Raw genomic sequence first — 144,179 nt, 5'->3', positions numbered from 1 at the left:
TATCTGATCAGAGGGGGTGAAATCTATTTCTTCTAACCCCAGGCAACTGGCTACCCTTAGTGGGCAGACATTCAGAGCTGACCCATTGTCAACGAGAACCATGGGCACAGTTTTGTCTCTGGTCTGGACCGTGACATACAAGGCATTATTATGACTGCCCCCTTCCTTAGGCAAATCCTCGTCAGAAAACCCGATGCTTTGTAGTTTGGATGATTGGGTAAGGGTGGATACTAGTACTTCAGGGCTAATCTCCACTGATGTCTGTAATTGGCTCAAAGCCTTGCAGAGATCTTGGCGATGAGGAAAGGATGATGCCAAAAGTTCCCAGATTGACACCCTAGCTTGTGTCTTTTTCAATTGTCAGAGTACTGGGTCCTCCTTCGGCTCCTTTACCTTCTGATAGGGTTTATTCTGGATTTTATCCAAGACCAACGGTTCGTACTGCCTCCCGCTCCTGGTAATGGCATCGACTTCTTCGCTCAGGTCATTCAAATCCAAGACACAGATGTTGTTCATTTCAAGGAACAGTTTGAAAGGATCGATTGGTTCCTGGTCAGTCATAATAGCATTTATCCCATGATTTGGCAAAGGATTAGTGCTAATGTTAGGCTTACTCCTCGGAATGATCGAGCCATTGTCTACTAGGTCCTGGATGCAGTTTTTGAGTGTCCAGCAGGCTTCGGTCTTGTGCCCGTATCCCTGATGATACTCGCAATATTCATCTGCCTTGTAGTTTCTTGGCAATGGATTGGGAGGTGGCCTTACTTCTAGAGGCTTGATATAGTTGGCCTTGACAGCCTCTCTAAAAACCAAAAGGATTGGCATTCCAAGGTCAGTGTATGTTCTTCTCGACTGATTACCGTTCCTCATGTTCCCCACACGTAATGGGTTAGTGGGGGTGATGCTCGCCACTTCGTGGACTTTGCTAGCTTGGCTAGGCTTCTTGTATTTAGAGGTTCCTGAGTCATCTTTCAGTTGCCCTATTTGGATCAGATCTTCCACCTTTGTAGCAGTGGCGATGAGCGACTGGAACGTTGGTAGGTACTGGGTTTGCAACCGTTGTTGGTAAACAGGCTGCAGGTTTTTTATTATTATATCGACCTGCTCCTGCTCAGAAGGCCGATTAATCATCTGGGCAGCCTTGGCCCTCCACCTCGTAAGGAACGAGGAGAAAGGCTCATTATTCTTCTGCTTGGTGGTCTCTAACTCTCTTCGAGTAACATCCACCTCCATATTGTAGTGGTACTGTGAATTGAATGCATTACAGATATCCTCCCAGGTCTTCATCTTAGACCGATCAAGGCTAACAAACCATCTTAATGCAGCACCGGTAAGAGATTGTTGGACCAACTGAGCAAGGAGCTCACTGCTCAATCCTAATGGGTTTAGGGCACCCACATACATTTTCAAATGTGTTTTATGACAAGTGGTTCCATCAAACTTGTCCATGTTGGGCATTTTGAATTTAGTTGGTAACCTGGCTTCGGGGAACAAAGACAAAGAGTCCATGTCCACCACTTCCTTGTGGGTCTTCAGGGCAGTGATAGACCTTTCCAGCAGTTCCAACTTTTCCCTCATCCTTTGAGCTTCTAGCTCGGAAGCAGTTTTGGAGGGCATGTCGTCCAGGTTCAGGGTAGGGTTTGTTGGCTCAGCAGTAGGACCCTGATTGGAGGCAGCAGGTCCACTTCCCCCGGCCGAAGCCCCATTTCCATTACCATTGCCCAGCTCAGCTATCAGGGCAGTCCTTTGGGCAGCCAATGCCTCATTCATTCTGGCCTCCATTCTGGCCTCTAGTTGTTCGATGAGGGTTTGGATATCAGCAAGTGATGCCATTGATGCAGGTAAAGCTGTTGAAGTTGTAGGTGAAGCTGGTGAAGCTGGTGATAGTACTGTAGGTGTGGCTGGCACTGATGTGGGCACTTGGATCGTGGGCACCTGAAAGTACAAGGGTAGTTGGATTAGGTATAGTGTTTGGTGTATGAGGTAGGTTGACTCCTTGTCCAACTGTGCATGACTAATGGTGAAAGAGTGTTTTCCGTCCTCTTTGCGTTTACCCCATGTTTATGGTATGTCGTGAATGCACGTAACAGCACGTCATAATCTGTTTTAATGGTATGGTTCTCATCATTGGGTGCATACAGTCCTAGAGGGTAGGTTCTATAGGCTATGACACGAATAGAGAATCGGCTTATAAAGGGACCCTTGAGCCTTGAGCATGGATATACCTAAACACATGTGAAACAAAGAGTTTCGCGTGGGTCCAACAGTACGCATGCCCATGGGCCATCCCCAAAAGGATTAGGGATGGTTTTCGACAACAGGGAGGACGCTTTGGCTGTCCGTCGACATAATCAAAGAGACTTGCCGATCAGCGCTACTTGCTATCCAAACTCAGAAGTTTGAACAGAGAGAGAAGAAATTCATTTGAAATTTGTTTTTTATGCAATGGAGAAAAAGATTCTCAATTCGTGCAAATAAATCAACAAATTTAAATGATTTAAAGTAAATTTTCATTAGGTCCAAATTCTCCTTATTAAGCATTCTTAAAGAAAGAACACTTAATCTTCGCTAGGGTACCCTGCAAAACAAAGCATAGTAAAATAATACCCTGAGAAGGGCAGGTTAGTTTACACAACGGTCGTAGTCCACTTTATGCAAAATGATTACATAACCTCCCCAGCAGAGTCGCCAAACTGTGAACCCCTCCCCCAAATATCATAGCATAGTGAATGCATATGACTAAAGGAAGAAATGCACGTGAATGTATGAGTCGCCACCTTGTTTAATTATTTTAGGGTAAACTAGGAAAAACCCTAAGTGACTCCAATTTTAATTAACCTAAGTCTAGGCTAATTATCCCAATGTTTAAGGCATGGTTTGCAAACCCGAGATGGATCCCGAGACTATGTCATGCTGATAAACTAACCAATGAATGAATGCTTTGCAAGGTAATTGGACCAATGAAAAATGTTTATGTGATTTCGACTTGCCGCCCGGGGTTAAATCCCGAACGTGCCTACGTACTTCCGTTTGAATGGAAGATCAAAGTCAACGTAGTTCGATAGGCCTTCTTTGAAGGGCTTTGAATAGATATGCTTTATGCATGAGTGTGTGTATGCTTTGTGCATTTTGTTTAGGCATTTTGCCAAAAAAAAAATTGATTGATTTGATTTAGGCGTTTATCGCCAAAAATGTTGATTTAAGCCTTTTAGCCAAAAGGATTGATTTAGGCAATTGTTGCCAAAAATTGATGTGATTTAGGCGATTGTCGCCAAAATTGATTGACTTAAGACAATTTATTTGCCAAAAGCAATAGTGTGAAGGCTTTTAGCTAAAAAATTGTAATTTAAGCGATTTGTCGCTAAAAAGTGGTTAATCTAATTTATAGGCAATTTATTTGCCAAAAATTGATTGAACCATGGGCAATTTGTTGCCAAAATGTGGTTGATTTAATTGTAGGCAATTTATTGCCAACACGTGATTGATTAAGGCTTTTTAGTCACAATTATTGATTAATTGGACTTAAGCCAGGCTGTTCGAAATAAAGGCAATTAACCGTAGTTATTGATTAACTAGGTCCTTTTAGCCGATATTGTCGGATTTAAGCTTAATACCACGATTATTGATTAACCGGGCATTAAAGCTTAATCATATTTAACTGAGGCAGTTTATTTGCCTAATTGTGATGCGAATGCATTTATGCAGTTGTAGAGTTATAAGGAGTAGAAGAGAAGCATGCATGAAGTGCTAAAATTAAATAGGCAGAGTTTAGTTTACGTACCTGATTTAATCGACGGCCACTTCTTAACTCCAGGTTAAGCTCCTCGTTAAGGGAATTTTAATTAATTTAATTTTAGTGACCAAATAACAAAGAAAGAAAGCAATAAAACTAAATTAAAAATGCAGAAAAAGAAGTAAAAGAATCGCAAAGAGCGTGAGGGAGAAGGAGCGTCCGTCAACACAGACTGAGTGTCTCAAAACGGAGCCCCAAAGCCGTTTTTTATAGGAAAAAAACGCGACCCCGGGTGCCCCTGCCCGCCTGGGCTGGGCGGGTGTGCCCGCCTGGCCTGGGCGGGCGCGCCCGCCAGGCTTGGGCGGGCGTGCCTGCCCTAGCTGGGCGGGCGTGCCCACCCCCGCGGGCGGGCATGTGTGCCTTTTCCCTCTCTTTTTTTCTTTTTTCGTTCCGGAGGCTTTTCCGGGAGTTCCGGACCTCCAAAAAATATTTCGAGACCAGTTCCGTGATCCTCGTAATTTTTCGGACATTTCAAGTACCATATTGGCACACTTCTGGTGAACTTTTTGAATGACCTCCGGTCCGACCGGACTGTTTGCAGTCCGAAAAAAATGGCTCTTTGAGCCTCAAAATTTGAGTATTCACACATACAAACATATTTCTCTTTGTGGGTCTAAAGAGCAATCTTTGTATACAACCAGATCTCGCTTGGTGGGACCAAATAGCAATTTCTGTATACAAACAGATCTCACTTTGTGGGTCCAAAGAGCAATCTCTGTATACAAATAGATCTCACTTGGTGGAACCAAATAGCAATTTCTGTATACAAACAAATCTCGCTTTGTGGGTCCACAGAGTAATCTCTATATACAAACAGATTTTGCCTGGTGGGAATGGGACCAAATAGCAATTTCTGTATACAAATAGATCTCGCTTTGTGGGTCCAAAGAGCAATCTATGTAAACAAACAGATTTTGCCTTGTCCAAAGCTCGATTTAATCAGCTTTGTTGTTCACTTCCTCAGCTCAGTTTAATCGGCTTTAGAAGATTTGAAAAAGAGCAATTTCTGTGCACAAACAGATCTTGCCTTGTCCTGATCAGCTTCGTAATACACCATTACCAATTAGGATTAGAATCCAAACAGCTTCGCAATACACCATCACTGCTTGGTGGGACCTAACGGCTTCGAGAAACCATCACCGGTTGGCCTGAAAAATTTTTCAAGAGAAAAGAGCAATTTCTGTGTACAAATAGATCTCGCTTTTGTTAGATGTTGGAGCGTCACATGCCCCCATGCATTCATAATAAACTTTGAAATTTGAAATTTTGCATCAAGGCAAAAGATTTTATTTTTGCCCCCAGTTTGGAAACTCGTCCCGGAACCAAAAATATTATCTTTTAAGCAAACCTTGAAAATTTTATTTTTTATCCATTGCAAAAAAGTTTGAAACTTTAGCAAAAATTTTGTTAAATTTTGGCAAAAATTGCTAAATTTTTCTAGTCTTGACGCGGAACCCAATGAAAATAAATCCCATGAACTCTATAACAAGTTTTGGAAGAGATCAAAGATCTAAATAAACTCCCCTCTATGGCACCCAAAGCTTAAAGAAGCAAGAACACCAATAATAAAGTAAGAGAATAAGATAAATGCCACAAAGAATTGATAAGTTTACCTTGATTCTTAATGCAATTAGAAGAATGCAATCTCACACCCTCTAAAAACATGAACACGCCAAAGGCATGAAAGAAGAAGATCTCTCTTTGATTAATTGATTGAATAATGTGAATAATTACAAAATAACAAGCTATTTATACTAATCTAAGAGGTCCAGATCCTTAAAGGATTTAGAGTTAGCTAAGGAGTAGGATTTAGCAAATCTAAACCAACTAAGGATATGACTAACAAAATCATAACAACTTAAGGATTTGGATATCTAATCCAAATCTACTAAAGATTGACCAAATCTAAACAAAATAAGGCTAACTAATCAAGGGTGGCCGAAATATAGGAGGCCCAACCCATTTACATTGCAAAAAACTCAAAATAAGCTAACTAGTTTAATGAGAGGCAGGGGGTTGCACGGTCTAGGGCGTGCCAATGCGCACGGGCGTGCTTCAATGTAAAGCTTCCTTTGTGAGAGGCAGAGGAGTGCACGGTCTAGGGCGTGCTAGTTGGCATGGGCGTGCGCGCATGTTTGGGTTTTCCTCGCGAGAGGCAGAAGAGTGCACGGCCTGGGCCGTGCCACCTTGCACGGGCGTGCTAACCAAGCATGTTGTAGGCATGTCATGTGTTGGGAATTCAGGTTCCAACTCAACATGTGCTTCCATTAATGTGAGAAACTTAGGTGTTCCTTTAAGTTCTTCATAGCACTTGTTGAAAGCAAGGTCATGGAGCTCTTGTGTGATTTGTTCTTGAATGTATAAGGACATGGTTGCTCCATACTTCTTTGCACGGCTCCTTGTAATTGGTCCACTAGGAAGCACTAATGGATTGCCATTGATGTGGTCCTTGTTTCCTTGAGCTCCATAGGTGGTTGGTGGTAGTGGATCCGTATCATCCCCCCTTCTTTAAAAAGATTTGTCCTCAAATCTGCATCCATGTCAAAGGGAGACAAATCACTAATATTAAAAGTTGCAGAAACACCATACTCACCTAGCAAGTCTATTTTGTAGGCATTGTCATTGATGCGCTCTAAGACTTGGAATGGACCATCTCCACGTGCATCTAGCTTATTCTTTCTTTGATTGGGAAACCTTTCCTTGCGAAAGTGTACCCAAACCCAATCACCTGGCATAAGCACCAACTTCTTCCTTCCTCTGTTTGCTCTATCAGCATATTGCTTGTTCCTCTTTTCTATGTTGGCTCTAGCCTTCTCATGTAAAGACTTCACCAATTCTACCTTTCTAGCACCATCTAAATTAGAAAGTTCATTCAAAGGTAAATGAACAAGATCTAATACAGTTAGTGGATTAAAGCCATAAACAAGTTCAAATGGGCTAAAACCTGAAGTAGAATGTATGCTACGATTATATGCAAACTCAATGAATGGCAAACAATCTTCCCAAGTTTTTAAGTTCTTACCCACAATGGCACGAAGCAATGTTCCTAAAGTTCTATTCACAACTTCAGTTTGTCCATCTGTTTGTGGATGATAAGTTGTAGAATAAAGCAATTTAGTTCCAAGCTTACCCCACAAAACTCTCCAAAAGTGTGAGAGGAATTTTGCATCCCTATCAGAAACTATAGTTTGTGGTACCCCATGTAACCTTACCACTTCTCTAAAGAATAGATCAGCAACATTATTGGTATCATTAATTTTATGACAAGGAATAAAATGAGCCATCTTGCTAAACCTATCAACAACAATAAATATACTGTCCTTACCACGCCTAGTCCTAGGTAAACCAAGCACAAAGTCCATGGATATATCAGTCCAAGGTGAACTAGGAACAGGTAAAGGCATGTACAATCCATGAGGCATAGACTTAGATTTGGCCTGTTTACAAGCAATACAAGAATTACAAACTCTTTCTACATCTTTAATCATATAAGGCCAATAAAAGTGTTCATTCAACATATCATAAGTCTTATGTACCCCAAAGTGTCCCATCAATCCCCCACTATGAGATTCAAGCATAAGCAATTCACGCATAGAACATTTAGGCACACAAAGTTTGCTGCCTTTAAACAAATATCCATCATGTCTATAGAACTTATCAAATGCTCCATGCTCACATGCTACATATATGTTGCCAAAGTCATAATCATTCTCATATAAGTCCTTAACATACTCAAATCCAAGCAATTTAGAACTAAGAGTAGTAATTAGAGTATATCTTCTTGACAATGCATCAGCAACAATATTATCTTTTCCATGCTTGTATTTAATCACATATGGAAATTGTTCAATAAATTTAACCCACTTACCATGCCTTTTATTAAGCTTACCTTGACCCTTCAAGTGTTTTAGGGCCTCATGGTCTGTATGGATGACAAACTCCTTAGGTAGTAAGTAGTGTTGCCATACATTTAGAGTTCTTACCAAGGCATACAACTCTTTGTCATAGGTTGAATAGTTGAGTTGTGCTCCATTCAACTTCTCATTAAAGTAGGCAATTGGTTTCTTTTCTTGCATTAGGACAGCACCAATTCCCACACCCGAAGCATCACACTCAATCTCAAAAGTACCTTCAAAATTAGGTAAAGAAAGTATAGGTGCAGAAGTTAACTTCCCTTTAAGCGTGTCAAACGCCTTTTGTTGCTCTTCTTCCCACTTGAACCCAACTTCCTTTTTGATTATTTCTGTTAGTGGTGTTGCAATTGAAGAGAAATCTTTTACAAACCTTCTATAAAAGCTTGCCAACCCATGAAAGCTCCTAACTTCAGAAATTGATTTGGGAGTTGGCCATTCTTTGATAGCTTTTACTTTCTCCTCATCTACTTCAATACCCTGTGCACTCACAACAAATCTAAGAAATACAAGTCTATCTATGCAGAATGTGCATTTGTTAAGTTTAGCATACAACTTTTCAGATCTCAATGTTTATAGTACTATCCTAACATGCTCAATATGATCATTAAGAGACTCCTAACTTCAGTAGATGAGCATGTTGACATCTCCTGCATCTTCCTCTCGGCTTCCTCCGCCACAGTCATCCCGAATGTTTGACATAGCACAGATTCTCTCTTCCAAATCTGCCTCTGCCAATACCAACTCTTCCGGCGAACTGCTTCCAATCGTGTTAACTGATCCACCTGTTTGAGACTGGTGAGATGGATAGTTGTACTGGTACTGCGGCAAAGGATTATTCCCTGTACTCGGCTTATTACACTTAGAAGGCTTAGTGATCTTCCCGCTATCTATCAAATTTTGTATATCATGCCTGAGCTGGAAGCAATCATCGGTAGAATGACCTTTGCATTGATGATATTCACAGCTTCGATCAACAAACCTACCCCGAATAGGCCTAGATGGATCAATTGTCAACTTTGACAATACACCATTCCTGATGCAGGATCTCATAACTGTGCTTAACGATCTACCCAAATCAGTGAATTCTCTTCTCATTCTCTCACTAACAGCTCCAACTGTATTGTTACTACCCGACTGATTTGTAGCAGCATTACCAGTACTTCTATTGTGATCACTATAGGAAGATTGGTAGTTACCAAACCCCCGGCTTTTCTTTTCCTCTTCTTTGTACAACTCTTCAATATTCAGTCCAGCCCTTTGTACCAGAGAAAAGACGGTGAGAGGTTGAGCCAACATCCTCTCCTTGAAGTAAGGTAACAGGCTTCGGCTGAAAATCCAGATCAACTCTTATTCCTTTGGCCTTGTCTGGACCATAAACAGCTTTGTCCTCCATCTTTTGTAATAATCGGAGAAGCTTTCATCCTTTCCCTGCTTCAAACTCTCCAAATCGCGGAGACTAAACTCATCGCTTTCATCTGTTTTAAAGTGTTTGAGAAAAGCGGTCTGAAGCTTGACCCAATCTCTTTCTATCTCCACATCCAAACCGTCATACCATCTCCTATAGCTCTTGTGCAGTGTTTGAGGACCCGTAGCACATCATCCTCATCATACTGGTTCATCTGAGCAACTCGAATGAACTCCAACAAATGAGATCTTGGGTCGTTATCCCCTTCGAATAAGGTATGCTTGAAGGTCTTGGAAGAAGTGGAACTAGTGGGCTTCAAGACATATTCAGCCACATGGAAATTGGTGACTGGATCCTTTTCTTTCGAAACAATCATCTTCTCCACCTTATCCTTCAGTTCTGCTAGCTGCTTAATCAGATCATTCCCAGCCGGACTAACATTATCAGCTAATGCTTGGTTACCCAAAGCGGGTTCTGGAGTCTCCCTTTCCTCAATTATAGGGGAAGAAGTTTGATTGCTTGAAGAAGGGGGAACCTGGTTCTGTGCCCTCTCTTGAGCCAAAGCAGTGGCTATTATATCAGATATGGCCCTTAACTGGGCCGGAGAAAAACCAGTCTCATTCACGGTATTGTTAGCCATCTCAACTATAACTGGATCTAAATCAGGAATTGAATCAGATGAACTTGAACTGACCACAGGACTAACAGGAGCACGCTCGGGGATTGGGGACGCTCTGACCAGACGTTGACCAGGCTGTCGGCGCAAGCTCTCGAAGTGGTTTCCCGGGACGGATCAATTTTGGCTGATAAATAAAATGACCTGAGTTAAAGGGGTTCTGCATGCATGCATGAAAAATAGAGGTACATAGGATGAAGAATGCAATTCTAATGTGCTAATAACCGGTATGGAAATAAGATCTCATTTTCGACGAGTGGACCTAAAATTCTGTATGAATAATCATAGCAATAATTTACTTTGTATTCAAACATTTTTGGCATTATCTGTCGTCGACCGTTCCTTTTGGATTTTATAGTCGGCTATTTTCTCTCGAGTCCCTAATTTTTGCCTTGGAATGAAAGAATTTCCAAGCGAGATATTTCTTATTTTTTGTTTTTGGTGTCCTTACTTTTTGCCTTGGAACAGATGGTCCCAAGCAGGATCTCATTTTGATTAGTTACAAAGCTTTTTGCAATCTCACGCTTACTTTCAGATAATGCGAGAAATGTGAAAATACAAAGGAATCGCAACCCCCTTATAGCTCCCTTTTCTTTTTGGGTATTGATTCATTATAAACGATTGCATTATGTTATTCAAAACGAATTAGAGGTCCACTCTCAAAAGCAAGATCAAACATCCATACCGAAAATTAGCTCTTAATAATGCATGGCTGAAACGAAAAACATTACGTGATGCATGAATGTCACAGCATATGAACAGTTTATAACACACAGGGGAACGAGAGTTGGGAAATGCATGCCTTCCAACCTTATCTCTCCCACACACGAGTTCTGTTGGTAGAAATTCCGACACTTGTTTCCTAGGATTTGGTCTAATCTCGACAACCAGCAGGGGGTTTTGAGATTGGCGAAACAAACTCTCGGAATGAATGTAACAGAACAACCGCAAACAGACTCTAGTTTTCCTTATGAGGAAGTGACTAAGGCTTTCAACTACATGCATGGGCTTTGGTCTATTGGGCTTACAAAATCCGGGTTCCGCAAACAGGATTCGGGCTTTTACGTAGGCCTACTCCTTTTGACGCTGTGAACCCCTCCCCCGAAAAATAGGCATATGATGAATATGACTAAGGGCAGAAATGTACGTGAATGTGTGAGTCGCCACCTTGTTTAATTATTTTAGGGTAAACTAGGAAAAAACCCTAAGTTGACTCCAATTTTAATTAACCTAATTACTAGATTAATTATCCCAATGTTAAGGCACAATCTACGAACCCGAGGTGGATCCCGAGACTATGTCATGCTGATGAACTAACTGATGAATGAATGCTTTGCAAGGTAAAAGATGTAATTGGACCAATGAAATGTTCAAGTGATTTCGACTTGCCGCTCGGGGTTAAATCCCGAACGTGCCTACGTACTTCCGTTTGAATGGAAGATCAAAGTTGACGTAGTTCGATAGGCCTTTTTTAAAGGGCTTTGAATGGGTATGCTTAATGCATGAGTGTGTGTATGCTTCATGCATTTTGTTTAGGCATTTTGCCAAAGTTTGATTGATTTGTTGTTTTAGGCATTTGTTGCCAAAAGTGTTGATTTGTTGTTTTAGGCATTTGCTGCCAAAAATGTTGATTTAAGGCTTTTAGCCAAAAAGATTGATTTAGACAATTGTTGCCAAAAGTTGATGTGATTTAGGCAATTAGTTTGCCAAAAGTGATTATTTGAAGGCTTTTAGCCAAAATGAGTTGATTTAGGCAATTTGTTTGCCAAAAGTGTTGATTGGGCGATTGTCGCCAAAATTGATGTTTTAAGGCTTTTAGCCAAAAGATTGATTAATTTAAGGCATTTTGCCAAAGCTTTGAAGTTTAATTTAGGCAATTTTTTGCCAAAATGTGATTGATTAAACTTTAGGCAATTTGTTGCCAAAAAACGTGGTTCATTAAGGCTTTTAGCCATAATTATTAATTAATTGGACTTTTAGCCGAACTTGTTCGAAATAAAGACGATTGTACCATAGTTATTAATTAACTAGGCTTTAGCCAATATTGTCGGAGTTTGGCATGAATACCACGATTATTGATTAACCGGGCATCTTAGCCTAAACTTATTTACTTAAGGCAATTTATTTGCCGAAATGATGATGATGGTGTGAATGTAGTTGTAGAATTAGGAGTAGAAGAGAAATATGCATGAAATACTGAAATTAAATAGACAGGGTTTCGTTATTACCTGAGTTAATCGGCGACCGCTTCTTAGTTTCAGCTTGGAAATTCCAGGTTAAGCTCCTCGTTTGAGGAATATTAATTAAAATTAATTTAATTTAAGTGACCAAGTATCACAACAGCAAAATAAAAGCCTACACTAAATGCAGAAAAGCAGTAAAAGAACCGCAAGGAGCGTAGGGATGAAGAGAGCTGTGAATACTCAAATTTTGAGGCTAAAAAAAAAGCCAGTTTTCCTGGACTGCGAACAGTCCGGCCGGACCAAAGGCCATTCTGGAAGTTCACCGGAAGTATGCCAATATGGTACTTGAAACGTCCGGAAAATTACAAGGATCACGGAACTGGTCCCGGAATATTTTTTGGAGGTCCGGAACTCCCGGAAAAGCCTCCGGAGCGAAAAAATCAGAAGAACCGCCGGCCCAACCACTGAGGTTCGGCGGCCCGGCCGCCGGAGCGGGCCGCCGAAACAGTCCGATTTTGCCTATAAATTGGCCCCGAAGCCCTCAGTTTTACACACTCAGTCTGTGTTGACGGACGCTCCTTCTCCCTTACGCTCCTTGCGTTTCTTTACTGCTTTTCTGCATTTTTATTTTAGTTTTATTATTTTCTTGCTTTGTTATTTGGTCATTTAAAATTAAATTAATTAATATTCCCTTAACGAGGAGCTTAACCTGGAGTTAAGAAGTGGCCGTCGATTAAATCAGGTACATGAACTAAACTCTGCCTATTTAATTTTAGCATTTCATACATTCTTCTCTTCTACTCCTAATAATTCTATAACTGCATAAATGCATTCATGACATCTTTAGGCAAATAAACTGCCTCAAATAAATAAGTTTAGGCTAAATGCCCGGTTAATAAATAATCGTGGTATTAAAGCCTAAATCCGACAATATTGGCTTAAAATACCTAGTTAATTAATAGCTATGGTATAATCGCCTTTATTTCGAACAAATCCGGCTTAAGTCCAATTAATCAATAATTGTGGCTAAAAAACCTTAATCAATCACGTTTTGGCAACAAATTGCCTACAATTAAATCAATCACATTTTGGCAACAAATTGCCCACGGTTCAATCCATTTTTGGCAAACAAATTGCCTATAAATTAGATTAACCACTTTTTAGCGGTAAATCGCTTAAATCAAAAGCTTTGGCAAAATGCCTTAGAACTAATCAATCTTTTGGCTAAAAGCCTTCAAACAATCATTTTGGCGACAATCGCCTAAATCACATCAACTTTTGGCAAAAATTGCCTAAATCAATTCATTTTGGCTAAAAGCCTTCAAATAATCAATTTTGGCGACAAACGCCCAAATCAATCAAACTTTTGGCAACAAATTGCCTAAATAAAGCTTTTGGCTAAAAGCCTTCAAATACCAACTTTTGGCACAAATGCCTTAATCACTTGGGCGACAAATCGCCTAACCCTTTTTTTGGCAATAAATTGCCTAAATCAATACATTTTGGCTAAAAGCCTTCAAATACTGACTTTTGGCACAAATGCCTTAATCATTTTGGCGACAATCGCCCAACAGAACATCTTTTGGCAATAATAAGCCCAAACATCAATTTTTGGCAAACTAATTGCCTAAATCAATCCTTTCGGCTAAAAGCCATTAAAATCAACATTTTTTGGCATCAAATGCCTAATCAAATCAATCAATTTTCAGGCAAAATGCCTAAACAAAATGCACAAAGCATACACACACTCATGCATTAAGCATACCCATTCAAAGCCCTTCAAAGAAGGCCTACCGAACTACGTTGACTTCGATCTTCCATTTAAACGGAAGTACGTAGGCACGTTCGGGATTTAACCCCGAGCGGCAAGTCAAAATCACATAAACACTTTCACTGGTCCAATTGCATCACTTACCCTGCAAAACATTCATTGTTTTGGTTAGTTCATCAGCATGACATAGTCTCGGGATCCACCTCGGGTTCGTAGACCATGCCTTAACATTGGGTTAATTAATCTAATAATTAGGTTAATTAAAATTGGAGTCACTTAGGGTTTTTCCTAGTTTACCCTAAAACAATTAAACAAGGTGGCGACTCATACATTCACATGCATTTCTGCCCTTAGTCACATGCATTCACTTGCTATGATATTTGGGGTGGGGGTTCACAGTTTGGCGACTCTGCTGGGGAATTATGTAATCATTTTGCATAAAGTGGACTACAATTGTTGTGTAAACTAACCTGCCCTTCTTCAGGGTATTATTTTACTATGCTTTGTTTTGCAGGGTCCCCAACAAAGATTAAGTATTCTTTCTTTAAGAATGCTTAACAAAAAGAATTTGGACCTAATTGAAATTTACTTTGAATCATTCAAATTTGTTTATTTATTTGCACGATTGAGAATCCTTTTCTCCATTGCATAAAAAATGAATTTCAAATGAATTTCTTCTCTTCTATTCAAACTTTTGAGTCTGGATAGCAAGTAGCGCTGATCGGCAGGTCTCCTTAATTATGTCGACGGACAGCCAAAGCGTCCTTCCTGTTACCGCAAACCATCCCTAATCCTTTTGGGGATGGCCCATGAGTATGCGTACCGTTGGACTCACGCGAAACTCTTTGTTTCACATGTGGTTAGGTATATCCATGCTCAAGGTTCAAGGGTCCCTTAATAAGCCAATTCTCTATTTGTGTCATAGCCTATAGAACCTATCCTTTAGGACTGTATGCACCCAATGATGCTGAATCATTCCATTAAAAATGAATTATGTTGTGATGTTGTGCGCATTCACGCATTGATCCCATACTTCACAAAAAAAAAAGGTCTGGACAATGATAAAAAAAGAGAATCTTAAAAAAAAAAAAATTCCATTTCAAGGCTGGAAAATCACATTTTGGTCCCTGAGACTTGAAAAATTACATTTTGGTCCCTGAGACCTGAAAAATTACATTTTGGTCTCTGAGACCTGGAAAATTTCCAATTTGGCCCCTAAGGCCCAAAAATTTTCAATTTGGCCCCTAAGGCCCAAAAATTCTCAATTTGGCCCCTAATGCCCAGAAGTTCACAATTTGGCCACTAAGGCCCAAAAGTTCACATTCTTGGCCACAGAGGCCAAAAAATTCCCAATTTGGCCCCAAGGGCCCAAAAATTCCCAATTTGGCCTAAGGCCCAAAAATTCACATTTTGGCCCCTAAGGCCCAAAAAAAAAAAAAATTTTTTTTGAGAACTTAGGGCCTTTCGAAAAGTCGAGGTGTCCTAGCATACCAACATTACCCTACCACACAGGGTCAAACCGTCCCATCTCACAGGGTCAAGTCCAAATACCTTACCCATACACTACCCTACCTCACAGTATCTCACATACCCTATGAAAACACCTTATATAGGATAGTCTAATCGTTTTGACTATGTCCTTTCATAGGTACCCCTCCAAAGACCACCTGTACCCGAAACACCAACTGAGCTCTCACCCACAAGTCCAACAACCCCGATTGCACCAATGGCATCACTTACTGACATCCAAAACCTTATTGAACAACTGGAGGCCAGAATGGAGGTTAGAATGAATGAGGCATTAGCCGCCCAAAGGACTGCCCTAATAGCTGAACTAGGAGGTGGTAATGGAAATGGAGCTTCAGCCGGGGGAAGCGGACCTGCTGCCTCCAATCAGGGACCCGGTGCTGCACCGACGTCCTCAAACCCTGCCCCGGATGACATGCCCTCTGGAACTGCTTTTGAGCTGGAAGCTCAGAAAATGAGAGAGAAGCTGGAACTGTTGGAAAGGTCTATTACTGCCCTTAAGACACACAAGGAAGTGGTGGACATGGACTCCTTGTCCTTGTTCCCCGAAGCAAGACTGCCGACCAAGTTCAAGATGCCTAACATGAACAAGTTTGACGGAACCACTTGTCCCAAAACGCACCTGAAAATGTATGTGGGTGCCCTCAACCCGTTTGGCCTGAACAGCGAGCTCCTTGCTCAGTTGTTTCAGCAATCTTTGACTGGTGCTGCATTAAGATGGTTTGTGAGCTTGGATCGTTCCAAAATGAAGAGTTGGGAGGACATATGCAATGCTTTCAACACGCAGTACCATTATAATATCGAAGTGGATGTTACCCGGAGGGAGCTGGAAACCACTAAACAAAAGAACAGTGAGCCCTTCTCCTCGTTCCTTTGGAGGTGGAGAGCCAAAGCTGCTCAAATGATCAACCGACCCTCTGAACAGGAACAAGTTGACATAATAATCAAGAATTTATTGCCTGTCTACCAGTCACAACTTCAAACACAGTACTTGCCTACGTTCCAATCGCTCATTGCGACTGCAACTAAGGTGGAAGACTTAATCCAGTTGGGTCAACTCAAAGAAGACTCATACAAGAAGCAGAATCATGCTGGACTTTGAAAAACCGCCTACAAGACCTTGTTGACAATGGGTCCATCATCCCCAAGAGCAAGCTGAATATCAACCAATCCCTTGCCTAACCATGGGATTAATACAAAAAAAATTGCTGAACAAGAATCGTTCGATCCTTTCGAACTTTTCTTAGAAATGAATGAAGTTTGTGTCTGAAAAGGCTGAGATCAAACCTCCAAAAGAACAAAGGAATTGTTCAAGACCAACAACAACTTGTCTGATCGATTTAAGCATCGAGAAGAACAAAGTCATTACAGTCAATCCAATCCTAGTCCATCACAGTCCACCTAGAGTCTATCTTTTAGGGTCTAGTTTTTTCTTTTCATTTTCATCCCCATTCAAGTTTTCATTCAATTCAAATTTGTAAATCTAAGTATCTTTTGTACACAAATTGTGTCTTATCAATAAAAAGGGATCAGTTTACGTTCCAATCATGTTTATACTCTTTCCCTATCCTTTCCTGTGAAAGCACAAAAAAAAAATAATAATAATAAAAAATTAAAAAAAATGATGATAAAAAAAAGAGATAATAAAAATTGGCAAAGAAAAATGCATTCATCCTTTCATTTGCTCTGCATCAGTCAAAGCTGGGGGCATCCTAAGAAGCGCCATCAGAGGGGAAGTTTTGAAGGGTAATCATGGAAAGGATCCAGCAAAGGTTACGCAAGACTTCAAACAGTACCGAGGCAAAGCCGATTGAAGGGGTTAGGGCCAGAATGGTTTCTCCGAAAACCCAGGAATGGAAGAGGCTCCGACAAAGAGGTGTCTGAATTTTGAGCTTAAAAGCGACAGAATAAAGAAGTTATGTTTGGAATTGGGTTGGGTCTGCACGAAGTCGCAATGCTATCCATACACTACTCAAGTCATCTCAGAATCAAGTTGCCTCGAAATTCTTTATGGAGAGGCTGCTTCTAAGCAAGCAAAAGGAAAAACGGGACAGAAGGAACCCCTGGTCAAAAGGAAGCAAACAAAGCAAAAGAAAAAAAATAGGTCAAAAGGAACTTCTGCACAAAAGAAGAAAATCAAGGACAAAGCTACAGGAAATCAAGTTGTCAAAAATGGGTCAACTGCAAGCTCTCCGTTAAATTCAAGCCCATCAAGGGTAGATGACAAATCATTTCAGCCATAAGGACAAAGATCAAGCGGCTGCTCATATTTTAAAAAAAAAGCAAGTTAAAAGAAGCAGTCATTTTCACAAATTGGATGACAACAAACACCTTGAAAATCAAGCGCCAAGCATGGCACAAGTACAAGTGTCCTTATAAACAAGGATCATTTCTCAAAACAAGGCAAAGGAAGAGTCTCCTCAAAATTCCTTATGGAGAGGAGAACCATTGAGGAAATAAGTTTCAAATTCAGAAGAAGATAAAGTTCAAGAAAAGGAATCAAATTAACCTCAAGAATTCAAACGTGGCAAAGCCACAAACTCAAAGCATAAAAGCTTCTTCAACACTCAAGCCACTCAAGTTACCACCACAATGTGGGTATTCAAAACTCTTTGTGATGAATACAAGTCATATTTCAGTGCACCAGTGGTAAAACCACTACAACAACAAAGTCAGATTCGCCTAGGGTCATCACTATCATACGAGCTCGAGTCAATAAGTTGATTCAACATCATCAAAGTCGGGAATGAATCCCGTAAAGACATCAAGTCGGGAAGGAATCCCGCAAAGACATCAAGCCGGGAAGGAATCCCGCAAAGAATCAAGTCAGAAACGAATTCTGCATCGACATCAAGTCGGGAAGGAATCCCGTAAAGACATCAAGTCGGGAAGAAATCCCGCAAAGACATCAAGCCGGGAAGGAATCCCGCAAAGAAATCAAGTAAGAAACGAATTCTGCATCGACATCAAGTCGGGAAGGAATCCCGCAAAGACATCCAGTCGGGAATTAATCCTGCAAAGACATCAAGCTGGGAAGAAATCCCGCGAAGAAATCAAGTCAGAAATGAATTCTGCATCAACATCAAGTCGGGAAGGAATCCCGCAAAGACATCCAGTCGGGAATGAATCCCGTAAAGACATCAAGCCGAGAAGAAATCCCGCAAAGAAATCAAGTCAGAAATGAATTCTACATCAACATCAAGTCGGGAAGGAATCCCGCAAAGACATCCAGTCGGGAATGAATCCCGTAAAGACATCAAGCTGGGAAGAAATCCCGCAAAGAAATCAAGTCAGAAATGAATTCTGCATCAACATCAAGTCGGGAAGGAATCCCGCAGAGACATCAAGCCGGGAAGAAATCCCGCGAAGAAATCAAGTCGGGAAGGAATCCCGAAGAAATCAAATCGGAAATGAAGTCCACAATTAGCATTAAGGCGAAATTGAATTTTGCCCCAACAGCAAGTCGGAAATAAATTCCGCACCAAGACGGAAAGGAATTCCGCACTAACATCAAGCCGGAGATGAATTCTGCACCAGCCGAGCACGAAGTTCGCATCCGGAAGGAACTACGAAAGACCTGATTCTCCCCATCCCCCGAAGAGTTCTTGGAGATACGTAGGCAGCCGCAAAGGCACGGTTTGCATCATAAAAAGCATTTTCTCTTTGCCAATATAAAAAATAAAAAGAAATAAAAAAAAAGAGAAGAAAAGAAAAATAAAAGGCTGGAGTTGAAAACCCGAAAGGACGGCTTCAGGCAAGAATTGAGCCCGCTAGGCTGAAAACCCAAAAGGGCAGTCTAGGCAAAAGTTAGGGCAAAGAGCCTGCTAGAGTCGAAAACCCGAAAGGGCGGCTACTAGGCAAAAGTTAAGGCAAAAAAAAAAAAAGAAGAAAAAAAAAGGAAAAAAAAGTGCTTTCATGAATTCTTTTAAAAAGTCCATTTTTGTAGGATAAACAGCAAAGTATGTCCTTAAAAAAAAAATCCCTTTCAAAGGTCTCATTGGGAGTATATAAATCATTTTTTTTCAGGAATCACTGAGTTCCTTTCGAGTCAAAATTCACTACAAGAAAAATTTGAGTCTCTAAATCGAGTCTCCAATGAGTCTCTAAATCAAGTCTCCATCACCAGTGGTCATTCCACAACGAGTCACAAAAATCGAGTCATTCTCAAAAGTTCATTTTGAAAGCGACACTCTTTGAAGTCATTCCTCGAAAAAAAAGAGAGAGAGGAAAATGTCAATTCAATCCCCGGGGTTTCCAAAACAACCCTCAAAAAAATGTCAAACACAATCGTTGAGAGGTAATTCTTTAATACCTCGTCTCCACTCGGACCATCGTTTCTTCGATCCCTTCAGACGAGCGATGTCATCCGCATTGTCCGTTTCCTCGAGTCATATAAGTGGCTTTGTTCTCTTTGATTCCTCAATCGATTGGACAAGTGCAACACCAATGTTTTGTAGTATTCCATGGTCAGCACCATTCTGGGGGCAAGAAGTGATAAGAACCTTCACCATTCTCCCATCACAGAAGTAATCGCGGAATTTTTAGTCTTTCATTAAGAAAAAATTCTATCAATTCTCTCAAGCAGGGGGCAAAATCCTCCAAGTCGGATTCAAGGGCAAGTGTTATAAAAAAAAAACATACACAACCCAAGGTGAAACCCAACCATCGTCAATCTCTTTTACACAAACCCAGGGTAAAACTCGGTTAATGGTTAACCTTTTTTTTACATAAAACCTAGGGTGAAACCCTAACCAATAGCCAACCTTTTTTTTCATCCAAAACCAAGCCATTTGATCATTTCGACTTTAGGTGGACCCTTGGTTCTCAAAGAAAAAAAAAACAAAAATAAAACAAATCTCTTTTCAAGCCCTCATTAAGAGGCAAAACATCTTTTCAAGTCCTTTAAGAGGCAAAATCTCTTTTCAAGCCCTCATTAAGAGGCAAAACATCTTTTCAAGCCCTCATTAAGAGGCAAAATCTCTTTTCAAGCCCTCATTAAGAGGCAAAACATCTTTTCAAGCCCTCATTAAGAGGCAAAACATATTTTCAAGCCCTTATTAAGAGGCAAAACATCTTTTCACCAGATTTTAAGGCTAAAAAAAAGGCATACTCAAATTTTGAGGCTAAAAAAAAAGGCCAGTTTTCCCGGACTGCGAACAGTCCGGCTGGACCAAAGGCCATTCTGGAAGTTCACCGGAAGTATGCCAATATGGTACTTGAAACGTCCGGAAAATTACAAGGATCACGGAACTGGTCCCGGAATATTTTTTGGAGGTCCGGAACTCCCGAAAAAGCCTCCGGAGCGAAAAAATCAGCAGAACCGCCGACCCAGCCACCGAGGTCCGGCGGCCCGGCCGCCGGAGCGGGCCGCCGAAACAGTCCGATTTTGCCTATAAATTGGCCCCGAAGCCCTCAGTTTTACACATTCAGTCTGTGTTGACGGACGCTCCTTCTCCCTTACGCTCCTTGCGTTTCTTTACTGCTTTTCTGCATTTTTATTTTAGTTTTATTATTTTCTTGCTTTGTTATTTGGTCATTTAAAATTAAATTAATTAATATTCCCTTAACGAGGAGCTTAACCTGGAGTTAAGAAGTGGCCGTCGATTAAATCAGGTACATGAACTAAACTCTGCCTATTTAATTTTAGCATTTCATACATTCTTCTCTTTTACTCCTAATAATTCTATAACTGCATAAATGCATTCATGACATCTTTAGGCAAATAAACTGCGTCAAATAAATAAGTTTAGGCTAAATGCCCGATTAATAAATAATCGTGGTATTAAAGCTTAAATCGGACAATATTGGCTTAAAATACCTAGTTAATTAATAGCTATGGTATAATCGCCTTTATTTCGAACAAATCCGGCTTAAGTCCAATTAATTAATAATTGTGGCTAAAAAGCCTTAATCAATCACGTTTTGGCAACAAATTGCCTACAATTAAATCAATCACATTTTGGCAACAAATTGCCCACGGTTCAATTCATTTTTGGCAAACAAATTGCCTATAAATTAGATTAACCACTTTTAAGCGATAAATCGCTTAAATCAAAAGCTTTGGCAAAATGCCTTAGAACTAATCAATCTTTTGGCTAAAAGCCTTCAAACAATTATTTTGGCGACAATCGCCTAAATCACATCAACTTTAGGCAAAAATTGCCTAAATCAATTCATTTTGGCTAAAAGCCTTCAAATAATCAATTTTGGCGACAAATGCCCAAATCAATCAAACTTTTGGCAACAAATTGCCTAAATAAAGCTTTTGGCTAGAAGCCTTCAAATACCAACTTTTGGCACAAATGCCTTAATCACTTGGGCGACAAATTGCCTAACCCTTTTTTTGGCAATAAATTGCCTAAATCAACACATTTTGGCTAAAAGCCTTCAAATACCGACTTTTGGCACAAATGCCTTAATCATTTTGGCGACAATCGCCCAACAGAACATCTTTTGGCAATAATAAGCCCAAACATCAATTTTTGGCAAACTAATTGCCTAAATCAATCCTTTTGGCTAAAAGCCATTAAAATCAACATTTTTTGGCATCAAATGCCTAATCAAATCAATCAATTTTCAGGCAAAATGCCTAAACAAAATGCACAAAGCATACACACACTCATGCATTAAGCATACCCATTCAAAGCCCTTCAAAGAAGGCCTACCGAACTACGTTGACTTTGATCTTCCATTCAAACGGAAGTACGTAGGCACGTTCGGGATTTAACCTCGAGCGGCAAGTCAAAATCACATAAACACTTTCACTGGTCCAATTGCATCACTTACCCTGCAAAGCATTCATGTTTTGGTTAGTTCATCAGCATGACATTGTCTCGGGATCCACCTCGGGTTCGTAGACCATGCCTTAACATTGGGTTAATTAATCTAATAATTAGGTTAATTAAAATTGGAGTCACTTAGGGTTTTTCCTAGTTTACCCTAAAACAATTAAACAAGGTGGCGACTCATACATTCACGTGCATTTCTGCCCTTAGTCACATGCATTCACTTGCTATGATATTTGGGGTGGGGGTTCACAAGAGCGTCCGTCAACACAGACTGAATGAGTAAAAAAGTTGCACCGGGGCTTATTTTATAGGCAAAAATCGGGCTGGAGGGCGGCCGCTGCGCCGCCGCCACCCTTGCCCGCGGCAGCAGCCGCTGATAGGTGTTAATTTTATAGTGTTTTTAATATAGTTTTTATTAGAATTTTAGTAAGTTTTATTTCTTTAATTTGATTTTAATTCAATTCTAGTATAATTTTGTTTAAAGCTTCCTTGATTCTTAACCCGCTTGATCTAAGAGAAAATTGTAGGAACTTGGCACAGAAAAGAACTTTACAAGGCAAGACACTCAGCCTCTAGCACACCCAGGCCGTGCTAGAAGGCACAACCGTGCTAGAAGCTAAGGAAATCAAAGGAGAGACAGAAGAGAGCACGGCCAGGTGTTTTCATCGAAAATCCCCTCGAAGGACCCGAAAACATCCTTTTTGTGGTTTTTTGGATAAAATGTGTTTGTTTTGGATGCGGTGCCGATAAATCGGTCTTATAAACAATTTTGAGTCGCCACCCATTGTTTAGGCAATGGGACCGTTTTTATAAAAATGACTTCATTTTAAACCCAATTTGTTTTAAGGCCAAATTATTTTAAAAGACTGGTCAGACGCACCAATGCAGTTCTAGGTAAGGGAATTGGGTACGTCGACCCGTTAGAAGCCGACGCCCGGAAAATCGGCCTCTATTAACCTATGATTTCTAATTTATTTTAATTAGAAAAGCCAAATTATTTATTTACTTAAACCCAACCCAAATAAATCGGACCGAGTTCCTATTTGGAAAATTATTTAATCGTCCCAAACAAATCTAATTATCACATAGCAATTATTCAAATTAAAGCAATTAAATCAAAGCAATTAAACCAAATAAATAAAAAGACCCGCTCTTGCCTTATGGTTCAAGGCGGGCGACAAACCGAATCAAAAATATAAAATCTAATAAATAAATGACCCGCTCTTGCCTTATGGTTAAAGGCGGGTAACAAACCGGATCCAAAATAGTAATGCACAGTAATGAATAGTACGTAAATAGTAATGAATAGTAATGCACAGTATAATGAACAGTAATGAATAGTAATGAACAGTGCGTAAATAGTGTGTGAACAGTGTGTAAATAGTGTGTGAATAGTGTCGATTTCTGGAAAATTAAGAACATTCACTGTTCATCGATGAACAATTACTGTTCATCGATGAACAGATGCGTATTTATATTTTTTTTGTTTTTAGAATTCATTTTTAAATGATTTTTATATTATTTCTTGTTTAAATGTGATTTAAGGACATATAAAATGGCCGAATATGAACAAAATACAATTTAAAGAAGCTTAAATTACTAAAATCACAAAAATATATAAGAAATACAAGAATATAAAAAAAATACAAAAATATGTAAAAATACAAAAATGTTAAGGAAGTTACCTGATCCTCAGATTGAAGATTGTGAATGGATCAACTGTCTTTTTAGATCTCCCAAAAGCTTTATTTCCAAGGATTTAAGTGTGTTTTCTTTATATTTATTTTTTGTTATTTTCTCTCTTTTTATATTTTAATTCACCTAAAATTAATATCTAATGGCAATTTCTCTTCAAATTAATTCATAAGAATTTTTAGAGAGAAATGTAACCGCACAATATTATTTTTTAGAGTTTTTAAATTGAAGAAGTGGAGTGTAGAAGTGAAGAAGTGTAAGTGTGTAGAAGTGTAGAGTGTAGAATGTAGAGTGTGTAGAAGTGTAGAGTGTAGAGTGTAGAAGTGTATTTATAGAGGTTTGGGGGTACTGTAGCAGTGTAGTACAGTACTGTAGCAATGTAGTACAGATTACTGTAGCATGCATTACAGGTACTGTAGCAGTGTCACTGTAGCATAGTTACTGTAGCTCCTGAAGACCAAGAGAAAACTACTTTCACTTGTCCTTATGGTACTTTTGCCTACAGGAGAATGCCTTTTGGGCTATGCAATGCCCCTGCAACCTTCCAAAGGTGTATGATGTCCATCTTTTCTGATATGGTGGAAAAATTTATTGAAATATTCATGGATGACTTTTTTGTGTTTGGTTCTTCTTTCGATGCATGCCTTCATAATTTATCTTTAGTAATGCAACGATGTGAAGACACTAACCTTGTGTTAAATTGGGAAAAATGTCACTTCATGGTTAGTGAAGGTATTGTCTTAGGGCATAAAATCTCTCAAAAAGGGATTGAAGTAGATAAGGCAAAAATTGAGGTAATTGAAAAACTACCTCCTCCTAACACAGTGAAAGGTATAAGTTTTCTTGGGCATGCAAGGTTTTACATGCGATTCATAAAAGACTTCTCAAAAATCACTAAACCTCTTTGCAATTTATTAGTTAAAGATGTTCCTTTTAATTTTGACAATGAGTGTTTAGATGCTTTCAACAGGTTGAAGAAGGAGTTAATCTCAACTCCTATCATCACTACACCAGATTGGACTTTACCCTTTGAGCTCATGTGTGATGCTAGTGATCATGCTGTTGGAGCTGTTCTTGGACAAAGAAAGGACAAGAAGTTGCATGTTATTTATTATGCCAGTCGCACATTAAATGATGCGCAACTAAATTATGCAACTACGGAAAAAGAATTGCTAGCTATTGTTTTTGCTTTTGACAAATTCAGGGCATATCTAATTGGAGCTAAAACAATAGTCCACACAGATCACTCAGCCATCAAATACTTGCTGGAAAAGAAAGATGCAAAACCGAGACTCATTCGTTGGGTACTTCTATTGCAAGAATTTGACCTAGAAATTCGCGACAAAAAGGGGACCAAGAACCTCGTGGCTGACCATCTTTCCAGGCTTTAATTGGGGGAAGAAGATACGAGCGAGCTACAAATCAATGAAAGCTTCCCCCATGAGCAGCTTCTACTGGTGGCAAATGCTCAAACTCCCTGGTATGCTGACATAATTAATTATCTTGTTTGCAAAATTCCTCCTCACAATTTTTCTTACCAACAAAGGAAAAAGTTTTTTCATGATATCAAATTCTACTATTGGGAGGAGCCCTTTTTGTTCAAGTATTGCAGTGATCAGCTATTCAGGAGATGTATACCGGAAACTGAAATGGAAAGTGTCCTTAAATTCTGCCATTCAATGGAATGTGGAGCTCACTTTGGAACAAACAAGACAGCTGCGCGTATATTAGAAAGTGGTTTGTATTGGCTTAATCTTTTTAAAGATGCTTATAACTATGTTCGTCTTTGTGATCGTTGTCAAAGGTTAGGTAACATTTCGAAGAGACATGAGATGCCCTTAAACAGCATCCTTGAAGTCGAAATCTTCGATGTATGGGGACTGGACTTCATGGGACCTTTTCCACCATCATACTCCAATCAATATATTCTAGTGGCGGTGGATTATGTGTCAAAGTGGGCAGAAGCTGTTGCTCTTCCAAATAATGATGCCAAAAGTGTGATGAACTTCATCAAGAAGAATATTTTTACAAGGCACGACACTCCTAGGGCAATAATCACGGACGGAGGTAAGCACTTTTGCAATAGATATTTAGACTCCCTTCTTGCAAAATATGGTGTTACTAATCATGTAGGTACTCCATATCATCCTCAAACAAGTGGACAAGTGGAGGTCACTAACAGAGAAATCAAAAAGATCCTAGAAACCACTGTTGGACAATCACGGAAGGATTGGTCCAAAAAGCTAGACGATGCTCTATAGGCCTACAGAACTACGTTCAAGACACCTATAGGTATGTCTCCATATGGTAAGGCTTGTCATCTTCCTGTAGAGTTAGAACATAAGGCGTTTTGGGCCATTCAATTTCTTAACTTTAATGCGAAGGAAGTTGGTCAAAAGCGATTGCTACAGCTAAACATGATGGATGAAATGCGCCTCCTATGAACACCCAAATTTTGAGGCTCAAAGAGCTAGCTTGCCATTTTGGAAGTTTACCGAAAGTATGCCAATATGTTACTTGAAACGTCCGGGACGTCGCGAGGATCGCGAAACCAGTCCCGGAATTTTTTTCGAAGGACCGGCGCTCCCGAAAAAACCTCCGGAGCGAGATTTAGTAAAACCACAAGGCGCGGAGGCCCAGCCGCTGGCTTCCGGCGACCCAGCCGCCGAGCCCCGGCGGCAAGAGCTGCCGAGCACCGGCGGCCTGGCCCAGCCGCCGGCCACCTACGGCCCGAGCCGCCGAACCCCGGTAGCCGAGCCGCCGAGACAGGCGGTCCAGCCGCCGAAACAGTCCGATTTCGCCTATAAATAGTGGCCCCGGTACTCCGTTTTACTCACTCAGTCTGTGTTGACGGACGCTCCTTCTCCCTACGCTCTTTGCGATTCTTTACTGCTTTCTTGCATTTTTTTTAATTTCAGTTTTATTTTATTGTTGTAATACTTGGTCACTTAAAATTAAATTAAAATTAATTCCCTTAACGAGGAGCTTAACCTGGAGTTGAGAAGTGGCCGTCGATTAAATCAGGTATGTAAATCAAAACTCTGCCTATTTAATTTTAGCACTTCATACATTCTTCTCTTCTACTCCTAATAATTCTATAACTGCATAAATGCATTCATGACATCTTTAGGCAAATAAACTGCCTCAAATAATTAAGTTTAGGCTAAATGCCCGGTTAATAAATAATCGTGGTATTACAGTCTAAATCCGACGATATTGGCTTAAAATACCTAGTTAATTAATAACTATGGTATAATCGCCTTTATTTCGAACAAATCTGGCTTAAGTCCAATTAATCAATAATTGCGGCTAAAAAGCTTTAATTAAACACGTTTTCTTGGCAATAAATTGCCTACATTATAAATCAATTAATCACTTTTGGCAAATAAATTGTCTATAAGTGAGATTGATCCTTTTTTAGCGACAAATCGCTTAAATCACAAATTTTGGCTAAAAGCCTTCAATTAATCACTTTTGACGAATAAAATGGCCTTAAATCAACCAGTTTTGGCGACAATCGCCCGATCATCAATTTTTTGGCAATAAATTGCCTAAATCAATGTTTTGGCTTTAAAGCCTTCAAATAAATCAAATTTTGGCGACAATCGCCTAATTCACAAATTTTGGCTAAAAGCCATTAAAACCAACATCTTTAGCATCAAATGCCTAAAACAATCAATTTTCAGGCAAAATGCCTAAACAAAATGCACAAAGCATACACACACTCATGCATTAAGCATACCCATTCAAAGCCCTTCAAAGAAGGCCTATCGAACTATGTCGACTTTGATCTTCCATTCAAACGGAAGTACGTAGGCACGTTTGGGATTTAACCCCGAGCGGCAAGTCAAAATCGCATAAACATTTTAATTGGTCCAATCACATTAATCACCCTGCAAAGCATCCATTCATGGTTAGTTCATCAGCATGACATAGTCTTGGGATCCACCTCGGGTTCATGGACCATGCCTTAACCATTTGGGTTAATTAATCTAGCATTTAGGTTAATTAAAATTGGAGTCACTTAGGGTTTTTTCCTAGTTTACCCTAAAATAATTAAACAAGGTGGCGACTCACACATCACGCGTATTTCTTCCTTAGTCATATGCATTCACATGCATATGATGTTTTGGGGAGGGGTTCACAGCTTGGCGACTTCACTGGGGAAAACATGTAATTATTTTGCATAAGTGGACTACAATTGCTACATAGACTAACCTGCCCTTCGTTAGGGTATTATTCTACTATGTTTTGTTTTGCAGGGTACCTTGACATAAATCGAGTGTTCTTTCTTTAAGAATACTCGATGAGAGGAAATTTGAACTTAATTGGCAAATTTGATTAAGACATTTAAATTTGTTGATTTATTTGCACGATTGAGAATCCTTTTCTCCATTTCATAAAAAAAATGAATTTCAAATGAATTTCTTCTCACTCTGTTCAAACTTCTGAGTCTGGATAGCAAGTAGCGCTGATCGGCAGGTCTCATTGATTATGTCGACGGACAGCCAAAGCGTCCTCCCTGTTACCGCAAACCGCCCCTAATCCTTTTGGGGGTGGCCCATGGGTATGCGTACCGTTGGACCCACGCGAAACTCTTTGTTTCACATGTGGTTAGGTATATCCATACTCAAGGTTCAAGGGTCCCTTATAAGCCGATTCTCTATTTGAGTCATAGCCTATAGAACCTATCCTTTAGGACTGTATGCACCCAATGATGTGAATCATATTCATTAAACAGATTATGACGTGTTGTTATGCGCATTCACGACATATCATAAACATGGGGTAAACACAAAGAGAGCATGAAACACTCTTCTCATCCATGCACAGTCAGACAAAAGGGTCGATCTACATCAGTTACCTTGACACACCAACCACTGTACCTAATCTAGCTACCCTTATCCTTACAGGTGCCCACGATCCAAGTGCCCACATCAGTGCCAGCTACACCTACAGTACTATCACCAGCTTCACCAGCTTCACCAGCTACACCAGTTTCACCTACAACTTCGACAGCTTTATCTACACCAATGGCATCGCTTGCTGATATCCAAACCCTCATTGAACAAATGGAGGCCAGAATGGAGGCTAGAATGGAGACCAGAATGAATGAGGCCCTGGCCGCCCAAAGGGCCGCCCTGATAACTGAATTGGGTAATGGGAATGGTAATGGAAATTCGGCCGGAGGAAGTGGACCTGCTGCCTCCAATCAGGGTCCTGCTGCTGAACCGACAAACCCTACCCTAAACCTGGATGATGTGCCCTCCAAAACTGCTTCTAAGCTGGAAGCTCAGAGAGTGAGAGAGAAGCTAGAACTCCTGGAAAGATCTATCACTGCTCTCAAAACCCATAAGGAAGTGGTGGACATGGACTCCTTGTCCTTGTTCCCCGAGGCAAGACTGCCAACCAAGTTCAAGATGCCCAACATGGACAAATTCGATGGAACCACTCGTCCTAAAACTCATTTGAAGATGTACGTGGGTGCCCTTAACCCGTTTGGATTGAGCAGCGAGCTCCTTGCTCAGTTGTTCCAACAATCACTCACCGGTGCTGCTTTGAGGTGGTTTGTTAGCCTGGACCGCTCTAAGATGAAAACATGGGAAGACATCTGTAATGCCTTCAATTCACAGTACCACTATAACATGGAGGTGGATGTCACTCGAAGAGAACTAGAAACCACCAAGCAAAAAAGCAATGAACCCTTTTCCTCGTTCCTTATGAGGTGGAGGGCCAAGGCCGCCCAGATGATTAACCGGCCCTCTGAGCAAGAGCAGGTAGACATAATAATCAAGAACCTACAACCTGTCTACCAACAGCAGTTGCGGACCCAGTATCTACCAACATTCCAGTTGCTCATTGCCACTGCTACGAAGGTAGAGGATCTGATTCAAATGGGGCAACTGAAAGAAGACTCAGGGACCTCAAAGTACAAGAAACCTAGCCAAGCTAGCAAAGTCCATGAAGTGGATAGCATCACCCCCACGAATCCTTTACGTGTGGGAAACATGAGGAATAACAATTAATCATCGAGAAGGACATACACTGATCTTGGAATGCCAATCCTTGTGGTATTCCGAGAGGCTATCAAAGCCAACTACATCAAGCCTTTGGAAGCAAGGCCACCACCAAATCCATTACCAAGGAATTACAAGGCTGATGAATACTGTGAGTATCATCAGGGGCATGGGCACAAGACTGAAGCGTGCTGGACGCTTAAGAACCGCATCCAGGACCTAGTGGATAACGGTTCAATTATTCCGAGAAGTAAGCCAAACATTAATACCAACCCCTTACCAAATCATGGGGTAAATGCTATTATGGCTGACCAGGAACTGGTCGATCCTTTCGAACTGTTCCTTGAGATGAATAACATCTGTGTCCTGGATCTGAATGACCTAACCGAAGAACTTGATGCTATAACCAGGAGCGGGAGACAATATGAGCCACTAGTCTTGGATAAAATCCAAAACAAGCCCTACCAGAGGGCAGAGGAGCTAAAGGAAGACCCGGTACTTGCACAGCTAAAAAAGACACAAGCTAGGGTATCAATCAGGGAGCTTCTAGCATCGTCCTTTCCTCATCGCCAATCTCTTTGCAAGGCTTTGAGTCAACTTCAGACATCAGTGGAGGTTAGCCCCGAAGTGCTAGTATCCACCCTTACCCAATCATCTAAGATGCAGAGCATCGGGTTTTCTGATGACGATTTACCCAGGGAGGGGGGCAGTCATAATAACGCCCTGTATGTTACCGTCCAGACCAGAGACAAAACTGTGCCCATGGTTCTCATTGATAATGGGTCAGCACTAAACGTCTGCCCACTAAGGGTAGCCAGTTGTCTGGGGTTAGAGGAAACAGATTTCACTCCATCGGACCAAATAGTGAAAGCTTATGACAGTACCCGGAGGGAAGTGTTGGGGGTTGCTACACTGAAGTTAACAGTTGGGCCGGCTGTGATGGAAGTCCTATTCCAGGTAATTGATGTACCGACTAGCTTCAATCTGCTTCTGGGCCGACCCTGGATACATCACACTAAGGCAGTACCCTCATCCTTGCACCAAAAGGTCAAGTTTCCCTATGAGGACAAGGTTATCACCATTCAGGGGGATGACTACAGCCAGCTGAAAAAGCCAAAGGGCCAGCCTCTCTTTGAGGTCAACCCTGAAACTGCCAACCTACCCCTCTCGGGATTTCAATATGACACTGTGCAGTTTATAGAGGGAAAGACTGCAAGCTCTCGAATTCTCTTTGATTTCGGGACGGTGCAAATAAATTGCATAGTGCCTCTGATGCTGAAAATGTCCTATCTGCTAGGAATGATTATGGCAAGATCCGGAAAAACGTACCCCGCACTGCAAGCCTGGGAGTGCCCGGTGAATGAGGGGACCTATAGACTAGGCTACGAACCTGCTGATGAAGACCGGGCTGAAAGAGGTAGAAGGAGAGGGAAGGACAGTATACAGATGCGGCCTTGCCTTTTGACTCTGAATGGTTACTTCTGCAAACCGGGAGAACCGATTCCTTATCGTGGCTTCCAAGAACCATTCCGCTGCCCGGCTGCTAAGAAAATGCTGCCTGGGTTAGAGATATTTTCAGATGTCTGGGGCAACAAGCCCGAAACCATAACTAAACTAGAGGCGGAAGACTTCATGCAGCCTAGTCTCTTTGACGAGGTTGCGGTTATCACCGGAAGTGACAAGAATCGAGACTTGCTCAACCTAATCGAGCCAAGCGGAGGACCTCTCACCAACTGGTTCGCCGAGGAGGATCGCACTGCTGATAGACCCCCTCCCGAGTCAAACCAAGAGTCAAAATCTGTAACAAAGTCCTGTACTGAATTCGAGTCTGACCTCGAGTCTGAAACCGAGTCAGAGTCGAGTTCCAGTTCTGAGTCATCTGTGTCGGATCTAGAGGATCCAGATTTCAAATTTGATGTAACTTTTGAAGACGATTCCGTCATAATCAATAAAGGCTTGCAAATTCTTCACTACCCTGCGTGTCTATCTTTCCAAGCATTTCCAAGCAAAAATAATCAAATAAATGAAATAAAAAATGAAAAAGAAAAAATAATAATTGGCAAAGAAGAAAATGAACATACATACATTGCATCTGATTGTATGAACAGGGAACAGGTCAGTGAATGTTTGAAGAAATTTGCCGATTGTTTCATGTGGAAGGCAAGTGACATCACGGGAATCGACCCAGCAATAGTGGTGCATAAGATTCCAGTATACCCTGAGGCTAAGCCAGCGAAATAGAAGCTTAGAAGGCTGAAGACAGAATGGTCCTTGAAAATCAAGGAGGAAGTTGCCAAGCAACTGGAGAACAAGTTTATAGAGCCCATTGCTTACCCGACATGGTTAGAAAACATTGTGCCGGTTCCTAAGAAGGATGGAAAAGTCAGAATGTGTGTGGATTATCGGGATTTGAATAAAGCATGTCCGAAGGATGATTTCCCCCTGCCACATATTGATTTGCTGGTAGACCGAATGGCTGGACACGAGATGGTCTCCTTGACTGATCTCGCTGTCGGGTACAACCAAATAATGATGCATTTGCCAGACAAAGAGAAAACGGCATTCATCACAGAGTGGGGAACCTACTGCTACAGGGTCATGCCTTTTGGGCTCAAAAATGCCGGGGCAACCTATCAAAGAATGGCGACAACCATCTTCCATGACATGATTCACAAAGAAGTCGAAGTGTATGTGGACGACATGGTTGTCAAATCAAAAACAGCTGAAGAACATACAACAGCACTTGAGAAGTTCTTCCTTAGACTTCGAAAGTACAACTTAAAGCTCAACCCGGCGAAATGTCTATTTGGAACTACATCCGGAGTATTTCTAAGGCACATGGTCAGTCGGAAGGGCATAGAGATTGACCCTTCAAAAGCCAAGGCCATTTTAGAAATGCCAGCACCAAGGACAGAAAAAGAAGTTCGGGGTTTCCTGGGAAGGCTACAGTACATCAGCCGGTTCATTAATCAATTAGCCGATACTTGTGGTCCGATCTTCAAATTACTCAGGAAAGGAGTAGCGGTTAAATGGAATGAGGATTGCCAGAAAGCTTTCGACCAAGTCAAGCAATATCTGCTATCCCCGCCAGTTTTACAGCCACCAAGGCTAGGAAAGCCTTTATTATTATACCTATCAGTGACAGAAGAAGCGATGGGTGCAATGCTAGCTCAACAAGCAGAAGATACAAGGATAGAAAATGCCGTGTATTACTTAAGCAAAAGGATGCTAGAATACGAGCTAAAATACAACAAGATAGAGAAGTTGTGTCTGGCTCTAGTTTGGGCCTGTACAAAGCTACAGCACTACCTCTCGTCTTACACGACCTATGTCATTTCTGAATCGAACCCCTTGAAATTCCTTATGGAGAGGCCGGTTCTTGACTGCAAGATGGCTAAGTGGGTATCAGTGCTCGTAGCTTATGATTTAAAGTTTGTACAACGGAAGGCAGTAAAAGGTGGAGCCTTGGCTGACCAATTAGCAGAATTACCGGTCGAAGACCAGATGCCGGAGGTAGAATTTCCTGATGAAGACTTGTTAAGCTTGGAAAGTGAAGTCTGGGAGATGTACTTCGATGGGGCTTCAAACTACCATGGAAATGGGGTTAGTGTCGTATTCAAAGCTCCTTGTGGAGAGTACGTCCCAATCGCAGTCAAACTAGATTTAGACTGTACCAACAACAAAGCCGAGTATGAAGCTTGCATCAAAGGGTTAGAAGCGGCCCTAGAAAGAGACATAAAAAATCCTTAGGGTCTTCGGAGATTCCAACCTGAGAGTCTCTCAAGCGCTAAGGAAATGGAAAATTAAGGAAGAGCGGTTGGTTCCTTACCTACGACGCTTGGACGAATTAGCTCAGCAGTTTGAGGAATTATCCTTTCACTACTTGCCGCGAGCCAAAAATCAGTTTGCCGATGCGCTAGCTACTTTAGCTTCCATGGTTAATGTAGAGGGAGATCAAATCATTCGACCTCTAACAGTCCGGCTACAGAAGCAGCCGGCACATGTCATGCATCTGGTCGATGACAAGCCGTGGTTTTGGGATATACAGAATTATCTTCAGAATGAAGCCTACCCGGAGGGATCCACCAAGACTGATCAACGGACATTGAGACAGTTGGCATCTGGATATTTCCTTACTGGGGGAGTTCTGTATAGGAAAAGTTGGAATGGCCTGCACCTCAGGTGCATTGACGAGGAAGAAGCTCAAAGCATCATGGATTCCTTACACAATGGAGAGTCTGGTCTGCACATGCACGGGATAGCCTTGGCTCGAAAAATTATGAACTTGGGTTATTACTGGTCGACCATGAATGCAGATTGCGTGAGGCACGCGCGGAAGTGCCATGAGTGTCAAATTTTTGCCAAGCTGCAAAAGCAGCCTCCGGTCAATTTGAATCCCATTGCTTCGCCCTGGCCCTTCGCAACTTGGGGCATAGACGTGATCGGAAAGATCCATCCAAAGGCTTCCAATGGCCATCAATTCATTCTGGTTGCTGTTGACTATTTCACTAAGTGGATTGAGGTAGTCTCCTATTCGGTCTTGAATGCCAAGAAAGCAGCACAGTTCGTTCGTACCAACATCCTTTGTCGGTACGGAACACCCTTCGAGATCATCACAGATAACGGATCTCACTTTCAGAGTGAATTTTTGGAGCTACTGAAGCAAAAGAAGATTCAGCACCACAAGTCTTCGCCCTATCGTCCACAAACAAATGGGGCGGTGGAGGCCGCAAATAAGGCTATAAAGGTCATTTTGCAGAAAACAGTTCAAAAGCATAGAGCTTGGGACGAACAATTACCAAATGCCTTGTGGGGATACAGGACTTCAATCAGAACGCCTACTGGGGCAACCCCGTACTCCCTAGTATATGGAATGGAAGCTGTGTTGCCTATTGAGCTAGATGTTCAGTCGGCAAGGATTATCCGGGAAAGCCAGATCAGCGAAGCAGATTGGGCTGAGAATTATCATTTGCAGCTTTTGGGTATGGATGAAAAACGATTGCGAGCAATCCACCAAACTCAAGTCTATCAAAGAAGAATGGCAAGACATTTTAACAAGAAGGTCAAAGACCGGAGACTGGAAGAAGGTTGTTTGGTCCTGAAAGAGATTAGACAGCCAATCATAGATCCACGTGGGAAATTTAGCCCTCGTTGGGCCGGACCCTATGTGTTAAAGAAGATATTGTCAGGCGGAGCCGTTATTTTGACTGATTTGGATGGCTTGGAATTCACTAATCCATGTAATTTAGATCAGTTAAAAAGATATTTTGTGTAATTGTAATCATTGCATAATGTAAGATGAACTACATTAGACCTGATTCTCTTTGGAAAAAAGAAATTATATATCGGAGATATGTAGGCAGCCCTCTTTGGGCACGGTCTAAACATTAATAAAAAAAAAATCATTTCATAATTTCATTCTTCTTTGCCAAATAAAAAAAAGAAGAAAACAAAAAAAAAAAGAAAGAAAAAGAGGAAAATCCGCTAAGTCGAAAACCCGAAAGGGCGGCTTAGACAAAAGTCGGGGCCCGCTAGGCTGAAAACCCAAAAAGGGCAGCTTAGACAAAAATGGGTAGGCTCGCTAAGTTGAAAACCCGAAAGGGCAACTTAGGCAAAAATTAGAGCTTGAAATAAATAAAGTAGGAAAATGCTTGGAAAGCTAAATGCTTTTCTCAATTTAAGCTAAAAAGTCAAATCTCATTCCAATAGCAGCCCAAAGTCAGGCGGAAAGCAAAAGAGTCCAAACAAATAATGAAGTCTAAATCCAAGTCCAAAGCAAAAAATAAAATAAAAAATAAAATAAAATAATGTAATAACAATAAAAAATAATAAAAAAAAAGAAGAAAGGGAGAGAAAAAAACTGACCAGGTCTTGCTGGCTTGGAAAAGAGAGAAAAAAAAATCAGCAGAAAGCCTCTTAAATAGAGGAGGGAAGCGCCCGCAGGCGGCCCAGCCGCCCGAGTCGGCGGCCCAGTACGGCGGCCGAGCACGGCGGCCCGTCCCGACGGCCCAGCCACCTAGGCCCGGCGGCCCAGTACGGCGGCCGAGCACGGAGGCCGGGCCGCCGGTTCGCCCAGCCGCCAGAACCGGCGGCCCAGCCGCCCGAGCCGGCCACACAAAAAAAAAAAAAAAAAAAGGTTTTGTTCTTGTTTTTTTTTTAGTGAAAAAAAGAGAAAATGTTTTGTTTTAGAGTAAAGCAAAAATTTTTCATATTTCATAATCCATGCATACATATATTTATTTAATTTTTTTTTAGTACTAATCAAGTGCAGGTACAAATAAAGTTCAGTACAACAAATACAACCAAGATTCGGTATAGAAAATACAGCAAAAGGAAAGCAAGAAAATCTAGCATCTATCAACGACGGGGCCTCCTCCCCCTCTGATCTTCGAAGGCTATCTGGGTCCAGGCCGCAGCTAGTTCTTGCTGCATCCCGAGAAACAGCTCCATCATCTGGTTGACCAACCCGACAGGAACCTGGAAATCATACAAAGAAAAATACAAGTCAATATCTCCTATGAATCCTTTTTTTTTGTGAGAGATGTGTCAGGTTTTACCTCGGTGATGTCCTCAGAAGGAAGAACCGTGTGATCCACACCCTCCAGCGAGACCTCTCGGAAAACTGGAGGACTGTTAGGGACGAAGTAAGAAATGCTATATGGAAGGCGTAAACTGGCCAGGTCTGGATGAAGCGGCCCGGTAGCCTCCAAAATAGCCCGGGGGGGCCTGGAAGGACTGCTAACCGGCTAGGCCCGGCCTGCGACGGCCTCTCAATCGGGGTGGAAGAAGTGGGATCTGTCATGGGCCTCCTCCTTGGAGTCCTAGTCGAGGGACCCGAAGCCCGAGAAGAACGGGTACCGAGCGGTTGGGAAGGAGCCGACCTCTGGATACTATCAAGCCGAGATCCAATAGGCGGCATCAGAGAGATTACGCAGAACTCATCGTAATCTCCTTCCATGATGAACTCCAAATGAGGGATACCTTCAGTATGAGCAGCAGTGAGCTTCATTTGTTTACCCGCTCGCATATCCTCAGGGGGGGATAAGGGACAGAGCGACAGCCTCTTAGCTGAACGTCCACTCTCTCACCCAAGTAATATCGCCGGATGATGGGGTGTGATAGGACCACTCTCCGCTGAGACAAGGCATCTGACCGCTGGAAGTCAGGATCAGCCTGAATCCAGCTCTGTAAACGGGCAGGCATCAGCCCCACGTCGGCCTATAAAAGATGTAAATATGTTAATAAATCTTTTTTTTTTAACATATCCAAAAATACTAAGCATGTACCTGCTCCAGAGGGCAAGTATCAAAAAAGGCTCTCAGCTCCTTCAGCGACTTATTGTGCCGGACGGGATGAAGGTTTGACTTGTACCATCTCCAAGCCGAAGGCGCCAGCCCTGATCTGGGATCAGTCTGGAGTAACTCTGGGCGAGTGTAAGGAAAGTACTCGAATGCCCAAGTCTGCAGAACAAAAAAAGAGAATCAGTGAGAAAGGAAAATCAAGATAAACAGAAAAAAAACACACGGAAAGGGAGAATGTTCTTTACATTACCTCCCAGAAGTAGAAAGTCCCGCTAAGCTTGCCATGCCCTCGACTCAGGTCACACATATCGTCATACATGCGGCTCAGAATAGCGCCGGCCCAGTCATACTCCTCTAAAAGGGCCAAATTCTCCAAACTTTTGAAGATAGAAGGGTTAAACTTCTCTTTCCTGTTGGACCAAAAGGTCGAAGCAAACAACAGCAACAAAGTGAATCGGGCCACCTGAGTAGCCGTCAACTCTCCCCGCCCGTATCTAGCATAAATGCCCGGGGCCTGGAGGGATAACCAGCGTCTGGAAATGCTCAAAGCAGGGGTAGCAGAACCTGGTTCGGCCAGCCGAGGCAGGTCTATCCCAATCAGCTCCACCATCCGGTCGGAGGAGATATCAATCCTCCAGTCATCATATAGCTCGATCGGCCGAATCCCGAAAGGGATCCCGGATATCACAGAAAAGTCTGTAGGGGTCATTGTCAACTCGCCCCAAGAGAAGTGAAAAGTGTTGGTGGTATCCCACCACCTTTCAGCCAAAGCACACAATAACTCCTTGTAGTTACTCCGACCCATATCAAAATGCCTCAAATAGCCCAGGTAAGATGGACGGATGATCGCGCCAACCGGGCTATTTGGATCGAATAGTTCGAGCGAAATTCCAGCCACAGAGCTCTCACCCACATCCAATTTAATACGAGAGTCCTAAAAGGTAAGTCAACCTAAGAGTTACTCCTCGGTTCCTTACTAAGGGTAATATCTTAGTTCTACCCTAGCATGCATACTAATAAAAAGCAGTAAGCACAGGAAATTTTTTCCAAAATCACAATTTGGCCTAAGGCCGAAAGTTCACAATTTGGCCTAAGGCCCAAAATTTCACAAATTGGCCTAAGGCCCAAAAAATCACATTTTGGCCTAAGGCCTAAAAATCACAATTCGGCCTAAGGCCCAAATGTTAAACGAATAAAAGTGAAAGGGAACTCACCTGGGCAAAGATGCCAGTCATGGAGGCGTGAGTATCTGCGTCTGCCATAAGATCGACCTCGCCGAGTGAAATCCCTAGAGACCCGAGGAATTCCTCGTCGCTGCTATAGCTTGGAAGAGCCATAGAAGAAGTTGGTCTTGTAGCTTTGAGAGTTGAGAGAATTTGAGAGAGCCTTTGTATGTAGAAAGTTTAGAATGAGTAGAATGGGTGAATTTTAGGCTATTTATAAGCAAATAGCCAAAAGGCGGGTCTTCTGGACGCGTCAAATTTTCGCCTCCAAAATTTGTGTTTCAGACAACCACCGACTCCCATAAATCATTTTTTATGGTTACAGGTGGGGGGCAACTGTGAACACCCAAATTTTGAGGCTCAAAGAGCCAGCTTGCCCGGACTGCAAGCAGTCCGGCCGGACTGCAAGCAGTCCGGCCGGACCGAAGGCCATTTTGGAAGTTTACTGAAAGTATGCCAATATGGTACTTGAAACGTCCGAGACGTCGCGAGGATCGCGAAACCGATCCCGAAATTTTTTTCGGAGGATCGGGGCTCTCGAAAAAACCTCCGGAGCGAGATTTAGTAAAACCACCAGGCGCGGCGGCCCAGCCGCTGGCTTCCGGTGACCCAGCCGCCGAGCCCCGGCGGCCCAGCAGCCGGCCACCGGAGGCACGAGCCGCTGAGCCCTGGCGGCCCAGCCTCCGAGCACCGGCGGCCCCGGCCTCCGAGCCCCGGCGGCCAGGCCGCCGAAACAATCCGATTTTGCCTATAAATAGTGGACCCGGCACTCCGTTTTACTCACTCAGTCTGTGTTGACGGACGCTCCTTCTCCCTACGCTCTTTGCGATTCTTTACTGCTTTCTTGCATTTTTTTTAATTTCAGTTTTATTTTATTGTTGTGATACTTGGTCACTTAAAATTAAATTAAAATTAATTCCCTTAACGAGGAGCTTAACCTGGAGTTGAGAAGTGGCCATCGATTAAATCAGGTATGTAAATCAAAACTCTGCCTATTTAATTTTAGCACTTCATACATTCTTCTCTTCTACTCCTAATAATTCTATAATTGCATAAATGCATTCATGACATCTTTAGGCAAATAAGCTGCCTCAAATAATTAAGTTTAGGCTAAATGCCCGGTTAATAAATAATCGTGGTATTACAGTCTAAATCCGACGATATTGGCTTAAAATACCTAGTTAATTAATAGCTATGGTATAATCGCTTTTATTTCGAACAAATCTGGCTTAAGTCCAATTAATCAATAATTGCGGCTAAAAAGCTTTAATTAAACACGTTTTCTTGGCAATAAATTGCCTACATTATAAATCAATTAATCACTTTTGGCAAACAAATTGTCTATAAGTGAGATTGATCCTTTTTTAGCGACAAATCGCTTAAATCACAAATTTTGGCTAAAAGCCTTCAATTAATCACTTTTGACGAATAAAATGGCCTTAAATCAACCAGTTTTGGCGACAATCGCCAGATCATCAATTTTTTGGCAATAAATTGCCTAAATCAATGTTTTGGCTTTAAGGCCTTCAAATAAATCAAATTTTGGCGACAATCACCTAATTCACAAATTTTGGCTAAAAGCCATTAAAACCAACATCTTTGGCATCAAATGCGTAAAACAATCAATTTTCAGGCAAAATGCCTAAACAAAATGCACAAAGCATACACACACTCATGCATTAAGCATACCCATTCAAAGCCCTTCAAAGAAGGCCTATCGAACTACGTCGACTTTGATCTTCCATTCAAACGGAAGTACGTAGGCACGTTTGGGATTTAACCCCGAGCGGCAAGTCAAAATCGCATAAACATTTTAATTGGTCCAATCACATTAATCACCCTGCAAAGCATCCATTCATGGTTAGTTCATCAGCATGACATAGTCTCGGGATCCACCTCGGGTTCATGGACCATGCCTTAACCATTTGGGTTAATTAATCTAGCATTTAGGTTAATTAAAATTGGAGTCACTTAGGGTTTTTTCCTAGTTTACCCTAAAATAATTAAACAAGGTGGCGACTCACACATCACGTGCATTTCTTCCTTAGTCATATGCATTCACATGCATATGATGTTTTGGGGAGGGGTTCACACCTCCATGCTTATGAAAGTGCCAAAATATACAAAGATCGCACCAAACAATGGCACGATAAGCGCATTATCATGAGGGATCTAAAGGTAGGCCAACAGGTGTTGCTCTATAACTCTAGGCTCCGGTTATTCCCTGGTAAGTTGCGCTCTAGATGGTTCGGACCATTCACGATCAAGGAAATTTTTCCTCATGGAGCAATTGAAATAGTGGATAGTAAGTCAAATCGAGGTTTCAAGGTAATGCTCAACGTTTGAGAAATTATCACAGTGACAACTTTGAGCCCATCAAAAGCACAATTGGTCTTGTGTAGCCTGAACTAGGATAAGTGCGTCGAACTTAACGACGTTAAACAAAAGTGCTTGTGGGAGACAACCCATATAATTTTCTTGTTAAATTTTCATTCCATTTATTTGTTTTATTTTCTGTTTTATTATTTACAAAATTCCCAAATTTTCTCCATAATTGTTCTTTTGTTTTAGTTAGAGTTTTAATTGTAGGAAAAAGTGAAAATCCAGAAGCAAGCACGCCCTGGACGTGCTCCCTAGCACGCCCGTGCCATGAGGCGAGGATCCAGCACGCCCAGGCATGCTTCGCAACACGCCCGTGCATTTTCCAAGGTGGTATCACTTGGGAGGCAGAGAAGAGCACGCCCCAGGCGTGCCCAGCAGTACACCCGTGCCGTAGAAAAAGGGAAAAGATCACTTGAGAGATAGAGACAAGCACGCCCAAGGCGTGCCAGATAGCACGCCCGTGCTGTCCACAGGCAATTTTTCAACTTGGGAGGCAGAGAAGAGCACGCCCCAGCCGTGCCCCGTAGCACGCCCGTGCTACCTGCGCGAAAATTTTCAATCCAAAGGTCAGAGAGAAGCACGCCCTAGGCGTGCTTGGAAGCACGCCCGTGCCATGTACGCTTTCTCTTTTATTTTGCAGGTCAGAGGAAAGCACGCCCAGGCCGTGCTTCGAAGCACGGTCGTGCCACGATCAAACCCACGCATTAATTGGCACCCTATTTAAAGAGCACGCCTTCAACCTCCTCATTTCCCATCTTACACGCCCTAGCTGTCACCCCTTCTCTCTCAAGTTTTCTCTTTTCTTCTCCCTTTTCTCTCAAATCAAGCACTCTCCACCAGAAATTTTCATATAATCAACTCCAACAATGCCTCCTAGATACAAACGCAGCAGACCTGCATCCTCCGTTGCTGCTCGAAAACGCTCAACTACGCGATCCTCCACGGCTCCTCAACCTCCTTCACCACCTGCAATTCCATTCGAGTTTGCCTCATCTGAGCAACAAGAAAGGTACACAAAACTAACCCTTCGGCCTATTTTACCAAATCGATTCATTGATGAGGCTGCTTTAGCACAAGTGGGTCTTAGAGATATTGTGTTAGAACCTCTTAGACGTATAGGGTGGGGGGAATTTCTTGATATGAAGGACTTAGTATATGCACCATTAACTCTAGAATTTCTAAGTTCTTATTCCTCTTTTATCCAGTTTTTGCCTACATCTCCCCCGAGCAAGATTCGATTTAGGCTTCTTAGCCAAGATTTTGAACTGTCTGTGAATGAGATTAGCCAAATTTTCGGATTTCCCACAGAGAATAGTCAGATACAAGTGTCTAGTGATTTTAATGCACGCAATACATGGTTCAAATTTACAGGTGAAGTCAATTATAATCCTAGGTATTCGAAGGCGTCTAATTTAAAAAAAACCTTCCTTGCGATACATTCATAAATTTTTGTCAAATACTATATTTGGAAGGAGTGAGAGTGACGGAGTGTTAAGTTTGAATGAATTATATTTTCTGTGGGCTATTGAAAATGGGGTTTTGTTGAATGTTGGATATTGGCTCTGCCAGAAATTTGTGAGGATGGCTAGAGCCGACAAAGGCTATAATGATGGGGTGTTTTGTGACCCGAATTGCTAGATATTTAGTGGTTTGGAACCTGGCTAGGCCAATCTATGATAGTGTAGGAGGGGGACGTGGTACCCGACTGGATTTAGATGTTATGATACATATGAAATTGATTGAAAAAGTTGGGGATTCGTATCGGATAGCAGGTGCTCCAGAGGTCGATTCTGATGATGCAGGAGCCGAGGCCGCAGACGGTACTAACATGGAGGAGGATAACCCTCCCCCTTTTACCTCTTCTTTTGGTGCAAGTACATCCGGCGCTGGTCCATCATTCCAAGGCACGTCCAACATGTCAAATGATGAAGTCCTTGCAAGAATGATGTCTCGAATGGACCTTTTTGACACGCGCTGTGACATCCTACCGAGTCGAGTCTTAGCATAGAGTCGAGTAGTCGAGTTGAGTCGAGTTGAACCAAACCCGGTTGGGGTAGAATGGGTTTATAAGTGGAGTTACTTGAGTGAGAGAAAAAGATCAAAGCATATGGGTGAGGATTTATTTGCATTAAAAGATCAAGCTTGTGGTATTAAGTGATAGCCTTTTGCTAATTGAGGTACCATTTAGGAAATTTTACATAAAATCCTTTGATTTTTGATGGCCTACCCATGATTATCACTTCACTTTCCCATTTTTCATCTTTATCTTCATCTTCTTCATTTTCTTCCTTTCCTCTTCCACCTTCCTTTCAATTTTAATGGTAGTTAAGCCTTAACTTCAATTTTTCTTCTATCCAAGTAAGTAAACCTTCTTGAAGTTCATAATTGAATCATTTGGTGCTATTATTTTAGAATTTCTAAGAATTCTTATTTATAGGTGAAGGGAGTTCAAAGAGTGTAGAAAAAAGAAGTTAAACAAGAGCTCAAGCTTTTTGGAGTAAAGGTTTGATATCTCTTTTCCTTTACCATTTTCTTTGTATGAGATTTGTGTGGTGTGTTGCTATTGAGACAATATTGCTTCATGTTGAGTGGGAGGACTGGTAATGGTGAGAAAATAGGGGAAAACAGGGGAAGTACTGAATAAATGAAGTAAACAGTGAGTTTATGCTGAAACAGGTTTTGCTGGAAATTTTACTAGTAACTTCATCTTGATTTTGACCCCATTCAATGATGGAATTAGGAAGTGTTATAGAAGAGTTATTTGTTCCTCTATGTGTTAGCTTTACATGGGTTTTTGAATCATTCAAATCGGAGTTGTATATTGAGAGATATGATCAAAAGAGTACAGACTGTGCAGGCTGGAAAACGCGAAGCGCGCGCGCGAATTGCATGACGAGCTCGCGTTGCCTTCTCGCGCTCACGAATTTGAACTATGCGCTCGCGACTTTCACCTGAAACTCTCTGACTCTTATTTGGCACATCTCGCGCTCGCGACTTTCAAGTGAGCGCTCGCGACTTGTGCTCGCAAACTCTCTGACTCTCATTTGGCACATCTCGCGCTCGCGATTTTCAAATGCGCGCTCGCGACTTGTGCTCGCAAACTCTCTGACTCTCATTTGGCACATCTCGTGCTCGCGACTTTTAAGTGCGCGCTCGCGTACTTGGCCCTTGTCCTGTAAGCGCTCGCGACCTTCATCGCGCGCTCGCGAATTTGGCCTGGGAACTCACTGTCTCTCATTTGGCACTTCTCGCGCTCGCGACTTTCAAGTACGCGCTCGCAACTTGTGCCCAATAACTCACTGTCTCTCATTTTGCACTCTACGCGCTCGCGACTTTCAAGTGCGCGCTCGCGACTTTCACCTGGAAACTCACTGACCTTCAGGTGTGCATTACGCGCTCGCGACTTTGCAAGGCGCGCTCGCGACTTGTGTTTTCATGCACTTTTGGACTTCATTTTCAATGCAATTGTATTCCTTTGCTTCACTTATATGCCTCCAAGCATTTTAACATCAAAATACAACATTAGAACATGTATCAAAACAACATTCAAGCATGCAAATGATGTGAAATCAAATAAACATTATGAATTATGAAGTTATGAACTATGAATATGATGTTGTGTGATATTATTGACATACCAACATTATGCTCCATTGAGGTTAGGTAGAAACCATGTAGATAAGGCTATGTCGCGACATAGGATAGCAGATCTGCACCTCATACAGTTTGATACTCCGGCTACAGGCCGTTGAGTGGATATGATTATATATGGGCCATAGCAGCCAAGCATACAATATTCATCCAGTTTCATACAGTTTTTCTTATCACTTCGGTTTCACTATAACCTTATGGAGCCATACAGATATCTTGACATAACATTCCATGAATCATACATTATTACAAATAGTACAAAAGATAATTAAGGTATCATGAAAGTATCATGATGTGTGTGCTTATATGTGCCATATGTGTTTACATGGTTCTTTCTATACATGTATGTGCTTAATTGTTTCTTTATATGTTGAGATATCCACTGAGCTTTATTTGCTCAGCGAGTTACCTGTTTAACTCGCAGGTTTTGGTTTGGACCATAGAGAGTCGGCTTACAACTGCTGCAGTTCATCTGTAGAAGACTCAGTCTTCAGGGTAGCTACTCATTTTAATATGTATCTTTGTCTACCCTCTTTATGGCATGTACAGGGCACTCAGTTGGGCCCATTTCATTTTGACACTAGTATCATGTTTTGTAAATATAAATTACATTATTTTTGTATACAATATCAGCATGATATTATATTCAATATACATTATGATATCAGCATGACAAGACATAAAGTCAACCAGTTTGTAACGTCTCGACTCGGTTTATTCGGGTTTACGGGTGGACCGGGAAGGGATGTTACACGCGCCTTAATGGGATGGAAACGATGATCGTAGACCGTTTCCAGTCCATCAAAATCATGAACGACAGCCTTGATTCTAGGATAGATACCATGCAAGGCCAGCTCCAGACCATTCTCCAGCTTCTACAGCCACCCCCACCACCGGAGAATTGATGGATTTCTCATTTATCTTTTGTTTTCTTTGTTTATTTTGGTCCTAATACATTAACCTGGTTGCTTTAATTTCTCTTTTTAGTTTAATTGTTATTTGAATTCTTATAACTTTTAGTAGTTCTTTTCTTAATGTTTAGTTGCTCTTTTAGTTAAGACACATTCCGCACCCGTTCTATTGTATTGTTCAATACAATGTTGGTAAGGTTTCTTCTACCCTCTTACTGCTTTAGTACTGCAATAAGTTTGGGGAATTTATACACATTGGGGACAATGTGATTGATTGAATTGGGGGAACGGAATTTTAGCTAAAAATTTTTAAAATTTTTGTTTTTGCTTAACATGGTTGGAATGATTACAAGCAAGCTTGAAGGCTCTCATGTCAAGTAATAAGTGTTAAATATAGTTGATTCTCAATTCTAGTATATTTAAGCTCTAAATTTGGAATTTTGACTTAAACCTGTTCATTGATCTAAACTATTTGTTTCTAGATTTTTAAACACTGATTTTTATGAAAGTTATGATGTATAGGTGTGTTTTACTCTAAAGTTATTTAAACCTTGGCATTCCTAGAACAAAAATTAGAAATCCCTTCAAGGCAAGAAATTTTAAATGTTTACTTTTTGAAAGAGATGATTTAGCCTAAACCACCTAAGTTAAAAATATGACCCTCGAAACCAACTTTGAAGCCTATAAACCGTAAAAATTTCTTCTTCACCCTCAATAAACCGAGCCCTTAAAGCCAAATTCAAATTTCCTACCCTAAGTACAAAGGATTGTATGATTGAAAGATTCGACTTTTAATTAGAATATAGCAACAAAGAGGGAGAATTTCTCAATTAATACTAGCAAGTTTACCAAATAAAGAAAAGAAGAAAGAATAAAAAAAGAGGCACAAGAAAAGCAATCAAAAGAATTCAAGTAGAATGGAAAAAGCAAGGAAGAAAAGTACCAAAATATTATGGAAAGACCTTGCCCAAGATGCTTCTAGCTAGTAAGAAAGTTCAAAACAGATACTCCCTAGAAACCAGTAAAATTTTTAATTAAAATAGAACCCTGAATATCATACTCTTTTGTACTCTTTGTCTACCTTTATCCCTTTCTTTGATTAAGCAAAAATTTACACCAAGAAAGCCCCATTACAACCCAAAATAAAGACCTTTTGATCTTTTAATCGTATGCATTTAAATCGTGGAGAAGGGATGACTAATTATGCATATGGAATGCCACTTTTGCACTATCAATTGTCTTATTTTTAAAGGTTGAAAATTCTTTAGATGATTCATGTCCTATTTATCGTAAATTGAATAAATATTAGTGTTGACAATCTCTTTAAACTTGTATTTTATTCAATGAACATGCTTTATTCAAAAATTGAAATCAAGCTTAAGTGTGAGTAGCATGGAGAACAATTGATTTTATTCACTTGTTTACTAATCATGATATCTTGAAAGTTTATTGAGATCATCTTCAACCATGGTAAGCTAGTGTTGTCAAATTATTTTTCTCTTAAAATTTAGTTTTGTTGCTTGAGGACAAGCAATGGTTTAAGTTTGGGGAATTTTGATAGGTGTTAATTTTATAGTGTTTTTAATATAGTTTTTATTAGAATTTTAGTAAGTTTTATTTCTTTAATTTGATTTTAATTCAATTCTAGTATAATTTTGTTTAAAGCTTCCTTGATTCTTAACCCGCTTGATCTAAGAGAAAATTGTAGGAGCTTGGCACAGAAAAGAACTTTACAAGGCAAGACACTCAGCCTCTAGCACACCCAGGCCGTGCTAGAAGGCACATCCGTGCTAGAAGCTAAGGAAATCAAAGGAGAGACAGAAGAGAGCACGGCCAGGGTGGTGCCAAAAGGCACGGCCGTGCCAAAATAGGATTAGGGCATGTCAAGCCTAGCGAGCCCATGACAATTCCTAGCAGGAGTGGCAGAAGCAAGCACGCCCCGCCTGTGCTAAGTGGCAGGCCCGTGCCTTAAGGATGTCAAGGGTGTGCTTGCCTAGCACACCTCGTGGTTCACTAGCCAGACTTCCAGACTTAAGCACACCCAGCCCGTGCACAATGGCACGCCCGTGCTGCGCAGACAGAACTAGCGTGAACTAGATACACGAATCAATCTTTTTCTCACACGGGCCGACCTCGAGGAATTTCCTAAACACACTAAACAAGACCTAGACCTATTTTGGGAGAGAAAGGAGTCCTAATCAAGAAGAAATCAAAAGCCTAAACAGTCATGATCTCCTATAAAAGATTTTGCACTAAATAAGGATTCTATTTCCTAAAAGGAGTCAGACTTACCTTCAGGAGCTCTATATAAAGAGGGGAACTTCTCAATGCTAGGGATCTCGTTTTTTGTGTTATTCTCTACATAATTCTCTCTCTCTAAAAGACTTCAAGCATCCAAGATCTGTGCCAAGAATTAAGGGAGCCATCCATATAGCTGTGATTCAGTTTTTATTTCTAAAACTCTTCATCTTGTTTTTCTTTTCATTATTGTCTTTAAGTATGATGAATGATTCAAGTATGACCGAGTTTTATTTAATTACTATGTCCAGCTAAACTTTTATACTAGGGATTTGATGTAACTTAATTCGATTCCAGTTTATAATATTAGATTTATTTTTCATTGTTCTTGTTATAACTTATTATTATGCTTAAAGCTTCCAGGCAGAAAATTTCCCCTGGATTGAATTATTTCAATAATCTCTATCAGGAGAAGGGTTATTGATATGAAAAAAAGATAATAATTTACTTGAGAATAATAACTTGATGCGGAAGCTATATGGTTTGACTCAAGGGGGGTTTTCATAAATTAATAATTATTAGGTTATGAACTCACAAAACAACCACAAAACTCAAGGATCTGATTTAAGTTTGATTTCACTATTGGAAGATAGGAAATTATACTAGATTAGAATAGCTAACAATACATCGGGAGAGCTTGTTAGTAATTCTAGGGTTGTTTCTCCTACTTGAACAATTAAAGTTGATTAATGAACTAATAAAATAAGCTGGATAGAATTAAGTGAATTCAAATTCCCTAGTAGTTTAATTCCCTGATTTCTTTTCACCTAAATTTTGTACTTGATCTCTTTCTGTTTTCACTTTAAATTTTGTTTCCCTTATAGCAATTCTCTCTTATTATCGTCTAAATAATAATAGGTTAACATAATTTTGGTAATTGATATACAATCCCTGTGGATACGATACTCTCTTACTCTATATTACTTGTTGCGATTTTGTACACTTGCAAAAAATGCTGTCAGCCGCCGTGGCTGACGGCTGCCGCCGCCGCCTCCGTGGCCTGCGGACTTGCTATTTTTTTGTTCAAATAGCTTTTTCGGGAGTTCCGTACCTCCAAAAAATATTCCGGGACCAGTTCTGCGATCCTCGTAATTTTTCGGACGTTTCAAGTACCATATTGGCATACTTCCGGTAAATTTCCAAAATGGCCTTCGGTCCGACCGGACTGTTTGCAGTCCGAGAAAACAGGCTTTTCGAGCCTCAAAATTTGAGTATTCACAGTTGCCCCCCACCGGCAATCATAAAAATGATTTATGGGCGTCGGTGGTTGTCTGAAAACCAAATTTTGAAGGCGAAAATCGGACGCATCCAGAAGACTCGCCTTTCGGCTATTTTCCTTGATTTTTTTTTCATTTTTTTTTTCGATTTTTTGGGCTTAGGGGCCAAAAATGTGAATTTTTGAGCTTTTGGGGCCAAATTGGGAATTTTTGGGCCTTAGGGACCAAGATGTGAACTTCTGGGCCTTAGGGGCCGAAATGTGAATTTTTGGGCCTTGGTGGCCAAATTGGAAATTTTTGGGTCTTTGGGGCCAAATTGGGAATTTTTGGGCCTTAGGGGCCAAAATGTAAACTTTTGGGCCTTAGGGGCCAAAATGTGAATTTTTGGGCCTTAGTGGCCAAATTGGGAATTTTTGTGCTTTCGAGGCCAAATTGGGAATTTTTGGGCCTTAGGGGCCAAAATGTGAACTTCTGGGCCTTAGGGGCCAAAATGTGAATTTTTGGGCCTTAGTGGCCAAATTGGGAATTTTTGGGCCTTCGGGGCCAAATTGGAAATTTTTGGGCCTTTGGGGCCAAATGCAAATTTTTTCTTGCACTTACTGTTTTATTAGCATGCATGCACAATTGGACTAAGAGTCTCTCCAAGGTAGAAAAGATCAATTTGGGGAGGTACGGTCTATCTCCTATTGCTTATTGTCTCTTCTTTCCTTTGGTTCATTCCTTCGTAATAGAAAGGATCTATACTCAGGTTTGGTTAAAGGACCACCTCCAAGTGGTTGCTGCTCCTACTTTCTTGCCTTACAACCCCTCTCAGTATCGTATGCGGAGGATCCTGATCACTCATCCGTCTACTGATTCATGGACCTCATGGCTGATTGAGTTGGGTCCAAATGAGGTACTGTGGTTCATTTCCTAGTATGACATCACCCGCTTCATCTAGGTTAGCTTCTGCCACACCTGAGTTTACCTGCTAGGCCTTACACATTGCACGTGGTATTGCGCTTCGCGCGTTTTGAGGCAGATGGGGATAGACTAGACCGTTCCGATTGTGGATGGCATTTCAGCTGATTCAGCCATCACTCCGGGTGTTACCCGAGCCGTCCTTAGGGCTTGGGTTAGAGACCATCACATGGTTAGGCCTTCACCTAATCCTGCCGGTGTTCAGAATTCTCCTGAGTATTGGACCTGGTTCATTGCTGTTGTCTGGCCGGTTGAAAGGCCAAGGAGGAACGCACTGCTAAGTGCACTTGAAGGTTGGGCTCAGGCTGACGCTGATAATGAGGTTGGGACTGATGAGGAGATTGTGTTGGCTCCCCGGACAGGCGAGGTTGGAGAGAGTTCAGCAGCTAGGGATGACTCGGAGGATGTTGCCCCACGGAGGCGACGGGACACCTAGACTCTTATAGGCTTTTGGACTTTTGTTGTTTTTCCCTTATTTTGGCTTTTTTTTACTTTTTGTTCAGGACTTTGACTTTGGATTTTGGATGTATTTTTTATTTTTTATTTTTTTTTGGACTTGGACTTAGACTTCATTATTTATTTATTTTTCTTGGACTCTTTTGCTTTCTGCTTGACTTCGGACTGTTTGACTTTATTACTTCAATTGGGAATGTCATTTGACTTTTAAGCTTTCCAAACATTTTCCAACTTTATTTATTCAAGCTCTAATTTTTGCCTAAGCCGCCCTTTCGGGTTTTCAACTTAGCGAGCTACCCATTTCTGCCTAAGTCGCCCTTTTCGGGTTTTCAAATTAGCGGGCCCCGACTTTTGCCTAAGCTGCCCTTTCGGGTTTTCAACTTAGCGGGTTTTTCTCTTTTTTTTTTCTCTTCTTTTTTTTCACTTTTTTTTTTCTTTCCTCTTTTTCTCTTTTTTTTTTTTTTGGCAAAGAAGAATGAAATATGAAATGACTTTTTTTTTTATTAATGCTTAAACCGCGCCCAATGAGGGCTGCCTACATATCTCCGATACATAATTTCTTTTTTCCGAGGAGAATCAGGTCTAATGTAGCTCTTTTTACATTATGCAATGCTTATTATACAAAATATCTTTTTAAATGATCTAAATTACATGGATTAGTGAATTCCAAACCATCCAAATCAGTCAAAATGACGGCTCCGCCAGACAATATTTTCTTCAACACATAGGGTCCATCCCAATGAGGACGAAACTTCCCACGTGGGTCTATGATTGGCTGTCTAATTTCCTTCAGGACCAAACAACCTTCTTCCAGTTTTCGGTCTTTGACCTTCTTATTAAAATGCCGTGCCATTCTTCTCTGGTAAACTTGAGTTTGGTGGATCGCTTGCAATCGTTTTTCGTCCATACCCAAGAGTTGCAAATGATAATTCTTAGCCCAATCTACTTCGCTGATCTGGCTTTCGCGGATAATCCTCGCCGGCTGAACTTCCAGCTCAATAGGCAACACTGCTTCCATACCATACACTAAGGAATACGGAGTTGCTGCGGTGGGCATTCTGATTGAAGTCCTATATCCCCATAGGGCATTTGGTAATTGTTCGTGCCAAGCTTTATGCTTTTGAACTGTCTTTTGTAAAATGACTTTTATAGCCTTATTTGCAGCCTCTACTGCCCCATTTGTTTGTGGACGATAGGGTGAAGACTTGTGATGATGAATCTTCTTTTGCTTCAGCAGGTCAGAAAATTCACTTTGAAAGTGGGACCCGTTATCAGTAATGATCTCGAATGGCATTTCATACCGATAAAGGATGTTAGTACGAACGAACTGTGCTGCCTTCTTGGCATTCAAGACCGAATAGGAGGCTGCCTCAATCCACTTAGTGAAATAATCAACAGCGACCAAGATAAATTGGTGACCATTGGAAGCCGTTGGGTGGATTTTTCCGATCACATCTATGCCCCAAGTTGCGAAAGGCCATGGTGAAGCAATAGGATTCAAATTGACCGGAGGCTGTTTTTGTAGCTTAGCAAAAATTTGACACTCATGGCACTTCTGTGCGTGCCTCATGCAATCTGCATTCATGGTTGACCAGTAATAACCCAGGTTCACAATTTTCCGAGCCAAGGCTATCCCGTGCATGTGTGGACCAGACTCCCCATTATGTAAGGAATCCATGATGGTTTGAGCTTCTCCCTCATCAACGCACCTTAGGTGCAGGCCGTTCCAACTTCTTTTATACAGAACTCCCCTAGTAAGGAAATATCCGGATGCTAACTGTCTCAATGTCCGTTGATCAGTCTTGGCGGATCCCTCCAGGTAGGCTTCATTCTGAAGATAATTCTGTATATCCCAATACCAGGGCTTGTCATCCACCAAATTCATGATATGTGCTGGCTGTTTCTGTAGCCGAACTGTCAGAGGTCGAATGACTTGGTCTCCCCCTACATTAACCATGGAGGCCAAGTAGCCAGAGCATCAGCAAACTGATTTTAGGCTCTCGGCAAGTAGTGGAAGGATAAATCCTCAAATTGCTGAGCCAATTCGTCCAAGCGTTGTAGGTAAGGAACCAAACGCTCTTCCTTAATTTTCCATTTTCTCAAAGCCTGGGAGACTATTAAATTGGAATCCCCGAAAACCTTGAGGGCCTTTATTTCCTTTTCCAGGGCTGCCTCTAACCCCTTTATGCAAGCTTCATACTCGGCTTCATTGTTGGTGCAGTCGAAATCTAATTTGACTGCGATTGGGACGTATTCTCCATAAGGAGTTTTGAATACGACTCCAACCCCATTTCCATGGTAGTTTGAAGCTCCATCAAAGTACATTTCCCAGACTTCACTTTCCAAGCTCAACAAGTCTTCATCAGGAAATTCTACCTCCGGCATTTGGTCTTCGACCGGTAATTCTGCTAATTGATCAGCCAAGGCTCCGCCTTTCACTGCCTTCCGTTGTACAAATTTTAAATCATAGGCTGCGAGCACCGACACCCACTTAGCCATCTTACTGTCAAGAACCGGCCTCTCCATAAGGAATTTCAAGGGGTTCGATTCAGAAATAACGTATGTGGTGTAGGACGAGAGGTAGTGCTGCAGCTTTGTACAAGCCCAAACTAGAGCCAGACACAACTTCTCTATCTTATTGTATTTTAACTCGTAGTCTAGCATCCTTTTGCTGAGGTAATACACGGCATTTTCTACCCTTGTATCTTCTGCTTGTTGAGCTAGCATTGCACCTATCGCTTCTTCTGTCACTGATAGGTACAATAGCAAAGGCTTTCCTAGCCTTGGTGGCTGTAAAACCGGCGGGGATAACAGATATTGCTTGACTTGGTCGAAAGCTTTCTGACAATCCTCATTCCATTTGATGGCTACTCCTTTCCTGAGTAATTTGAAAATCGAACCATAATTATCGGCCAATTGATTGATGAACCGGCTGATGTACTGTAGCCTTCCCAGGAAACCCCGAACTTCTTTTTCCGTCTTTGGAGCTGGCATTTCCAGAATGGCTTTAGCTTTTGAAGGGTCAATCACTATGCCCTTCCGACTGACCATATGCCCCAGAAATACTCCGGATGTAGCTCCAAACAGACATTTTGCCAGGTTGAGCTTTAAATTGTATTTTCGAAGTCTAAGGAAGAACTTCTCAAGTGCTGTTGTATGTTCTTCAGCTGTTTTTGATTTAACAACCATATCGTCCACATACACTTCTACTTCTTTGTGAATCATGTCATGGAAGATGGTCGTTGCCATTCTTTGATAGGTTGCCCCGGCATTTTTGAGCCCAAAAGGCATAACCCTATAGCAGTAGGTTCCCCACTCCGTGATGAATGCCGTTTTCTCTTTGTCTGGCAAATGCATCATTATTTGATTATATCCGACAGCAAGATCGGTCAAGGAGACCATCTCGTGTCCAACCATTCTGTCCACTAATAAGTCAATATGCAGCAGGGGGAAGTCGTCCTTCAGACATGCTTTATTCAAATCCCGGTAATCCACACACATTCTGACCTTGCCATCTTTCTTTGGCACCGGCACAATATTCGCTAACCACGTCGGGTAGGCAATGGGTTCTATGAACTTATTCTCCAGTTGCTTGGCTACTTCCTCCTTGATTTTCAAGGACCATTCGGTTTTCAGCCTTCTTAGCTTCTGTTTTACTGGCTTAGCCTCGGGGTACACTGGAATCTTATGCACTGCTATTGCCGGGTCAATTCCCGTGATATCACTTGCCTTCCACATGAAGCAATCGGCAAACTTCTTCAAGCATTCAGTGACCTGTTCCCTGTTCACACAGTCAGATGCAATGTATGTATGTTCATTTTCTTCTTTGCCAATTATTATTTTTTCTTTTTCATTTTTTATTTCATTTATTTGCTTTTCATTATTTTTGCTTGGAAATGCTTGGAAAGATAGACACTCAGGGTAGCCAATAATTTGCAAGCTCTTATTGATTTGGACGGAATCGTCCTCAAAAATTACATCAAATTTGAAGTCTGGATTTTCTAAATCTGACACAGACGACTCAGGACTGGAACTGGACTCTGACTCGGTTTCAGACTCGGGGTCAGACTCAGACTCAGTACAGGACTTGATTACAGATTTTGACTCTAGGTTTGACTTGGGAGGGGGTTTATCAGCAGCGTGCTCCTCCTCGGCGTACCAGTTGGTGAGAGGCCCTTTGTTCGGCTTGATCAGGCTCAGCAGGTCTTGGTTCCAATCATTTCCTGTGATGACCGCAACCTCGTCAAAGAGACTGGGCTGCATGAAGTCTTCCACTTCCAGTTCAGTTATTGCCTCTGGCTTGTTGTCCCAGGCATCAGCAAATATTTCCAGGACACAGATGTCATTCATTTCTAGGAATAGTTCGAAAGGATCGATCAATTCCTGATCAGCAACAATAGCATTTACCCCGTGATTTGGTAAGGCATTAGTGCTAATGTTTGGTTTACTTCTGGGAATAATTGAACCGTTGTCTACCAGGTCTTGGATGCGATTCTTAAGCATTCAGCACGCTTCAGTCTTGTGCCCGTTACCCTGATGATACTCACAGTATTCATCAGCTCTGTAGTTCCTTGGTAATGGGTTGGGTGGCGGCCTTGCTTCCAAAGGCTTAATGTAATTTGCCTTGACAGCCTCTCAGAATACACAAAGGATTAGCATTCCGAGATCAGTGTAAGTCCTCCTCGACTGGCTGCCATTTCTCATATTCCCCACACGTAAAGGGTTCGTGGGGGTGATGCTTGCCACTTCGTGGACTTTGCTAGCTTGGCTAGGCTTCTTGTATTTTGAGGTTCCCGAGTCTTCTTTCAGTTGCCCCATTTGAATTAAATCCTCTACCTTCGTAGCAGTGGCAATTAGCGACTGGAACGTTGGTAGGTACTGAGTTTGTAATTGTTGCTGGTAGACAGGCAGCAGGTTTTTTATAATTATGTCCACCTGTTCTTGCTCAGAAGGCCGGTTGATCATTTGGGCGGCATTGGCCCTCCACCTCGTAAGGAACGAGGAAAAGGGTTCGTTGTTCTTCTATTTGGTGATTTCCAGTTCTCTCCGAGTAACATCCACTTCCATGTTATAATGATATTGCGTATTAAATGCATTGCAGATGTCTTCCCAGGTCTTCATTTTAGACCGATCCAGGCTGACAAACCACCTCAAAGCAGCACCGGTGAGTGATTGTTGAAACAACTGAGCAAGGAGCTCGCTGTTCAGTCCGAACGGGTTGAGGGCACGCACATACATTTTTAGGTGCATTTTGGGACAAGTGGTTCCATCAAACTTGTCCATGTTGGGCATTTTGAACTTTGTTGGCAGTCTTGCTTCGGGGAACAAGGACAAGGAGTCCATGTCCACTACTTCCTTGTGTGTCTTAAGGGCAGTAATAGACCTTTCCAGGAGTTCTAGTTTCTCTCTCATTTTCTGAGCTTCCAGCTCAGAAGCAGTTCTGGAGGGCATGTCATCCAGGTTAAGGGCAGGGTTTGTCGGTTCAGCAGCAGGACCCTGATTGGAGGTAGCAGGTCCACTTCCCCCAGTGGAAGCCCCATTTCCATTACCACCACCTAGTTCAGCTATTAGGGCAGCCTCTGGGCAGCCAATGCCTCATTCATTCTAGCCTCCATTCTGGCTTCCAGTTGTTCAATGAGGTTTTGGATGTCAGTGAGTGATGCCATTGGTGCAGTTGGAGTTGGTGAAGTTGGTGAAACTGGTGAGATTGGTGAAGCTGGTGAGGTTGGTGATAGCACTGTAGGTGTGACTGGAACTTGGATAGGCACTCGAACAGTGGGTACCTGTAAGTATAAGGGTAATTGGATTAGGGTATAGCGGGTAGTATTGTGTAACAGGGTAGCTGAAGTAGACCGACTCTTTTCTCCAATTGTGCATGACTAAAAATAATTCTTTGTGTTCTTTTTAATGTTTATTCCATGTTTATGATATGTCGTGCATGCGCACAACAACACGTCATAATCCGTCTTAATGACATGATTCACATCATTGGGTGCATACAGTCCTAAAGGATAGGTTCTATAGGCTATGACACAAATAGAGAATTAGCTTATAAAGGGACCCTTGAACCTTGAGTAAGGATATACCTAACCACATGTGAAATAAAGAGTTTCGCATGGGTCCAACAGTACGCATACTCATGGGCCACCCCCAAAAGGATTAGGGATGGTTTGCGGTAACAGGGAGGACGCTTTGGCTATCCGTCGACATAATCAAAGAGACCTGCCGATCAGCGCTACTTACTATCCAGACTCAGAAGTTTGAACAGAGAGAGAAGAAATTCATTTGAAATTCATTTTTTATGCAATGGAGAAAAAGATTCTCAATTCGTGCAAATAAATAAACAAATTTAAAGGATTTAAAGTAAAATTCAATTAGGTCCAAATTCTCCTTATTAAGCATTCTTAAAGAAAGAACACTTAATTTTTGCTAGGGTACCCTGCAAAACAAAGCATAGTAAAATAATACCCTAAAGAAGGGCAGGTTAGTTGATGCAACAATTGTAGTCCACTTTATGCAAAATGATTACATAACTCCCCAGTGAAGTCGCCAAACTGTGAACCCCTCCCCTGGAAAATAGGCATATGATGAATATGACTAAGGGCAGAAATGCACGTGAATGTGTGAGTCGCCACCTTGTTTAATTATTTTAGGGTAAACTAGGAAAAAACCCTAAGTTGACTCCAATTTTAATTAACCTAATTACTAGATTAATTATCCCAATGTTAAGGCACAATCTACGAACCCGAGGTGGATCCCGAGACTATGTCATGCTGATGAACTAACCGATGAATGAATGCTTTGCAAGGTAAAAGATGTAATTGGACCAATGAAATGTTCAAGTGATTTCGACTTGCCGCTCGGGGTTAAATCCCGAACGTGCCTACGTACTTTCGTTTGAATGGAAGATCAAAGTCGACGTAGTTCGATAGGCCTTTTTTAAAGGGCTTTGAATGGGTATGCTTAATGCATGAGTGTGTGTATGCTTCGTTCATTTTGTTTAGGCATTTTGCCAAAGTTTGATTGATTTGTTGTTTTAGGCATTTGTTGCCAAAAGTGTTGATTTGTTGTTTTAGGCATTTGTTGCCAAAAATATTGATTTAAGGCTTTTAGCCAAAAAGATTGATTTAGGCAATTGTTGCCAAAAGTTGATGTGATTTAGGCAATTAGTTTGCCAAAAGTGATTATTTGAAGGCTTTTAGCCAAAATGAGTTGATTTAGGCAATTTGTTTGCCAAAAGTGTTGATTGGGCGATTGTCGCCAAAATTGATGTTTTAAGGGTTTTAGCCAAAAGATTGATTAATTCAAGGCATTTTGCCAAAGCTTTGATGTTTAATTTAGGCAATTTATTGCCAAAAGGTGATTGATTAAACTGTAGGCAATTTGTTGCCAAAAAACGTGGTTCATTAAGGCTTTTAGCCACAATTATTGATTAATTGGACTTTTAGCCGAACTTGTTCGAAATAAAGGCGATTGTACCATAGTTATTAATTAACTAGGCTTTAGCCAATATTGTCGGAGTTTGGCATGAATACCACGATTATTGATTAACCGGGCATCTTAGCCTAAACTTATTTACTTAAGGCAATTTATTTGCCAAAATGATGATGATGGTGTGAATGTAGTTGTAGAATTAGGAGTAGAAGAGAAATATGCATGAAATGCTGAAATTAAATAGACAGGGTTTCGTTATTACCTGAGTTAATCGGCGACCGCTTCTTAGCTTCAGCTTGGAAATTCCAGGTTAAGCTCCTCGTTTGGGGAATATTAATTAAAATTAATTTAATTTAAGTGACCAAGTATCACAACAGCAAAATAAAAGCCTACACTAAATGCAGAAAAGCAGTAAAAGAACCGCAAGGAGCGTAGGGGAGAAGAGAGCGTCCGTCAACACAGACTGAGTGAGTAAAAAAGTTGCACCGGGGTTGATTTTATAGGCAAAAATTGGGCTGGAGGGCGGCCGCCGCCGCCCTTGCCGGCGGCAGCTGCCGCCTTGGTCGGCAGTCGCCACCGCCCCTGCCGGCAGCAGCCGCTGGGGCCGTGGACTTGCTATTTTTTGTTCAAATGGCTTTTTCGGGAGTTCCGTACCTCCAAAAAATATTCCGGGACCAGTTCTGCGATCCTCGTAATTTTCCGGACGTTTCAAGTACCATATTGGCATACTTCCGGTAAATTTCTAAAATGGCCTCTGGTCCGGCCGGACTGTTTGCAGTCCGGGAAAATAGGCTTTTCGAGCCTCAAAATTTGAGTATTCACAGACGCACCTTTTAAGGTACTAGGCTTGCGGTTGGTAAAATTGCTAATTCTCGGGTGGATGTGCCTAAAACGCAAGGTTTAGGTTGGATCCACCTTCGAAGTTAACAATGATACCGAGCGATAATTCGGGTAGAAAGTGGTGAGAAAAGAGAAATGCAGTATGAATTCAAGAATTTAGAAAAATAAAGGAACGCAAATAAACAAACAAGGACGATTAAAGAATTTTCCACGGCTTTCTAACCAATTTTATTTTCATTTTAGAAAACATAGGTTTAGAGTTAATTTCTAATTGCAACCGACTAGTTATTTGAAAAATAACCGAGGATTAGCGGATGCTTCCCCAATGAAGTTATCAATCTGTTTTCGTACCGACCCTGAGCGACCCGAAAAACGTTCCCTTTTTGTTTTTGATTGGAAAGGTGATCTTACTTTGAACAGTGGTGACAAATCATTTTATTGGATACGATGCCGATAAATCAGTCTTGTAAAACATTTTGAGTCGCCACCCATTTTTTCGGCAATGGGACCGTTTCCAATTTTATTTTTTAAAAATGACTCCATTTTAAACCCAAGTCTATTCAAAGCCAAATTTAAAAGACTGGTCAGACGCACCAATGCGATTCTAGGTAAGGGAATTGGTACGTCGGCCCGTTGGAAGCCGACGCCGGGAAAAATCGACGTCTTTTAACCTATGATTTCTAATTTATTTTAATTAGAAAAGCCAAATTATTTATTTACTTAAACCCAACCCGAATGAATCTAACCGAGTTCCTATATGGAAAATTAATTAATCGTCCCAATCAAATCCAATCATCGCATCCATAATCATTTAAATCATCCAAATCATCCAAGCCAAAGCAGTTAAATCAAATAAATAAAAGACCCGCTCTTGCCTTATGGTTCAAGGCGGGCTACAAACCGAACCTAAAAATACATTCTACCTGAACAAAAATTTGAACCCAAAAACCGAAAATCCAAAATCATGCATAATTACATTTTAATGTTCTAAAGTTAATTAAATTGCAATCTGTTCATAATTGGTCATTTTCGAATTTATTAGACAAATTAAATTTTATTTTGTACAAAATTTATTATTTTTATTATTATTTTTGGAAATCGAAGAACAGTTGCGTCACGGATCTTATACCTGTGAATACTCAAATTTTGAGGCTCAAAAAGCCTGTTTCCCCGACTGCAAACAGTCCAGGCGGACCGGAGGCCGTTCGGAAAGTTCCCCGAAAGTATGCCAATATGGTACTTGAAACGTCCGAAAAATTACAAGGATCACGGAACTGATCCCGGAATATTTTTTTTGGAGGTACGGAACTCCCGAAAAAGCCTTTGGAACGAAAAACTAGCGAGTAGACAGGATAGGGTGGCAGCAGCTGCCGTCCACGGCGGCAGCAACCGCTGTGGATGGCGGCTACTGCCGCCGTCCATGGTGGCAGCGTCCGCCTTCCAGCCTGGTTTTTCCCTGTAAATACAGCCCCGAATCGACAGTTTTACTCACTCGGTCTGTGCTGACGGACGCTCTCTTCTCTCCTACGCTCCTTGCGGTTCTTCTACTGCTTTTCTGCATTTAGTTTAGGCTTTTATTACTCTACTGTTGTGATATTTGGTCACTTAATTGAATTAATTTTAATTAATATTCCCCAAAGGAGGAGCTTAATTTGGAATTTTCAAACTGAAGCTAAGAAGCGGTTGCCGATTAACTCAGGTAATAATGAAACTCTGCCCATTTAATTTTAGCGTTTTGTGCATATTCTCTTCTACTCTAAATTCTAATTAAATAATTAAATAACTGCATTCACACCATCGTCATTTTGGCAGCAAATTGCCTTAAGTAAATAAGTTTAGGCCAAAATGTCCGGTTAATCAATAATCATGGTATTAATGCTTAACTCCGAACATATTGGCTAAAGTGCCTAGTTAATTAATAACTACGGTGTAATTGCCTTTATTTCGAACAGTTCGGCTAAAAGTCCAATTAATCAATAATTGTGGCTAAAAGCCTTAATCAATCACGTTTTTGGCAACAAAATTGCCTACAGTTTAATCAATCACGTTTTGGCAACAAATTGCCTACGGTTTAATCAATCGCTTTTGGCAACAAATTGCCTATAATTCAAATAACCACTTTTTGGCGACAAATCGCCCAACAAAACCCCTTTGGCACAAATGCCCTTGATAGTGATTTTCGCAAGTGTACGAAATCGCAACAAGTAATATAGAGTAAGAGAGTATCGTATCCACAGGGATTGTATATCAATTACCAAAATTATGTTAACCTATTATTATTTAAACGATAATAAGAGAGAATTGCTATAAGGAAAAATAAATTTGAAAGTAAAAAAAAAACAGAAAGAGATCAAGTTCAAAATTTAGGTGAAAAGAAATCAGGGAATTCAACTACTAGGGAATTTGATTTCACTTAATTTTATCCAGCTTATTCTATTAGTTCATTAATCAATTTTAATTGTTCAAGAAGGAGAAACGACCCTAGAGTCACTAACAAGCTCTCCCGATGTATTGTTAGCTATTCTAATCTAGTATAATTACCTATCTTCCAATAGTGAAATTAAACTTAAATCAGATCCTTGGGTTTTGTGGTTGTTTTGTGAGTTCATAACCTAATAATCATTAACTTATGAAAACCCCCCTTGAGTCAAACCATATAGCTTCCACGTCAAGTTATTATTCTCAAGTAAATTATTATCTTTTTCATATCAATAACCCTTCTCCCGATAGTGATTATTGAAATAACTCAATCTAGGGGAAATTTTCTGCCTGGAAGCTTTAAGCACAATAATAAGTTATAACAATAACAATGAAAAATAAATCTAATATTATAAACTGGAATCGAATTAAGTTACATCAAATCCCTAGTATAAAAGTTTAGCTAGACATAGTAATTAAATAAAACTCAGTCATACTTGAATCATTCATCATATTTAAAGATAACAGTGAGAAAACAAACAAGATGAAGAGTTTAGAAATAAAAACTGAATCACAGCTATTTGGATGGCTTCCTTGATTCTTGGCACAGATCTTGGAGGCTTGAAGTCTTTGAGAGAGAGAGAATTATGTAGAGAATAACACAAAAACGAGATCCATAGCACTGAGAAGTTTCCCTCTTTATATAGAGCTCCTGAAGGTAAGTTTGACTCCTTTTAGGAAATAGAATCCTTATTTAGTGCAAAATCTTCTATAGGAGATCATGACTGCTTAGGCTTTTGATTTCTTCTTAATTAGGACTCCTTTCTCTCCCAAAATAGGTCTAGGTCTTGTCTAGTATGTTTAGGAAACTCTACGAGGCGGGCCCATGTGAGGAAAAGATGGATTTGCATATTTAGTTCTCGCTAGTTCTGTCAGCGTAGCACGGGCGTGCCATAGTGCACGGGCTGGGTGTGCTTTAGTCTGGAAGTCTGGCTAGTGAAGCACGGGGTGTGCTAGGCAAGCACACCCTGATGAATCCTTAAGGCACGGGCATGCCACATAGCACAGGCAGGGCGTGCTTGCTTCTGTCACTCCCGCCTGAAATTGTCATGGGCGTGCTAGGCATTGACACGCCCTAGATCCCATTATGGCATGGCCGTGCTTTTTGGCACCACCCTAGCCGTGCTTTCTTCTGTCTCTCCTTTGATTTCCTTAGCTTTTAGCACGGTTGTGCCTTCTAGCACAGCCTGGGGGTGCTAGAGGCTGAGTGTCTTGCCTTGAAATGTTCTTTTCTGTGCCAAATTCTTACAATTTTCTCTTAGATCAAGCGGATTAAGAATCAAGGAAGCTTTGAACAAAATTATACTAGAATTGAATTTAAAATCAAATTAAACTAATAGAACTTACTAAAATTCTAATAAAAACTATATTAAAAACACTATAAAATTAACACCTATCAAAATTCCCCAAACTTAAACCATTGCTTGTCCTCAAGCAACAAAACTAAATTTTAAGAGAAAAATAATTTGACGACACTAGCTTACCATGGTTGGTGATGATCTCAATAAACTTTCAAGATATAATGATTAGTAAACAAGTGAATAAAATCAATTGTTCTCCATGCTACTCATACTTAAGCTTGATTTTGATTTTTGAATAAAGCACGTTTATTGAATAAAATATAAGTTTAAAGAGATTGTCAACACCAATACTTATTCAATTAACGATAAATAGGACATGAATCATCTAAAGAATTTTCAACCTTTTAAGAATAAGACGATTGATAGTGCAAATGTGGCATTCCCATATGCAGAATTAGTCGTCCCTTCTCCACAATTTAAATGCATACAATGAAAAGATCAAAAGGTCTTTAGTTTGGGTTGTAATGGGGCTTTCTTGGTGTAAATTTTTGCTTAATCAAAGAAAGGGATAAAAGTTAGACAAAGAGTACAAGAGAATGTATGATATCCAGGATTCTATTTTAATCAAAATTTTTCTAGTTCCAAGGAGTGTTTGTTTTGAACTTCCTTACTAGCTAGAGACATTTTGGGCAAGGTCTTTCCATGATATTTTGGTACTTTTCTTCCTTGCTTTTTCCATTCATCTTGAATTCTTTTGATTACTTCTCATGTGTCTCTTTTGATTTTTCTTCTTTTCTTATTTGGTAAACTTGCTAGTATCAATTGAGAAATTCTCCCTCTTTGTTGCAATATTCTAATTAAAAATCGAATCTTACAATCATACAATCCTTTGTACTTAGTGTGAACCCCTCCCCCAATATCAATGCATAGGAATGCATATGACTAAAGGAAGAAATGCACGTGAATGTATGAGTCGCCACCTCGTTTAATTATTTTAGGGTAAACTAGGAAAAAACCCTAAGTGACTCCAATTTTAATTAACCTAAGTCTAGGCTAATTATCCCAATGTTTAAGGCATGGTTTGCAAACCCGAGATGGATCTCGAGACTATGTCATGCTGATAAACTAACCAATGAATGAATGCTTTGCAAGGTAATTGGACCAATGAAAAAATGTTTATGTGATTTCGACTTGCCGCCCGGGGTTAAATCCCGAACGTGCCTACGTACTTCCGTTTGAATGGAAGATCAAAGTCAACGTAGTTCGATAGGCCTTCTTTGAAGGGCTTTGAATAGATATGCTTTATGCATGTGTGTGTGTATGCTTCGTGCATTTTGTTTAGGCATTTTGCCAAAGAATTGATTGATTTTTAGGCATTTGATGCCAAAAATGTTGATTTTAATGGCTTTTAGCCAAAAAGATTGATTTAGGCAATCGTTGCCAAAAATGATTAATTTTAGGCGATTGTCGCCAGAATGATTGATTTTAAAGCTTTTAGCCAAAAAGAGTGATTTAGGCAATTTGATTGCCAAAATGATGTTGATTGGGCGATTGTCGCCAAAATAATTGATTTAAGGCTTTTTGCCAAAATAAGTTGATTAATTTTAAGGCATTTTGCCAAAAGATCGATTTAATTGTAGGCAATTTGTTGCCAAAACGTGATCGATTAAGGCTTTTAGCCACAATTATTAATTAATTGGACTTAAGCCGGATTTGTTTGAAATAAAGGCGCTTACACCATAGCTATTAATTAACTAGGTGTTTTAAGCCAATATTGTCGGATTTAGGCTTTAATACCACGATTATTAATTAATCGGGCATTTAGCCTAAATTTATTTGATTGAGGCAATTTGTTTGCCTAATGATGACATGGATGCATTTATGCAGTTGTAGAATTATTAGGAGTAGAAAAGAAGCATGCATGAAGTGCTAAAATTAAATAGGCAGAGTTCAGTTCATGTCCCTGATTTAATCGTCGACCGCTTCTTAACTCCAGGTTAAGCTCCTCGTTAAGGGAATTAATTTTAATTTAATTTTAAGTGACCAAGTATCACAACAATAAAATAAAACTAAAATTAAAAAATGCAAGAAAGCAGTAAAGAATCGCAAAGAGCGTAGGGAGAAGGAGCGTCCGTCAACACAGACTGAGTGTCTCAAAACGGAGCCCCAGAGCCATTTTTTATAGGAAAAAACATGACCCCAGGCGCCCCTGCCCGCCTTCGAGGGCGGGCGTGCCCGCCTGGCCTGGGCGGGCGCGCATGCCCGCCTGGCCTGGGCGGGCCTGCCCGCCTGGCCTGGGCAGGCATGCCCACCCCCGCGGGCGGGCATGTGTGCCTTTTCCCCTCTCTTTTTTTTTCTTTTCGTTCCGGAGGCTTTTCTGGGAGTTTCGGACCTCCAAAAAATATTCCGAGACCGGTTCCGTGATCCTCGTAATTTTTCGGACATTTCAAGTACCATATTGGCACACTTTCGGTGAACTTTTGGATGACCTCCTGTCCGACCGGACTGTTTGCAGTCCGGAAAAAATGGCTCTTTGAGCCTCAAAATTTGAGTATTCACAGCTGCCCCCCACCGGCGACCATAAAAATGATTTATGGGAGTCGGTGGTTGTCTGAAACACAAATTTTGAAGGCGAAAAACAGACGCGTCCAGAAGACCCGCCTTTTGGCTCCTTTTTTCTTCTATAAATAGCTTAAACTTTCATTTTTTCATTCATTTCCATCCTCTTACTCTAAGGCTCTCTCTCAAATTCTCCCAAATCTCTCATCATGGCTTTCTCCGATTATGGCAGCGACGAGGATCTGCTGGAGTCTCTGGAGATCTCTTTCAGTGATGTCGATCTCATGGCGGATGCTGATACTCACGCTTCTATGACCGGCGTCTTTGCCCAGGTACGCTTGCTTTGTTGGCATATTGTCCATTATTTTAGGCCAAATTGTGATTTTGGGCCTTAGGCCGAAATGTAATTTTTTGGGCCTTAGGCCAAACTGTGATTTCTGGGCCTTAGGCCGAACTGTGATTTTTTGGGCCTTAGGCCAAATTATGATTTCTTTGGGCCTTAGGCCAAATTGTAATTGACTTCTTTTTGTGCTTACTATTTTTATTAGTATGCATACTAGGAGGGGATTAAGATATCTTTTAGTTAGGAACCAAAGGATAACCTTAAACTGTTTTACCTTTTAGGGTGCATACATTAGGCTGGACGTAGGCGAGTCCTCCATTGCTGAGATCCCGTTTGACATACTTGATCATAATAACCCGGTCGGAGCCATCATTGGCCCTTCTCACCTGGACTTCTTAAGAAACCTTGAGCTGGGTAGGCAGAATTATAAGAGCCTACTGGGTGCGTTGGCTGAGAGATGGTGGGACACCACCAACACTTTCCACTTCTCTTGGGGTGAGATGACGATGACCCCGACCGACTTTTCATTGATTTCTGGGATTCCTTTTGGTACTCGGCCGATCGAGCTATATGACGATTGGAGGACTGCGGTCACCCCCGACCGAATGACGGAGCTGATAGGGATTGACCTTCCCCGGATTGTTAGACCTAGCTATTCTACTCCCGATCTGAGTGTTTCGAGACACTGGTTATCCCTCCAGGCCCCTGACATTTATGCCAGACATAGACAGGGAGAGCTAACGGCTACTCAGGTAGCTAGATTCACTCTGTTGCTGTTGTTTGCGTCGTCTTTCTGGTCTAACAGAAAAGAGAAGTTTAATCCCTTTATTCTGAAGAGTTTGGAGGACTTGGCCCATCTTACTGAGTACGACTGGGCCGGTGCTATTCTGAGCCGCATGTATGATGATATGTGCGATCTGAGTCGAGGCCACTGTAAGCTCAGCGGGACCTACTATTTTTGGGAGGTAATGTAAAGAGCATATCCTCATTCTGTGTTGTCTTTTCCTTTTCTTTCCCCCCCCCCCTTTTTATTATTGATCCTTTCCTTCGTTTTGCAGACTTGGGCTTTTGAGTATTTTCCCTACATCCGCCCTGAGCTGTCCCGTACTGATCTTGGGCTAGGGTTGGTACCTTTGGCTTGGAGATGGTACCGAGCTAATCACCAGTCTATTCTACGCCAGAAGTCTTTAGGGGATTTGCGGAGCTTCTTCGATACTTGTACCATAGAGCAGGCGAGTGCCCTCTTAATTTCCCTTGGTCGTGTGAAAAATAAAGGATTTATTAACACATTTGCTTCCCTTACATAGGCTGAGGTAGGGGCGATGAATACCTGACTCCAACGTTGGATTGAGGCTGATCCCCATTTCAGGCGATCAGAGGCTCTGTCTCGGCGGCGGTTTGTCTTATCACATCCCGTTCTGAGACGTTATTACCTGGGTGAGCGAGTGCACTTCCAGGTTAGGGGCTGCCGCTCTGTTCCTCTTCCTCCTCCTGAGGACATGCGAGCGGGCAAACAGATGGTTCTTACAGATGCCCATACTGAAGGTATCCCACATATGGAATTGATCCGGGGTGGAGATTATGACGAATTCTGCCAGGTGTTTCTGATGCGGCCCATCGGCTCTAGGCTTGACAGTCTCCCGAGGTCGGCCCCTTTCCAGCCGCTCGGCACCCGTTCCTCTCGGGCTTCAGGCTCCTCGGCCAGGACTCCAAGGAGGAGGCCTACGTCCCATCCTTCTTCTTCTACTCCGGTGGAGGGTCCGTCTCGAGCTGGCCCTAGCCATGCGGTTGGTGCCTTCAGGATTCCCTAGGCTATTTCAGAGGCTACCAGGCCAGTCCATCCGGGTTTGGCCAATTTGCAGCTTCCATACAGCATTTCCTATTACACTCCTGAGGGTACTTCGTCTCTTCGGGAGGTGTCCCTGGAGCGTGTGAATCGCCTGGCTCTTCCTCCTGATGACATTAATGAGGTAATGACTGATAAATCTCTCATAAAAAGGATTTATAAGAGATTTGTATATTGACTTATATATATATTTTTTGTGTGACTTCCAGGTTCCTGACGGCTTGATCAGTCAGATGATGGAGCTAATCCTTGGAATGCAGGAGGAACTAACTTCAGCTTGGACACTGCAGGCTTTTGACGACCGGAGGAGGAGGAGGTCTCGCCGCTGATAGCTGCTAGACTTCCTTGCTTTCCTTTATTTTCTTTCCTCTTTATTTTCCTGTACCGAATCTTGGCCTGTATTTCTGTACTTAACTTATTTGTACCTGCATTTTATTAATACTGAAAGTATGCATGTTTATTAGATTTGAACAGAAGAGAATCCAATTTAAAAAAAACACACCTAGGCTGGGCGGGCGTGCCCACCCTCCAGGTGGGCATACCCGCCCTAGAGGGCGCGGGTAGCCGCCCTTGGGCGCGACTTTCTAAATAAAAAGGCTGTTTTCAGCCCTTTTCTTCATTCTAACTCTCGAATTCTGTGCCTAAACAGCTATTTTGGTCAGTTTTCTCCTCTCCCCTCTTTTTTTTTTTACTTATTATTATTTATTTATTTTATTTATTATTATATTTTTTTAATTAATAAAAACAGGATAAATAAATAAATAAATAAACATGAATCCCTTTTACAACCATAGCATGCATAGCTGGACCAGGAGTCTCTCCAAAATTGAAAAGATCAATTTGGGGAGGTACGGAATTTCTCCCGTTATCACTCTTAGGGGCGTAGTAGTTGACTGGGACTTTTTGCGAGCCTGTATTAGATTTTGGGATCCTGAGGCTCACGTTTTTCGGTTTGGGGCTATGATGGAGGAAATGTGCCCTCTTTTTGAGGAATTTTGTGCGATTATAGGGTGTGATCCCAATCCTCCCTTGGTTAGGCACGAGGTGAAAGTTGGGTATGTTAAGTCATTTGAGAACTTGTTTCGGTTTAGCCGGCCACAGGCTAGGGCTATGATTGTGGATGATCAGAAGGCGATTCTGCTGCCCTTGATTGATGAATTTTCAGAGACTTGCTTGGACGACCCTGACCGGATGAGGCTGAGGATGCGGGCCCTGGTTTTCTGCTTATTGGCTGGTTTCTTATTCAACCGGGACCCAGGTTTTGGAGACTTGCGGCTTTGTCCCATGGTTTGGCAAATGGAGGATATGGGTTGCATTGGCGGTGTTGTGCTGGCAGAGACCATTAGAAGCCTTGACAGAGCCGCTTTAGGGTTCGATGATTGGACTGTTTCTCCCATCATTCTCCAGGTATTTTTTCCCTATTATCCTACCTCATTCTTCTTCTTCTTTTTAATTTGTTTCTTTGTAATAGAAAAGATCCATTACTCAGGTTTGGTTGAGGGATCATCTTCAAGTGGTGGCTGCTCCTACCTCCCTTTCTTACAATCCTTCCCAGTATCGCATGCGAAAAATCTTGATCTCACACCCTTCTACTGAAACATGGACTTCGTGGCTGGTTGAATTGGGTCCAAATGAGATACTGTGGTTCATCCCTTGGTACAATATCAACCGCTTTATTCAGGTCAGCTTCCGCCATTCTCGGGTTTACCTCCTAGGCCTTACCCACTGCACTTGGCACTGCGCTTCGCGCGTTTTGAGGCAAATGGGGATAGATCAGACTGTCCCCATTATGGATGATATTTCGGCTGATGCTGCCATTACCGCTGGTGTTACCCGAGCTGTCCTTAAAGCTTGGGTTAGAGATCACCGCATGGTGAGACCTTTAACCGATCCTACCAGTGTTCAGACTTCTCCCGAGTACCGGGCCTGGTTCATTGCCGCTGTCTGGCCGATCAAAAGACCAAGGAGGACTGCACTGCTGAGTGTTCTTGAAGGTTGGGTTCAGGCTGATGTTGAAGAGGAGGTTGGGACAGGTGAGGAGATTGTGCTGGCCCCTCGGACAGGCAAGGCTGGGCAGAGTTCAGTAGAAGACTCAGAGGATGCCGCTCCGCGGAGGCGACGGGATACCTAGACTCTTATGAACTTTTGTGATCTTTTTCTTGTTTTGCCTTTCGTTTGGGACTTTGGATTTATCTTTGGATGTATGCTTTACACTTTCTTTAGTTATTTTGGACTCTCTTGCTTGATTCTGGATTATTTGACTTTGTCATTAGGCATTTGAACTTTCCAAGCATTTGCCAACTTTTATTTATTCAGGCTCTAATTTTTGCCTAAGCCGCCCTTTCGGGTTTTCAGCTTAGCGAGCTACCCCCTTTTGCCTAAGCCGCCCTTTCGGGTTTTCAACTTAGCGGTTCTTTTTTTTCTTTTTTTTTTATTTGGCAAAGAAGAATGAAATATGAAATGTTTTTTTTTTATTAATGCTTAGACCGCGCCCAAAGAGGGCTGCCTACATATCTCCGATACATAATTTCTTTTTTTTTTCAAGGAGAATCAGGTCTAATGTAGCTCTTTCTACATTATGCAAATGATTACAACTACACAAAATATCTTCTTAACTGATCTAAATTACACGGATTTGTGAATTCCAAACCATCCAAATCAGTCAAGATGACGGCTCCGCCGGATAATATTTTCTTCAATACGTAGGGTCCAGCCCAATGAGGACGAAACTTCCCACGTGGGTCCAGGATTGGCTGTCTAATTTCTTTCAGGACTAAACAACCTTCTTCGAGTTTCCGGTCTTTAACCTTCTTGTTAAAATGCCGCGCCATTCTTCTTTGGTAAACTTGAGCTTGGTGGATCGCTTGCAATCGCTTCTCATCCATTCCCAAGAGTTGTAAATGATAATTCTCAGCCCAATCTGCTTCGCTGATCTGGCTTTCCCGGATAATTCTTGCCGACTGAACTTCCAGCTCAATAGGCAGTACTGCTTCCATACCATATACCAAAGAATACGGAGTTGCCCCAGTAGGCGTTCTGATAGAAGTCCTATATCCCCACAAAGCATTTGGTAATTGTTCATGCCATGCCCTATGTTTCTGAACTGTCTTTTGCAAAATGACTTTTATAGCCTTGTTCGCAGCTTCGACGGCCCCATTTGTTTGTGGGCGATAGGGTGAGGACTTATGATGTTGAATCTTCTTTTGCTTTAAGAGGTCAGCGAATTCGCCTTGAAAATGAGACCCGTTATCAGTAATGATCTCGAATGGTGTTCCGTACCGACAAAGGATGTTGGCACGTACAAACTGCGCTGCCTTCTTGGCGTTCAAAACTGAAAAGGAAGCTGCCTCAATCCATTTGGTGAAATAATCTATAGCGACCAGGATAAACTGATGGCCATTAGAGGCTTTCGGGTGGATTTTTCCAATTACATCTATGCCCCAAGTTGCAAAAGGCCACGGTGAAGCAATTGGATTTAAATTGACCGGAGGCCGTTTTTGCAGCTTAGCAAAAATTTGGCACTCATGGCACTTCCGCGCGTGCCTCACACAATCCGCATTCATAGTTGACCAGTAATAACCTAGGTTCATGATTTTTCGAGCCAAGGCTATCCCATGCATGTGTGACCCAGATTCCCCATTATGCATGGAATCCATAATGGCTTGAGCCTCCTCTTCAGCAACGCACCTTAGGTGCAAGCCGTTCCAACTTCTTTTATACAGAACTCCCCCAGTAAGGAAGTATCCAGACGCTAACTGTCTTAATGTCCGTTGATCAGTTTTGGTGGATCCCTCCGGGTAGGCTTCGTTCTGAAGGTAATTTTGTATATCCCAAAACTAAGGCTTGTCATCTACCAAATGCATGATGTGTGCTGGCTGTTTCTGAAGCCTAACTGTTAGGGGCCGAATAACTTGGTCTCTCCCCACATTAACCATGGAGGCCAAAGTGGCCAGGGCATCAGCGAATTGATTTTTGGCTCGCGGCAGGTAGTGGAAAGATAATTCCTCAAACTGTTGAGCCAATTCGTCTAAGCGTTGTAGGTAAGGAACCAAACGCTCTTCCTTGATTTTCCACTTCCTTAGAGCCTGGGAGACTATCAGGTTGGAATCTCCGAAAACCCTGAGGACTTTTATCTCTTTTTCCAAGGCTGCTTCTAACCCCTTGATGCAGGCTTCGTATTCGGCCTCATTATTGGTACAGTCGAAGTCTAGTTTAACTGCAATTGGGATGTATTCTCCACAAGGAGTTTTGAATACAACTCCAATCCCATTTCCATGGTAGTTCGAAGCTCCATCGAAGTACATCTCCCAGACTTGACTTTCCAAGTTTAACAGGTCTTCGTTGGGAAACTCTACCTCCGGCATTTGGTCTTCGACCGGTAATTCTGCTAATTGGTCAGCCAAGGCTCCGCCTTTTACTGCCTTACGTTGTACAAACTTTAAATCATAAGCCGCAAGCACTGACACCCACTTTGCCATCTTACAGTCAAGAACCGGCCTTTCCATAAGGAATTTCAAGGGGTTCGATTCAGAGATTACGTGTGTAGTGTAAGACGAGAGGTAGTGTTGCAGCTTGGTACAGGCCCAGACTAGAGCCAGACACAACTTCTCTATCTTGTTGTATTTCAACTCATATTCCAGCATCCTCTTGCAAAGGTAATACACGGCATTTTCTATCCTTGTATCTTCTGCTTGTTGAGCTAATATGGCACCCATTGCTTCTTCTGTCACAGATAGGTACAGTAGCAAAGGCTTTCCTAGCCTTGGTGGTTGTAAAACAGGCGGGGATAGCAGGTATTGCTTGACTTGGTCGAAAGCCGCCTGACAATCCTCATTCCATTTGACTGCTACTCCTTTCCTAAGTAGTTTGAAAATCGGACCACAAGTATCGGCCAACTGATTGATGAACCGGCTGATGTACTGTAGCCTTCCTAGGAAACCTCGGACTTCTTTTTCGGTCCTTGGTGCTGGCATTTCCAGAATAGCTCTAGCTTTCGAAGGATCAATCTCTATGTCCTTCCGACTAACCATGTGCCCCAGAAATACTCCGGATGTGGCTCCAAACAGACATTTTGCGGGGTTGAGCTTCAAATTATACTTTCGAAGTCTAAGGAAGAACTTCTCAAGTGCGGTCGTATGTTCTTCGGTTGTTTTCGACTTAACCACCATATCATCCACATACACTTCCACCTCTCCGTGAATCATGTCGTGAAAGATGGTTGTTGCCATTCTTTGATAGGTTGCCCCGGCATTTTTGAGCCCGTAGGGCATGACCCTATAGCAGTAGGTTCCCCACTCTGTGATGAATGCCGTTTTCTCTTTATCTGGCAAATGCTTCATTATTTGGTTGTACCCGACAGCGAGATCAGTCAAGGAGACCATCTCGTGTCCAGCCAATCGGTCCACCAACAAGTCAATGTGCGGCAGGGGGTGTGAATACTCAAATTTTGAGACTCGAAAAGCCGGTTTTCCTGGCCGCGGCGGTGGCGGCCGCCCTTAAAAGCGCCCTTAAAAGCGGCTGCAATCGCCTGTGAATACTCAAATTTTTTGAGGCTCAAAAGCCTGTTTTTTCCAGACTGCGAACAGTCCGGCCGGACCGGAGGCCTTTCGGAAAATTCACCGGAAGTATGCCAATATGGTACTTGAAACGTCCGGAAAATTACGAGGATCACGGAACTGGTCCCAGAATATTTTTTGGAGGTCCTGAACTCCCGGAAAAGCCCCCGGAGTGAACTTGCCTGCCCCGGTGGCTCAGCCACCGGAGCCAGCCGCCGAGCCGGCGGCCCAGCCGCCGAAGGACCGGCGACTCGGCTGCGGAAAGGCCGCCGACGGACCGGCGGCCCGACCGCCGGAAGGGCCGCCGAGACCCGGCGGCCCGGCCACCGGAAACAGTCCGTTTTGCGCCTATAAATACAGGCCTCGGGCCTCCTTTTTTTCCTCACTCAGTCTGTGTTGACGGACGCTCCTTCTCCCTCTCGCTTCTTGCGAATTCTTTACTGCTTTCTTGCATTTTAGCTAGATTTTATTGCTTTCTTTGTTTTGATATTTGGTCATTAAAATTAAATTAAATTAATTAATTTCCCTTAACGAGGAGCTTAACCTGGAGTTAAGAAGTGGCCGTCGACTAAATCAGGTACACAAGCTAAACTCTATCTATTTAATTTTAGCACTTCATGCATGCTTCTTTTCTACTCCTCCTAAATTCTATAACTGCATAAATGCATTCATATCATCCACTAGGCAAACAAATTGCCTCAATTAAATAAAATTAAGCTTAGATGCACGGTTAATCGATAATCGTGGTATTAAAGCCTAAAATTCGACAATACTGGCTAAAAGCCTAGTTAATCAATAACTATGGTGAAATTGCCTTTATTTCGAACAGTTTTTGGCTTAAGTCTAATTAATCAATAATTGTGACTAAAAGGCCCTAATTAAACACTTTTTTTTATTATGGCAATAAATTGCCTATATTTCAATTTAATTAATCACTTTAGGCAAACAAATTACCTATAAGTGAGAATTGATCAAGTTTTTCAGCGATAAATCGCTCAAATCAAAATTTTTGCTAAAAGCCTTTAATAAATCACTTTTGGCAAACAAATTGCCTACAAGTGAGAATTAATCAGTTTTCAAGTCGCTTAAAGCAATATTTTGGCTAAAAGCCTTTAATAATCGCTTTTGGCAAACAAATTGCCTACAAGTGAGAATTAATTCTTTTTTCATAGCGACAAATCGCTTGAATCAAAGCTTTGGCAAAATGCCTTAAAACTAATCAATCTTTTGGCTTTAAAGCCTTAAATCAATTCATTTTGGCACAATTGCCTTAAATCAATCAATTCTGGCGACAATCGCCCAATCAACTTTTTGGCAACAATTGCCTAAATCAACTCTTTTCGGCTAAAAGCCTTAAATCAATTTTTGGCGTCAAACGCCCAATCAACTTTTGGCAAACAAATTGCCTAAATCAAACTTTTTGGCTAAAAGCCTCAAATCATCAATTTTGGCAATAAAATTGCCTTAATCATTTTGGCGACAATCACCCAACAAAACACCTTTGGCACAAATGCCTTAATCATTTTGGCGACAAATCGCCTAACCAATCTTTTGGCTAAAAGCCTTAAAATCAATCATTTTGGCGACAAGCGCCTAAAATCAATCATTTTGGCAATCAAATTGCCTAAATCAATCTTTTTGGCTAAAAGCCTTAAATCAGTCAATTTTTGGCAATAAAATTGCCCAATCAACATTTTGGCAACAAATGCCTAAAACAATCAATTCTTTGGCAGAAAGCCTAAACAAAATGCACAAAGCATACACACACTCATGCATTAAGCATCCCCTTCAAAAGCCCTCTAAAAGAGGCCTATCGAACTACGTTGACTTTGATCTTCCATTCAAACGGAAGTACGTAGGCACGTTCGGGATCTAACCCCGGGCGGCAAGTCGAATCACATAAACATTCATTCTTAGGTTAGTTTCATCAGCATGACATAGTCTCGGGATCCACCTCGGGTTCGAAGACCATGCCTTAGACATTGGGCTAATTAATCTAGTAACTAGGTTAATTAAAATTGGAGTCACTTAGGGTTTTTTCCTAGTTTACCCTAAAACAATTAAACAAGGTGGCGACTCATACATTCACGTGCATTTCTTCCTTTAGTCACATGCATTCACAGGCCTATGGCATTTTGGGGAGGGGTTCACAGGGGGAAGTCGTCCTTCGGACATGCTTTATTCAAATCCCGATAATCCACACACATTCTGACTTTTCCATCCTTCTTAGGAACCGGAACAATGTTTGCTAACCATGTCGGGTAAGCAATGGGCTCTATAAACTTGTTCTCCAGTTGCTTGGCAACTTCCTCCTTGATTTTCAAGGACCATTCTGTCTTCTATCTTCTGAGCTTCTGTTTCACCGGCTTGGTCTCCGGATACACTGGAATCTTGTGCACCACTATTGCTGGGTCAATTCCCGTGATGTCACTTGCTTTCCACATGAAGCAATCAGCAAATTTCTTCAAACATTCACTGATATGTTCCCTGTTCATACAATCAGATGCAATGTATGTGTATTTATTTTCCTCTTTGCCAATCATTATTTTTTCTTTTTCATCTTTTATTTCATTTATTTGATTATTACTTTTGCTTGGAAATGCTTGGAAAGATAGACACGCAGGGTAATTAAGAATTTGCAAGCCTTTATTGATTATGACGGAATCGTCTTCAAAGATTACATCAAATTTGAAATCTGGATCCTCTAGATCCGACAGGGACGACTCAGAACTAGACTCTGACTCGATTTCAGACTCGGGGTCAGACTCAGACTTAATACAGGATTTGTTTACAGAGGGAAGTACTAGGTTTGACTTGGGAGGGGGTTGGTCAGCAGTGTGCTCCTTCTCGGCGTACCAATTGTCAAGAGGTCCTTCGCTCGGCTTGATCAGGTTGTACAAGTCTTGATTCCCATCACTTCCGGTGATAACTGCAACCTCATCAAAGAGATTAGGCTGCATGAAGTCTTCTGCCTCCAGCTCGGTTACTATCTCGGGCTTGTTGCCCCAAACATCCGAGAATATTTCTATCCCAGGCAGCATCTTCTTAACGGTTGGGCAGCAAAAGGGCTCCCGGAAGCCACAGTAAGGAACTGCTTCTCCAGGTTTGCAGAAGTAACTGTTCAAAGTGAGAAGGTAAGGCTGCATCTGTATACTTCCCTTCCTTCCTCTTTGGTTTTCTCAGCACGCTCTTCGTCAGTGGGCTCATAACCCAGTCCATAGGTCCCTTCATTCACTGGGCATTCCCAAGCTTGTAGTGCAGGATATGTTTTCCCAGACCTCGCCATAATCATTCCTGGCAAATAGGACATTTTTTGCATCAGAGGAACTATACAGTTTATCTGTACCGTCCCGAAATCAAAGAGAATTCGAGAGTTTGCAGTTTTCCCTTCCATGAACTGTACAGTATCATACTGAAATCCCGAAAGGGGTAGGTTGGCGGCCTCAGGGTTGACCTCAAAGAGAGGTTGGCCCTTTGGTTTTTTAAGCTGATTGTAGTCATCTCCTTGAATGGTGATAACTTTGTCTTCATAGGGGAATTTGACCTTTTGATGTAGGGATGAGGGCACCGCCTTAGTATGATGTATCCATAGCCGACCCAGGAGCAGGTTGAAGCTAGTTGGTACATCAATTACCTGGAATGGGACTTCCATCACTGCTGGCCCGACAGTTAACTTCAGCGTGGCAACTCCCAACACTTCCCTTCGGGTACTGTCATAGGCCTTTACTATCTGATCAGAGGGGGTGAAATCTGTTTCTTCTAACCCCAGGCAACTGGCTACCCTTAGTGGGCAGACATTCAGAGCTGACCCATTGTCAACGAGAACCATGGGCACAGTTTTGTCTCTGGTCTGGACCGTGACATACAGGGCATTATTATGACTGCCCCCTTCCTTAGGCAAATCCTCGTCAGAAAACCCGATGCTTTGTACTTTGGATGATTGGGTAAGGGTGGATACTAGTACTTCAGGGCTAATCTCCACTGATGTCTGTAATTGGCTCAAAGCCTTGCAGAGAGCTTGGCGATGAGGAAAGGATGATGCCAAAAGTTCCCAGATTGACACCCTAGCTTGTGTCTTTTTCAATTGTGAGAGTACTGGGTCCTCCTTCGGCTCCTTTACCTTCTGATAGGGCTTATTCTGGATTTTATCCAAGACCAACGGTTCATACTGCCTCCCGCTCCTGGTAATGGCATCGACTTCTTCGCTCAGGTCATTCAAATCTAGGACACAGATGTTGTTCATTTCAAGGAACAGTTTGAAAGGATCGATTGGTTCCTGGTCAGTCATAATAGCATTTATCCCATGATTTGGCAAAGGATTAGTGCTAATGTTAGGCTTACTCCTCGGAATGATCGAACCATTGTCTACTAGGTCCTAGATGCGGTTTTTGAGTGTCCAGCAGGCTTCGGTCTTGTGCCCGTATCCCTGATGATACTCGTAATATTCATCTGCCTTGTAGTTCCTTGGCAATGGATTGGGAGGTGGCCTTGCTTCTAGAGGCTTGATATAGTTGGCCTTGACAGCCTCTCCAAAAACTAAAAGGATTGGCATTCCAAGGTCAGTGTATGTTCTTCTCGACTGATTACCGTTCCTCATGTTCCCCACACGTAATGTGTTAGTGGGAGTGATGCTCGCCACTTCGTGGACTTTGCTAGCTTGGCTAGGCTTCTTGTATTTAGAGGTTCCTGAGTCATCTTTCAGTTGCCCTATTTGGATCAGATCTTCCACCTTTGTAGCAGTGGCGATGAGCGATTGGAACGTTGGTAGGTACTGGGTTTGCAACTGTTGTTGGTAAACAGGCTGCAGGTTTTTTATTATTATATCGACCTGCTCCTGCTCAGAAGGCTGATTAATCATCTGGGCAGCCTTGGCCCTCCACCTCATAAGGAACGAGGAGAAAGGCTCATTATTCTTCTGCTTGGTGGTCTCTAACTCTCTTCGAGTAACATCCACCTCCATATTGTAGTGGTACTGTGAATTGAATGCATTACAGATATCCTCCCAGGTCTTCATCTTAGACCGATCAAGGCTAACAAACCATCTTAATGCAGCACAGGTAAGAGATTGTTGGAACAACTGAGCAAGGAGCTCACTGCTCAATCCGAATGGGTTTAGGGCACCCACATACATTTTCAAATGTGTTTTAGGACAAGTGGTTCCATCAAACTTGTCCATGTTGGGCATTTTGAATTTAGTTGGTAACCTGGCTTCGGGGAACAAAGACAAAGAGTCCATGTCCACCACTTCCTTGTGGGTCTTCAGGGCAGTGATAGACCTTTCCAGCAGTTCCAACTTTTCCCTCATCCTTTGAGCTTCTAGCTCAGAAGCAGTTTTGGAGGGCATGTCGTCCAGGTTCAGGGTAGGGTTTGTTGGCTCAGCAGCAGGACCCTGATCGGAGGCAGCAGGTCCACTTCCCCCGGCCGAAGCCCCATTTCCATTACCATTGCCTAGCTCAGCTATCAGGGCAGTCCTTTGGGCAGCCAATGCCTCATTCATTCTGGCCTCCATTCTGGCCTCTAGTTGTTCGATGAGGGTTTGGATATCAGCAAGTGATGCCATTGATGCAGGTAAAGCTGTTGAAGTTGTAGGTGAAGCTGGTGTAGCTGGTGAAGCTGGTGAAGCTGGTGATAGTACTGTAGGTGTGGCTGGCACTGATGTGGGCACTTGGATCGTGGGCACCTGAAAGTACAAGGGTAGTTGGATTAGGTATAGTGTTTGGTGTATGAGGTAGGTTGACTCCTTGTCCAACTGTGCATGACTAATGGTGAAAGAGTGTTTTCCGTCCTCTTTGCGTTTACCCCATGTTTATGGTATGTCGTGAATGCACGTAACAGCACGTCATAATTTGTTTTAATGGTATGGTTCTCATCATTGGGTGCATACAGTCCTAGAGGGTAGGTTCTATAGGCTATGACACGAATAGAGAATCGGCTTATAAAGGGACCCTTGAGCCTTGAGCATGGATATACCTAACCACATGTGAAACAAAGAGTTTCGCGTGGATCCAACAATACTCATGCCCATGGGCCATCCCCAAAAGGATTAGGGATGGTTTTCGGCAACAGGGAGGACGCTTTGGCTGTCCGTCGACATAATCAAAGAGACCTGCCGATCAGCGCTACTTGCTATCCAGACTCAGAAGTTTGAACAGAGAGAGAAGAAATTCATTTGAAATTTGTTTTTTATGCAATGGAGAAAAAGATTCTCAATTCGTGCAAATAAATCAACAAATTTAAATGATTTAAAGTAAATTTTCATTAGGTCCAAATTCTCCTTATTAAGCATTCTTAAAGAAAGAACACTTAATCTTCGCTAGGGTACCCTGCAAAACAAAGCATAGTAAAATAATACCCTGAGAAGGGCAGGTTAGTTTACACAACGGTCGTAGTCCACTTTATGCAAAATGATTACATAACATCCCCAGTGAAGTCGCCAAACTGTGAACCCCTCCCCCAATATCAATGCATAGGAATGCATATGACTAAAGGAAGAAATGCACGTGAATGTATGAGTCGCCACCTCGTTTAATTATTTTAGGGTAAACTAGGAAAAAACCCTAAGTGACTCCAATTTTAATTAACCTAAGTCTAGGCTAATTATCCCAATGTTTAAGGCATGGTTTGCAAACCCGAGATGGATCCCGAGACTATGTCATGCTGATAAACTAACCAATGAATGAATGCTTTGCAAGGTAATTGGACCAATGAAAAAATGTTTATGTGATTTCGACTTGCCGCCCGGGGTTAAATCCCGAACGTGCCTACGTACTTCCGTTTGAATGGAAGATCAAAGTCAACGTAGTTCGATAGGCCTTCTTTGAAGGGCTTTGAATAGATATGCTTTATGCATGTGTGTGTGTATGCTTCGTGCATTTTGTTTAGGCATTTTGCCAAAGAATTGATTGATTTTTAGGCATTTGATGCCAAAAATGTTGATTTTAATGGCTTTTAGCCAAAAAGATTGATTTAGGCAATCGTTGCCAAAAATGATTAATTTTAGGCGACTGTCGCCAGAATGATTGATTTTAAAGCTTTTAGCCAAAAAGAGTGATTTAGGCAATTTGATTGCCAAAATGATGTTGATTGGGCGATTGTCGCCAAAATGATTGATTTAAGGCTTTTTGCCAAAATAAGTTGATTAATTTTAAGGCATTTTGCCAAAAGATCGATTTAATTGTAGGCAATTTGTTGCCAAAACGTGATCGATTAAGGCTTTTAGCCACAATTATTAATTAATTGGACTTGAGCCGGATTTGTTTGAAATAAAGGCGCTTACACCATAGCTATTAATTAACTAGGTGTTTTAAGCCAATATTGTCGGATTTAGGCTTTAATACAACGATTATTAATTAATCGGGCATTTAGCCTAAATTTATTTGATTGAGGCAATTTGTTTGCCTAATGATGACATGGATGCATTTATGCAGTTGTAGAATTATTAGGAGTAGAAAAGAAGCATGCATGAAGTGCTAAAATTAAATAGGCAGAGTTCAGTTCATGTGCCTGATTTAATCGTCGACCGCTTCTTAACTCCAGGTTAAGCTCCTCGTTAAGGGAATTAATTTTAATTTAATTTTAAGTGACCAAGTATCACAACAAGAAAATAAAACTAAAATTAAAAAATGCAAGAAAGCAGTAAAGAATCGCAAAGAGCGTAGGGAGAAGGAGCGTCCGTCAACACAGACTGAGTGTCTCAAAACGGAGCCCCAGAGCCGTTTTTTATAGGAAAAAACGTGACCCCGGGCGCCCCTGCCCGCCTTCGAGGGCGGGCGTGCCCGCCTGGCCTGGGCGGGCGCGCCCGCCAGGCTTGGGCGGGTGTGCCCGCCCATGCTGGGCGAGCATGCCCGCCTGGCTTGGGCGGGCGTGCCAACCCATTCTGGGCGGGCGTGCCCGCCTGGCCTGGGCGGGCATGCCCACCCCCGCGGGCGGGCATGTGTGCCTTTTCCCCTCTCTTTTTTTTTCTTTTCGTTCCGGAGGCTTTTCCGGGAGTTCCGGACCTCCAAAAAATATTCCGAGACCGGTTCCGTGATCCTCGTAATTTTTCGGACATTTCAAGTACCATATTGGCACACTTCCGGTGAACTTTTGGATGACCTCCGGTCCGACCGGACTGTTTGCAGTCCGGAAAAAATGGCTCTTTGAGCCTCAAAATTTGAGTATTCACACTTAGGGTAGGAATTTGGAATTGGCTTTAAGGGCTAGGTTTATTGAGGGTGAAAAAGAAAATTTTATGGTTTATAGGCTTCAAAGTTGGTTTCAAAGGTCATATTTTTACTTAGGTGGTATAGGCTAAATATAGGTTTCAACAAAAAAAATGCCTAAATCGTCTCTTTCAAAATGCAAACATTTAAAATTTTTCGCCTCGAAGGGAGTTTTAATTTGTTCTAGGAATGCCAAGGTTTAAATAGCTTTAGATTTAAACACACCTATATATCATAATTTTCATAAAAATTAGTGTTTAAATTCTATAAACAAATAGTTTAGATCAATGAACATGTTTAAGTCAAATTCCAAATTCAGAACTTAAGTATAATAGAATTGAGAACGAACTAAATTCAACACTCATTACTAGATCATGAGGGCCTTCAAGCTTGCTTGTAATCATTCCAATCATGGTGAGCAAAAACAAAAATTTTTAGCTAAAATTTCCTTCCCCCAATTCAATCAATCACATTGTCCCCAATGTGTATAAATTCCCCAAACTTATTGCATTACTAGAAAAAAAAAACAGTAGGAGAGTAGAGGAAACTTTACCAACATTGTATTGAACAATACAATAGAACGGATGTGGAATGTGTCTTAGCTAAAAGCGCAACTAAACATTAAGAATAAGAAACTACTAAAAAGTTATAAGAATTTAAATAAACAAACAAACTAAAAAGAAAAATGAAAACAACCAGGTCAATGTATTAGAACCAAAATAAAAATAGATAACAAAAGATAAATGAGAAATCCGTCAATCCTCAGGTGGTGGGGGTGGTTGCAGAAGCTGGAGAATGGTCTGGAGCTGGCCTTGCATTGTATCCATCCTAGAATCAAGGCTGCCGTTCATAATTTCGATGGACTGGAAACGGTCTGCGATCATTGTTTCCATCCCGTTAAGGCGCGTGTCAAAGAGGTCCATTCAAGACATCATCCTTGCAAGGACTTCATCATTTGACATGTTGGACGTACCTTGGAACGATGGACCAGCGCCGGATGTAACTGCACCAAAAGAAGAGGTAAAAGGGGGAGGTTATCCTCCTCCATGTCAGCACCACCTGCAGCCTCGGCTTCTTCATCATCAGGATTGTCCTCTCTAGCACCTACTACCCGATATGCATCTCCGACCTTTTCAACTAGTTTCATGTGGATCATGACATCCAAATCTAGTCGGGTGCCCTTTCCTCCTCCAACACTATCGTGTACTGATCTAGGCGGGTTCCAAACCTGTAAATATCTAGCAATGCGGGTCACAAAGCACCCTATCATTATAGCCCCTTTGTCGGCTCTAGCCATGTAACGCCCTGATTTTTCTGTATCTAAAATAATAGTTTTACCGGTCTGTGAATAGTACCACCGGTGTGTGAATAGTACCATCAGCCCGGGAATAAGTATTATTTTGGTCCGGAAAAATTACTATTTATGTTTTATATTTTATTTAACATTTTTGGAGAATTTATGCATGGTTTTTATGGGTAGAAAGTAAGTAAGGAATATTTTTGGAGAAATTAGAGAATTAGTGAATAGTGAATTATGGTGTTATATAAATTAAAGAAATTAGAAAAAAATTATTTTTATGGAGTAAATTTGAGATGGTGTTATATTAATTAAGGACATTAGAGAAATTATTTTTATGAAGTAAATTTGAGAATTTTGTTGTGTTACATAATGTGAATACCCAAATTTTGAGGCTCAGAAAGCCTGTTTTCCCGGACTGCAAACAGTCCGGCCGGACCGGAGGCTATTTCGGAAGTTCACCGAAAATATGTCAATATGGTACTTAAAACGTCCGGAATATCGAGAGGATCGCGGAACAAATCCCGGAATATTTTTCGGAGGTCCGGAACTCCCAAAAAGGCCTCGGAACAGGCACGGTGTCACACCGCCACGGCGGAGAATAAAAGGACGGGGACGAGGGCGAAAAAGCAGCGGAGGAGGCCTGCAAAAAAACGCGAGGGCGGGGCGTGACGGACAAACACGGGGGGGGGAAGAAGAAAAGAGCATAGCGGGGAGGGGGCGCTCGCGCGGTGAGGCCAGCCACAAGCCGCGAGGGGCCTGTCGCCCGCGCGGGCGAGGCGTGCGCCCACACGCTGTCTGCCCGCGCAGGGGGGCCTGGCCCCCCCACGCCCCTGGGCGGCATCTGCGCCCAGCTGGGCGACACCTGCCGCCCAGACCAAGCGGGGCCTACTGCCCCACCGACTGGGCGGCAGCTCCGCCCTCCAGGCGGCACCCCCCGTCCGCGTGCGGGGCCTGCCGCCCCACCGACAGGGCGGCAGCTGCCGCCCTCCTGGGCGGCACCTGCCGCCGAGCCAGGCGGCACCTGCGGCCCGGGACCCCAAAATGGCCTATAAATAGGCCATTTTCAGCCATTTTCTGGTGCGCCTTGTCTGTTTTGACGGACGAATCCTTCTCCCTCTCACGCTCCTTGCGTTTTCTTTACCGCTTTTTGCATTTTAATTTAATTTTTATTGCATTTTTATTGTGATATTTGACTACTAAAATTAAATAAAATTAAAAATTAATTAATATACCTAAACGAGGAGCTTAACCTGGAGTTAAGAAGTGGTCGACGATTAAATCAGGTAAGTAAACGAAACTCTGCCTATTTAATTTTAGCACTTCATGCATACTTCTTTTCTACTCTTAATAATTCTATAATTGCATAAACGCATTCACATCATCATTTAGACAAATAAACCATCTTAAATTAATTTGATTAAGCTTAAATGCCCGGTTAATCAATAATCGTGGTATTAAAGTTTAAATCCGACAATATTGGCTAAAAAAGCCTAGTTAATTAATAACTACGGTTCAACTGCCTTATTTCGAACAAATCCGGCTTAAGTCCAATTAATCAATAATTGTGACTAAAAGCCTAAATCAACATTTTTTGGCAAAATGCCTACGAATCAACCTTTTTCGGCTAAAAGTCGTAAAACCGAACCATTTTGGCGAAACGCCTTAAAATCAATCTTTTTCGACTAAAAGTCGTAGAATTGAACCATTTTGGCCAAAGGCCTCAAAATCAACCATTTTGGTGACAATCGCCTAAATCGCACATTTTGGTAAACTAATTGCCTAAAACAACACCTTTTGGCCAAAGGCCTAAAATCAATCATTTTAGCGACAAATCGCTTAAAATCGACATTTTTGGCAAAATGCCTTTAAAATCAACCATTTTCGACTCAAAGCCGTAAAATCGACATTTTTGGCAAAATGCCTTAAAATGAACCAATTTTCGGCCAAAGGCCTAAAATCAACCATTTTAGCGACAAATCGCTTAAATCGAACATTTTGGTAAATTAATTGCCTAAATCAACTCATTTTGGCCAAAGGCCTTAAAATCAACCATTTTGGCGAAAATCGCCTAAAATCAACATTTTTGGCAACAATTGCCTAAATCAAATCATTTTGGCTAAAAGCCATTAAAATCAACATTTTTGGCAACATGCCTAAAAATCAATCAATCTTTGGCGAAATGCCTAAACAAAATGCACAAAGCATACACACACTCATGCACGAAGCATACACACTTATGCACAAAGCATACACACTCATGCATAAAGCATACCCATTCAAAGCCCTTCAAAGAAGGCCTATCGAACTACGTTGACTTTGATCTTCCATTCAAACGGAAGTACGTAGGCACGTTCGGGATTTCACCCTGGGTGGCAAGTCAAAATCACTCAAACATTTCATTAATCCATCATTTACCTTGCAAAGCATTCATTCATCGGTTACCGCTGCCTTTAAGGGCGGCCGCGGCCGAGAAAACTGGCTTTTTTTTAGCCTTAAAATTTGAGTATTCACAGTTGCCCCCCCACTGGCTATCATAAAAATGATTTATGAGAGCCAGTGGCTATCTGAAGGAGCAAATTTTGAGGATGGGCAGAGGAGGAAACCCTGCCGTGGGTTTTCTCTTTGAAATAAAATGATCAAATGCATGGATTTATGTTTACAACATAAAGATGTTTTTGCCTTTCTGAGGACTTAAAAAGAAATTCTGCCTCTTAGAGGACTTGAAAAGATGTTTTCCCCTTAATGAGGGCTTGGAAAGAGATTTTGCCTCTTAGAGGTCTTGAAAAGATGTTTTGCCTCTTAATGAGGGCTTGAAAAGAGATCTTGCCTCTTAGAGGACTTTGAAAAGATGTTTTGCCTCTTAATGAGGGCTTGAGAAGAGAGATTTTGCCTCTTAGAGGGCTTGAAAAGATGTTTTGCCTCTTGATGAGGGCTTGAAAAGAGATTTTGCCTCTTAATGAGGGCTTGAAAAGAGATTTGTTTTATGTTTGTTTTTTTTCTTTGAGAACCAAGGGTCCACCTAAAGTTGAAATGATCAAATGGCTTGGTTTTGGATGAAAAAATGGTTGGTTATTGGTTAGGGTTTCACCCTAGGTTTTATGTAAAACAAAAGGTTAACCATTAATCGGGTTCTACCCTGGGTTTGTGTAAAAGAGATTGACGATGGTTGGGTTCCACCCTGGGTTGTGTATGTTTTTTTTTATAACACTTGCCCCTGAATCCGACTTGGAGGATTTTGCCCCCTGCTTGACAGAATTGATGCCCTTATTAGCTGGAATGAAAGACAAAAAATTCCGTGATTACTTCTGTGATGGGAGAATGGTGAAGGTTCTTATCACTTCTTGCCCCCCAGAATGGTGCTGACCATGGAATATTTCAAAACATTGGTGTTGTACTTGTCCAATCGATTGAGGAATCAAGGAGAACAAGGCCACTGAGGAAATGGACAATGTGGATGACATCGCTCGTCTGAAAAGGATCGAAGAAACGATGGTCCGAGTGGAGATGAGGTATTAAAGAATTACCTCTCAATGATTATGTTTGACATTTTTTTTTAGGGATTGTTTTGGAAATCCCGGGGATTGAATTGACATTTTCCTCTCTCTCTCTTTTTTTTAGAGGAATGACTCAAAGAGTAACTCTTTCAAAACGAACTTTTGAGAATGACTCGAGTTTTGTGACTCGTTGTGGAATGACCACTGGTGATGGAGACTTGATTTCAGAGACCCATTGGAGACTCGATTTAGAGACTCAAATTTTGTCTTGTAGTGGATTTTGACTCGAAGGAAACTCAGTGATCCCTGGAAAAATGATTTAAGGACACACTTTGTTGTTTGTCCTATAAAAAAATTGACTCTCTAAAAGAATTCATGAAAGCACTTTTTTTCTTTTTTTTTTTAATTTTTTTTTGTTTTTTGGCCTTAACTTTTGCCTAGTAGCCGCCCTTTCGAGTTTTCGACTCTAGCAGGTTCTTTGCCCTAACTTTTGCCTAGACCGCCCTTTCGGGTTTTCAGCCTAGCGGGCTCAATTCTTGCCTGAAGCCGCCCTTTCGGGTTTTCAACTCCAGCTTTTATTTTTCTTTTCTTCTCTTTTTTTTTTTACTATTTTTATTATATATTTTATTTTATATTGGCAAAGAGAAAATGCTTTTTATGATGCAGACTTATGTTTGTGACCGCGCCTTTGTGGCTGCCTACGTATCTCCAAGAACTCTTCGGGGGATGGGGAGAATCAGGTCTTTCGTAGTTCCTTCCGGGATGCGAACTTCGTGCTCGGTTGGTGCGGAATTCATCTCCGACTTGATTTTAGTGCGGAATTCCTTTCCGTCTCGGTGCGAAATTTATTTCCGGCTTGCTGTCGGGGCAAAATTCAATTCCGACTTAATGCTGATTGTGGAATTTATTTCCGATTTGATTTCTTTGGGATTCCTTCCCGTCTTGATATTAATACAGAATTCATTTTTGACTTGATTTCTTCGCGGGATTCCTTCCTGGCTTGATGTCTTTGCGGGATTCCTTCCCGGCTAGATGTCTTTGCGGGATTCCTTCCCGACTTGATGTTGATGCAGAATTCATTGCTGCCTTGATTTCTTCGCAGGATTTCTTCCTGGCTTGCTGTCTTTACGGGATTCATTCCCGCCTGGATGTCTTTACGGGATTCCTTCCCGACTTGATGTTGAATCAACTTATTGACTCGAGCTCGTATGATAGTGATGACCCTAGGCGAATCTGACTTTGTTGTTGTAGTGGTTTTACCACTGGTTGACTGAAATATGACTTGTATTCATCACAAAGAGTTTTGAATGCCCACATTGTTGTGGTAACTTGAGTGGCTTGAGTGTTGAAGAAGCTTTTATGCTTTGAGTTTGTGGCTTCGCCATGTTTGAATTCTTGAGGTTAATTTGATCCCTTTTCTTGGACTTCATCTTCCTCTGAACTTGAAACTTATTTCCTCAATGGTTCTCCTCTCCATAAGGAATTTTGAGGAGACTCTTCCTTTTCCTTGTTTTGAGAAATGATCCTTGTTTATAGGGACACTTGTACTTGTGCCATGCTTGGCGCTTGATTTTCAAGGTGTTTGTTGTCATCCAATTTGTGGAAATGACTGCTTCTTTTTAACTTGTTTTTTTTTTTTTAAATGTGAGCAGCCGCTTGGTCTTTGTCCTTATGGCTGAAATGATTTGTCCTTTACCCTTGATGGGCTTGAATTTAATGGAGAGCTTGCAGTTGACCCATTTTTGACAACTTGATTTCCTGTAGCTTTGTCCTTGATTTCTTTCTTTTGTGCAGAGGTTCCTTTTGACCCGCTTTTTTTTTTCTTTTGCTTGCTTAGAAGCAGCCTCTCCATAAAGAATTTCGAGGCAACTTGATTCTGAGATGACTTGAGTAGTGTATGGATAGCATTGCGACTTCGTGCAGACCCAATCCAATTCCAAACATAACTTCTTTATTCTGTCCCTTTTAAGCTCAAAATTCAGACACATCTCTGTCGGAGCATCTTCCATTCCCGGCTTTTCGGAGAAACCATTCTGGCCCTAACCCCTTCAATCGGCTTTGCCTCGGTACTGTTTGAAGTCTTGCGTACCCTTCGCTGGATCCTTTCCGTGATTACCCTTCAAAACTTCCCCTTTGATGGTGCTTCTTAGGATGCCCCCAGCTTTGATTGATGCAGAGCAAATGAAAGGATGAATGCATTTTTCTTTGCCAATTTTTATTATTTTTTTATTTTTTCAATTTTTTATTATCTTTTTCGTTTGTTTTTTTTTGTGCTTTCACAGGAAAGGATAGGGAGAGAGTATAAACATTGATTGGAACGTAAATTGATCCCTTTTTATTGATAAGACAAAATTTGTGTACAAAAGACACTTAGATTTACAAATTTGAATTGAATGAAAACTTGAATGGAAATGAAAATGAAAAGAAAAACTAGACCCTAAAAGATAGACTCTAGGTGGACTGTGATGGACTAGGATTGGGTTGACTGTAGTGACTTTGTTCTTCTCGATGCTTCAATCGATCAGACATGTTGTTGTTGGTCTTGAACAATTCCTTTGTTCTTTTGGAGGCTTGATCTTAACCTTCTCAGACACAAACCTCATTCATTTCTAAGAAAAGTTCGAAAGGATCGAAAGATTCTTATTCAGCAATTTTTTTTGGCATTAATCCCATGGTTAGGCAAGGGATTGGTTGATATTCAGCTTGCTCTTGGGGATGATGGACCCATTGTCAACCAGGTCTTGTAGATGGTTTTTCAAAGTCCAGCATGATTCGGTCTTATGCCCATGTCCTTGATGGTACTCACAGTATTCATTGGCTTTGAAATTCCGGGGCAGGGGGTTTGGTAATGGCCTTGCTTCTAAGGGCTTCAGTAAATTTGCTTTCACTGCTTCTCGGAACACCAAAAGGATTGGCATGCCGAGATCAGTATATTGCCTCCTTGGCTGAATATTTCTCAAATTCCCAACACGTAAAGGATTCGTGGGGATTATACTGGCTATTTCATTTGTCTCACTGGACCCAGCATGATTCTGCTTCTTGTATGAGTCTTCTTTGAGGTGACTCAACTGGATTAAGTCTTCCACCTTAGTTGCAGTCACAATGAGCGATTGGAACGTAGGCAAGTACTGTGTTTGAAGTTGTGACTGGTAGACAGGCAGTAAATTCTTGATTATTATGTCAACTTGTTCCTGTTCAGAGGGTCGGTTGATCATTTGAGCAGCTTTGGCTCTCCACCTCGAAAGGAACGAGGAGAAGGGCTCATTGTTCTTTTGTTTAGTGGTTTCCAGCTCCCTCCGGGTAACATCCACTTCGATATTATAATGGTACTGCGTGTTGAAAGCATTGCATATGTCCTCCCAATTCTTCATTTTGGAACGATCCAAGCTTACAAACCATCTTAATGCAGCACCAGTGAGTGATTGCTGAAACAACTGAGCAAGGAGCTCGCTGTTCAGTCCGAACGGGTTGAGGGCACCCACATACATTTTCAGGTGCGTTTTGGGACAGGTGGTTCCATCAAACTTGTCCATATTGGGCATTTTGAATTTTGTAGGCAGTCTTGCTTCGGGGAACAAGGACAAGGAGTCCATGTCCACCACTTCCTTGTGTGTCTTAAGAGCAGTAATAGACCTTTCTAGGAGTTCTAGTTTCTCTCTCATTTTCTGAGCTTCTAGCTCAGAAGCAGTTCTGGAGGGCATGTCATCCAGGTTAAGGGCAGGGTTTGTCGGTTCAGCAGCAGGTCCCTGATTGGAGGTAGCAGGTCCACTTCCCCCGGCTAAAGCCCCATTTCCATTACCACCACCTAGTTCAGCTATTAGGGCAGTCCTCTGGGCAGCCAATGCCTCATTCATTCTGGCCTCCAGTTGTTCAATGAGGTTTTGGATGTCAGACAGTGATGCCATTGGTGCAGTCGGGGTTGTTGGACTGGTGGGTGAGAGCTCAGTTGGTGTTTCGGGTACAGGTGGTCTTTGGAGGGGTACCTGTAAAAGGACATAGTCAAAACGGTTAGACTATCTTATATAAGATGTTTTCATAGGTTATGTGAGATAGTGTGAGGTAGGGTAGTGTTGGTATGCTAGGACACCTAGGATAGGACCCAATGGGGTGTGATATGTAAGGTGGAGTGCTTAGGGCTAGACACCTCGACTTTTCGAAAGGCCCTAAGTTCTCAAGAAAAAAAAATTTGGGCCTTAGGGGCCAAAGTGTGAATTTTTGGGCCTTAGGCCAAATTGGGAATTTTTGGGCCCTTGGGGCCAAATTGGGAATTTTTGGGCCTCTGTGGCCAAGAATGTGAACTTCTGGGCCTTAGGGGCCAAATTGTGAACTTCTGGGCCTTAAGGGCCAAATTGAGAATTTTTGGGCCTTAGGGGCCAAATTGAGAATTTTTTGGGCCTCTGTGGCCAAATTGGAAATTTTTGGGCCTCTGGGGCCAAAATGGGTATTCTTGGGCCTCTGGGGCCAAATTGAGAATTTTTGGGCCTTTGTGGCCAGATTGGAAATTTTTGGGCCTCTGTGGCCAAATTGGAAATTTTTGGGCCTTTGGGGCCAAATTGAGAATTTTTGGGCCTTAGGCCAAGTTGGGAATTTTTGGGCCTTTAGGGCCAAAATGTGAACTTCTGGGCCTCTGTGGCCAAATTGCGAATTTTTGGGCCTCTGTGGCCAAATTGCGAATTTTTGGGCCTTTGGGGCCAAATTGAGAATTTTTGGGCCTTAGGCCAAATTGGGAATTTTTGGGCCTTAGGGGCCAAGATGTAATTTTCCAGGTCTCAAGGACCAAAATATAATTTTTCAGGTCTCAGGGACCAAAATGTGATTTTCCAGCTTTGAAATGGAATGTTTTTTCTTTGTGAAGTATGGGATGAATGCGTGAATGCGCACAACATCACAACATAATTCATTTTAATGGAATGATTCAGCATCATTGGGTGCATACAGCCCTAAAGGATAGGTTCTATAGGCTATGACACAAATAGAGAATTGGCTTATAAAGGGACCCTTGAACCTTGAGTAAGGATATACCTAACCACATGTGAAACAAAGAGTTTCGCGTGGGTCCAACGGTACGCATACTCATGGGCCACCCCAAAAAGGATTAGGGATGGTTTGTGGTAACAGGGAGGACGCTTTGGCTGTCCGTCGACATAATCAAAGAGACCTGCCGATCAACGCTACTTGCTATCCAGACTCAGAAGTTTGAACAGAGAGAGAAGAAAGTCGTTTGAAATTCATTTTTTATGCAATGGAGAAAAAGATTCTCAATCGTGCAAATAAATCAACAAATTTAAATGATTTAAAATAAATTTCAACTAGGTCCAAATTTTCCTTATTAAGCATTCTTAAAGAAAGAATACTTAATCCTTGCTAGGGTACCCTGCAAAACAAAGCATGGTAAAATAATACCCTAGAGAAGGGCCGGTTAGTTACACAACAATCGTAGTCCTCTTCATGTAAAATGATTACATGATTTCCCCAGTGAAGTCGCCAAACTGTGAACCCCTCCCCAAAATATCATATGCATATAGAATGCATGTGACTAAGGAAGAAATGCACGTGATGTATGAGTCGCCACCTTGTTTAATTATTTTAGGGCAAACTAGGAAAAAACCCTAAGTGACTTCAATTTTAATTAACCTAGTTACTAGATTAATTAGCCCAATGTCTAAGGCACAATCTGTGAACCCGAGGTGGATCCCGAGACTATGTCATGCTGATGAACTAACCTATGAATGGATGCTTTGCAAGGAAGGTGATGTAATTGGACCAATAAAAAAGTTTAAGTGATTTCGACTTGCCGCCCGGGGTTAAATCCCAAACGTGCCTACGTACTTCCGTTTGAATGGAAGATCAAAGTCCACGTAGTTCGATAGGCCTTCTTTGAAGGGCTTTGAATGGGATGCTTTATGCATGAGTGTGTGTATGCTTTGTGCATTTTTGTTTAGGCATTTTGCCAAAGAATTGATTGTTCAGGCACTTGGTGCCAAAATGTTGATTTGAGGCTTTTTGCCAAAAGAAAGGATTTGGGCTTATTCTTGCCAAAAGATAAGTTGGGCTTATTTGCTTGCCAAAGATTAATTGGGCTTATTATTGCCAAAAGATTGATTGTTTAGGCGATTGTCGCCAATCGCCAAAATTGAATGATTTAAGGCTTTTTAGCCAAAATGAATTGATTTAGGCCATTGTTGCCAAAGGTTGATTTAAGGCTTTTAGCCAAAAGAAATTGATTTAAGCGATTTGTCGCTATAAAAGAGATTAATTTTCACTTATAAGCAATTTATTTGCTTAAAGTGATTATTTAAAGGCTTTTATCCAAATTATTGATTTAAGCGATTTGTCGCTATAAAAGATTAACTTTTCACTTATAAGCAATTTGTTTGCCTAAAGTGATTAATTAAATTGAAATATAGGCAATTTATTGCCATAAAAAAACGTGTTTAAGTAGGACCTTTTAGTCACAATCATTGATTAACTAGACTTAGGCCAAGAACTGTTCGAAATAAAGGCAATTTCACCATAGTTATTGATTAACTAGGCTTCTTTAGCCAATAATGTCAGATTTAAGCTTTAATACCACGATTATTAATTAATCGGGCATTTAAGCTTAATCTTTATCTGATTGAGGCAATTTATTTGCCTAATTATGACATGGATGCATTTATGCAGTTGTAGAATTATTAGGAGTAGAAGAGAAGCATGCATAAAATGCTAATAATAAATAGACAGAGTTTAGTTTTGTGTACCTGATTTAGTCGACGGCCACTTCTTAACTCCAGGTTAAGCTCCTCGTTAAGGGAAATATTAATTTTTTTAGTTTAATTTAACTTTGAGTGATCAAATATCACAACAATAGAATCAAACTAAAAAAATAAAAAATAAAATAAATATGCAAGAAAGCAATAAAGAATCGCAAAGAGCGTAAGGGAGAAGGAGCGTCCGTCAACACAGACCGAGTGTCCCAAAACGGAGCCCCGGGGATGTTTTTTATAGGAAAAACGCGCCCCTGGGCGTGTCTGCCCGCCCTCCAGGGCGGGCATGCCCGCCTGGGCTGGGCGGGCGTGCCCGCCCTTGAGGGTGGGCATGCCCGCCTAGACTGGGCGGGCATGGCCGCCTAGACTGGGAGGGCATGCCCGCCCTAGCTGGGCGGGCGTGCCCGCCCTTGAGGGTGGGCATGCCCACCCCCGAGGGTGGGCATGCGTGCCTTTCTCTTTTTCTCTTCTTTTTTTTTTCGTTCCGGAGGCTTTTCCGGGAGTTTCGGACCTCCAAAAAATATTCCGGGACCAGTTCCGTGATCCTCGTAATTTTTCGGACGTTTCAAGTACCATATTGGCACACTTTCGGTGAACTTTCTGAATGACCTCCGGTCCGGCCGGACTGTTTGCAGTCTGGAAAAAATTGGCTCTTTGAGCCTCAAAATTGAGGTATTCATAGACGATTGCAGCCGCTGTCGCCGGCGGCGATAGCGGCTACCGCTGCCTTTAAGGGCGGCCGCGGCCGAGAAAACTGGCTTTTTTTGAGCCTTAAAATTTGAGTATTCACAGGTTGCAATTAGGAATTGATTCTAAAAGCCTATTATTTCTAAATAAAAATTGATTAGAAAAAGCCGATGGAAAATTATTAATCGTCCGTATGTGTTTAATTACTTCCTTTTTCCTTCTAGGATTTTTGCATTCATTCGCATTTCGTGCTTCTCATCTCATTCTACCTATATCACCCTTCGGTACTAGTGTTAAGTTTGACGGTGGATCTAGCCTAGACCATGCGATTTAGGTGCATCCATCCGAGAATTAACATTACTACCAACCGCAAGCCTAGTACCTTAAAGGTGCGTCAAAAGGAGTAGGCCCAATAAAGCCCGAATCTTGTTTGCGGAACCCAGACTTTGTTCAGCCTAATGAGACCGAAGCCCATGCACATAGTTCAAAACCTTAGTTACTTCCTCTAAGGTGCACCCGATTCTATTTGCTGTTGTAATGCCGCATTCATTTCCGAGAGCTTATATCGTTAATCTCAAAACCCCCTGTTGGTTGTCAAGATTAGACCTATTCCTAGGAAACAGATGTCGAAATTTATATCGATGGAATTCGTGTGTGGGAGGAATAAGGTTGGAAGGCATGCATTTCCCAACTCCCGTTCCCCTGTTTGCTATAAACTGTACATATGTTGTGACATTCATGCACCATGTAACACTTTCTTTTTCAGCCATGCATTAATAAGAGCTAATGTTCGGTATGGACATTTGACCTTGATTTTGAGACCGGATCTCAAATTCGTTATGAATAATATAATGCAATTACTTATAGTGAACTAATACCCAAAAGAAAAGGGAGTTATAAGGGGGTTGCAATTCCTTTGTATTTCAACATTTCTTGCATTATCTGAAAATAAGTGAGAGATCATAAAATTTTGTAACAAAATAAAAGAAAATCCTGCTTGGGACCATATGTTCCAAGGCAAAAAGTAAGGATACAAAAAATAATAATAAACAACAAAAGTAAAATCCCACTCAGAAATTCTTTCATTCCGAGGCAAAAATTAGGGATTCGAGAGAAAATAGTTGATCGTAAATCCAAAAGGAACGATTGACGACAGATAATGCTTGAAATATTCAAATACAAAATAAGTTATTGATGTATTATTCATATCGAATTTTTGATTCGGTCGTCGAAACCGAGATCTTATTTCCATACTGGCTTTAGCGCATTAGAAATGCATTTCTCATCCTATGTGCTTTCATTTTTGCATGCATACATGCAGGACCCCCTTTAACTCAGGAATTTTTTGTCAGAATTGATCCTTCTCGGGAAACTACTTCGAGAGTTTGGAATCGACATCCTGGTCAGCGTCTAGTCAGAACATCCCCAATCCCCGAATTCGCTCCAGTTAGCTCCGTGAATCAGTCCAGTTCATCATATTCAGAGCCCGATTCAGATTCAGTAGAAATGGCGGATAACACAGAAAACGAGACCGGATTTTCTAAGGCTCAGATAAGAACTATTGCTCAGATTATGGCTGCGGCTCTTGCTCAAGACAGGGCCCAAAACCAGAATACTCCCCCTTCGGGTAGCTAACCTGTGGTTGAAGAAAGGCCAATCCCGGAACCTGTGTCAGGTAATCAGGCTTCTGTGGGAAACACTGTCCCAGTCGAAAATGATGTGCTCAAGCAACTCGCCGATCTGAAGGAAAGATTCGACAAAATGACGGCAGTAAAGGAGAAGGACCCGGCCACCAATTTTCACATAACTGAGTATGTTTTGCACCCGACCAGTTCGGCCTCATTCAAGACCTTTAAGCATTCTATATTTGAAGGAGATAATGATCCTCGTTCTCACTTGTCTGAATTTCTCCGAGTATCCCAAATGAACCGGTACAACGAGGAAGATGTTTTGCGAGCATTCCCGCAAACATTACACAAGGACTATAAGAGATGGTATGACGGTTTAGACGAGGAGGTTCAGAAGAATTGGATCAAACTGCAGACAGCTTTTCTCAAACATTTCAAGACTGAAGAGAGTGATGAGTTCAGTCTGCGTGATCTGGAGAGTTTAAGACAAGGGAAGGATGAAAGCTTTTCCGATTACTACAGGAGGTGGAGAACTAAGTTGTATAGAGTTCAGACAAGGCCAAAAGACAAAGAGTTGATCCGTATCTTTGTGAACCCCTTCCCCAAATGTCATATAGGCATGTGATGCATATGATGAATGAGAAGAAATACACGTGATGTGTGTGAGTCGCCACCTTGTTTAATTATTTAAGGGTAAACTAGGAAAAAACCCTAAGTGACTCCATTTTTAATTAACCTAGTTACTAGATTAATTATCCCAATGTTTAAGGCACAGTCTGCGAACCCGAGGTGGATCCCGAGACTATGTCATGTTGATGAACTAACCGATGGATGAATGCTTTGCAAGGTAAATGATGGATTAATGAAATGTTTATGTGATTTTGACTTGCCACCCGGGGTGAAATCCCGAACGTGCCTACGTACTTCCGTTTGAATGGAAGATCAAAGTCAACGTAGTTCGATAGACCTTCTTTGAAGGGCTTTGAATGGGTATGCTTTATGCATGAGTGTGTATGCTTTGTGCATAAGTGTGTATGCTTTGTGCATAAGTGTGTACGCTTTGTGCGTGTGTATGCTTTGTGCATAAGTGTGTATGCTTTGTGCATGATTTTGTGTATGCTTTGTGCATTTTTGTGTGTATGCTTTATGCATGATTGTGTGTATGCTTCGTGCATGAGTGTGTATGCTTTATGCATGATTGTGTGTATGCTTCGTGCATTTTTGTTTAGGCATTTCGCCAAAGATTGATTGATTTTTAGGCATGTTGCCAAAAATGTTGATTTTAATGGCTTTTAGCCAAAATGATTTGATTTAGGCAATTGTTACCAAAATGTGCGAATTAGGCGATTGTCGCCAAAATGGTTGATTTTACGGTTTTAAGCCGAAAATGTTGATTTTAAGGCATTTTGCCAAAAGATTGATTTTAAGCGATTTGTTGCTAAAAAAGGTTGATTTTAGGCCTTTAGCCAAAAGGTGTTGTTTTAGGCAATTAGTTTGCCAAAATGTGCGATTTAGGCTTTAATGCCACGATTATCGATTAATCGGGCGTTCGAGCTTAATCACAATTTATTATCGAGACGTGATTGATTAAGGCTTTTAGCCACAATTATTGATTAATTGGACTTAAGCCGAATTTGTTCGAAATAAGGCAATTGAACCGTAGTTATTAATTAACTAGGCTCTTTTAGCCAATATTGTCGGATTTAAACTTTAATACCACGATTATTGATTAACCGGGCATTTAAGCTTAATCAAATTAATTAAGGCAGTTTATTTACCAAAAATAATGACGTGGATGCATTTATGCAATTGTAGAATTATTAAGAGTAGAAGAGAAATATGCATGAAGTGCTAAAATTAAATAGGCAGAGTTTTGTTTACATACCTGATTTAATCGACGACCGCTTCTTAACTCCGGATTAAGCTCCTCGCTTAGGAAATATTAATTAATTTTAATTTGTTTAATTTTAATGTCCAAATATCACAATAAAAATGCAATAAAAATTAAATTAAATGCAAAAAGCGGTAAAGAAAACGCAAGGAGCGTGAGAGGGAGAAGGATTCGTCCGTCAACACAGACAGGGGTGCCAAAATTGGACTTATAGGCCATTTTCGGGTCCAGGGCGGCAGGTGCCGCCTGGCTCGGCGGCAGGTGCCGCCTAAGAGGCTGGGCGGCAGGTGCCGCCCAGTCGGTGGGGCGGCAGGTGCCGCCCATGCTGGGCGGCAGGTGCCGCCTGGGAGGGCGGTAGGTGCCGCCCAGTCGGTGGGGCGGCAGGTGCCGCCCATGCTGGGTGGCTGCTGCCGCCCAGGCGGTGGGGCGGCAGGTGCCGCCCATGCTGGGCGGCAGGAGCCGCCGTGTCCGGCGGCCGGCGCCGCCGTAGCTGGTGGTGGCCACCATGTCTCGCTCCGGGAGCTTTTTTTGGGAGTTTCCGACCTCCAAAAATCATTCCGGGACCGGTTCTGCGATCCTCGTGAAATTCCGGACGTTTCAAGTACCATATTGACATATTTCCAGTAAATGTCCAAAATGGCCTCCGGTCCGGCCGGACTGTTTGCACAGTTGCTGCAGCAAAGTCAAAGTTACTGTAGAAAAGTCAAACTAATTGGCATGGCACTGTAGCAGCGTGTTTTCCTCCATTTAAAGAGTTTCACATGCCACCAACAACATGAGAAGCCTCAAAATTTGAGTATTCACAGTTGCCCCCCACTGGCAATCATAAAAATGATTTATGAGAGCCAGTGGTTGTCTGATGGAGCAAATTTTGAAGGCGAAAACTCGGACCTTGGGCCAAATTGGGATTGTGGGGCCTTGGTCTGAGTTGTGAATTTTCGGATTCTAGGCCGAGTTTTGAATTTCGGGCCTCTGTGGCCTGAATGTGAATTTTCGGGCCTCTGGGGCCTGAATTGTGATTTTTCGGGCCTCTGGGGCCTGACTGTGATTTTTCGGGCCACTTTGGCCTGACTGTGATTTTTCGGGCCACTTTGGCCTGAATGTGATTTTCGGGCCACTTTGGCCTGAATGTGATTCTTCAGGCCACTTTGGCCTGAATGTGATTTTTCGGGCCTCTGGGGCCTAAATGTGATTTTTCGGGCCTCTGGGGCCTGCATGTGATTTTTCGGGCCTCTGTGGCCTGATTGTGAATTTTCGGGCCTCTGTGGCCTGAATTGTGATTTTTCGGGCCTCTGGGGCCTGATTGTGACTTTTCGGGCCACTTTGGCCTGATTGTGATTTTTCGGGCCACTTTGGCCTGAATGTGATTTTTCGGGCCACTTTGGCCTGAATGTGATTTTTCGGGCCTCTAGGGCCTGAATTGTGATTTTTCGGGCCTCTGGGGCCTGAATGTGATTTTTCGGGCCTCTGTGGCATGAATTGTGATTTTTCGGGCCTCTGTGGCCTGAATGTGATTTTTCGGGCTTCTGGGGCCTGAATTGTGATTTTTCAGGCCTCTGGGGCCTGATTGTGATTTTTCGGGCCTCTGGGGCCTGATTGTGATTTTTCGGGCCTCTGGGGCCTGATTGTGAATTCTTCGGGCCACTTTGGCCTGAATTGTGATTTTTCGGGCCACTGCGGCCTGAATGTGATTTTTCGGGCCTCTGTGGCCTGAATTGTGATTTTTTGGGCCACTGCGGCCTGAATGTGATTTTTCGGGCCTCTGGGGCCTGAATTGTGATTTTTCGGGCCTCTGGGGCCTAATTGTGATTTTTCGGGCCACTGCGGCCTGAATTGTGATTTTTCGGGCCTCTGGGGCCTGATTGTGATTTTTCGGGCCACTGCGGCCTGAATGTGATTTTTCGGGCCTCTGGGGCCTGAATGTGATTTTTCGGGCCTCTGGGGCCTGATTGTGAATTTTGTGGGGGCCATTGCTGTCATTATTCGACGGCTGCTGCCGCCGTTATTCGGTGGCAATTTGGCGGCTGCTGCCGCCATCATTTTTGCGGCTGCTGCCGCCCTTATTCGGTGCATTTTCTCCTATAAAAGCTTGTTCTTTGTTTTGGTTCTTCACTCATTCCTTATCTTCTCTCTTCTTCTTTTCTCTCTGTGTTTATCTTTTCCAAAGAATGAATCCTTCTTTCAATCATAGCATGCACAGCTGGGCTAGGAGTCTCTCCAAAGTTGAAAAGATCAACTTGAAGAGGTATGGCCTCTCTCCTATCATTACCCTTAGGGGGGTAGTGATCGACTGGAACTTTTTATGGGCCTGTATCAGATTCTGGGACCCTGAGGCCCACGTTTTTCGGTTCGGGGCCATGATGGAGGAGATGTGTCCTCTTTTCGAGGAGTTTTGTGCTATCATAGGGTGTGACCCTAATGCCCCTTTAGTCAGTCATGAGGTTAAAGTTGGGTATGTTCGGTCATTTGAAATTTTATTTCAATTCAGCCGGCCACAAGCTAAGGCCATGATTGTTGACGACCAGAAGGCAATTCTGCTGCCCCTGATTGATGAATTTTCAGAGGTTCTTTCAGATGACCCAGACCGGATGAGGCTGAGGATGCGGGCTTTTGTATTTTGCTTATTATCTGGTTTCTTGTTTAACAAGGACCCAGGCTTCGGGGATCTGCGATTTTGCCCTATGATTCGACAGATGGAGGACATGAGCTGCATTGGCGGCATTGTGCTGGCAGAAACCATCAGGAGCCTTGACAGAGCTGCTCTAGGCTTCAAGGACTGGACAGTTTCCCCGATTATACTCCAGGTATTTTCCTCTCATTTTTTTTTTTTTTTTTTTTGGTTCATGCCTTTGTAATAGAAAGGATCCATTACCCAGGTTTGGTTGAAGGACCACCTTCAAGTGGTTGCTGCTCCTACCCGTTTGCCTTACAACCCTTCTCAGTATCGTATGCGGAGGATCTTGATCACACATCCGTCTGCTGACGCATGGACCTCATGGCTGATTGAATTGGGTCCAAACAAGGTATTGTGGTTTGTTCCCTGGTATGGCATCACCTGCTTTATCCAGGTTAGCTTTCGTCATATTCAGGTTTACCTTTTAGGCCTTACACATTGTACCTGGTACTGCGCTTCGCGCGTTCTGAGACAGATGGGGATAGATCAGACTGTTCCGACCATGGATGATTCCCTAGCTGATTCAGCCATCACTCCGGGAGTTACTCGAGCCATCCTTAGGGCCTGGGTTAGGGACCATCATATGGTTAGACCTTCACCTAATCCTGCTGGTATTCAGACCTCTTCTGAGTACCGGTCTTGGTTTATGACCATTGTCTGGCCAGTTGAGAAGCTGAGGAGGAACGCATTGCTGAGTGCACTCGAGTGTTGGACTCAGGCTGACGCTGGTGATGGGATTAGGACTGATGAGGAGATCATGTTGGCTCCTCGGACAGGCGAGGCTGGAGGGAGTTCAACAACTGGGGATGACTCGGAGGACGTTGCCCCACGGAGGCGACGGGGTACCTAGACTCTAATAGGCTTTTGGACTTTTGGTGTTTTGGCTTTGTTTGAACTCTTTTGTCTTTTACTTGGGACTTTGGGTGTGGATTTTGGTGTTTTAGCATTGGATTTTTGGATTTGGACTTTATTATTTATTTTTCTTGGTCTCTTTAGTTTTCTGCTTGACTTTGGACTGTTTGACTTTATTGCTTTCAATTGGGCATGTCATTTGACTTTTAAGCTTTCCAAGCATTTTCCAATGTCATTTATTCAAGCTCTGATTTTTGCCTAAGCCGCCCTCTCGGGTTTTCAACTTAGCGAGCTACCCATTTTTCCCTAAGCCGCCCTTTTCGGGTTTTCAACTTAGCGGGCCCCGATTTTTGCCTAAGCCGCCCTTTTCGGGTTTTCGACTTAGCGGGTTTTTCTCTTCTTTTTTTTTTTATCCTTTTTTTTTATTATTGTTATTATTATTATTTTTTTTTTATTGTTGGCAAAGAGGAAAGAATTATGGAATGATTTTCATTAATGTTTAGACCGTACCCAATGAGGGTTGCCTACATATCTCCGATACATAATTTCTTTTTTCCAAAGAGAATCAGGTCTAGTGTAGTTCATTTTACATTATGCAATGCTTATTACACAAAATATCTTTTTAACTGATCTAAATTACATGGATTCGTGAATTCCAAACCATCTAAATCAGTCAAGATGACGGCTCCGCCGGACAATACTTTCTTCAACACATAGGGTCCAGCCCAATGAGGACGAAACTTCCCACGTGGATCTTGAATTGGCTGTCTAATTTCCTTCAGAACCAAACAACCTTCTTCGAGTTTTCGGTCTTTGACCTTCTTGTTAAAATGCCGTGCCATTCTTCTCTGGTAGACTTGAGTTTGGTGGATTGCTTGCAACCGCTTTTCATCCATACCCAAGAGCTGCAAATGATAATTCTCAGCCCAATTTGCTTCACTGATCTGGCTTTCCCGGATAACCCTCGCCGACTGAACTTCCAGCTCAATAGGCAATACTGCTTCCATGCCATATACTAAGGAATACGGGGTTGCCCCAGTAGGTTTTCTAATTGAAGTCCTATATCCCCATAAGGCATTTGACAGCTGTTCATGCCAAGCTTTATGCTTTTTAACTGTCTTCTGCAAAATGACTTTTATAGCCTTATTTGCAGCTTCTACAGCCCCATTCGTTTGTGGACGATAGGGCGAGGATTTATGGTGCCGAATTTTCGTTTCTTTCAACCAATTAGAAAATTCGCTCTGAAAGTGAGACCCGTTATCCGTAATGATCTCGAATGGTGTTCCGTACTGACAAAGGATGTTAGTACGAACAAACTGTGCTGCCTTCTTGGCATTTAAAACCGAATAAGAGGCTGCTTCGATCCATTTAGTGAAATAATCTACAGCAACTAGGATGAATTGGTGACCGTTAGAGGCCTTCGGGTGGATTTTTCCGATCACATCTATGCCCCAAGTTGCGAAAGGCCATGGTGAGGTGATAGGATTCAAATTGACTGGAGGCTGCTTTTGCAGCTTAGCGAAAATTTGACATTCGTGGTACTTCTGCGCGTGCCTCACGTAATCTGCATTCATGGTTGACCAGTAATAACCCAGGTTCACAATTTTTCGAGCCAAGGCTATCCCGTGCATGTGTGGACCAGATTCCCCATTATGTAAGGAATCCATGATGGTTTGAGCTTCTCCCTCATCAACGCACCTTAGGTGCAGGCTATTCCAACTTTTCTTGTACAGAACTCCCCCAGTAAGGAAATATCCGGATGCTAGCTGTCTCACTGTCCGTTGATCAGTCTTGGTGGATCCCTCCGGGTAGGCTTCATTCTGAAGGTAATTCTGTATATCCCAATACCAAGGTTTGTCATCGACCAAATTCATGATATGTGCTGGCTGTTTCTGCAGCCGCACTGTTAGAGGTCGGATGACTCGGTCTCCTTCTACATTGACCATGGAGGCTAAAGTAGCCAGAGCGTCTGCGAACTGATTTTTGGCTCGCGGCAAGTAGTGGAAGGATAAATCCTCAAATTGCTGAGCCAATTCGTCCAAGCGTTGTAGGTAAGGAACCAAACGCTCTTCTTTAATTCTCCATTTCCTTAAAGCTTGGGAGACTATTAAGTTAGAATCTCCGAAAACCTTGAGGATCTTTATCTCTTTTTCCAGGGCTGCTTCTAACCCCTTTATGCAAGCTTCATACTCGGCTTCATTATTGGTGCAGTCGAAATCTAATTTGACTGCGATCGGGACATATTCGCCACAAGGAGTTTTGAATACGACTCCAACCCCGTTTCCATGGTAGTTCGAAGCTCCATCGAAGTACATTTCCCAGACTTCACTTTCCAAGCTCAACAAGTCTTCATCAGGAAATTCTACCTCTGGCATTTTGTCTTCGACCGGTAATTCTGCTAATTGATCTGCTAAGGCTCCGCCTTTCACCGCCTTCCGTTGCACAAATTTCAAATCATAAGCCGCGAGTACTGACACCCACTTAGCCATCTTACAATCAAGAACCGGCCTCTCCATAAGGAATTTCAAGGGGTTTGATTCAGAAACAACGTTTGTGGTGTAAGATGAGAGGTAGTGCTGTAGCTTTGTACAGGCCCATACTAGAGCCAAACACAATTTCTCTATCTTATTGTATTTTAACTCATATTCTAGCATCCTTTTGCTGAGGTAATACACGGCATTTTCTACCCTTGTATCTTCTGCTTGTTGAGCTAGCATTGCACCCATCGCTTCTTCTGTCACCGATAAGTACAGCAGCAAAGGCTTTCCTAGCCTTGGTGGCTGTAAAACTGGTGGGGATAACAGATACTGTTTGACTTGGTCGAAAGCTCTCTGACAATCCTCATTCCATTTGACGGCTACTCCTTTTCTGAGCAATTTGAAAATCGGTCCACAAGTATCGGCCAATTGGTTGATGAATCGGCTGATGTACTGTAGCCTTCCCAGGAAACCCCGAACTTCTTTTTCCGTCCTTGGTGCTGGCATTCCCAAAATGGCTTTGGATTTTGAAGGGTCAATCTCTATGCCCTTCTGGCTGACCATATGCCCTAGAAATACTCCGGATGTAGCTCCAAACAGGCATTTTGCCGGGTTGAGCTTCAAATTGTACTTTCGAAGTCTAAGGAAGAACTTCTCAAGTGCGGTTGCGTGTTCGTCAGCTGTTTTTGATTTAACAACCATATCATCCACGTACACTTCTACTTCTTCATGAATCATGTCATGGAAGATGGTCGTCGCCATTCTTTGATAGGTTGCCCCGGCATTTTTGAGCCCAAAAGGCATGACCCTGTAGCAGTAGGTTCCCCACTCCGTGATGAATGCCGTTTTCTCTTTATCTGGCACATGCATCATTATCTGGTTGTACCCGACAGCAAGATCGGTCAAGGAGACCATCTCGTGTCCCGCCATTTGGTCTACCAACAAGTCGATATGCGGCAGGGGGAAGTCATCCTTCGGACACGCCTTGTTCAAATCCCTATAATCAACACACATTCTGACCTTACTGTCTTTCTTCGGCACTGGCACAATATTTGCTAACCATGTTGTAGGCGATAGGTTCTATGAACTTGTTTTCCAGCTGCTTGGCCACTTCTTCCTTGATCTTCAAAGACCATTCTGTCTTCAGCCTTCTTAGCTTCTGTTTTACTGGCTTAGCCTCGGGGTATACTGGGATTTTGTGTACCGCTATTGCTGGGTCGATTCCCGTGATGTCGCTTGCCTTCCACATGAAGCAATCGGCGAACTTCTTCAAGCATTCACTGACTTGTCCCTTGTTCACACAGTCAAATGCAATGTATGTATGTTCATTTTCTTCTTTGCCAATTATTATTTTTTCTTTTTCATTTTTTATTTCATTTATATGATTATTTTTGCTTGGAAATGCTTGGAAAGATAGACACGCGGGGTAGTCAATAATTTGCAAGCCTTTATTGATCATGACAGAATCGTCTTCAAAGATTACATCAAATTTGAAATCTGGATTTTCAAAATCCGACACAGATGACTCAAGACTGGAACTGGACTCTGACTCGGTTTCAGACTCGGGGTCAGACTCAGACTTAATACAAGACTTGATTACAGATTTTGACTCTAGGTTTGACTCGGGAGGGGGTTTATCAGCAGCGCGCTCCTCCTCGGCGTACCAATTGGTGAGAGGGCCTTCGTTCGGCTTGATCAGGCTCAGCAGATCTTGGTCCCCATCATTTCCTGTGATAATTGCAATTTCGTCAAGGAGACTAGGTTGCATGAAGTCTTCCACTTCGAGTTCGGTTGTTACCTCTTCGGATAAGTCATTCAAGTCCAGGACACAGGTGTCATTCATTTCTAGGAATAGCTCGAAAGGATCGATCAATTCCTAGTCAGAAATAATAGCATTTACCCCGTGATTTGGTAAGGGATTAGTGCTAATGTTTGACTCACTTCTTGGGATGATTGAACCATCGTCTACCAGGTCTTGGATGCGGTTCTTAAGCGTCCAGCACGCTTCAGTCTCGTGCCCATGACCTTGATGATATTCACAGTATTCATTGGTTCGGTAGTTTCTTGGTAAAGGGTAGGGTGGCGGCCTTGCTTCCAAGGGCTTGATGTAGTTGGCCTTGACAGCCTCTCGGAAAACCAAAAGGATTGGCATCCCGAGATCAGTATATGTCCTTCTTGACAGATTGCCATTTCTCATATTGCCCACACGTAAAGGATTCGTGGGGGTGATGCTTGCCATTTCATGGACTTTGCCAGCTTGGCTAGGCTTCTCGTATTTTGAGGAACCCGAGTCTTCCTTCAGTTGCCCCATTTGAATTAAATCCTCTACCTTTGTAGCAGCGGCAATGAGCGACTGGAAGGTTGGTAAGTATTGGGTTTGTAACTGTTGTTGGTAGACAGGCTGCAGGTTCTTTATGATTATGTCTACCTGTTCTTGTTCAGAAGGCCGGTTGATCATTTGAGCGACCTTGGTCCTTTTCCTTGTAAGGAACGAGGGAAAAGGTTCATTGTTTTTCTGTTTGGTGGTGTCCAGTTTTTTTCTCATTTTCTGAGCTTCTGGCTCAGAAGCAGGCATGTCATCCAGGTTAAGGATAGGATTTGTCGGTTCTGCGGCAGGTCCTTGATTGGAAGCAGCAGGTCCACTTCCCTCACCGGAAGCCCCACTTCCATTACCATTACCCAATTCAGCTATCAGGGCAATCCTTTGGGTAGCCAATGCCTCATTCATTCTGGCCTCCATTCTGGCCTCGAGTTGTTCTATAAGGTTTTTTATGTCAAAAAGTGATGCCATTGGTGCAGTTGAGATTGGTGAGGTCGGTGATAGCACAGTAGGTGTGGTTGGCACTAATGTTGGCACTTGAACAGGGGGTACCTGTAAGTATGAGGGTAACTGGATTAAGGGTATAGTAGTATCAGGGTAGCTGATATGAGAGAGAATGACTCTTTGTCCAACTGTGCATGACTGACAAACAGAAGGATATTTTTGTGTCCCTCCACTCTCTTCTCTCTCTTTTTTTTTTTTTTTTAATGCTTATGGTATGTCATGAATGCGCACAACAACACGTCATAATTTATTTTAATGAGATGATTCGTACCATTGGGTGCATATAGTCCTAAAGGATAGGTTCTATAGGCTATGACACAAATAGAGAATCGGCTTATTAAGGGACCCTTGAACCTTGAGTATGGATATACCTAACCACATGTGAAACAAGGAGTTTCGCGTGGGTCCAACGGTACGCATACCCATGTGCCACCTCCAAAAGGATTAGAGATGGTTTGCGGTAACAGGGAGGACGCTTTGGCTGTCCGTCGGCATAATCAAAGAGACCTGCCGATCAGCGCTACTTGCTATCCAGACTCAGAAATTTGAACAGAAGAGAAGAAATTCATTTGAAGTTCATTTTTTATGCAATGGAGAAAAAGATTCTCAATCGTGCAAATAAATCAACAAGTTTTAATGTCTTTCCTTCGGGTAGCTAACCTGTGGCTGAAGAAAGGCCAATCCCGAAACCTGTGTCAGGTAATCAGGCTTCTGTGGGAAACACTGTCCCAGTCGAAAATGATGTGCTCAAGCAACTCGCCGATCTGAAGGAAAGATTCGACAAAATGACGGCAGTAAAGGAGAAGGACCCGGCCACCAATTTTCACATAACTGAGTATGTTTTGCACCCGACCAGTTCGGCCTCATTCAAGACCTTTAAGCATTCTATATTTGAAGGAGATAATGATCCTCGTTCTCACTTGTCTGAATTTCTCCGAGTATCCCAAATGAACCGGTACAACGAGGAAGATGTTTTGCGAGCATTCCCGCAAACATTACACAAGGACTATAAGAGATGGTATGACGGTTTAGACGAGGAGGTTCAGAAGAATTGGATCAAACTGCAGACAGCTTTTCTCAAACATTTCAAGACTGAAGAGAGTGATGAGTTCAGTCTGCGTGATCTGGAGAGTTTAAGACAAGGGAAGGATGAAAGCTTTTCCGATTACTACAGGAGGTGGAGAACTAAGTTGTATAGAGTTCAGACAAGGCCAAAAGACAAAGAGTTGATCCGTATCTTTGTGAACCCCTTCCCCAAATGTCATATAGGCATGTGATGCATATGATGAATGAGAAGAAATACACGTGATGTGTGTGAGTCGCCACCTTGTTTAATTATTTAAGGGTAAACTAGGAAAAAACCCTAAGTGACTCCATTTTTAATTAACCTAGTTACTAGATTAATTATCCCAATGTTTAAGGCACAGTCTGCGAACCCGAGGTGGATCCCGAGACTATGTCATGTTGATGAACTAACCGATGGATGAATGCTTTGCAAGGTAAATGATGGATTAATGAAATGTTTATGTGATTTTGACTTGCCACCCGGGGTGAAATCCCGAACGTGCCTACGTACTTCCGTTTGAATGGAAGATCAAAGTCAACGTAGTTCGATAGGCCTTCTTTGAAGGGCTTTGAATGGGTATGCTTTATGCATGAGTGTGTATGCTTTGTGCATAAGTGTGTATGCTTTGTGCATAAGTGTGTATGCTTTGTGCATGATTTTGTGTATGCTTTGTGCATTTTTGTGTGTATGCTTTATGCATGATTGTGTGTATGCTTCGTGCATGAGTGTGTATGCTTTATGCATGATTGTGTGTATGCTTCGTGCATTTTTGTTTAGGCATTTCGCCAAAGATTGATTGATTTTTAGGCATGTTGCCAAAAATGTTGATTTTAATGGCTTTTAGCCAAAATGATTTGATTTAGGCAATTGTTGCCAAAATGTGCGAATTAGGCGATTGTCGCCAAAATGGTTGATTTTACGGTTTTAAGCCGAAAATGTTGATTTTAAGGCATTTTGCCAAAAGATTGATTTTAAGCGATTTGTTGCTAAAAAAGGTTGATTTTAGGCCTTTAGCCAAAAGGTGTTGTTTTAGGCAATTAGTTTGCCAAAATGTGCGATTTAGGCTTTAATGCCACGATTATCGATTAATCGGGCGTTCGAGCTTAATCACAATTTATTATCGAGACGTGATTGATTAAGGCTTTTAGCCACAATTATTGATTAATTGGACTTAAGCCGAATTTGTTCGAAATAAGGCAATTGAACCGTAGTTATTAATTAACTAGGCTCTTTTAGCCAATATTGTCGGATTTAAACTTTAATACCACGATTATTGATTAACCGGGCATTTAAGCTTAATCAAATTAATTAAGGCAGTTTATTTACCAAAAATAATGACGTGGATGCATTTATGCAATTGTAGAATTATTAAGAGTAGAAGAGAAATATGCATGAAGTGCTAAAATTAAATAGGCAGAGTTTTGTTTACATACCTAATTTAATCGACGACCGCTTCTTAACTCCGGATTAAGCTCCTCGCTTAGGAAATATTAATTAATTTTAATTTGTTTAATTTTAATGTCCAAATATCACAATAAAAATGCAATAAAAATTAAATTAAATGCAAAAAGCGGTAAAGAAAACGCAAGGAGCGTGAGAGGGAGAAGGATTCGTCCGTCAACACAGACAGGGGTGCCAAAATTGGACTTATAGGCCATTTTCGGGTCCAGGGCGGCAGGTGCCGCCTGGCTCGGCGGTAGCTGCCGCCTGGGAGGGCGGCAGGTGCCGCCTAGTCGGTGGGGGGGCAGGTGCCGCCCATGCTGGGCGGTAGGGGCCGCCCAGTCGGTGGGGCGGCAGGTGCCGCCCAGGCGGTGGGGCGACAGGTGCCGCCCATGCTAGGCGGTAGGAGCCGCCGTGTCCGGCGGCCGGCGCCGCCGTAGCTGGTGGTGGCCACCATGTCTCGCTCCGAGAGCTTTTTTGGGAGTTTCCGACCTCCAAAAATCATTCCGGGACCGGTTCTGTGATCCTCGTGAAATTCCGGACGTTTCAAGTACCATATTGACATATTTTCAGTAAATGTCCAAAATGGCCTCCGGTCCGGCCGGACTGTTTGCACAGTTGCTGCAGCAAAGTCAAAGTTACTGTAGAAAAGTCAAACTAATTGGCATGGCACTGTAGCAGCGTGTTTTCCTCCATTTAAAGAGTTTCACATGCCACCAACAACATGAGAAGCCTCAAAATTTGAGTATTCACAATCTTCAGTAGGAGCTTGTTGCCCTTCTTCAAGGAAAGGATGTTGACTCATTCTCTCACCAATTTTCTTTGGTTCAAAGTGCTGGTTTAAACATCGAGAAATTGTACAAGGAAGAAAAGAAGAAGAACAGAGGGTTTGGTAACTACCGGACTTCTTATGGTGACAGAAGTGCCGGAAGCAGTAATCAGAACCAGTCAGGGAACAGTAACGCCACAGTGGGGGCAGTTAATGAGAGAACTGGGAGGGAGTTCACTGACTGAGGAAGACCTTTGAGCACGGTGCTAAGATCATGCATCAAGAATGGAGTGTTGACAAAGCTACCGGTCGACCCGACTAAACCAATTCGAGGGAGGTACATGGACCGAAATTGTGATTACCATCAGTGCAAAGGGCATTCAACTGATGAATGTTTCAAATTAAGGCACGATATTCAAGATTTGATCGACAGTGGAAAAATTACCAAGCCTTCGGAAAAGAGTAAGCCAAGCACTAAGAACAATCCGCTTCCTCAATATCAGTACAATTACCCACCTCGTAAGTCTCAGTCGGGAGGATCGATCAACGCGATTGATAGCGGATTACCAGAAGAGATAGTATTAGCTGAAGCAGAATGGGAAGAGCGGATGTGCGCCATGTTGAACATATGGGACGACTGTAGTAGTGATGAGGAAGAGAAGGTGCCAGTGAAGATTGAAATCGAGAAAAGTATCACTGTGAAGGTGGGCGATGTGCCGGAGGATGAAGATGAACAGCTCCAGCTGGCCATTCAAAAGAGCTTAACCGACCAAGAGGAACAATGGTATTACAGCAGTGAAGAAGAAGTGAACGAAGTAGGTGTTCAGAGCTTGACTCGTAGCGGGCGAGTGTACAATCCCGAGAACAGTATGCAGGCCAAGGGAAAAGAGATTGCTATTGATGGAGCAAAGAAGAAAGTGACAGAGAAAGGCGGAGAGGAACCGAAAGAGAAAAAGAAAGAAGAGGAGGTAGTGAAAGGGCAAAAGAAGGCTGTCGAAGTTGGAGAAACCAGTCAGAGCAAGACACCTAGTGGGGTGACCGCCAACTCAGTACTGAGTCAGTTGCAGAAAACAAGAGCAGACATTTCGATATGGGATTTACTGATAGCATCTAAGGAGCACAGAGAAGCCTTACTTGAAGCTATGACTTTCGTCAGAGTGCCGGCTCGAATTCAAAGTGTTGACATGATCAATGTGCTACAGCGGAGAATAGGCGAAGTCACTTTCTTTGACTCAGACCTCCCACCAGAAGGAAGGAATCACTGTAAGCCACTGTATATTCAGATTTTCGTCAATGGACGAGACACTCGGAATGTGATGGTGGACAACGGATCAGCACTATGTGTATGCCTCCTGAAGATGCTGTCTAAGTTCAAGATTGAAGAATCAGAGCTTGAGCCATCAAACATGGTGGTCAAGGCTTATGATAACACTATGCGGAATGCAAAAGGGACCTTCAAAGCAAAGATATCCACAGGGGCAGTGGAAAGTTGGGTAGACGTAGTTGTGCTTGACATCTTAGCCAGCTATGCTCTTTTGTTAGGAAGACCGTGGCTCCATCCTCTAGGTGCGGTTCCATCCACTCTGCACAGAAAAGTGAAAATTCCATGGGGAACAAATGTGGTAACAGTCAATGCGCAAGAGGATCTGAGTGTAGCAATAGTGGAAGGCTTAGAGCTGGAGGTACCGTTATCGGGCTTTCAAATGGCAGTAATTGATGCATCCACCGCCAAGAGCAAGAGTGCAGTAAATACCATGAGTCCTTTTTCGAGAAAGATGATGAAGAAGATGAATTGGCAGTACGGCAAAGGTTTAGGCCGGGAGTTGCAAGGAAGGTTTGAGCCTCTCTCATCGGCATTGGGGCAGCAAGACAAGCATGGACTGGGGTATTCTGAAAATAGAAAGAAGGAAAGATATGAGATTCAATCTCCAGTCAGAGGGCCAAACTTGAATCAGATCTTCTTTGTTCCACAAGCTAAAGGGGAATTTCAAAGCAAAGGAAAGACATATCCCGGCTTGGAGATATTTATGACCGATTATGAGGAGAAGCTGGTCAAGTCGCCCGAACCTTCTTTGGAACAGCTGGTGGATGGAACCGAGTTTATGGTATGCATGACAGAAGCAACTACTGAATCTGATTGGTTGAAGAAGATATTCGAGTTTGAAGACTTTTTGGGGATTGGGGATGAAGCTTCTAAGTCAGTGCAAGAGCAAAAGGCCAAGGCGAGGATCCTACAGTCTGTTCTAGCCGCTGAAGATGCCGAAGAAGCAGAGAGGAAGACGAAGAAGATGATGGAGCAGGGAGAGGCCAAGAAAGGAGCCACCCCGGCGGAACGAGAAGAAGATGTAGACGCCGATGAAGTGGTCCAGGCAATAAAAGATACTTGTAATGAATGTATTGAACAAGCAATTAATCCTGTGTTTTGTTTTTCTGATGCTTGTTTTGAGAACAATATGGATGGTTTTCCTCTTTTATTTCAATCAATAGAAGTGAACTTTGACTATTTGTTTTCTTGTTTTCCTGATTGTCACGTTCATGACATTGATTATACCACTCGCATATTTGACATAAATGCATTGCATAATTTTGCATTTAATTTAAGCACCACCGAAGATCCTAAAATAATCGAAATCGGATCAGACTTCAAACCTGAACTCAGACAGGATCTTCAAGAATGCATTAGAAGAAATTCAGAGGTATTTGCCTGGAGCTATGCGGACATGCCAGGGATTGAAAGGTCAATAGCGGAGCATTTCATCCTTACTGATCCGAACATCAAGCCAGTGAAACAGAAAAGGAGAAGGGTCAGACCGGAATGGCAGGACAAGATCAAAGCTGAAGTCCAGAAGCAGTTGGATGCAGGATTCTTAGAAGTAGTACACTATCCGGAATGGTTGGCGAATATAGTCCCGGTGCTGAAGAAAGATGGCAGGATAAGGGTCTGTGTCGACTACAGGGACCTGAACAAAGCCTCGCCCAAAGATGACTTTCCACTTCCACACATAGATGTTTTGATAGACAGTGCTGCTGGGATGGGATGTTATTCTATCATGGACGGATTCTCCGGATATAACCAGATATTGATGGCCTTAGTGGATAAACATAAGACCGCTTTCACCACAGACTTCGGAACATTTTGCTACAGAGTAATGCCGTTTGGACTGAAGAACGCCGGGGCAACATATCAAAGGATGGCTACTACGTTATTTCATGACATGATCCATAAAGGATTGGAAGTGTATGTAGATGATATGGTGATCATGACAAAAACACAGGAAGAATATGCAGAGATGTTGGAGAAGTTCTTCGCACGGGTCAAACAGTATAACTTGAGACTTAATCCCAAGAAGTGTGTATTCGGAGTGACGAAGGGAAAATTGTTGGGTTTTGTGGTAGGACCTAACGGGATTGAGGTTGACCCAGACAAAATAAAAGCCATTCAGGATATGGAACCGCCAAGAACAGAACGTCAGGTGAGAAGCTTCCTGGGTAAAATTCAGTACATCAGTAGATTTATTTCGAGGTTATCCATCACCTGTGCTCCAATTTTCAAGTTACTGAAAAAGAATCAGCCGGTGAAGTGGAATGAAGATTGCCAGAAAGCCTTTAACCACATAAAGAAATACTTGATGCATCCACCGGTGCTTAGTTCACCAAGACCAGGAGAACCTCTGATCTTGTACCTATCTATAGAAGATGCAGGAGTGGGAGCAATGTTGGTACAGCCGGACGCCGCTGGAGTAGAGAAAGCCATTTACTACATCAGTAAGAAACTACTGCCTATCGAAGAGAAATATAATCTGATTGAGAAAACAAGCATGGCAGTAGTGTGGTCGATAAAGAAATTGAGGCCGTTTTTTGATTCCTTCAAGGTCACTTTTGTCTCCAAAATTGATCCACTGAAATATCTGCAGAGAACGCCTACTCTAGAGGGACGGTTGTCTAAGTGGTTGATTCAAATGTCTAGTGTGGATGCGTAGTTCGTAACGAAGAAGACAGTCAAAGGTCGAGCTGTGGCGGAATTCCTAGCAGAAAACCCTGTGACGGATGACGAATCCTGGGAATTGGAGTTTCCAGATGAACATTTGCTGAGTATTGACACAGGAGTTTGGAGATTATACTTTGATGGATCAGCCAACAGAAACGGAGCTGGGGCTGGTATTGTCATAGAAGCACCTAACGGCGAAGTTACAACCATGTGCAAGAGATTATTGTTCCCGGTCACTAACAACATGGCAGAATATGAAGCGTGCATCATGGGAATGGAAGCTCTTCTTGCATCCGGCGCTAAAGAGGTTGAAGTAATAGGAGATTCTTTACTGGTTATTGAGCACGCCAACGAGAGATGGAAGGTGGAGGAAGAAAGATTGAAGCCCTATGTTGAGTACTTGTTGAAGAAGGCAACACTATTTGACAAGATCACTTTCACTCACATAGGAAGAACCTATAACAGAATTCCAGACGCCTTGGCAAACTTAGCGTCGGCCTGGCAGGATTTAAGCAAAGTTCCGAAGAAGCCATTCATCATTACCGCAGCCAATATCCCGTGCTATCAAGAACATTATGTGAATCAGGTGGGGTCGGAGGAAGAACCCTAGTTTATGGATATCCTGAGGTATATGAAAGACGGTACTTTTTCTGATGATGCGACGAAAGAAAACCGTGCAGTCTTAAGGAAAATGGCTTTAAACTATGTTCTAGCCGATGGCGAACTCTACAGGAAAGCCTGGGATGGGATGTTACTGCGATGCATGAGTAAGAAAGAAGGAGAGGACATAATGAGAAAAGTTCATGAAGGAGTCTGCGGTACTCATCTAAGCGGTATGAGCCTAGCGAGAAAAATCATTAGGCAAGGCTATTTTTGGATGCAGATGGAAGGTGACTGTGTTCAGTATGTGCGCCGTTGCAAAGCTTGCCAATACCATGACAATAGAAACCCCTTGCCTACTGTCGAACTCCATCCGACAACTCCTTCGTGGCCTTTTTCTGCATGGGGCATAGACGTCATCGGTAAAATCTCACCTGCAGCATCCAATGGTCATCAGTATATATTGGTGGCAGTTGACTACTTCTCTAGATGGATCGAGGCTCAATCTTACAGAATCTTAACTGCCAAGCATGTGGCAAGGTTTATTGAGCAGAATATTTTCTGCCGCTATGGTGTTCCCCATCACATAGTTACAGACAATGGTTCTCATTTTCAATCAGAAGTTGGCCAATTGCTTTATAGATATAAGGTTGAGCATCATCATTCTTCTCCTTATCGCCCTCAGGCCAATGGTGCAGTAGAAGCTGCAAATAAGGAGATCAAAAGAATCCTATCAAAGATATGTGAAAGGCACAGAAGCTAGGCTGAGAAACTTCCTTTCGCGATCTGGGGGCATCGCACTACCTTCAAGGCAGTAAATGGAGCTTCTCCCTTTGAATTGGCATACGGGATGGAGGCAGTGTTACCGGTAGAGCTCGAAAAGAAGTCTCTCAGAGTGATAGTAGAAGCTGGTCTGACCGAAGAAGAATGGGTCAAGAAGAGGTATGAAGATCTGGCACTCTTAGACGGAAGGAGACTGAATGCTCGATTCCAGGATCAGATGAGAAAAAGGAGGATTGCTCGTTTCTACAACAAGCGGGTACATCCAAGGGCTTTAAAGAATGGAGATTTAGTGTTGATCAGGTTATTGGATCATGAAGCCCAACATCATCTTGGTGGGAAATTCAAACCCAACTGGCATGGGCCGTTCAGAATTCAGAAGCTGATGCCTAAAGGCGCCGTCGAATTAGTCACTATGGAAGGAGAGCCTGTCAATCGGATTGTCAACCAAGATCAAATGAAAAGGTTCTATTTCTGAAATGATGATTTCAAAAAAAAAAAAAAAAAGAGCTAAGTTGAAAACCCGAAAGGGCGGCTTTGGCAAAAAATGAGCTCGCTAGGTTGAAAACCCGCAAGGGCGGCCTAGGCAAAAGTTAGAGCACGTTAAAAAAAAAAAGCAAAATAATGACAATAAAATAAAATCTTGGGATTAACGCGTGGTGCTTAGCTTAAATGCAGAATTCATGACATGCGTTCGTGACAAATTAGTGATTGGTTGCTCAACGCCATCAACTTGACTCAAAGGAGAATAGGAAATCAAGTAGTTAGAGCGAATGACCATTGTATTAGACTAAACTTTCTTTACTTCTGTATAATGTTGAAAAGAAGTAAGATTAATAAAGGATTTGCGTTTTAAAATTTTTGTTTTTGTCCTGGAATTACGGTCGAAGAATGCAAGACCTTCCTCTCTGCTTATTTAAACAAAGATCGATTCATTTGGTTTGAAATGTCCTGGCTGTTGGCCCTGCCTAAACATTGAGTTTTTTTTTATAAAAAGACAGTGATCAGAGGGACGAACACCATTTTCTCAGTGATTTCCCTGGAAGGATCAACAAAGCCATGAATAAACCTTGACATTTGCATAAGTTCATGCATACATAAAGGAGTTACATTTGTTATTTTTATTTGATTTGTACAGGTAATAAAACAGTCACTCCATTCTTTGTTGTTTCCAAGCATAAGCTTTTATTTTTACAAAGTAATTTTTACTTTATGAGTTTCCGTTTATTAACCCAAGGGCAGGAGCCCCAAATAACTAACACAGCAAATAATTTCGAAAGAAAAGTTTTGTTATCTTTCGTTGTCCATATGTGCAGGAATTAATAAAGACAGAATCATCAAGGCCATTGATTAAAAGAAAAGCAGATACATTTAGATAAAAGTTCATGGCTTGAACGCAAAAGAAAAACAACAAAAAACAATTTATTCTGAGGAGGCCTACCAGCAAAAGTCAACCTCCACAGAACGTGACATCATTGTGGGGTAAAGAACCAGTTGGCATATGCAGGTGTCACAGAATCTTGCATTGTTCCTTCATCTAAATACATGGTGTTTCGATTTTGCCAACGATCGGCCAAATTAGTCAACAGATGGGGTGTTATGAGACCACTTTCAAAGTTGTGGGCTCGGGGAACACGCTGTATCATCCTATACTGACGACTGATCCTATCTGGGAAATAGGCCATGGAACGGTCTAGACTGGCATACAACACATAGTTGAGATTCATACTTCCAGTCGTGACCAGTCTAATCCTCCACCAAGGACAAGTCCACCGAATAGTAGGGTTACCACCAAAATCGAAGCGTCTCCGAGACCGAGATTGAAAAACGGCAGGTCCATAAGTTTGAATTAAGCGAACCGGAACCGGAGGAATCAGGCTTAATTTGTCTAGAGCCCAGGCTTGCAATAGCAATGGACAACCGCGATGATGAACATTGAAGTCAGTAATGCGAAGGGCAATATCTCTGACCCAACACATTGTCTCTCCCATGATCATCATGAAGACGGTACGATGGTACAATTGCATGTCACGAACAACAGTCAGAAGTCGGAAGTCTCCAATTCCGGGTTGACGATTCTTCATGGCATACACGTTCAACAACAAGAAGCAGCAAGCTAGGATCCAAGGTAGATCTAGATCAGTGGACAAAACCTTGTTCAAGAAAGGTTCCAAAGGAAGACCTTGATCCACGTTTATGCCATCAGGAAGGTAAACCGGGCACAAGGCCACGATCTTAGTTAAATGACACCTAGGACCTGGGGGCAAGGCCGGAGTTTCGTCTTGTTCAAGATGATGATCCATCACGGCACACATTTCCTCGTAGGTTGGAGTCACTTCAGAGTCTTCAAACCGGAAAACCATGGTGTTCGGATTAAAACGAGTAATAAGCCAAGACAAGAAGCCAGGGTAGGGTTTTAGGTCTTTGAAATACCTTAACCAGGCAAGTTGATCCATTGGGGAAATCTGCCATAAGTCATCAAGAATGGATTGGACAAAAGATGAGACTTGGCTTCTAAAGGACATGGAAGAAAGTCACTTAAGAAACTGATATGTTTTGAACACTAGATGGGAAGGAGGTGCGAAGCGAAACTTCCATTTATAGAAGAGTAAAGGAACCGATGGGCGAAACATTATCATCACTCAATTTAATGTCCATCGTCAGAGGTAGTTGGAAGGACGATCTTGAAGGGTCTATTCGGGTCGGTGAGCATTTAAACCTGCATTGATCAATAAGAAGGACGGCCTGTACAATAAGGAAGTTGAGTCTTTATGATCGCATTAATCGAGAAAGGATGGTTGAGCCATTACGTCCGCATTCACTGAATGGACCGCCCTATTAGGTAAGTACTACAGTACGCTTTCTGTTTGGAAATTGACTTTTGATCATATACCATGTTAAGTTCATTATCTTATTCTTTATTCATTTCATTTCATTTATTCATTTACAATAAATCGATTCACTGACTGCTAATAAGATAAACCATTTTTTATGAACAAATGGGACATCGCTATTTTGTGTTTGGTGTTGTATTTGTGTTTTGTTTTTGCAGGAATAAACTTCACAGTTATAAAACATAAACACATATGATAAAGTGATAAAGGCCAAGTGTCGTAAAAAAATATAAATGATATCATAAAGTGTTGATACAACTGTACAACCATCCAAAAAAAAATATATAATAAAAAAAAACTAAAAAAAAACTAAACTAATAAATGTTCAAAAGTATCAAAAATGGAGGAGACATGCAACAAGACTACCGCCGCCTTCGGCTAGGACCAGCAACAGCCGAAGGGGGTGGTGATGGTGGCACGTCATCGGAAGAAGAGCCATCCTCATCCTCATCAGAAGAGTCGAGCGGGATGCCTTCAACCTCTAGCCTCGTTCGAAGCCGCTCCACCTCTGCCTGAAGCCGGCTCACGGCACTGGACTGACGGGACTGATGCCTCCGCAGCCTCCCGTTCTCCAACTCCTGTAAAGGCAAAGATGTGTTAAATGGTTTAAAAAAAAAAAAACAGGAGGCAAAAGGTAAAGGTGTGTAAAATTCATACCAGCTCATGCCGCTCGGAGTAAAGCCGGCCGATGTAGGATCGGGCAAACCCGAATCGCTGACAGATCTCCTGGTACCTCTGGGCCGGCACCTACAAACAATAAAAATCCATTAAAAGGATTACTCAGGTACGGCGCTCTTAACTTTGTAAATTCGATTTATAACTTACATGTGTAGTGTGCTTAGGATCCAGCTGTACCGGAGGAGGAGCCTGCCGAAGGTCAGCAGGAATAGCGATGCCAGATCCCAAGCCAAGGCCAGGATCCAACACCACCTCCATACCCGGCGGAAATGGGACATCGCCCAGTACTACACCGGCTGGTCCGGCCGGAGCCGCCGCGCCACCAGCCTCAGCCGCTGCCTCAGCCCGGTAGTGAGCCGCAGTCTTGTGCGTCTTCCGCTCCTGCATTTAGTTACAAAGAAACTAATAGCATCAGTGAGTTAAAAAAAAAGGGGGAGGAGTAATAACAGTAAACAAGGTTGAAGGTCAGATGAGTTACCTGGATGTACTCAAGAACCTCGGGAAGTCGAGCCTGCATCCGAGAGGCAAAGTAGGAAGAAAAGTCACCGGCAGACAGGAAATCATTCGCCGAGAAGCCTCTATACTCCACCTCCAGGTCCTCCCGAGTCAAGCCCTCCAGCAGGCACATATGCCGAGGAGGGGCATGAGGCACTCTCCGCTGTGCTGGTGCGATCGGAGTGTCGAAGACTCTCTCTCCTAGGAAGTACCGGTCAGCCCAGTATCCTCTCATCAACAGTCTCAACCGGGTGTGTAACTCAGCCACCTCCCGGCCCGGATAGGTCCTCCAGGCCTCGCAGTCCCATGGCTCCAAGGATAGCTACAAAAAATATCATAAGAAATCAATATTTGTTGTGTATTAAAACAAAAAGAGAAAATAAGACAAGCTAAAGATTCAGAGGTTCTTTCTGTACTCACATCAGACAGCTCCCGGTCGTTAAGGAAGCTCCGCCAGTACTCGGGATCCTCGCCACTGGCATAAGTGTGATGGCAGTGGGCCAGATAGCGAGGAATCCTCTTGGACTCGATAGGAGAGTCGCCGCTCGGACCCCCGGGGTAGATGCAGTACTCGTAGGACCATACCTGCAACATAAGAAGCAACGGTATCAGTAAGTTAAACAGTTCAAAATGAGAAGTAATAAGTAAAGAGTGAAGGAATGTTACCTCCAAGGGCCGGATGAATAACCAGTTCGACTCACCGCTACCACGGGTCCAGACGTCCAGACCGTGATAGAGATGAGCCAAACCAAGTGTGGCCCAGTCGAAGGACCCGACCTGGCTCAGATCCTGAAGACATGCCAGCACCGCAGGGTCTCCCTTATTCTGGGAGGTGCATAACAGCTGGGAGGAAATGATATAGAACAAGAAGGACCGAACGGCCTGGTCCCTCTCCTCTCAAGTATACGCAGGAGCAGCAGGTCGGACATCCTCTGGCAACTCTCTCCAAGCCTCCAACCGGGTCCTGATCCTCTCGGCCCAGAACCGAAAGACTGTCTCGTAAGACATGCACCCCTGTACGGTGTATCGGGTCTGTGTCGTAACACCGAGTAAGGAATGGACTAGCTGAGCTCCGATAGCAGCCGTCTAGTACCGAGCGTCTAGGGGAGGAACCGGACCAGTGAAGCGAAGGCCGGTGATGGCAGCGTAGTCTGTGGGTGTGAGGGTCATCTCTCCGAACCCAAAGACGAAGGTGTGCGTGCAATCGTTCCATCACTCCATCAATGCGTATCGCATAGCGGGCGGGAAACGAGGCTGCGTGAAGCGCAATCCTGCAGCGTAATCCCCGAAACCTGCAGCGACAACCCGGGCTCGCATAGGAGGGTCCAACAAGTCCCAGAAGGCGGAAGCATCAGTGGCTGACCCACCTGAACGGGCCTTGCCTAGATTCACCTGTAAGAAAATTTAAATTTCAATAAATACAAGACTAACAATTTTTCATTTTCTTCCATGGCAGGAAAAATAAAAAAAAACCAAGTTCAGTTCGAGCCATAGCTGCGTCACGCAACCACAAAGTCGCGCCACGCATCTCTCTAGCTGCGTCACGCAGCTTTATCCAAGTTACGCAATCAGAGGCACAGCTGCGTAACGCACCTCAGCACTCGCGCCACGCCACTCCACGGCTACGCCATGCAACTGTTCGAAATATATGGCCTCAAGAATAGCTGCGTCACGCAACCACAAAGTCGAGCCACGCATCTCTCTAGCTGCGTCCCGCAACTGCTCGAGACTCTTGCACATTGACGAACAGTTGTGTCACGCAACTGTTCTTCCATAGAACAACTGCATGACGTGACTGTCGAAGGTATGCAGTGGTTCAATTTCAACCTAACTTCACTACGTTTGTATTGTTTTCATGCAAATTTCAGGGTAAAATCAAGTCGCCCGGAGTTATCAAAAGGCAATAAATCAAGGTCTAAACACAGTTAAAAGGGGTCAATCCTAAGGTTCAAGGCAAGCTAGGGTTTCTGGTGCCTCGAACAGTTGCGTCACGCAACTGTTCATACAAGAACAAGCTGCGAACAAGCCGCGTCACGCAACTGTTCATGAAGAACAGCCGCGCCACGCAACTCCTACCTGCGTGACGCGACTGTTGACGCAGGCATAAGCAATAAAGAACAGTCCTATTGCTACAGTTACGGATCAAAAGCAGTAAAAAACAAAAAATTGAAGAAATTTTTGATTACCTCAGATCGAAAGCCACGCATCTGACTCGTTTCGTACCGGACTGGAAACTCCGAACCCGGCAATGGAAGAAGCTGCAATGGCCGCGTCCCAGGAGTCAGCGGATTCCGGCTCACCGGTACCGGCTCACCGTCGAACGTAGGGATATCGGGTAGGGCCCCGAGGGTCTCCATCTCCCGAGTATAGGCAGAAGCGGGAATTTCTGAGATTTGAGACATCCTTTTAGTTGAACAGTTCAGAGATTTTTCAATCGCTTAGGGTTTGTGAGTAAGTGAAACTGAATCGGTTATGAAGGAAATTACTTATAGTAAATATCTGGGCCCAAGCCCATTTCTTCAAGCAACGGGTTCAAGCCCATTCTTCCGAGCCCAAAAGAACCGATGGGCCCATTACCTTCTTTCAACACCCAATAAACCCGTGCGGCCCGTTCAAAAGCCCACAACGATCCATTTCGGCAATTTGACGTCGATGTGCGGCCCGTACACTTCAGCGATTTTTTTTTGTCTACTCACCGCACAGGGGGTAGAAACATCAAATTGCCCAGATTACCCGCAGGTAAGCTTTCTTTCAAAGGTATACTTAAAAAACGCAGATGACAAATTTTTGTTAAAATGTTTATGCCGAAATTTTTGCTAAAAATTTTTGCAAAATGATTAAGATATGCCTACAAAAAAAAAAAGGATATTTTTGGTCCTAGGGCGGAATTCCGGATTGGGGGCAAAAGTATAACCTTTTGCCTTAATACGAGTCCTTTTTCATAATTAATGCATGGGAACATGTGATGTTCCAATATTTTTCTAACGGAAGGCAAAGTCTATTTGTACACGGATATTGTCCTTTCTTTTGTGAACAATTTTTCAGGCCAACCGGTGATGGTTTTTCGAAGCCGATAGGTCTTACTGATTAGTGATGGTGCATTGCGAAGCTAATCAGAACAACTTCAAAACAGTGATGATGTATTGCGAAGCTGTTTGAAATTTCTTCCCCAGTCAATGATGTTGAGTTGCGAAGTTGACTAGGGTAAAATCCACATCTTTCGGGCCGATCAAACCGAGCCTCGAGGATGCCTTTTCAAAATTGACTGGAGCCGACAAAGCCGACCAAACTGAGCTGAGGAGGTGGCCAGATCAAAGCTCTTCAAGCTGATCAAACCGAGCTTTTCAAAATTGACTGGAGCCGACAAAGCCGACCAAACTGAGCTGAGGAGGTGGCCAGATCAAAGCTCTTCAAGCTGATCAAACCGAGCTTCGAAGACTTTGTCACCAAATCGACATTTTTCGAGCCGATCAAACCGAGCTTTGAAGATGTCTGTTTAGATTCCGGGGAAACCGACAAAGCCGATCAAACCGAGCTGAGAAGGTGACCGAACATTCAAAACACTTCAGGCCGATCAAACCGAGCCCCGAAGATGTTTTTCTAGCCGATCAAACCGAGCCCCGAAGATGTTTTCCTAGTCGATCAAATCGAGCTTAGGAGGTGACTAGATGATTGATTCAGCGTCTTTTCAAGCCGATCAAACCGAGCTTCGAGAAGATTGCCTGATAGAAGGCCCGTCAATAGACCACTTTAACATCAATCGTTTATACAATTAATGATAAAGTGGGGGGGCAAACTGTTGACGCGTGATTTTTATGCCCCCACCTGGCCCAGTGATGACATGACGACAAAAGACAAGGTATAACGATAAACCAGAAGTGTTTGAACAAGAAATTGAATCAAACCACCCAAAGGGGTCTGACCTGTGTTAGGGTTGCGTCACGCAGCTAGTACCTGCGTGACGGCACTATTAGCTACGTCGCGCAGCTCTAACAGGGCTGACACCTCTGGCGCGCCCCCGTGCAACGGCCTGCACTGTTTGTATGGATACACGGCAACTGTACGAAAAGTAAGTCGCGTCACGCAGGTTTATGGGTGCGTCACGCAGCTTCTACCCGTGTGACGCGACTGCCCTGTTGCCCTAGCCATATAAATACAACAGTTTATAGCGAAAACGGGACTTTTTGGCATTTTTTCTCTCATTTTTTTCTCTAAAAACCCTAAAGCTCTAAACTAAGTTTTTGATAAAAGAAAAACGACTAGGTTTTCTTCCCCAAGAATTCAAGTGAGTAAACTTGAGGAAGATCAAACCATTAGACATTTTATTTTTTTGGAAACCAAAAGAAAAAAAAGACATAAAAAACAAAAGAGAGAAAAGATAAAAGAAAAACGTTTGCTCGATAACCACGCTTCTGGAATCGTGATACAACATCTCTGAACTAACTTCAGTGCATGCAATCCTCAAATCTGAGGGCTAGGTAACGATCCTAACTTCTCTTTTTCATTTATAACATTCTATATCTTAAAAATCTCATTTTTTCTAGTATTTGGTTAGTCTGGTATTGGTTAAACGCCATTTTTTCCCATTTTTGAGTGTTTCTGGGTTGTGTTAAACCACTGTTAACAAAAAAAGAAACGTAAAAGGTAGTTTGAAAGGTAGTTGCGGACCAGAGTAGTCGCGTCACGCAGGTAGTAGCTGCGTGACGCGGCTGTTCATGTCCAAAAGTCTTTGATTCGGACTGGACCACCTGCGTGACACAGCTATTTGTATAAAAGTATACTTTTATTTTCATGTTCACATTTAATGTGATATTTTGAATAAATAATCAATAAAGCTGAGAATTTTAATAAGTCACGAATAGTTCCGTCACGTAGCTAGGGGTTCCGTCACGCAACTGTTTATATTTCCAGTAGTATAATGAAAGTTCCGTCACGCGACTGTTCTTCATAGAACACCCGCGTGACGCGACTGTCCTAAAAATTCCAGAATAGTTTCCTTATTTCGTTTTATTTCCTTATTTCGTTTTAATTTCATGTTACTAAGTAGATTTTAGTCCTAACTCAGAAAATAATCAATTATGGGCAAACTTAGTTTTAATCAAACTAGATCAATTAATTATTAATGATGATGAGATTTTTTTTAGGATTTATTTCTTTTTGTTTATCATTAATTATATTATCAAATTTGGTTTGTGGCCAGCCTTTAACCATAAGGCAAGAGCGGGTCTTTTATTTTATTTGACATGTATTATGGATGAATGATGGATGATATGATTTATTTGTGATGAATGCAATGAATGGACCTAATTGGGGCGATTAATTAATCTTCCACATAGGAGCTCGGTCCGATTTAATCGGGTTTGGGTTTAAATAATTGGCTTTTCTAAAATAAAATCAAATTAGAAATCGTAGGTTAAAGAGGCCGGTCTTCCGAGCGTCGGTTTCCAACGGGCCGATGTACCTAATTCCCTTACTTAGAATCTCATTGGTTCTTTTGACCAGTTTTTTTTTAAAATAAGAGGCCTTAAATAATATGGGTTAAAACGGAGTCATTTTTTATAAAATTAAAAATGGAAATGGTCCCATTGCCAAAATAATGGGTGGCGATTAAGAATGATTTATAAGACCGATCTGTCGGCATTTGCATCCAAAAAGGTTTTTGTCACCGCCTTTTCCAAATAAATATTTAAATACTCGAACGAAAAAGTTTGATTTTCTCCAGGGGAAAACAGTTTAAAAACAAGTATACAATCCCGAGAGCGGTATGCAGGCTAAGGGAAAAGAGGTTGTTGTGGATGGAACGAAGAAGAGAATGACAGAGAAAGGCGGAGAAGATCTGAAAGAGAAGAAAAAAGAGGAAGAGATAGTGAAAGGGCAGAAGAAGACTGTCGAGGTTGGAGAAAGCAGTCAGAGTAAGGTACCTAGTGGGGTGACCGCCAGCTCAGTGCTGAGCCAGTTGCAAAGAACAAGAGCAGACATTTCAATATGGGACTTGCTGATAGCATCTAAGGAGCATAGAGAAGCTTTACTTGAAGCCGTGACTTTTGTCAGAGTGCCAGCTCGAATTCAAAGTGTTGATATGATCAACGTGCTACAACGAAGAATAGGCGAAGTCACTTTCTTTGACTCAGACCTTCCACCAGAAGGAAGAAACCACTGTAAGCCGTTGTACATTCAGATCGCCGTCAATGGACGAGATACCCGGAATGTGATGGTGGATAACGGATCAGCACTGTGTGTATGTCCGCTGAAGATGCTGTCTAAGTTTAAAATTGAAGAGTCAGAGCTTGAGCCATCAAATATGGTGGTCAAAGCTTATGACAACACTATGCAGAATGCAAAGGGGACTTTTAAAGCAAAGATATCCACAGGAGCCGTGGAAAGCTGGGTAGATGTAGTTGTTCTTGACATCTTAGCCAACTATGCTCTTTTGTTAGGAAGACCCTGGCTCCACCCTTTAGGTGCAGTTCCGTCCACTTTGCACAGAAAAGTAAAAATTCCGTGTGGTACGGATGTGGTGACAGTCAACGCGCAAGAGGATCTGAGTGTAGCAACAGTGGAAGGTTTAGAGCTGGCGGTACCGCTATCGGGTTTTCAAGTGGCAGTAATTGATGCGCCCACCACCAAGAGCAAGAGTGCAGTGAATAAAATGAGTCCTTTCTCGAGAAAGATGATGAAGAAGATGAATTGGCAGTACGGTAAAGGCTTGGGTCGGGAGCTGCAAGGAAGGTTTGAACCACTCTCATCGGCATTGGGACAGCAAGACAAGCGTGGATTGGGGTATTCTGATAATAGAAAGAAAGAAAAATATGAGGTTCGGTCTCCAATCAGAGGGTCGAATTTGAATCATATCTTCTTTGTTCCACAAGCCGAAGGATAATTTCAGAGTAGGGGAAGACCTACCCTGACTTGGAGATATTCATGACTGATTATGAGGAGAAGCTGATCAGGTCACCCGAACCTTCCTTGGAACAGCTGGTGGATGGAACCGAGTTTATGGTGTGTATGACAGAGGCAAGCACCAAATCTGAGCGGTCAAAGCGGATATCTGAGTTTGAAGACTTTCTGGGGATTGGGGATGAAGCTTCCAAGCTGGTGCAAGAGCAGAAGGCTAAGGCACGGATCCTCCAGTCGGTTCTAACTGCTGAAGATGCCGAAGAGGCAGAGAGGAGGGTGTTGAAGATGACGCTAGCTGAAGAGAAGATAGAAGCTACCTCGGAGGAACAAGAAGAAGGTGCAGATGCCGATGAAGTAATCCAGGCAATAAAAGACACTTGTAATGAATGTATTGAACAGGTGTGAACCCCTCCCCCAAACATCATTGCAAGTGAATGCGTGTGACTAAGGGTAGAAATGCACGTGAATGTATGAGTCGCCACCTTGTTTAACTATTTTAGGGCAAACTAGGAAAAACCCTAAGTGACTCCGATTTTAATTAACCTAGTTACTAGATTAATTATCCCAATGTTTAAGGCATGGTCTTCGAACCCGAGGTGGATCCCGAGACTATGTCATATTGATGAACTAACCAAGAAATGCATGCTTTGCAGGGTGCATGAATGTAATTGGACCAAAAAGAAGTGTTTTGATGATTTCGACTTGCCGCTCGGGGTTAAATCCCAAACGTGCCTACGTACTTCCGTTTGAATGGAAGATCAAAGTCAACGTAGTTCGATAGGCCTTTTTAAAAGGGCTTTGAATGGGATGCTTAATGCATGAGTGTGTGTATGCTTTGTGCATTTTTGTTTAGGCATTTTGCCAAAGAATTGATTGATTTGATTTGGCGCTTGTTGCCAAAAATGTTGATTTTAGGGCTTTTAGCCAAAAAGGTGATTTAGGCAATTTGATTGCCAAAATGATTGATTTTAGGCGATTGTCGCCAAAATGATTGATTTTAGGCGATTGTCGCCAAAATGATTGATTTTAAGGCTTTTAGCCAAAAAGAGTGTTTTAGGCAATTGTTGCCAAAAATTGATGTGATTTAGGCGATTGTCGCCAAAATTGATTATTTGAAGGCTTTTAGCCAAAATGAGTTGATTTAGGCAAGTTGTTTGCCACAAGATGATTATTTAGGTGATTGTCGCCAAAATTGATTGACTTAAGGCAATCTATTTGCCAAAAGCAATTGTTTGAAGGCTTTTAGCCAAAAATTGTGATTTAAGCGATTTGTCGCTAAGAAAAGGATTAATCTCACTTATAGGCAATTTGTTTGCCAAAAGTGATCAATTAAATTATAATGTAGGCCATTTATTGCCAAGAAAAACGTGTTTTATTAAAGCTTTTTAGTCACAACTATTGATTAATTGGACTTAAGCCGAAACTGTTTGAAATAAAGGCAATCATACCATAGTTATTGATTAACTAGGCTTTAAGCCAATATTGTCGGATTTAGGCTTTAATACCACGATTATTAATTAACCGGGCATTTAGCCTAAATTTATTTAATTGAGGCAATTTATTTGCCTAATTATGATGTGGATGCATTTATGCAGTGGTAGAGTTATTTAGGAGTAGAAAAGAAGCATGCATGAAGTGCTAAAATTAAATAGGCAGAGTTTAGTTCATGTACCTGATTTAATCGACGGCCGCTTCTTAACTCCAGGTTAAGCTCCTCGTTAAGGTAATATTAATTAATTTAAATTTTAATGATCACTTAACAAAGCAAAGAAAGCAATAAAGCTAAACTAAAATGTAGAAAAGCAGTAAAGAATCGCAAGGAGCGTAGGGGAGAAGGAGCGTCCGTCAACACAGACTAAATGAGTAAAAACGGAGGCCCCGGGGCCAATTTTATAGGAAAAAAGGAGACCCGATGGCGGTCCTGCCCGCCTCAGGGGGGCGGGCGTGCCTGCCCTTGGTGGCGGGCATGCCCGCCTTTGAGGACGGGCGTGCCCGCCCTTGAGGGCGGGCTGGCCCGCCTTGGGGGGCGGGCATGCCTGCCCCATGGGGGCGGGCACATCAACCCGTGTGCTTTTTTTCTTGTTCCGGAGGCTTTTTTGGAAGTTCCAGACCTCCAAAAAATATTCCGGGACCAGTTCCGCGATCCTCGTGACGTCCCGGACGTTTCAAGTACCATATTGGCATACTTTCGGTGAACTTCCAGAATGGCCTTTGGTCCGGTCGGACTATTTGCAGTCCGGGAAAATTGGCTCTTCGAGCCTCAAAATTTGGGTATTCACAGGCGACTGCAGCCGCTGTCGCCGGCGGCTGCCGCCGCCTTTAAGGGTGGCCGCCACCGCCGCGGCCGGGAAAACTGGCTTTTTGAGCCTCAAAATTTGAGTATTCACAGTTGCCCCCCACTGGCTATCATAAAAAATGATTTATGAGAGCCAGTGGCTGTCTGAAGGAGCAAATTTTGAGGATGGGCAGAGGAGGAAAACCCCGCCGTGGTTTTTTTCTATGAAATGAAATGATCAAATGCATGGATTTATGTTTGTTACTTAAAGATGTCTTTGCCTCTTTGAGGACTTAAAAAGAAATTTTGCCTCTTAGAGGACTTGAAAAAGAGGTTTTCCCCTTAATGAGGGCTTGAAAAGAGATTTTGCCTCTTAGAGGACTTGGAAAGAGATTTTGCCTCTTAATGAGGGCTTGAAAAGAGATTTGTTTTTTTCTTTGAGAACCAAGGGTCCACCTAAAGTCGAAATGATCCATTGGCTTGGTTTTGGATGAAAAATGGTTGGTTATTGGTTAGGGTTTCACCCTAGGTTTTATGTAAAAAAAGTTAACCATTAACCGGGTTCTTCCTTGGGTTTGTGTAAAAGAGATTGACGATGGTTGGGTTTCACCCTGGGTTGTGCATGTTGTTTTTTTTTTTTTTTTTTTTTTTTTTTTTTTTTTTTAACACTTGCCCCTAAATCCGACTTGGAGGATTTTGCCCCCTGCTTGAGAGAGTTAATGCCCTTATTAGCTGACATAGAATTTCTTCTTAATGAAAGACTAAGAATTCCGTGATTACTTCTGTGATGGGAGAATGGTGAAGGTTCTTATCACTTCTTGCCCCCAGAATGGTGCTGACCATGGAATACTTCAAAACATTGGTGTTGTACTTGTCCAATCGATTGAGGAATCAAAGAAAACAAAGCCACTTATATGACTCGAGGAAACGAACAATGTGGATGACATCGCTCGTCTGAAAGGATCGAAGAAACGATGGTCCGAGTGGAGATGAGGTATTAAAGAATTACCTCTCAACGATTATGTTTGACATTTTTTAGGGTTGTTTTGGAAACCCCGGGGATTGAATTGACATTTTCCTCTCTCTCTCTTTTTTTCGAGGAATGACTCAAAGAATGACGCTTTCAAAACGAACCTTTTTTGAGAATGACTCGATTTTTGTGACTTGTTGTGGAATGACCACTGGTGATGGAGACTTGATTTTAGAGACTCGATTTAGAGACTCAAATTTTTCTTGTAGTGAATTTTGACTCGAAGGAATTCAGTGGTTCCTGGAAAAAATGATTTATATACTCCCGAGAAGACCTTTGAAAGCACTTTTTTCTTTTTGCCTAGTAGCCGCCCTTACGGGTTTTCGACTCCAGCTTTTATTTTTCTTTTCTTCTCTTTTTTTTATTATTTTTATTTTTTAATATTGGCAAAGAGAAAATGCTTTTTAAGATGCAGACTTATATCTGTGACCGCGCCTTTGTGGCTGCCTACGTATCTCCAAGAACTCTTCGGGGGATGGGGAGAATAAGGTCTTTCATAGTTCCTTCTGGGATGCGAACTTCGTGCTCGGCTGGTGCGGAATTCATCTCCGACTTGATGTTAACGTGGAATTCCTTTCCGTCTTGGTGCGAAATTTATTTTCGACTTGTTGTTAGGGCAAAATTCAATTTCGCCTTAATGCTGATTGTGGAATTCATTTCCGATTTGATTTCTTTGGGATTCCTTCCCAACTTGATATTAATACAGAATTCATTTCTGACTTGATTTCTTCGCGGGATTTTTTCCTGGCTTGATGTCTTTGCGGGATTCCTTCCCGACTTGATGTTGATGCAGAATTCATTTCTGACTTGATTTCTTCGCAGGATTCCTTCCCAGCTTGATGTCTTTGCGGGATTCCTTCCCGACTTGATGTCTTTACAGGATTCATTCTCGACTTTGATGATGTTGAATCAACTTATTGACTCGAGCTCGTATGATAGTGATGACCCTTGGCGAATCTGACTTTGTTGTTGTAGTGGTTTTACCACTGGCTCACTGAAATACGACTTGTATTCACCACAAAGAGTTTTGAATACCCACATTGTGGTGGTAACTTGAGTGGCTTGAGTGTTGAAGAAGCTTTTATGCTTTGAGTTTGTGGCTTCGCCATGTTTGCATTCTTGAGGTTAATTTGATCCCTTTTCTTGAACTTTATCTTCCTCTGAATTTGAAACTTATTTCCTCAATGGTTCTCCTCTCCATAAGGAATTTTGAGGAGACTCTTCCTTTTCCTTGTTTTGAGAAATGATCCTTGTTTATAAGGACACTTGTACTTGTGCCATGCTTGGCGCTTGATTTTCAAGGTGTTTGTTGTCATCCAATTTGAGGAAATGATTGCTTCTTTTAACTAGCTTTTTTGAAATGTGAGCAGGCGCTTGGTCTTTGTCCTTATGGCTGAAATGATTTGTCATCTACCCTTGATGGGCTTGAATTTAATGGAGAGCTTACGGTTGACCCATTTTGGACAACTTGATTTCCTGTAGCTTTGTCCTTGATTTCTTTCTTTTGTGCAGAAGTTCCTTTTGACCCATTTTTTTCTTTTGCTTTGTTTGCTTCCTTTCGCTTGCTTAGAAGCAGCCTCTCCATAAAGAATTTCGAGGCAACTTGATTCTGAGATGACTTGAGTAGTGTATGGATAGCATTGCGACTTCGTGCAGACCCAACCCAATTCCAAACATAACTTCTTTATTCTGTCGCTTTTAAGCTCAAAATTCAGACACCTCTCTGTCGGAGCATCTTCCATTCCTGGGTTTTTGGAGAAACCATTCTGGCCTTAACCCCTTCAATCGGCTTTGCCTCGGTACTGTTTGAAGTCTTGCGCACCCTTTGCTGGATTCTTTCCATGATTACCCTTCAAAACTTCCCCTTTGATGGTGCTTCTTAGGATGCCCCCAGCTTTGATTGATGCAGAGCAAATGAAAGGATGACTGCATTTTTCTTTGCCAATTTTTATTATCTTTTTGTCATCATTTTTTATTTTTTCAATTTTTTATTATCTTTTTCGATTTTTTTTTTTGTGCTTTCACAAGAAAGGATAGGGAAAGAGTATAAACATGATTGGAACGTAAACTGATCCCTTTTTATTGATAAGACAAAATTTGTGTACAAAAGACACTTAGATTTACAAATTTGAATTGAATGAAAAAAAACTTGAATGGAAATGAAAATGAAAAGAAAAGCTAGACCCTAAAAGATAGACTCTAGGCAGACTGTGATGGACTAGGATTGGATTGACTGTAGTGACTTTGTTCCTCTCGATGCTTAAATCGATCAGACAGGTTGTTGTTGGTCTTGAACAATTCCTTTGTTCTTTTTGGAGGCTTGATCTCAACCTTCTCAGACACGAACTTCATTCATTTCTAAGAAAAGTTCGAAAGGATCGAACGATTCTTGTTCAGCAAATTTTTTTTGCATTAATCCCATGGTTAGGCAAGGGATTGGTTGATGTTTAGCTTGCTCTTGGGGATGATGGACCCATTGTCAACTAGGTCTTGTAGACGGTTTTTCAAAGTCCAGCATGATTCTGCTTCTTGTACGAGTCTTCTTTGAGTTGACCCAACTGGATTAAGTCTTCCACCTTAGTTGCAGTCGCAATGAGCGATTGGAACGTAGGCAAGTACTATGTTTGAAGCTGTGACTGGTAGACAGGCAGTAAATTCTTGATTATTATGTCAACTTGTTCCTGTTCAGAAGGTCGGTTGATCATTTGAGCAGCTTTGGCTCTCCACCTCGAAAGGAACAAGGAGAAAGACTCATTGTTCTTTTGTTTAGTGGTTTCCAGCTCCCTCCGGGTAACATCCACTTCGATATTATAATGGTACTGCGTGTTGAAAGCATTGCATATGTCCTCCCAATTCTTCATTTTGGAACGATCCATGCTTACAAACCATCTTAATGCAGCACCAGTCAAAGATTGCTGAAACAACTGAGCAAGGAGCTCGCTGTTCAGGCCAAACAGGTTGAGGGCACCCACATACATTTTCAGGTGCGTTTTGGGACAAGTGGTTCCGTCAAACTTATCCATGTTGGGCATTTTGAATTTTGTTGGCAGTCTCGCTTCGGGGAACAAGGACAAGGAGTCCATGTCCACCACTTCCTTGTGTGTCTTAAGGGCAGTAATAGACCTTTCCAGGAGTTCTAGTCTTTCTCTCATTTTCCGAGCTTCCAGCTCAGAAGCAGTTCTGGAGGGCATGTCATCCAAGTTAAGGGTAGGGTTTGTCGGTTCTGCAGCAGGTCCCTGATTGGAGGCAGCAGGTCCACTTCCCCCAGCGGAAACCCCATTTCCATTACCACCACCTAGTTCAGCTAAAAGGGCAGTTCTCTGGGCAGCCAATGCCTCATTCATTCTAGCCTCCATTCTGGCTTCCATTTGTTCTATGAGATTTTGGATGTCAGAGATTGATGCCATTGATGCAGGTGGGGTTGTTGGACTTGTGGGTGAGAGCTCAGTTGGTATTTCGGGTACAGGTGGTCTTTGGAGGGGTACCTGTAAAAGGACATAGTCAAAACGATTAGACTATCCTATATAAGGTGTTTTCATAGGGTATGTGAAATAGTGTGAGGTAGGGTAGTGTAAGGGTAAGGTATTTGGACTTGACCCTTGTGATGTGGGGTGGTATGACCAAACAATGTAGGGTAGCGTTGATAGGCTAGGACACCTAGGATAGGACCCCATGGGATGTGATATGTAAGGTAGAGTGCTTAGGGCTGGACACCTCGACTTTTCGAAAGGCTTTAAGTTCTCAAAGAATTTTTTTTTGGGCCTTAAGGGCCAAAATGTGAATTTTTGGGCCTTTGAGGCCAACATGTGAGTTTTTGAGCCTTTGGGGCCAAAATGGGAATTTTTGGGCCTTTGGGGCCAAAATGTGAACTTTTGGGCCTTTGGGGCAAAATTGGGAATTTTTGGGCCTTCGGGGCCAAAATGGGAATTTTAGGGCATTAGGGGCCACGATGTGAATTTTTGGGCCTTTGGGGCCAAATTGGGAATTTTTGGGCCTTTGGGGCCAAGGTGTGAACTTTTGGGCCTTTGGGGCCAAATTGGGAATTTTTGGGCCTTAGGGGCCAAAATGGGAATTTTTGGGCCTTCGGGGCCAAAATGGGAATTTTAGGGCCTTAGGGGCCAAGATGTGAATTTTTGGGCCTTTGGGGCCAAATTGGGAATTTTTGGGCCTTAGGGGCCAAAATGGAAATTTTAGGGCCTTAGGGGCCAAGATGTGAATTTTTCAGGTCTTAGGGACCAAAATGTAATTTTTCAGATCTCAGAGACCAAAACGTAATTTTTCAGGTCTCAGAGACCAAAATGTGATTTTCCAACTTTGAAATGGAATGTTTTTTTTTTTGTGAAGGATGGGATGAATGCGTGAATGAGCACAACATCACAACATAGTTCATTTTAATGGAATGATTCAGCATCATTGGGTGCATATAATCCTAAAGGATAGGTCCTATAGGCTATGACACAAATAGAGAATTGGCTTATTCAAGGACCCTTGAACCTTGAGTATGGATATACCTAACCACATGTGAAACAAAGAGTTTCGCGTGGGTCCAACAGTACGCATACTCATGGGCCACCCCCAAAAGGATTAGGGATGGTTTGCGGTAACAGGGAGGACGCTTTGGCTGTCCATCGACATAATCAAAGAGACCTGCCGATCAGCGCTACTTCCTATCCAGACTCAGAAGTTTGAACAGAGAGAGAAGAAATTCATTTGAAATTCATTTTTTTTATGCAATGGAGAAAAGGATTCTCAATCGTGCAAATAAATGAACAAATTAAAAATGTTTTAATTTAGTTGTACAATCAAGTTCAAATTCTCCTTATCCCGTATTCTTAAAGAAAGAATACTGCATTTTTTTCTGTTGGGGTACCCTGCAAAACAAAGCATAGTAAATAATACCCTAAAGAAGGGCGGATTAGTTTACACAACAATTGTAGTCCACTTTATGCAAAATGATTACATAATTCCCCAGTGAAGTCGCCAAACTGTGAACCCCTCCCCCAAACATCATAGCAAGTGAATGCGTGTGACTAAGGGTAGAAATGCACGTGAATGTATGAGTCGCCACCTTGTTTAATTATTTTAGGGCAAACTAGGAAAAACCCTAAGTGACTCTGATTTTAATTAACCTAGTTACTAGATTAATTATCCCAATATTTAAGGCATGGTCTTCGAACCCGAGGTGGATCCTGAGACTATGTCATGTTGATGAACTAACCAAGAAATGCATGCTTTGCAGGGTGCATGAATGTAATTGGACCAAACAGAAGTGTTTTGATGATTTCGACTTGCCGCTCGGGGTTAAATCCCAAACGTGCCTACGTACTTCTGTTTGAATGGAAGATCAAAGTCAACGTAGTTCGATAGGCCTTTTTAAAAGGGCTTTGAATGGGATGCTTAATGCATGAGTGTGTGTATGCTTTGTGCATTTTTGTTTAGGCATTTTGCCAAAGAATTGATTGATTTGATTTGGCGCTTGTTGCCAAAAATGTTGATTTTAGGGCTTTTAGCCAAAAAGAGTGATTTAGGCAATTTGATTGCCAAAATGATTGATTTTAGGCGATTGTCGCCAAAATGATTGATTTTAAAGCTTTTAGCCAAAAAGAGTGTTTTAGGCAATTGTTGCCAAAAATTGATGTGATTTAGGCGATTGTCGCCAAAATTGATTATTTGAAGGCTTTTAGCCAAAATGAGTTGATTTAGGCAAGTTGCTTGCCACAAGATGATTATTTAGGCGATTGTCGCCAAAATTGATTGACTTAAGGCAATCTATTTGCCAAAAGCAATTGTTTGAAGGCTTTTAGCCAAAAATTGTGATTTAAGCGATTTGTCGCTAAGAAAAGGATTAATCTCACTTATAGGCAATTTGTTTGCCAAAAGTGATCAATTAAATTGTAATGTAGGCCATTTATTGCCAAGAAAAACGTGTTTTATTAAAGCTTTTTAGTCACAACTATTGATTAATTGGACTTAAGCCGAAACTGTTTGAACTAAAGGCAATCATACCATAGTTATTGATTAACTAGGCTTTAAGCCAATATTGTCGGATTTAGGCTTTAATACCACGATTATTAATTAACCGGGCATTTAGCCTAAATTTATTTAATTGAGGCAATTTATTTGCCTAATTATGATGTGGATGCATTTATGCAGTGGTAGAGTTATTTAGGAGTAGAAAAGAAGCATGCATGAAGTGCTAAAATTAAATAGGCAGAGTTTAGTTCATGTACCTGATTTAATCGACGGCCGCTTCTTAACTCCAGGTTAAGCTCCTCGTTAAGGTAATATTAACTAATTTAAATTTTAATGATCACTTAACAAAGCAAAGAAAGCAATAAAGCTAAACTAAAATGCAGAAAAGCAGTAAAGAATCGCAAGGAGCGTAGGGGAGAAGTAGCGTCCGTCAACACAGACTAAGTGAGTAAAAACGGAGGCCCCGGGGCCAATTTTATAGGAAAAAAGGAGACCCGAGGGCGGTCCTGCCCGCCTCAGGGGGCGGGCGTGCCCGCCTCAGGGAGGCGGGCGTGCCTGCCCCTTGGTGGCGGGCATGCCCGCCTTTGAGGGCGGGCGTGCCCGCCCTAGTGGGGCGGGCTGGACCGCCCTTGAGGGGCGGGCATGCCTGCCCCATGGGAGCGGGCGTGCCCACCCCTGAGGGCGGCCACATCGACCCGTGTGCTTTTTTTCTCGTTTTGGAGGCTTTTTTCGGGAGTTCCGGACCTCCGAAAAAAATTTCGGGACCAGTTCCGCGATCCTCGCGACGTCCCGGTGTGAACCCCTCCCCAAAACATCATGGCATGTGAATGCATGTGACTAAGGGTAGAAATGCACGTGGATGTATTAGTCGCCACCTTGTTTAATTATTTTAGGGTAAACTAGGAAAAACCCTAAGTGACTTCAATTTTAATTAAGCTAGTTACTAGATTGATTAACCCAATGTTAAGACATGGTCTACGAACCCGAGATGGATCCCGAGACTATGTCATGCTGATGAACTAACCAAAAATATGAATATGAATGCTTTGCAAGGTGAATGAAGTAATTGGACCAATAAAAAAAATGTTTATGTGATTTCGACTTGCCGCTCGGGGTTAAATCCCGAACGTGCCTACGTACTTCCGTTTGAATGGAAGATCAAAGTCAACGTAGTTCGATGGGCCTCTTTTAGAGGGCTTTGAATGGGTATGCTTAATGCATGGGTGTGTGTATGCTTCGTGCATTTTGTTTAGGAATTTTGCCAAAAACTGATTGATTTGATTTAGGCATTTGATGCCAAAATTGTTGATTTTAATGGCTTTTAGCCAAAAGGATTGATTTAGGCAATTTGATTGCCAAAATGATTGATTTTAGGCGATTGTCGCCAAAATGATTCATTTTAAGGCTTTTAAGCCAAAAAGAGTGATTTAGGCAATTTGATTGCCAAAATGATTGATTTTAGGCGATCGTCGCCAAAATGATTGATTTTAAGGCTTTTAAGCTAAAAAGAGTGATTTAGGCAATTTGATTGCCAAAATGATTGATTTTAGGCGATTGTCGCCAAAATGATTGATTTTAAGGCTTTTAGCCAAAAAGAGTGATTATTTGAAGGCTTTTAGCCAAAATACTGATTTAAGCGATTTGTCGCTAAAAAAAAAGATTAATCTCACTTATAGGCAATTTGTTTACCAAAAGTGATTAATTGGTTTGGAATTTAGGCATTCTATTGCCAAGGAAACGTGTTTAAATAAGGCCTTTTAGCCACAATTATTGATTAATTGGACTTAAGCTGAAAATTGTTCGAAATAAAGGCAATCATACCATAGCCATTGATAGACTAGATATTTTAAGCCAATATTGTCGGATTTTAAGCTCTAACACCACGATTATTAATTAACCGGGCATTTAGCCTAAACTTATTTAATTGAGGCAATTTGTTTGCCTAATGATGACATGGATGCATTTATGCAATTGTAGAATTATTAGGAGTAGAAAAAGAAGCATGCATGAAGTGCTAAAATTAAGTAGGCAGAGTTTAGTTCATGTACCTGATTTAATCGTCGACCGCTTTTTAACTCCAGGTTAAGCTCCTCGTTAAGGGAATTAATTTTAATTTAATTTTAAGTGACCAAGTATCACAACAATAAAATAAAACTAAAATTAAACAATGCAAGAAAGCAGTAAAGAATCGCAAAGAGCGTAGGGAGAAGGAGCGTCTGTCAACACAGACTGAGTGAGTCAAAACGGAGCACCAGGGCTGCTTTTATAGGAAAAAAAGGACCCGAGGGAGGGCGTGCCCGCCTGGGCCAGGCGGGCTTGCCCGCCCAGGCTAGGTTCGGGCGGGCGTGCCCACCCTGCTAGGGCGGGCTGGACCGCCCTTAAGGGCGGGCTCGCCCTGCAAGGGCGACCCGTGCTCCTTTCTATTTTTTTCACTCCAAAGGCTTTTTCGGGAGTTCTAGACCTCCAAAAAATATTCCGGGACCAGTTCCGTGATCCTCGTAATTTTCCGGACATTTCGAGTACCATATTGGTATACTTCCGATGAACTTCCAAAATAGCCTTCGGTCCGGCCGGACTGTTTGCAGTCCGGGAAAACAGGCTTTTTGAGTCTCAAAATTTGAGTATTCACAGTTGCCCCCCACCGGCGGCCATAAAGATAATTTATGGGAGTCGGTGGTTATCTGGAACACAAATTTTGGAGGCAAAAAACAGACGCGTCCAGAAGACCACCTTTTGGCCCTTTTCCTCTTTATAAATAGCTCAAAACTTCATTTTTCACTCATTTCTATCTCTTCATTCTAAAGATCTCTCTCAAATTCTCTCATCGTTCTTTCACCAATGACTTCTTCGGGCTATAGTAGCGATGAGGACTTTCTAGAGTCCCTGGGGATTTCTCTTGACGAAATCCGTGTGACAGCAGATGTCGACACTCATGCTTCCGTCACCGGTGTCTATGCCCAGGTCAGTTCCCATGTCACTCTCATTTATTTATTATTTGGGCCTTAGGCCAAATGGTGAATATTTTGGGCCTCCGTGGCCTGATTGTGAATTTTTCAGGCCTTAGGCCAAATCGTGATTTCTTAGGCCTCTGTGGCCGAACTGTGAAGAAAAAGACAAATTTTATTTTCCTGCACTTACCGTCTTATTAGTATGCATGCTAGGGGAGAAAAGAGACATTATCCTTAGTAAAGAACTAAAGAATAATGTTGTGCCATTTTACCTTTTAGGATCCAAACATTAGGCTGGATGTAGGCGAGTCTTCTATTGCCGAGATCCCGACTGACATTCTCGACCATAACAACTCGGTCGGAGCCATCATCGGTCCCTCTCATCTGGACTTTTTAAGACACCTTGAGCTGAGTAGACAGAATTATAAAAGCCTACTGGGTGCACTAGCCGAGAGATGGTGGGACACCACCAACACTTTCCATTTCTCTTTGGGTAAGATGACGATGACCCCGACCGACTTTTCGGTGCTTTCCGGGATTCCTTTTGGTACTTAGCTGATCGAGCTATATGACGATTGGAGGACTGAGGTCACCCCCGATCGGATGACGGAGCTGCTAGGGATTGATCTGCCTCGAATTGTAAATCCTAGCTCTTCTGCCCCTGTTCTGAGTATTTCGAGACACTGGCTATCCCTCCAAGCCCCCGACATTTATGCCAGACACAGGCAGGGAGAGTTAATGGCCACTCAGGCAGCTAGATTCACTCTGTTGCTGCTTTTTGCCTCGACCTTCTGGTCTAACAGGAAGGAGAAATTTAATCCTTCTATTTTGAAGAGTTTGGAGGACTTGACCCACCTTACTGAGTACGACTGGGCCGGTGCTATTCTGAGCCACATGTATGATGACATGTGCAATCTGAGTCGTGGCCACTGTAAGCTCAGCGGGACCTACTATTTCTGGGAGGTAATGTAAAGAACATATTCCTCTTCTGTGTTGTCTTTTTCTTTTTTCTTTTTTTTCTTTTTTTTTTTTTCATTGATCTCGTTTTGCAGACTTGGGCTTTTGAGTATTTTCCCTACATCCGCCCAGAGCTGACTCATACTGACCTTGGATTAGGGTTAGTACCTTTGGCTTGGAGGTGGTACCGAGCAAATCACCGGTCTGTTCTACGCCGGAAGTCTTTAGGCGACCTGCGGACCTTCTTTGATACTTGCACCATGGATCAGGTGAGTGCCTTTTAGTTTTCCTTGAGTATGTGGAAATAAAAAGGATTTATTAACACATTTTTGCTTCTCTCACATAGGTTGAGGCGGGGGCGATGAATGCCCGACTCCAAAGTTTGATTGAGGCTGATCCCTATTTCCGGCGATCAGAGGCCTTGTCTCGGCGGCGGGTTGTCTTGTCACATCCTGTCTTGAGACGCTATTATTTAGGCGAGAGAGTGGACTTCCAGATTAGGGGCTGCCGTCCCATCCCTCATCCTCCTCCTGAGGACGTGCGAGCGGGCAAACAGATGATTCTTACCGAGGCCCATACTGAGGGCATTCCACATATGGAATTTATCCGGAGTGGGGATTATGATGAATTTTGCCAGATGTTTCTGATGCAGCCTATTGGATCTCGGCTTGACAGAATTTCGAGGTCGACTCCTTCCCAGCCGCTTGGCACTCGTTCTTCTCGGGCTTCAGGCCCCTCGTCCCGGACCCCAAGGAGGAGGCCTACGACCCTTCCCTCTTCTTTCGCTCCGGTGGAGGGTCCGTCTCGGGCTGGCCCTAGCCATTCAGCTGGTGCTTTCAGGATTCCTCAGGCTATTTTAGAGGCTACCGAGCCGGTTCATCCGGGCCTGGCCAATTTGCACCTTCCATACAGCATTCCCTATTACACCCCTGACGGCACTTCGTCTCTCCAGGAGGTCTCTCTAGAGCGTGTGAATCGCCTAGCTCTTCCTCCTGATGACATCACTGAGGTACATGTTAATGAAACTTTTCCCCAAAAAGGATTCATAAGAGCCTTGATACTGACTAAAAAAAAAAAAATCTTTTTTTTTTCAGGTTCCTATCAGATTAGTCAGTCAGATGATGGAGCTAATTCTCGGTATGCAGGAGGAACTAACTTCAGCCTGGACTCTGCGGGCCTTCGATGATCAGAGGAGCAGGAGGCCTCGCCACGGATAGATGCTAGATTTTCCTCTTTCTTTTGGATTTTTTTTTTTGAAACTCGGCTTTATTTCTGAACTTTTGGCTATGTTCCTGTACTGAACTTTGTTCGTGTCTGCACTCAGTTAGTAATGAAAAGACATGTATGCATGACTATATATATATATAGAAAGATAAAACATCTCTCCCCCCTTTTTTCTTTTTTTCTTTCTTTCTTTTCAAAAAAAACTTGAAGAGTACCCATTTCTTCTGCGCACTAAAAAAATAATTAAATAAAATTAAAAATAAAAAAAAATTAAAATTTTTTTTTTGGGTGGTTGGCGGGTGTGTCCGCCCTTCTGGGCGGGCGTGCTCGCCGGGTCCCGGCGGGCGTGCCCGCCCTCGAGGCGGATACGCCCGCCTCAGAGGGCGGGTACAGCCGCCCTCGGGTGCGTCTTTCTATATAAAAAAGTGTTTTTTTTTTCTCCTTCTTTTTTTTTATTCTCACCTTCTTCAAGCCACCGAATACCTGGTCAATCTTTTTTCTTCCTCTTCTTTTCTTTTTTTTTTATTTTTTTTATTATTACAGTATTTTTATTTTATTTTATTTTATTTTTCCTTTTTTTTTTTAGAAAACAATAAATAATAACAAGAAATAAAAAGAATAACTAAAAGGACAATGAATCCCTTCTTCAACCATAGCATGCACAGCTGGACTAGGAGTCTCTCCAAAGTTGAAAAGATCAACTTGGGGAGGTATGGTCTCTCCCCCGTTATTACTCTTAGGGGTGTAGTAGTTGACTGGATTTTCTTAAGGGCCTGTATTAGACTTTGGGATCCTGAGGCCCACGTTTTCCGGTTTGGGGCGATGATGGAGGAAATGTGCCCTCTCTTTGAGGAGTTTTGTGCCATTATAGGGTGTGACCCTAATGCCCCTTTGGTCAAGCATGAGGTAAAAATTGGGTATGTTAGGTCATTTGAGGCCCTGTTTCAGTTTAGCCGACCCCAAGCTAAGGTTATGATCGTTGATGACCAAAAAGCAATTCTGCTGCCTCTGATTGACGAATTCTCAGAGGCTTGCCCAGATGACCCAAACCGGATGAGGCTGAGGATGCGGGCCTTGGTTTTCTGTTTATTGGCTGGCTTTTTATTTAACCGGGACCCAGGCTTTAGGGATTTGCGTCTTTGCCCCATGGTTCTACAAATGGAGGATATGGGTTGTGTTGGCGGCATTGTGCTGGCAGAAACCATCAGGAGCCTTGACAGGGCTGCTCTGGGGTTTGATGACTGGACAGTTTCTCCCATTATTCTCCAGGTATTTCTCCTTATTATCTTTTCTCATTTTTTTTCTTTTTTAAACCATTCCCTCGTAATATAAAGGATCCATTACTCAGGTTTGGTTGAAGGATCACCCACAAGTGGTTGCTGCTCCTACTTCCCTTCCTTATAACCCATCTCAATATTGCATGTGGAGGATCTTAATCTCGCATCCCACTACTGATGCATGGGCTTCATGGTTGATTGAGTTGGGCCCAAATGAGATATTGTGGTTCATCTCCTGGTACAACATCAACCGTTTTATCCAGGTTAGCTTCCATCACACTCGGGTTTACCTTCTGGGCCTTACACATTGTACTTGGTACTGTGCTTCGCGCGTCTTGAGACAGATGGGGGTAGATCAGACTGTTCCGATTACGGATGACTTTCCTGCTGATTCAGCCATTACCCCGGGTGTTACCCGAGTCGTCCTTAGGGCTTGGGTTAGAGATCACCATATGGTTAGGCCCTTGCCTAATCCTGCCAATATTCAGACTTCTCCTGAGTATCGAGCCTGGTTCATTGCCACTGTCTGGCCAATTGAGAGACCAAGGAGGACCGCACTGCTGAGTACACTCGAAGGTTGGGTTCAGGCTGATGAGATTGGGACTGGTGAGGAGATTGTGTTGGCTCCTCGGACAGGTGAGGCTGGGCAGAGTTCAACAGCTAGGGGTGACTCGGAGGATGTTGCTCCACGGAGGAGACGGGACACCTAGGCTCCTATAGGCTTTTTGGATTTTGGATGTAGTTTTTCTTCTCTTTTTTTTTTTGGCTTTTGGATTTTTTTCTTTGGATGTATATTTTCTGCTTTGGACTCGGATTTAGACTTCATTATTTGTTTGGACTCTTTTGTTTTCCGCCTGACTTTGGGTTGTATTTGGAATGAGATTTGACTTTTTAGCTTAAATTTAGAAAATCCTTTAGCTTTCCAAGCATTTTCCAACTTTATTTATTTCAAGCTCTAATTTTTGCCTAAGCTGCCCTTTCGGGTTTTCAACTTAGCGAGCTTACCCATTTTTGTCTAAGCCGCCCTTTTTGGGTTTTCAGCTTAGCGGGCCCCGACTTTTGCCTAAGCCGCTCTTTCGGGTTTTCGACTTAGCGATTTTTTTTTCTTTTTTTTTTATTTGGCAAAGAAGAACGAAATTATGAAATGTTTAGACCGCGCCCAAAGAGGGCTGACTACATATCTCTGATATATAATTTCTTTTTTTTCAAAGAGAATCAGGTCTAATGTAGTTCAATCTTACATTATGCAATGATTACAATTACACAAAATATCTTTTTAACTGATCTAAATTACATGGATTAGCAAATTCCAAGCCATCCAAATCAGTCAAAATAACGGCTCCGCCCGACAATATCTTCTTTAACACATAGGGTCCAGCCCAATGAGGACGAAACTTCCCACGTGGATCTATGATGGGTTGTCTAATCTCCTTCAGAACCAAACAACCTTCTTCCAGTTTTCGATCTTTGACCTTCTTATTGAAATGCCGCGCCATTCTTCTTTGATAAACTCGAGTTTGGTGGATTGCTCGCAATCGCTTTTCATTCATACCCAAGAGTTGCAAATGATAATTCTCAGCCCAACTTGCTTCGCTGATCTGGCTTTCCCGGATAACCCTCGCCGACTGAACCTCCATCTCAATAGGCAACACTGCTTCCATGCCATATACTAAGGAATACGGGGTTACCCCATTAGGTGTTCTGATTGAAGTCCTGTATCCCCACAAGGCATTTGGCAATTGTTCGTGCCAAGCTCTATGCTTTTGGACTGTTTTCTGCAAAATGACCTTTATAGCCTTGTTTGCAGCCTCTACGGCCCCATTTGTCTGTGGGCGATAGGGTGAAGACTTGTGATGCTGAATCTTCTTTTGCTTCAGTAGGTCCGAAAATTCACTTTGAAAGTGAGATCCGTTATCCGTGATGATCTCAAATGGTGTCCCATACCGACAAAGGATGTTGGTACGAACGAACTGTGCTGCCTTCTTGGCATTCAAAATGGAATAAGAAACCGCCTCAATCCACTTAGTAAAATAATCAACAGCAACCAGGATGAATTGATGGCCATTGGAAGCCTTTGGATGGATCTTTCCGATCACGTCTATACCCCAAGTTGCGAAAGGCCATGGTGAAGTAATGGGATTCAGATTGACTGGAGGCTGCTTTTGTAGTTTAGCAAAAATATGACATTCATGGCATTTCTGCGCATGCCTCACGCAATCTGCATTCATGGTTGACCAATAATAACCTAGGTTCATGATTTTTCGAGCCAAGGCTATCCCGTGCATATGTGGACCGGACTCCCCATTATGTAGGGAATTCATGATGTTTTGAGCTTCTCCTTCATCAACGCACCTTAGGTGCAGACCATTCCAACTCCTTTTATACAGGGCTCCCCCGGTAAGGAAATATCCAGATGCTAACTGTCTCAATGTCCGTTGATCAGTCTTGTTGGATCCCTCCGGGTAGACTTCATTCTGAAGATAATTCTGTATATCCCAAAACCACGGCTTGTCATCGACTAGGTTCATGACATGCGCTGGCTGTTTCTGCAGCCGAACTGTCAGAGGTCGAATGACTTGATCTCCCCCTACATTAACCATGGAAGCCAAGGTTGCTAAAGCATCTGCAAACTGATTTTTGGCGCGCGGCAGGTAGTGAAAAGATAGTTCCTCAAACTGCTGAGCCAATTCATCCAAGCGCTGTAGGTAAGGAACCAACCGCTCTTCCTTGATTTTCCATTTCCTTAGGGCTTGAGAGACTATTAGGTTGGAATCTCCGAAAACCCTACGGATTTTTATTTCTTTTTCTAGGGCCGCTTCCAACCCCTTGATGCAAGCTTCATACTCGGCTTCATTGTTGGTGCAGTCGAAATCTAGTTTGACTGCGATTGGGACGTATTCTCCACAAGGAGTTTTGAATACAACTCCAACCCTGTTTCCATGGTAGTTTGAAGCTCCATCGAAGTACATCTCCCAGACCTCACTTTCCACGCTCAACAAATCTTCATCAGGAAATTCTACTTCTGGCATTTGGTCTTCGACCGGCAATTTTGCTAATTGATCAGCCAAGGCTCCGCCTTTCACTGCCTTCTGTTGTACAAATTTTAAGTCATAGACTGCGAGCACCGACACCCACTTATCCATTTTACAGTCAAGAACCGGCCTCTCCATAAGGAATTTCAAGGGGTTCGATTCAGAAATCACATACGTAGTGTAAGACGAGAGGTAGTGCTGCAGCTTTGTACAGGCCCAAGCTAGAGCCAGGCACAGCTTCTCTATCTTATTGTATTTTAGCTCATATTCCAGCATCCTCTTGCTAAGGTAATACACGGCGTTTTCTACCTTCGTATCTTCAGCTTGCTGAGCTAGCATCGCACCCATCGCTTCTTCTGTCAACGATAGGTATAATAACAAAGGCTTTCCTAGCCTTGGTGGCTGTAACACCGGCAGGGATAGCAGATATTGCTTGACTTGGCCGAAAGCTTTCTGACAATCCTCATTCCATTTGACTGCTACTCCTTTCCTGAGTAGTTTGAAAATCGGACCACAAGTATCGGCCAATTGATTGATGAACCGGCTAATGTACTGTAG

This window comes from Jatropha curcas, chromosome 11 (assembly GCF_041381405.1).
Source record: "Jatropha curcas cultivar XTBG-Jc1 chromosome 11, XTBG_Jcur_1.0, whole genome shotgun sequence".
Taxonomy (NCBI): Eukaryota; Viridiplantae; Streptophyta; class Magnoliopsida; order Malpighiales; family Euphorbiaceae; genus Jatropha; species Jatropha curcas.
This window is presented reverse-complemented; position numbering follows the sequence as displayed.